The sequence below is a fragment of the Lemur catta genome, chromosome 8, assembly GCF_020740605.2.
Source record: "Lemur catta isolate mLemCat1 chromosome 8, mLemCat1.pri, whole genome shotgun sequence".
Lineage (NCBI taxonomy): Eukaryota > Metazoa > Chordata > Mammalia > Primates > Lemuridae > Lemur > Lemur catta.
The window spans coordinates 75,849,625-75,993,803 of record NC_059135.1 but is presented as its reverse complement, the minus strand read 5'-3'; positions in this window follow the sequence as shown (position 1 = coordinate 75,993,803).

Genomic DNA, 144,179 nt, shown 5'->3' with positions numbered 1-144,179 from the left:
TTTAAAATTCCCTGAGTTCAGTTATCAATAAGAGATGAACTTAGGCATTGTACTTTCCAGCTGACGGGGATGTTAGAATCATGTGTCTTGTATCTTTTCTTGAAGTCTGCATCCCTGTACCACACGTTCTCTGGGTACCTCTGCCCAGGGTGGCTGACAAGGGGCTGCTCACGACTAGTGACCCCTGTGGTCAGCAGAACCTGCACTGGATGGTGTGCTGTCAAGACCTCAGAGAGCCAAAGCCTCTTACCATACTCTGAGCCACTCAGCCAGCCCCTACACCAGAATGCAAGTGTGCATACACACAGAGACACACACGTATGCAACACACAGAGGCACCCACGAACAACATAGGCTATCAGCATTGGATGCCAGGTGACACCTTCTAGAAGTTTAGAGAATCAATCCAGACTCCACTGACTCCATCCAGGGTCCTATAGACTCTGAAGAAGTCTAACTGCCTTCCCCTCACTCACATCCTCTAGGGGCTTCTTTTTGGGCAACTGAGCTTCCAGTTTAAACGCATTATCCTCCATTGAGCTATCCATTCTGATACTTATACTCTGCTCTCCAGACACTCAATATTATCCTCCTAAAACTTTCTTTTATGTCCTCCAGGTCCCCCAGTTAAGAATAAATAAACAAAAATCCACCTGAACCCTTCCAAGCAATAGTCTCCTATGTTCTCTCTCTTATCTGAAATCTGGTTCTCCTCTAAGGACACTCTCTGCTTCTCTCGAGTAGAACTTTCTCATTCTTGTGCATCCCTTGTGCTTTTATGCGGTGTCCTTTCTCCCAACGCCACCTTTAGAGCATAAATAGGGAGCAGGTTGCACAAAAAAGAATAAAAGGTGTCCTAACCCAGAGGATCTGCGTGCAGTATCACGTTATACATTGCAACTTGTCATCCTTTTGCTCTGTTATGTCTCCCTTCTATCAGTCTCCTGCCTCCCCTCATCGAGGTGGGCTAAAGATGGCAGCACATTTATTTGACACTGCTTCCAACAAGAGAAGTCCACATCCTCTTCATTTGAATCATGGCAGGTTCTGTGACTGCTCGGCCAAAAGAATAAGGCAAAAATGATACTATGCCAATATCTGGGCCCAGACTTCAAGAGACCCTTGACTTTCACTTCCTCTCTCATGGGATAGGGGTTCTTGGAACCCAGGCAGCAACCTGTGGGAAAGCCCAGCCGGTAGTAGCCCCTGGAGGAGACTCACGCAGAGGAAAAGGGGGCCACTAGTCATCAGCCCTGGCAAAGGTCCCTGCCAACAGCCAGCACTGACTTCTCAGCACTGACTCATCAGTGAGCAAGTGAATTCTTGCAGCGGATTCTCTTGCGTAAAGTTCCCTAGATGATGAACTATCATGAACTCTTCCAAATTGCAGATTTGTGAAAAAAATAAATGATGGCTGTTGTTTTAAGCCAGTAACTCTTGGGGGGTGGTTTATTACATAGCAATATATAAAATCAGAACACTTGCTTACTACCCAGCTGAGAGTGGCATATTTCATTACTTCAATTCTTACCAATATTTTTATCTTCAAGTCTTATTGATCTTGTCCTGATTCCCCTGGACAAAATATATACCAGGGATCAACTCCTCTGTCTACCTGCATCCTATCTACCCTCATGTCACCAATCATAACTATAATCCCGTGGTTTCCAACTTCAGATGGTCTTGCATCCTGCTTAGAAATCCAGTCTTTCCTTATCTAATCTCTCTTATTTTCCACAAATGTTTGAAGCCTGCTCTCCTTTTTCTCAGTCCTTTGACTGAGAAACCTAATCCCTTTCTCAGCCGATTAACTCAACTCCCAGTTCATGGCAAAAATAGAAGCCACCAGATGGAAACTCCTCCCACACCCTGCCAGTTATTCTAGCAGTTCCCCTCCCCTCTTTCCTTCATCCCCAGCTTCTTCTCCTTCTCTGTATTCTTCCAAGTAGCACTTAACTATAGTTAAACATTTCCCATATTAAAAACACAAAGACACTTTTATTCCATATTATCCTGCTGCCTTGATTCTGAGCTCTCCTTCCTACCAAACTTCCTGAAAGCACACTTGCGCGCACTGCCTCCACCCGCTTCCCTTCCCATTCAGGCCAAAACCACTCTAGCTTCTACCCTTTCTATACTGAAACTGATTACAGTGGGACACCTACATATTTCCCTGTTAATGTACCCCCTGAGTAGCCTTAACTCTTATTTAACTTGATTTCTCAGCAACCCTTGATTTTGTTGCCCACCATTCTTTTCTGAAATGTTCTATTCCTTTGTCTACCGTTACCTATTTGCCAAATTTTCTTCCTTTCTGGGCTCTCCTTCAAAACCTCATTGCTACTGCTTGTACCTCTCCTTGTTCCTCAAACTTGGTAACATTCCCAGCTCTATAAAGAAAAAAGCTATACGTTCATCATTTTTTTTTTTTACCTCTTGTATTAACCTGGATGAAACTGGAGACCATTCTCCTAAGTGAGGTATCACAAGAATGGAAAAACAAACACCACATGTACTCACCATTAAATTGGAACTGATCAATCAACACTTATGTGCACAAATGGAAATAACATTTATCAGAAAACAAGTAGGTGGGAGGGGGGAGGACAGGATGGCTAAATTCATATCTAACGGGCACACTATCTGGGGGATGAGCACACTTTGACTCAAATGGCACAAAAGCAATTTATGTGATCAAAATGTTTGTATTCCCATCATATTCTGAAATAAATAATAATAAAAAAAGAAATAAGGACCTATGTTACGCTACATATTCTCCTTGGGTGATCTCATGTAACTCCATGATTTCAAAATTTATACTTCCAGGCTGAGTATTTCTCATGAGATCTAGGCTTCTATCCATATGCCCACTGACTACCCACAGATGCACCCCAAACAAGTTGTCCAGAAGAAAATGCATCATCTTGTATGCTAACTATATTCATTCTTCTGTTCTCCTGAGTAAATGGTAAGTCCATCCTCTTAATCACTAAAACCAGAAACTCATGTACCATTTTGACTTTTCTCTTTTCTTTCACTCTACGTATCTGATCATTGACTAGTCTTGTGAGTCTTATGTTTGTATTATCTCTTAAATCTCTAAATTTCTTTTAATCCCCAGTTAAGAGAGGAATTATGTTTTTTTTTATATCAGAGCTACAAGTTTTTCCTCTACAATGCTTAGTTATATTTCTAAAATTGACATATGATCATATAATTCTCTCAATTGGGAAACTTTTCATCAGTGACTCTTCCTTTCAATGTCCTGCTTACCTCTTTAACTTCATACTCTATATCCCTAGTACCCTCTCTCCAGCCCTCAAGCTGTGTTTGTCCCAGCCATGCTTAATGAACCTTTGCACAGTTCTTTTCCTATGCATAACACTAACAATCTTGTTCCCCCTACCCGTTTTTACCCACCCACCATAGCAATTCTGGTCACCTTTGTGGCCTTCACTTCTTCCAGGAAGCTTTCCTTAAACTGTAAAATTCAGGTTGCACATCCATCATATACCATCTTCTAACACACTGATTATCACTCCAGATAATACTTAAGGATACCATGTTGCAATTTCCTGCCTTCTCATCAGTGGACACCACTAGTCTGTAAGCTCTGTGAGAATAGGCAATGTGTTACTTTTGTTTACAGTTGTACCCTCAGTACATAGCCTAATACCTAGAACATAGTCAACAAATAATTTTGAATAAATAAATGAATGACCCTCTCTTTTTTTTTCCAATGGGAAAATTAAGGCCCTGAGAGAAAATTAAAGGACATTACATCATATAGATTTTGAGTGTTCTTCTCTTGCTAGTAGTTTGAAGCCTCATTTGACTAGAATTATTTTTGAATGTCCAGTTTTTTGCACTTAAGCACCTTGGAGTACAGGCATTACTGAGCTTTGATGAAAGTCTGGGATCAGGGCCCCATTTCTTAACCTGTGTCTCAGATCCCTAACACATTGAACACATGGTCAGGGTTAGAGGTCAAGGGATGTTCTTTCTTACTTTTTAAAAATTGTTGTTTATTGAATACGTTGCTTTCTTTGTTATTTAAACAATTAAATGTGGATTATAAATTCTATCCTTTTTGCAAATGCGACACCATCTGAATGATCTGTTCATCAGTTCTTTGAAACAAGTATCTCTGAGGCTATAGCTACAGTAGCTACTTCTTGACAACTGAAATAAATGGGAAAAAGGAACATTTGTTCAGTTCTGTTGATTTTCTTAATCATTGAACCTCAACACAATTTGTCCACTAGAATTTGAACCTCTGGTAGAACAGGACTGTGTTTTATTTATCTTTGTAATTCTAACACATGTTGTAGTATTTAGTAAAAAGAAGGTAGTTAATACATGTTAGATGTGTGCATAGTTTCAAGGCTGCTCAATTTATTATAAAGGAGAAATCATATTGATCATTTTACAATCTGCTTAAATAATCCAGACATACTTTCTGGATATACTCTGAGTATGGAGGCTGATCAACTTTTCTAAAAAATAGAAAGGTAGCACAAGGAAATAAAGATAGACATTTTCTAGGTTTGCAAATATATTCCATACATAAAACTTACTATTTTTTTCTATAAAAGAAACATCATCAGAACCATAAACTAAGAGGTTTTCCAGTCTGCATTTTATTACCGTGGGGAAGATGTTTATTCACACAACTGCCAATTGCTTTGTTTTTTGATAAAGCATCTGTAATTACTTTTAATTCGAATATAAATTCCCTTTGTTGCAAGAAAACACTTAACCTTAGTTATGCTAGAAAGGCAAACAACATAAAAACTGGCTATATACATATTTAAAATCAAAAGCATAAAAATACTAATTAAGATAAAACATTATACCACAGTCCCTATAATAAACACAAATGATTAATCCAATCAGGAATGTGAGCATCTTCAGAATATTATGACATGAATCATATAATCGCACAACAAAATAAGTAAAATGATGAAGAGTTTGGTTAATGATCTAGTTAATTTTTGACACCTTTGAGGATTTTTTTTCAGACTATACAAAACAAAATCTTCATCTGTTAATAAAGTATATTTTTTAAAAAATAAGTTCTGTACTTTGTAGTTCCCAAAACAATCAATATATGAAGGAATTTATTTAAAAGCTGTCAACCAGAAGAAACTAGAGAATACAAACAAAATTACACTGACTATTCTTTCAGTAAGATTCTGAGATAAAGACAAAAACATCAGGCATTTCTGACAACCTCTTGGAGATTTAAAAACAGAAAATTTAGTTACCATTCCACTGGCTACCATTGTAATGGATGCTGTGTCGTGCTACTCACAGGACTAAGGCATTGATTTCTCCAGCTGCAAAGTGTTAGTGGTTGACAGCTCTCAGCTGAGTCCTTCTCCTGGCATAGCTTTTGTTGTGACTGCATAAAATTCCCCTCTTCCCTGTGCCCAATTCCATGTCCTTCAAGCCCACCCTCGGGGCTGATGCAGAGAGCATCCCCAGTGACATAGCTGCACACAAATCTCAGAATCAGAACCTGCTTCCTAGAGAACCCCAACCTAAGTCAGATATTCAAACTGAAAAGCAAACCAAACAAAAAAACTCAGGCTGTGTGTTTATAAGGGTAATACAATTGTTTTAAAGTAGGAAATCTGTCTTAATCTTTTTTGTCCGAAACACCTTGGAAGGTACCAGACATCTGGAGATGGATTTGTTTTACCGATTTGGCTCTACGTTTTTTGATGCAGATACCACATTAAAGACACACAAGCACAGACACACAATCTGCCTCCTGCTTTCCATCGTCTCATCACACCAACATTGTCATTTCCTTGCTTCTTCCTATTTTCTTATATTTGACATTTAATTATTTTGCTATAACCAAATATACTCAAAATTTACATAAATTAAACCCAAAAATGACTAAATTGTATGTCAACTGATAATTTTTTTAGACTACAAATGTGGATCAGCCCTTTCATGACTGCCTAAAGCACCAATTTCCCAAACTTAGCTGGTCATAAGAAACTAGGACACTTTTAAAATATAGAAATTATGATTCAGTAATTCTGAGACAGGGCTTGATAGTTTAACATTCCAAAGTGAATCTAATATTCAGGTAAACCTGAATAAACAAGATTCTGGAGAGTAACCAACAGCTTAAAATTCTACTTTCTAGCGCTTCTCAAACATTAATGTGTACACAAAGCAATGGTCATATTTTAAAAATGAAAATTTTAACTCACTACTTCTGGACTAGGGCCTGGGATCGTGCATACGAAGCAAGCTCTCAGGTGATACTGCTTGTCCATGGAAGCCTTTGAGTAGCAAAAGTAGCCCATTCAGAGCAGCTAGAAGAGAAGTTATTAATATTTCACATGTGCATCTTAGGTCCTCTGGAAAAACTGGTCCTGTGAAGATGTGGTACTTTACATTAGAGCAAACTGACTTCTCCGTTCTTTGTGTTAGTGTCTTGCACTCGGTATCTGCAGAAGAGACAGGGAGTATTGTCCCTTTTAGTCCACATGAACGTAGAACTACCCTTTGGTTTGATGACCATCACTATGTCCAGATGTTGGAAATGCCTGTGACTCTCACTCCATAACCAAAGCTTTGCGACTCTAACTCTCTGTCTCAGACTCTCTCAAGTAGTCTCAAATTGATCATCTGCTTTTCATGTCCTTCAATTCAGCCTGATGAATGGATTTTTAAGGGACTGAGGACTTGCCCTCCAGGAAAAGGTTTCTGTGACATGTTGTTGAATGACAGTGTAATACTAGTCAGCTGATTGGTTAGTTGTATGTTTCAGTTTAAAGTAAAGTGACTTTTATGACCAGTATATGAATTAGTAGCTCAAAGTTGATGATGAACATTAAATAAATATTATGAAAGTTCAATTATTGAACTTATGTTCTTGTCTATTAATGGTTCTGCTTTATTATCCAGTCTTTTTACTTTGAATGGCCAAAAGTATATAATAGCTGTGTTTTAGACAGCTACGCCCTATATATTGGAATTGGGTTTTGTAGTCATCTCTCTATATTTATACTCATCCCTAAATATATTAATACATATGTGTGTGTACGTGTATTCCTTTTGTCTTTTCCTGATTAAAATACTATGCTGTCACTACTTAATGTCTTTATTCTTGGATCTTCCTGGAGAGCACACTTAATATAATTAAATGAAATCAAATAACAACTAGGGTGATGAATAACTTTAGTCAAGGTTTCCCTAGAATAGGGAAAGTATCCTCTTGGAACTTCCTTGCACTCAGTTTTGATGCTGATTTGAATTGAGTGAAATTTTCTTTCAAACCCTCTTGAATAGTGCTGACCTTTCTTTTTCTCTAATTTCAAGCCATTGATTCACATTTTTGCATGGTTTTCCCCTTATGGTTAATTCCCTTTTTGACACAAATTTGAAAAACAAATTTCTTGTAAAGATGGTTCTATATTATTAAATAATTTTCAAACAAAGTCTTACATTACAGGATTCCTTTTTTGTGTTAATTTTTAAAAAGTATAAAATATTTTCAAAGTCCAGATGAGTTGGTTTGGTCATTTTCACACTAGTATGATGCAGTTTTCCTTTGTGTATGAGAACTAGGTTATCACCCTTTATTAGATGCTATTGTTAATTACTACAAGTCTCCCATATACCTTCTATGACTGAACTGTGGATGGGTAATTCAGAGTCTAAGCCAGAACTGGACACTGAGCTACTGAAAACAAAGGTATGGATGAATACTAAAGATGATTTGTAAAAATTATTTCCATGAAACCTGCTCCTATGCTCTTGTAGGAAAGCAAAGCAAACACATTTTGTCTTCCATGATTCCCAACTCCTTTTAAGTAAATTCTACTCCTTGTCTATGCCTACTGCTTATTTGTTTTCAAACTTTAATGTGCTTTAGATTTCCCTGGAGGGATTATTAAAAAAAAAATCCTGGAACTAACCCCTTGAGTTTCTAGCTCAATAGGTCTGCAATGGGACCAAAGAATTTACATTTCTAATAAGTTTCCTGTGATGCTGATGCTACTGGTCCAGAGAACCTGTTTTGAGAACCAGTGTGCATTTCTGTTTTTAAGTTTCTCTTTCACAGTCTTCTCTTCCCACATTAAATGATGACTATTCAATAATTAAAAAAAATAATGATAAATGACCTATCCAGGCAATCATCTTAACAGACTTCAGAAGTGTTATGCTGAGCTAAAGCCAGACACAAAAATACACATGCTGTACAATTGAATTTATATATTAATACAAAGCTTAAGAACAGGCAAAATTAACCAGAGGTGATCAAAATCAAAATAGTGGTTGTCCCTGAAGGTGTGGGAAAAGCAACTGGAAAGGAACATAGGGGAAAGTTCTGAGATGATGCAAATGTTCTATGCTTTGGTTCAGGTAGTAGCAACATGGGTGCACATTTGTTAAAATTTAGTCAATTAGACACCAAAGATCTGTAATATTTTATACATGTAAATTATATCCCAATGCATAAAAAATATGGTTGCAAAAAATAAAAGTAAATATGGCTGTTGGTTGAAAAAAATCTGTTAAGCCAATTCAGACTAAAGTTAAGAGGATAGACTTAATATGGTTCTTCTTCTCAAGGGCATTTGAATTTTAGTGGATTAACAACACAGGGGAAAAAATCTGTTTAATAGTATATTTTCAGGCATTTGATCGACTCTTGGGATAGACTATCCTGGGAGCAAGGAAGATTCACTGAGACCATTCTCAGCACCATCTCTCTATTTGCTGATTAGGGTAATTAAGATATCTTCCATTTTGATTTATTTTTCATTTTCTCAGAAAGGTTAGACATCCTTACAGAGGACTTCTTCACTCTCCTCAATAATGAAGGTCTCTCCCCAACCCAAGAAGTCTTTATTATATTATCATATTTTATAGCATCTTTCTACTCTGAAATTGTCTTGTTTATTCATGCTTCCTTGGCTATTTTTTATTCCATTTAACCATAGTGTTCACGGTAGATCTTCAGCACCTATACTAGTACCTTGAACATATTACGAACTCAATCAATATTTATGAAATGAATAAAACAATGGATGAGGCTGATTCCTAACACTTCATAAACTAAACATTCTGGTCAATTCCATATCTGTCTCAATTTTATGGGGTCACTAAGACCAAAGATGAATAATGTCTGGCCACTGCCAAGACTCTAGACTCAATGAGGGGGATGTAGGACATATCCTAATATAATCCCACATGTTCTGAATTGCTTACAAACAGGCCTTTGATCCAAGGGTATGAATGTCTACCCAAGGACCATAGAAATGTAGTCAGGCACTTTCTTATGGATTATATTTTGGACAATAAGGTTACATTCTAACACAGTTTCTCATCCAGCTGCTTCATCCCAGAGTTGACAGTGCTGAACTGTGGGTGGCAAAGGGGAAGAACAAGTAGGGGGCTGGGCAATGGAAACATGGAAGATATTTCATGATATTGTCTTTTGTTATTTGTTGGCTCTCCCATACATACCAAAATTTAAATATTCTGCATTTTTTTCAGTTTCTAAATTTATGTAAAGCAAAAGACATATGTGTTAAAAGAAGTACTACCCTCCCCCGGAAATTTCCAATGACTACATACACATATGTTCACCTTGGAAACTTGGAAAAATACACTCATGATTCACAAGAAATGTAGTGGGCAGAAAATGGCAAAAAGACACCTCTTGGGCAGCTCTAGATAATGGCAGAAAGTGAATGGGAAAGCTCAAGATGATAGCTTTTTAAATTTCCTTTGCAAGGGCTGCTATCTGAAAGATATATTGGCATACAAAATTATGTATAGAGAATGTGGATCTCAAAGTTAAAAAAAAAAGCCCTGGTTCTAGGCTTTGCCACTAATATCTTGCATATCCTTGGACACAAGTGATCTTTGAAATGAGAACAATTATTGTGGACCTATTAACCATACAAAGCTACTTTGTTCAATAATAGGTGCAAAACACTTTAAAAACCAAAATATGTTACTTGAATGTGAAGTATTATTTCTATTATTTTTAAACATTAAAAAATTTATTCTTACATGATTAGTGGTATTAATAGTAATAATGTTATGAAGATACAAGTAATATAAGGAGTATTACAAGCATAATTTATAAGTGAAATACTTGCTTTTAAACTCTGCAAGTATATTTTTTTAATGGGTACTATGAAATTATTTTCAAATGATGCAATAATATAATTTAGTGAAGAGACTTTAAGAATTATTTTGTAATCTCTTCATTGTACAATCAGGGAAAATTAGGCGTGGAAAAATTAAGCAACTTACTCTAGGTGTCAAAACTGTTTATTTACGTGATTGAGACTAGAATTGAGAGATCTCTTTACTCTCAATTCAAGGAGCAAAAATGACCTAGATAGTGAATGTTCTTCTATTTATTTGGTATTATATAAAGACTAATCTTTTAAATATTAAATTCAATACCATGACTTTCTCAGCATATTACTACTCTTTTAGAGTAACTTTCCATGAACCAGGGATTTTTAAAAAATTGGTGAAAAATACGAACATAACTGGTAGAAAGTAGGTGATGCAGCCATTCTTACACAAGTAAAAATGATTTGTTTTTAGCTTAGTCCTTGGTGTCCTTGGTTTCTTAGCATTTTCTTTGAAAAAAGGCAACAAGTATTTGCACTATCAGTTAAACTTAAAGAAATATATATTGTTCAGAAGAGAAAATGTATTTGGGGAATCCATTTAGTAAAGTTGAGTCTTTTGAAAGATGTTGCTGTCATCACTATGGGCCATTTGGTTCACCTGCTAATTCCCAAGAACGTGTACACAGCAAAAGGTCTCTGCCTGAGGCAGTCCCTGCTAATGCCAGAGCCAAATCAGTGGAATGAATTGGATACACATGAATGTTTTGTCACCTTCTCAGTACCAGAGAGATCAAACTGCTGAGCATTTCATTCCCTTTCGTGGCTGAGAAATGTGTGTTCCTTATTATGAAGGGTTTAGGGATTGCATACTGTGTAATAGCTCAGATGAGTGAAAACAAATTTAAATATAAGCAATACACTGGTTTATACTTTGCATGTTGTAAATACTCTTAGAAACAGTATGGGGCCTTATTAAGTTTGAACCTCAGGTCTTTCAACTTCCTTGAGAAAAGAGAACAAATGGTAAATGCATGAGAAAATAAGTAACTAACGTTTGTGATTTTCCACTTCAGCTCAAGCCCAGATATTTTTGTCAGTTGTTAATTACAGTCATATTTCTCTAAAGCATTTTCTTTTTTAAGGAGGAAAAAAGAGGAAGAGAAGCATTTCAAGGAGAAAGGCTGAACGATGCAATACAGGTTCACATTTTTCTGAGTGGAGAGGAACATATTGGGATGAAGGCAATCGACAGGACTGTGAGCTGGAGAGGGAGCTGATGTTTAGCTGAAGTGGGTGGAAGTGGAAATCAGACTGGCAGAAGTGAAGAGGTAGGGCTAGATCCAGATTCAAAGGAGAAAATGGCAAGAATTCTGGCTAGAAAATGGGGGACATCTCAGGGAAAAGATAAGATGAAAATACGGTGGGATACAAATATATTCATTAGGCTGAGAAAATCCAGTCAATATTACATTCAGTCCTCTCTTCTCTCTTTTTCCAGATACATACTTATATGTGATGGTATGCTGATTCCCAATACCTCTAATGTGAATATTTTTCCCATATCTCATGCAACTAGCAGACTTCTGGCTTGAGGGCAAGAAAGAAGAGTAGCATTTTTACATAAGGAAGAATTAAGGCAAAGAGAAGTAAGTTAATTGGTTGAAGGTCACATAATTAAATCACTAATGGGATTTGCATGAAGGCCACCTAACCTCTCATCCTGCGGTATTTCTAGAATTTTTGCATTGGATGTGACCAGAGAGGTCATTTAGTGTAATCTTCCATCATCTAGTCCACCTTCCCTTGGAGGGTAAAATGCTGAGCCGGTGTCGCACCCACCCACCTCGGCTTTCTCCTGATAATTCCTCTCAGGATGAGTAGTAGTTCCTACAAAGGACACTGAACAGGTGGTTTTGTTGAACACGTAGCCCTGCACTGCCCTAAAATACCCTGAATTGTCGGTTACTGTTTTGATTGCTTTCTTATTTTTCTACACAGACACTTGTTGACAGGAAACTCTGTGGCCACCATTCATTGCATTTAAGTAATCAAACAACCACAAACTGTCACTGTCACTTTCATTTCCTGTCATCATTCATTTTCTTTATCTGCTGCTAGTTTATCACTGTGACTGGATGTTCCATGCTTCTGTGCCTCGGCAAGGGAAGTCTGTAGGTGTGTGCAGGTGCTGGGAAAAGATGTGAGAGGGAGGCGGGAAATGCTTGCAACCTCGCTCTTGGCTTTCCGTTTGTGTCATTCACCTGTGGCTTTAGAAACGTTCTTCTGTTTCTAGGATCAAATGGAAATCCTAGCCTTATTGCTGCAGGATTTTCTTAATCCTCCCGCAGTAGTTAAAGACTCTCCCTAGCTTCATTTTGTTTGTTGTAGTTTGTGCAGGAGTGATGCAAGGCGGGCTTAACTGCTTCCATCAGCAGCTCCAGCAGAAAGCTTTGTGATGGTAAGAATCGGATTGGGTTGTCCTTCATAAGGACCTTTCCCCAGCTGTTTCTATATAAATGTATGTCTCTATAGCTCCGAAGACTATCAGGAAACAGGTGTTTTTCTATTAATAGCCAGGATGTATCAAAGGAAGGAGAAGGTACAGCAGTAAGTGAAAATCAGGTGGTCCATGGTTGAATACTTTGTACACAATAACTAATCACTCAAAGCTTATATCTATTTATAATAAAGTCTATAATTACAAGCCAGGTGGCTGTGGTTAGGAGATTGTAGGACTTTTAAACAGGTTACTTGACTCACCATTACAGTTTTAGAGAAGACACGTCCACCTGGGAGGTGCATGGTATGGCATGTGTCTGCCTATGAACTGCACACGTGTGATCTACCCCAGCCTTTTTGTGCACAGTCTTCTATGTTTGTGTGCATAAAAGTTGTATCCTACAAATCTCCCTCTCCATGTGCAAATATAATGGCCAGAAAATTTCACATGAGATTCTGTGGGCTTTGAGTCCAGAAGTTTTGCTATATTTTTGCTGCTGAATCTTAGGTAGCATTGATATGAACTGGAATTTGCCGATGCAGTACTTTGAAATCCAAGATGTCATCTGACTAGTTGACTCTGTGGCTATAGATTCTCTGTTTTTTTCCTTACCATTTATTTTAGAATCCATAGGGATGGTTTGAATAGTGGTATAATTACCATGGTGAATTGTGAAAGTGAGGCTATGAGTAATTTGTCAAATATGTATTGAGTATCTCTTGTAACTAGTGACTCTTTTAAAGTCTGTGGGTATATGAAGAAGTGTAGGAGATGGTCCCTGTACTGAAGGAGCTTCCTTCTAAACTGGGGAGATATGATATGATAAAAAGATGAAAAACTGTCTATGTTACATGTTCTATCCCTGGCACAGACAGTATTTGCTGAAGCTGGTAAGATGGGGGATTACTATGCAAAGGAGATCATTTATATTTAAAGTTTCTTGAAGATCAGGCTAGAAAGAAGGAATCAATAAATGAAAAAAGAGAGTACAGGGTATTTGGGTGTGGCAATTGTTTTAGTTTTCTATTGCTTCATAACAAACTGCTGCAAACTTTGCTGCTTAAAACAACACCTATTTATGACCTCACAGTTCTGTAGGTCAGGTGTCCAGCCTGGCTTTCCTGGGACCTCTGCTCCATGCCTCCCAAGGCTGCAAACCAAGTGTCACTCATACGCCATTACTTTTGTAGCTCAGCATCCTCTTCCAAATTGACATGGCTGTTGGCAGAATTCAGTCCCTTGCAACTATATAATTAAGGTCCCCATTTTCTTGCCAGCTGTTTTCTGGGGCCCATCTCAGCTCCTAGAGGCCATTCTCGGGCCCTTGCCATGTGGCACCCTCCATAAGCCTCTTACAACATGGCAACTTCCTTCTTCTGGGCAACAGGGGGATGTCTGCTGCTTTAAAACTTTCTCTTCAGCAGGGCCTAGTCCAGTTTTGAAAGGCTTACCCGATTAAGTCTGGCCCTCCCAGGGTAATCTCCCTTCTGATTAATGCAACTTCAACAGATTAGTCAATGTAACCATTGATAGTATGGAGTGAAATCCTATGATGTTAAAAAATCTTGCCCACATTCAATGGGAGAAGATTGCACAGTGTCTGTACACAACGAGGCAGAAATCTCAGGGACCATCTCAGAATCTTCCTACCCCAGCAACAGAAACAATGTGACATGAGGTGGTTTCACATGCTGTGTTGGGAACAGGGCTAGCAGATCATCCTAACTGCAGAACTCAACTGTGAAATAATTCCAGAAATGCCAGTTTGGGAAAAAAATCAGAGATAATAAATATCTCAAGTCTTTAAGCCAGTTTGATGGGTTATGTGCTGTTAGTGTAGCATTTAAAATAAGGGTGTGAGAGAACCCACCATCCAGTAGGCTTAATAATCAGAGACTTGTCAACCCTGACTGTCTGTAATAGAATCACTGATAATGGCTTGGAGTATGGTCAGCAAATTAGGGCCTGAGGTCTCTTTTTATATAGCTCTGTAGCTAAGAATGGTTCATTACATTGTTAAAAGTTTGTAAAATATTTTAAAAAAGGAAAGAGAAGAAGGAGAAGAAAGAAGATGGGGGTGGTGTGGAGAGAAGAGGAGGAGGAAGAAAAGGAAGAGAAAGTGACTCTATGTGGCCCTCAACACCTAAAATATTTATTATTTGGCTCTTTACAGAAAAAGATTGCTGTTCCCTAACCCTAACTCCTAGACATAAAACCCAAAGGCAATCTTTAAGATGGAAATAATTTTAGAGCACAGGTGCTAAAAAACAATCACCTCAAAGTTTATATTCAAACTCAAAGAAATCCTCAGGTCTCACTCAAACTATGACACCCAGAAGGGCTCCTGAAAGTGTGTTTGTGTGTGTGGGGGGTGTGGGTGGAAGGATTCAGGAATTCTCACTTCCTTGGGTAGATGTTTAACCACCTAAGCACAATTCTGAGGCTTAGTGTATCACTCCGTCACTGTTTCAGCTCCTCTGTGGTCCAAAACAATAGCTTATGTTATTTTTTCTGAACTGAAATGTTACAATAATTGCTTTGTTGAGTTATGTTTTCATTTATTTATTTGGAATGTACTGGGCTGTTTTGATCTGAATATGTATATTTTACCAGTTCTGGGAAATTCTTTTCTGTTAGTTTTTTGATATTTCAATTCTTATATTTTATTTATTCCCTTTTTTAAAAAACTTCACTTACTGGTGTACTTGTATTTATCTTTGATATAGTGTATACTCTCATTTATATTTCTTTTTTGTCTTTCTATTGTTTTTATGCTTTGGGGGATATTTCTTAAAACTTGTCTTCCAATATTCCATGGAATCTTTTATATTAACAAACATACATTTAATTTGCTTATACTCTGAGTATTACTGATTTATGACTCCCTGTTTTTGTTTTATGATCCTCTAAGATTTCTCTGAGTGTATTAACTAACCTTCTACTAAGTTTCCTAGATTTCTTTTTCCTCAGAAGTCATTTTTTTGTATGTTTATATTTGGTTTTCACCTTAATGTTGTAGATTTTTATTAATGATGAGCAAAACTGTTTTTAGTTAAAAATCAGGGAACTTAAAATCTTACCACAGGCTGTGTGCATGTGCAAGAGGGAGGGCTTACAGATTAACAGATCATTTCTAGGGTAAGTGGACCAAGAGTTACCCCCATAATTTGATACTCTACAAAGCCAAAATATGGAGGGTTAACAAATCTCATCTAACTGCTTTAATTCTATACTGGCATTTTTTCCTATTCTTTTAAATGAGAAATATACTCTTTTGTTGTTGTTTAGGGAATGAACATCTAGCTACAGGTATTAAATGAGCAGTGAACATATTTGGATAATTAGCCCCTAAATTTAATACCAATTAACAATTAATTCTGTCTTACTACACGTCATTTCTGTGACTCAAATGTCTCCAGATTCTGGTAAGGATCACCACTCACCTTGGCTACATGCTTCTTCATGCAATCTAAACTATAGTTTCCTCCATCCTAATTCATAACTTATCATTTCTCCACTAACTTTCCATTTTTTAATACTTTGCACAAAATCTTTGCTCCTCTTATGAACCTCCTCTTAGACTTTCTGTTGTAGTGGATTTGTGCTGTTATTATTCCTTTGTACTGTTTTAATTAATTCTGACAAGGGAGAAGTGGTAAACATGTGTAGCCAATCTGACTTATTTAACTGAAAGTCAAAATTATACTTTTGTGAATATTTATGAATATTTTGATTCTGTGGAATCTTCTTTTAGCACTTTAATATATGTTATTCCATTGTCTTCTAGCTTTCATGACTTCTGAAGAGCAGTCTGTTAGGTTCTTATCTTAGTTATTTGGTATGTAATGTATTTTTTTCCTCTGACTACCATCAAGAGTTTTTACTTTGTGTTTCATTTTCAGAAGGTTGAATTTGATGCAGCTATATTTTTTTTAAAAAATTAAATATTTTTCTTGGTATCTCTGAGCTTCTTGCCTATTAGTCAGACAAGTTGATATGATATCATAAGTCTTGAAGGCTCTGTTCTGTGTGGGTTTTTTCCCATTATATTTCTCTTTGTTTTTCAGTCTATAATTTCTATACAACTATCTTTAATTTCGCCGATTACTTCCTTAACCATTCCACATCTATTGATGAGCTCGTCAAAGACATTCATCTCTGTTACTGTGTTTATCATATCTGGCATTTTCATTTGAATCTTTTTTATAGTTTCCATTTTTATGCTGAGGTTACTCATTTCATATTGCCTGTCGTCAGACTTTCCCATTAGAATGTTAACATATTAATTAGAGTGATTTTAAATCCTCTCTCAGATAATGTCAACATCTGTGTCATATCTAAGTTTAGCTTTGATGATTGCTTTGTCTCTTGGAAGCTTGTTCCCTTGGTTAAAATATGTTTTATGTTTTTTTGAAGCTAGATATTCTATATGGAACAGTAGAAACTGGGGCAGTAGGTTGTATGCCTGAAAATAAGGCAAATCTTCATTCTCCTAGGCTTTGGGTGAAGGAGTTGAGTTAATATACTTAAAAGCAGAGCTGAGTATGAAGTTCGTCATTGCTATGGTCCCCTCATGCACCAAAGGCTTCAAAACCCTCTAGCAATAAGTTGGGTTTATGGTGGAGGCTGGTGCGTCAGAGTGGGTTTTTCTTCAAATGTCTACTAACATCAGCATTTTTATCCTTTTGCTCTGAATATTAGTGAGGGTCTGTGTCTTGCAAGTTACTTGTTACCTGACACATATGAGCTTGGTAGTGGAATAAATGGGGGAGTAGTCTTTGTGTTCTGATTAAGCCTCAGTGTTAGACATCTTAGATAATCATTGTCTTTGTATCTCAGGGATGTTGCCTTTTCAATGTTCCTTCTCTCCCTCAAATCTGTAGTTCTGAGCCTAGTATATATTCTTTCTTCTTTTCTCAGAGATATAGGTGTTAGGTAGATGGCTAAGGACCTCTGGCCTCTCCTGGGGACAAGGCGGGCAACTGCCACACCTGGGGGAAGAGGGAATACCCTACAAATCTGCCAATCAGAACTTAGCATGCCAACTGCAAAAGAATGCAGAGGACTCTAGCAGCATAGGTCTAACAGAGTCTGGAAAGTGACCTAGAACAACCAGCTTTTAGAGAGGCTCATGGGAGATCTGTATGTGTAGTAAGACTCAGGTTACATTAACTCCCACCTTTCCGTCAAGGAAGTACATGGTGACATCTGAACCATGGGGAGGACTCAATCCAGACACTATTAAACGAGACCCAGACCATAACCAAAGCCTTTTTTTTTGTTATGACGATAGGCCCATTCACTGTTCTGTGGTGAACTTATTTTGTTCTTATTCTGTAAACCTATATCTTGCCCTGGCTCTATAATCCTATCTTTCTCTCCTCAATAAAACTTGCTTACCTTGTTTTCTGTGTGTCTGGTCATTCTTTGGCCAAGAGCACACCAAGAAACGAGAACAGACAAGATTACTGACCCTGAACCCTGATATAGGGATTTTCTCTTATTTCTTTCCCAAGTTCCAATGCGTTTTCATAGGTGCCCAAAAGATGGGAATGTTATTTCCCTTCCCCCACAGAGTAAAGCATGTGTTTTTTAGGGGTATTAAAATAAGGTTAGCCTAAAGCTACCTCTTTACATATATTAAGTTCAGCCTCAAGGTTTCTCTGCCCATAGTGCACTATAACCTAACTGGTGTAACCTAACCACAACCTACTCTTCTACCAATCACCCGGTTTCAGCCAATCAAAGGTGGCTAACTGGTCGAACTGTGTTCAAATAAAGCAAACACCAAACTGTAACAAATCCAGCTGTACCTCATTTCTGTTTCTGTACACTTTTCTTTTTTGTTCCTAAATCCTCTCCAAACATGTGGAAGTACAGAGTGTCTCTGAACCTATTTCGATTCAGGGCAGTTAGTGACCTCAGATGTCTGACTAGGTCAGACAGAAACTGGCAGTAAATGGCAGTGCTTCAGGGGGTACAAACTTCAGCTTTCAGAAATTTGCTGGGATTATTGTGTTCTATCCTCTTTGTTTCTTTTTCTTGTGTGCTTTGGTAGAGAGAAATCACTGGCTAAGTTGTTCAAGAGGATCTGAGAGCCAAAGCCAAGATCTAATTTCTGAATAAATCAGTACTTTACTTTCTAGCTGTGTCTACTTATACATATATAACTATTAGGTCCCAGAAACAGCAAAAACTTACAGAAATGGCAAAACCTTACTAAAGGTAATTTAAAATTACAGAAGTGTTCTAAATGAACAACACTGTACTTTAAGAAGTACATTTAAACATGAAGGGTCCTGAATTAATATCATCCAGAGATGCCTATTGATATGCAGAAGCTTCTAAACAGATTTCAATACTTTTATTGCCTCTTTTAAGACTTTATAAAAGACAAAAAGCTTAAGAAGCTAATTGAGAAGAAAAATTAAATCTGCTGAATGTTTGGCTTAGTTACTATGTAATCCTAAAGCCTACAAGAAAGCTATTGTGGATAAAGTATTTATAAAAGGTAGATCCTCAGGTAGATTAGGCTTGCTTCTTAGGCTGTTACCATGCATAGGGAATGCTTCTTTGCTCTATTCCTTAATGGTCTCTACCCTGAAGTCAGTAATTTTAGTTAATAAACAGTAGCTAACTTAAAAAAAAACACCTATTGAACTAAACTGGTCTCCTCGATATACTTTTCTGGCATTTAGCTGGCTATCTTGAAATCCTTTTGTAAAAGAAATTTACATCTATAAAGGAAATCTCCATTTGTAAGAGTGTCTGCCTCTGTACACTGGGAAGAGAAGGAGGACTAAGTCAATAAAAACTCTTATCATTGTTTTAAATGTATACAATAAGTCTTAAACCTTTGTTTAAGGTGCTTTTCCTGGTCATCTTTTCTAAACTGGGCCTTTACTTACAACATTTTTTCTTGGTCTGAGCAAATGATGATACAATATTTAAACCTAAAGTCATAGCTCTGTGCTTTTCAGATGTAAATTTTATACCTTGTTTCACCTGTGTCATCTCTTGAGACGTACAAATTTAGGGTTGTGTGGTCAAAAATTGCTTAGGGCAATTAAACAGATAATTGAAAGGTTGATAGTCTAAACGGGAAAAAGAAAAACTATTTGAAAGCTGGCAAAAGAAAATTCTTTATGAAACCTTTAAGATCTGCTTTTGTCTGTGTGTTTGTATTTCAGTATGTCTACCTATGTTGTGTGTATGTGCCATTTGGTAAATAAAATTAGTTTTAAAATTGTTGGTAAAATAAAGTAGGAATGGCTTCAGAATTGTCAGTTAAATATAAATCAGACATTTTTGCCTGGGTGTACTAGTCAGACAGGTTTATGCTGTTTCAAATCCATGTTTTATGGTCATAAAACTGCTGCTTCTGTCATGTTTTTGACACTTGCTTAATTAGTCTGCAAGCTTGTTTTTGGTTTTGAGCTGCTGGATTTTGGGGTCTGGATGGGTTGCTATGGTGATGCCTGAGGACATATCCTCAGTGCCTAGACTACCAGATGCAAGGCAGAGTTAGCTCAATATGGCCCCATCTTCCCTGGCTCAGCTTTGGTTCCTGGTCATCCTGGGAAAGGTTGGATCCTCTAGGCAACCCTTTCACAGCTAGTCTTCTGTCTTGAGCTGTACACCTGGTATGTAAGTTCAGGACCCAGATGGGCTGTGCCCTTCATAGCGGCCCTTGTTTACCAAGTGACTACTTGAGTCCCAACACACTTGGGAAACACATTAGGGAGAGTACCTGCATCATAGTTTCAACATTATTTTCAATAATTTAAAATCTTAAAGTCATGTTATGTTAGATTAAGTAATAGACAATTATAAAATATCTGAATCATTTCTAAGTAAAATATTAAAATATTAAGCATAAATGTTAACTTATATACTTTGGCATCTTATTTTTATATGATATAGAAGAGCTAAATATATTTAGAACTGCTAATAAACAATTAAAATGAAGAAAAACCTTTCTAAAAATTTATAACATTATTTCCTCTACAAATAGTGATATAAAACATTTCAAAATTACTTACTGGAGTTTTGACCAGATGTTCAGGTTAGTAATAGTTAAAATTGTAGTTAATATATATTACTAAAACTACTAGCTATAACAGAAATTATACTGTATAGAGTATATAAAGAAAAGTGAGATATGGCTTTGGTGAGAAAAATGATAAAGGCATAAAAGCGTGTGTTTGTTGAGAAAAAATAATATTGTCTAGTTTAGAAGTTAAGTTTGTTTTAAATTAAAAATAATAAAAAGATATAGATAAAACTAAATAAGTATAAAGTGTTGGAGACAGAAAAAATAGAAAAAAAATTTGTAAGAGATTATAAAAGGTTTATGGAAAGCTTATATAGTCAAAAGCTGACTAAGATTGGATGGGTGTGTTTATAGGCTTTTATTTACATTAGCCTTAGAATTGATAATACACTAATACAAAAGTAAAATTTGGTTTTCTCTTTTGAACCAGAATTTTGTGTGGTATTAAAAGTGATAACAAAATAATTTCGTTCACCTTTTGAGTAAACTGCAAAGAAAAGGAAGAAGGGAAGAGAGACAGATTTTGTCTGATTCCATGATTAGGGTTTTAATTGTTTGGAAAACTGTCTCCTCTCTATCAAAGAATAAACATTTTTGCTTTTTAAAACCTTTCAATTATCACTTTGGCTAAATGAATAAGTATTATTTTACAGTGACCTATGGTCCTATTTTGATTATTTTACACCTCTGACATAGTTGATAGGCTTCCAAAAATCAAATTTCAAATTTCAAATTGAATCTTTTTTTGACCTTAATCTAACTTTAGGACCTTAGAGGGCCCTGCAGCATCCAAAAAGCCAGTAATAATAATAATAAACAGGCTTATTTGGTATGTTAAATTACATGGAAAGCATTATCAAATAAGAAATAATGTTTAACCTTCTTTAACTTATATTTTATGAATATGTCATTAATATATGTTCTAAAATTGTATGAAATTCCTAAAATTCTGATATGTCTTGGTATATTATCATATCATATAATATCATATGGTTATTATGTTAAATTATTGTAGGACACAGAAATAACCAAATTTCCTTGTCAATTATATCCCTAACTATGATCATTTTAAGTCATTTGCACAGTTAATTGCTTAATTGTGATGTATTTTCTGAAAGCTCTTTACAAGCTAGTAAAACCCTAGAGTGTTGTGCATTCAAGGAGGTTCATAGAAAGGATGGTAAGAACCCTTACAAGCACCATTGAATAGAAGTTCCTACTAACTTTAGGATTATATCATTTGGACTGGATAAGAATTCCCAAAACTCTAATGAATGGAGACTCACTGGTTTATAAATCTGCTAACACAAGTGGCACAAGAATAAATTGAATACCAAGATAATACTTTGCCAGATTTTTATGATAAATCATCCAGTACTGGAATGAAATTTGAATGAACTTCATGTTCCAAGTCAAATTACCTATGATAACCCATCTAATAAAGAGTACTATGGACCTAAATTGGAGAAACAAAATTGATAATTAGGAGGATATAAATTCAGTGTTAAGCATGGACTCATAGAGAGCCTGGATGGCTGCCTAGTTCTTCCTGAATCCTTAAAGCTTCCATTGTTAAAAACTCTACATGGGGCCAGGTATTCCCAACAATTTGGGAGACCAAGGTGAGACTATCACTTGATGCCAGGAGTTTGAGACCAGCCTGAGAAATATAATGAGATCCCATCTCTATCAAAAAATTAAAAAAAAAAATTAGCCAGGGATGGTGGCATGCACCTTTTGTCCTAGCTACTTGGGAAGCTGAGGCAGGAGGACCACTTGAGCCCAGGAGTTCAAGACTGCAGTGAGGTATGATCACAGCACTGCACTCCAGCCTGGGCAACAGAGTGAGACTCTGTCTAAAAAAAATAAAAAGAAAAGAAAAATGAAAAGCTCTACATGAAGAGATAAAATGATCCAATTTATACAAAAAACAATATTGGTATGGTGACTGTTCTAAGTTGCTAAAATGGTTTAGGACTGATGTTTAGTTTGTAACAGCTGTAATCCTGGGAAGACAATCAAAACTTTAGGTATATTTCTGCTACCTGATGGGCCATTTGAAAATTTATGTAGGAATTTCATTCAATTGTAATTTTTAATGAATCCTTTTTGGTTACATTGAAGCTTTCCCATGCAAGAAGGCTGAGCTCTAATAGTAGCTGCAAAGTTATTAGGGAATGCTTTTCCCCCATGGGGCATTTCTAGAGAAATCTCCAGTGGTATAGGTACTTGTTTCACTGGGTAAATTGCAAACAGTTAAATAAGACATAACAGATACAATAGTAGTAGGCAAAGCTAACTGAGTCAACTGAATTGCCTTGGTCAAAGGTATTTATTGCAGATTGACAACAGTTAGATCCACTTCCAGTGGAATACATAAGTTGACCCTTCATGAAATAGTCACTAGAAGGCCTATGCTCCCAATAATAAAACCTCACGTATCTTCTGCTCCCAAACTCTGATGTAACTAAATACTACAAGGCTTTAATGCATTATGCTACAGTGTATTTCACAAGGTAAAGGAAGCTTTTTATGACCCACTGACTGAGGATAATCAAACCCTTCACAATAGAACCTGGATATTTGGTCTTCTGGAGACAACATCAGAGAAAAACTTCCCTTGTCACCAACATTACAGCAAAACTTCGAGACTTCAAAACTTGAGTTCATATTCTCACAACTCAGAAGAGCCTCTCCATATTCTTGGAACTGTATACTCATTGCAAACCTTAAAGTAAAGCTAACAAGAAAAGTTCTTCTCCATAAGCAAATAACATCTTAGATGTGGACAGCTTTCCCAAGAGCAAGGGTCAGGAATTCTCTGATGTCATGACTCTTACTTCTCTTAATTTTTTTCCTTCTGCTTATGCCTTTATAAACAATGAAACTGGAAAACAGGTCTTATTTGAACCCATGGGGTATACTTTTATTCATGGAGAATTTTGCAGCCAATTTTATACACGGGCAAGATGATGCCTTGTTGGATGGAGGGCTAACATGGGTGAGAAATTTTAATGCTACCTTTGTTGCTTCATAATCAATCAGAAACAAAACATTGGTCTGTTCTTCTTAACCTGTATCTTCTTAGCCATAGGTTAGCAAAAACATTGCCAGGAGGACTTCACTTGTCTGGATGAGCATGATTTGTTAGGTCTCTTTTTCCATGGTTTAGAGTAAATGAGGCAATGATTAAAAATTGATCCCTCATAATAGGCAGATTCTACTGCAAAGACTGTGGTTATGCAACTGCCTTTAAATACTCTTGTTAAAGTTGTGCTAGATAATAAAATTGTTGTAGGTTACTTACTGAGTAAGCAGGGAAGAATTTGTGTAGTTGCTGACACTGCTTGTTTCACACGGTGAAAAAGCTCAGGAAATTTCACCACAAAATATGACTCGTTGGTATAAAAAATATTTTGAAGTGCAGGCCCCTCAAGATCCACAAAGCACTGAAAGGGATATTCCCTCTATCTACATAAGCCGGACTGACCTGATCAAAAGATCAAAGGTCTCAGTTGACTTCCCTTTCTTTCCCTGTTATCTCAATATATTGCCGGAAAGAAGATCAAGAATGCGAGCAGGCCTGTCCCAAATTATTTTAAACACCATACCTGTCTCTCAGGTTAATTTAATTTGCAAAGAGAATCATTTACAGGTCTCTCTCTCTCCCCAACTATTTGTCCTCCTTAGCACTATTTGCCACCCCTAAACAGAATTACCTATACTCCTCATTTCCCTCCCTTCCAAAAAGAGAGGTATAAAAATATCTGAATTTCATTGAGATATTGGGTAATCAGTATGTGATGTCTTCCCATGCACATGGTATTCATAAATAAACTTTTATTAATCTGTTTTAATTGTGAGTTGATCTTTCAGCAAACTTTTGGGGGAAAGGGCAAGATTTCCCTCACCCCTACAATGTATAAATAAATTAGGTGTTGTAGAGATTCATTTGTAGTGCTTTGTTGAAACAAGTAGACTTTATCTGGCTGATCTGCTTGACTTTAGTTGGTTTGTTTCACAGGGACCCATGCTAAGGAGCATACTCCAAACTCTTGGTATTATCCTCCTGATAGTCATCAATCATTCTTTGCTCAGGTAAACTCTGTTAAATTTAATCTTTTGAAGTTTTTCTTTTAACAGAGGAGATGGGGAGAAGAATCCCAAAGGAGTCTGATCCCCCTTCTATAGTGACTGTGACTTCCTTCCCCAAGTATTCACCATGAAAGGGACTTTCTCAGTTCTCCGCCAATATTTTCTGTGAGCGTTCAGTGGGGTTCATGGAAGAAAAGCTTGAATGAATGTGTAAATTTGAGGATCTCATAGATTTTATCCTCTTTCATTAGTCTACTCATTCTCCACCAGTTCTGCAGTAACCCTAGTTGAACTCTACTTAACTGGTTTCTGGCTTTATCTAGCCCTACTAAACCAGAGCTCACACCTATCTTTCCCTGTATGCACTTGACTCTCAGACTGTGTGCCAGTTGTTTACTTCTAAACCTTGGAACTCCAAAAGGTTTAAGAAAAAAAGCATACATTTGCTATTGGCCTTGATATTTTGTTATTGGGTTGTATGGGATGTTCTTTCCAGCACTCTACATTTACAGGCAGAAACAATGTTTAGATTCTTCAAATTGTAGTTGCACTTACATAGATGGTGTCTCTGTGTTTGATACACTATCTATATGTAACTACTTATGTTACATTATATTTTTTCAAGGTACATTTATCTTATTTGCTCCTTTGAATAATTTATTCAGATATGTAGGAAATATCATTTCCATTTCAGAAATTAGAAAAAGTGGCAGAGAAATGTATCTAGTGTAACAGAGCAAGTTAAGAGTAATGCCAGAACTTAAACTAATATCTATTCTCTTCTTATCTAATATGCTTTTACTACTTCAATAATTTAATTTCTCTTTTTTACAAGGTGGGAGGCTTAATGGTTCTCCAGACACCTACAGAATGGCCAACACTGATTGCCACTCAATTCAGACCTTTGGTACTTGTAGCATTTTAAACAAATTTCAGTACAAAATAGTAAATTTAAATATAATAAATTTACAAAACTGTTTAAAATTTAACCACAATAATACTTATTCTCTTGGTAAGCTTAAAATTATTAGTATATTTAACTGGACTGACAGTCAAGGGGATTTAATATAAAATGGACATGGCAAATGGCAGGTTCAATTCACCTCCCATTTTTGAGACAGCAATTAAGTTCTAACAAGGATACAAAAAAACCTAAAATATTAAGTAATGAAATATTACTTAAATCTGCAAGTTGTGCTATGCCTTTTCCTTTAAAACTTAAACCTATCCAACTTTATTTCCTTAGTTTGGTAGCCTTACTGATGTCATAAATATAATTCATAATAATAAAATGTATATTATAGAAATGGTGATTTTTCATAAATATTTAGTGGATTACGTAAACTGAACATTCATTGACTTTTGTAAAGGAAAATTCAATTTTTCTGAACTGTTGATTTTTCCCTCAAGTATGTATGAGGAAAAAATATATCTTTGGCTGGTTTGCTCTTTGCATTGTAAAGTTGCTTTTGTGCCTCTTTGTGCTTAAATTTCTTAAGTTACAGGTCTCTCATGAGAGCTGACACAACATGGCAAAAGATCTAGATGGACTGGTATTAAATTTGTGAGTATTTTTCTTTTTAATAAACTCTTTGTAAGGTTTGTAAATGCCTTAGGCAACTTTTTCTTCTTCCTCAACCTTCTCATAAGGCCAGGTTATGAACAAAAAAGAACAAGTATTCTTACAAGATTAGTTTATGTGTGAACAAAGCAGAGTATTTCAAGGAGCCTTTCAGTGGAAAAAAATTCAAAAGATGATTTTTGTTTCTAGGTATCTTATATTACAGAAAATATTAAGGCCCTTAATACACTCTCTTGAGGTTTATAAACTTCAGTATGTTATGAAACATGGGGAAATTCAGGCATGGAATCTGAAGCAAGGTTCATTAATGTTGTCCCAGGATTTGATCATTTTCTAATATTTTATGATGGTCTGAGCAAGTAGTATACCAATTCAAAAACAAAAGTGTGTGGTAATATTGGCATTATGACTTCTCCTCCAAAAGCTTTACAGAGCCAAGGATGTCTCAATATTTCGTATCTTTGAAAGAATTCATGTAATTTTTTTATGGCCACAGCCATTTTAGCAGATTACTTGGTCCCCTTACTCTAGATACTAACTGATAGCAATGGTTGTTTTCCAGATAAATATAAAGACATAGTTATTGTATGTTCTCTTGATCATTTTGATGTCTGGAATATAGAACTTTGATTTAGGGTATTTGTCTAAGAAGGCTTCTCTAAATTCTAACTCAGTAAAGTCTTGGACTACTTATTCACATTATAAGCTAAATAAATAAATTAAAAATGAAAATTATGAGACATTCACTTGTTTCTACTGACTGCAATAGACCACAAAACTATGTAATTTGGTTTAGGGATCATAAGGGTCTTTTGCTCAAATGAAAGCATCAAATGCTATCTGGAATTCTACCATTCAATTTAATTGAATTTTTTCCCATGTTGCTTTGTTCTTTTTAAAAAGTACAGACATCCCAGGAGAAGAGGGTAAAAGCACTGCCTAGTATTATTGTTCTAGCCTTTCCTATGAAAGAAGGAATGTGCTATGAGGAAGAGAATATTACCTTGCATCCTGAAGCAAGTGACATCAACAAGTAGAAGATTTTTTTTTTTTAAATCATCATCTCCCACAGTGCACTGATTTTGACAACCACACTAGAACACCTCTGTAGGAGTCCAGGAGTTCAGCAAGAGGTCCAACAGACTTTCAAGCAAAAATTTCAAAATAAATACTTGGAAGAGGGTAAAAAGAGCAGCTTTACTTTGCCTATTTTACCACTCTTGAAAGGTCTTACAGCTGAGTGCTAAGAGAGATTCCCCTTGGCCCATGATTCCTCTCACAGAGAAAATGAGTGCCCAGCTCTGCTAGCTATATGAAATGCTGCCTAAGAGACCCACTTCTTTCTCAATTCACCTAGAATACTGAGGGATTCAGCACAGTCAAGTAGTCAAGTGGCTGAGTGAGGCTGGGAGCAGGGAATAAAGGCAGATATTCACAGCAACTAAAGCTCAGAACTCAACAGAAGGCTACATATACTAATAACCACTTCTTGGACTCCATGGAGAGGTTGACCAATGAGTTGCATGGGACTCCTCATCTGTGGGCCCCCTCAACTGTTCCAAAGGTGCCTGTAGCACTACAACAGCCATATCCCTACTTCCTGACCCCTGGGCTGGCTCTCCACACATTGCACCCTGGATGGAGGGTATGAGCCTTTGTAGATGGCTCACAACCATGTGCAGATAGCCAGCTAGATTCTATGGGATTGGGAGAAGGCATATAAACTTGAGCACTTCAGGCCACCACCCTGCGAAAAACAAATGAGAGATTCACAGCAACCATGCTAGCTTTGCAAAATCAAGAGAAGGCAAATGATCCCAAGAATCCCACTGAAGAGGGAACCCAAGAGGAACAAGGAAGGCAGAGTGGGCATATCTATGAAAACATCTGAAAGAGCCTCAGAATCTCTAGCCAGGCTAACTAGTAAATGTGTTTTTCTCTTCTGGGCCAATTAATAAAGACTGGAAGAGGAGACTACTTCTTATGTGAGGATAGCAATGCAAAACTTCAAGGAACATGAGAACCCAAGGAAACATGGTACCATAAACAAAACACAAATTTTCAGAAACCCAAAGAAATGGAGATCTAGGAATTGAATGACAAAGAATGCAAAATAATTGTTTTAAGGAAGATCTGTGAGCTACACGATAGCAGAAATAGATAGCTCAATGAAATCAATGAAACAATATATGTACAAAATTAGTTCAACAAAGAGATATAAATTAAACCAAAACAACCCCAGAAATTCTAGAGTTGAAAAATACAATGAATAAAATTAAAAATGCAATAAAGAGCTTCAATAGCATACTTGACAAGCATAAAAAAAGAATCTGCAAACTTGAAGATAGGTCATTTGAAATTATTCAGTTAAGGGGTAGAAAAAAAGAAGGAAAAGAAATGAAGAAATCTTGTGGGATTTATGGGACACTATCCAAGTCAAGGACATGATATACACATTATGGGACTTCCATAAGGAGAAGAAAGAGAAAGGGAAAGAAAGTATTTTTTTTTTTTTTAAAGAAATAGTGGCTGAAAAGTTTCCAAATCTTGGGAAAGATAAAGACATCCTCATGTATGAAGCTTAAAGGTTTCTAATCAAGTGCAACCCAAAGGAGACTTCACTGGTGTATATTATAATCTAATTTCAAAACTTAGAAAATTTTCAAATCAGCAAGAGAAGAGACTTGTCACATATAAAGTAACCCCTCCAGCACCAATTGAACACTCAGTGGATTTCTCAGCAGAAACCTTGCAGGCCAGGAGAAAGTGGGATGATATACTCAAAGCACTGGTAGAAAAAAACAAAAAAAAAGTGTTGACAAAAAATACTTTACCTGGAGAAGTTGTTCTTCAGAAATGAGAAGAGATAAAGACTTTTCCAGAAAATCAAAAGCTAAGAAAATCATTACTACTAGACCTGCCTTATAAGACATGCTAAAGGGAGTTCTTCAAGCTGAAATCAAACAATGGTAATTGATTACATAACAACATATAAAAGTATAAAATTCATTGGTAAAGTTTAAGTATGTTGTCAAAATCAGAGTACTCTAATAATGTAACAGTGGTATAGACCTTAATTTTAACTAACATAAAAGTTAAAAGACAAATAAATTAAAAATAACTATAGCTACAATAATTTCTTAATTGAAAGGTAAAAAGGTAAAAAGAAGTAAAATGTGACAACATAACCATAAAATGTTGGGAGAGGAAGTAAAAGTTTAGAGATTTTTTTATGTGATCAGAATAAAGTTGTTATCACCCTAAAATAGACAACTATAACAATAAGATATTTTATGTAAACCCCATGGTAACTACAAAGCAACAACCCACAGTAGCAACACAAAAGACAACGAGAAAGGAAACTAAGCAAACCATCATAGAAGATCATCAAATCACAAAGAAAGACAGCAAGAGAGAAAGAAAGGGGGAAAGAAAGAAAGAAAAAATAACCAGAGGCAGGGCACGGTGGCTCACACCTGTAATCCTAGCACTCTGGGAGGCCGAGGCAAGCGGATCGTTTGAGCTCAGGAGTTCGAGACCAGCCTGAGCAAGAGTGAGACCCCATCTCTACTAAACATAGCAAGAAATTATATGGACAGCTAAAAATATATAGAGAAAAATTAGCCGGGTATGGTGGTGCATGCCTGTAGTCCCCGCTATTTGGGAGGCTGAGGCAGGAGGATTGCCTGAGCCCAGGAGTCTGAGGTTGCTGTGAGCTAGGCTGATGCCATGGCACTCTAGCCCAGGCAACAGAGTAAGACTCTGTCTCAAAAAAAAAAAATAGCCAGAAAACAACTAACAAAAGGCAATGTTAAATTCTTACCTATCAATAATTACTTTAAATGCAAATGAACTAAATTTTCCAATACAAATTAGAATGGCTGAAGACGTTTAAAAAAAAATAAAACCCAGCAATAGGCTCCCTACGAGAGATTAACTTTAGCTTTAAGGACCCATAAAGCTGAAAGTGAAGTGAAGAAAACATATAATCCATGCAAATAGAAATCAAAATTGAACAGAGTTAGCTACGCTTATATTAGATAAAATGGACTTTAAGTAAAAAACTGTCCCATGAGACAAAGAAGGTCATTATATAGTGATAAAGGTATCAATTCATCAAGACAGTGTAATAATTTTTAATATATATGCACATAACATCAAAGCACCTAAACATATAATGCAAATATTAACAGATTTGATGGGAGAAATAGACAGCAATACAATAATAGTTGGGGACTTCAACACGCACTTGCAACAATGGATCATCTAGAGAAATCAATAAGGAAATATTCGACTTAAACTATACATTAGACCAAATGGACCTAAGTGACATATGCAGAATATTACATCCCTAGCGACAGAATAGAATTCTTCTTAAGCACACACAAAACACTCTCCAGAATAGATCACATATTAGGCCACATAACACATCTTAAAAAATTTGAGAAAATTGAAGTCACAACAAATATCTTTTTAAGCCATAATAGCATGAAACTAGACATAAACAATAGGAAGAAAACTAGAAAATTGAAAATATGTGGAAATTAAACAACATACTCCTGAACAACCAATAAGTCACAAAACAAAAGGGAAATTTAAAAATTTTGAGAAAAATGGAAATGGAAACAATATAAAAAAACTTATGATATGTAGCAAAAAACATTCTAAGTGGGAAGTCCATAGCGATAAATGCCTACATTGAGAAAAAAGAAAATCTAAAATTAAAAACCTAACTTTAAGCCTTAAGAAGCTAGAAAAAAAAGAAAAACAAAGAAAAAAAAATTAGCTGAAATTTAGCAGAAGGAAGGAAATAACAAAGATTGGAGTAGAAATAAATGATATAAAGACTAGGAAAACAACACAAAATATTTTTAAAGATGTGACTTGGTTTTTTTAAAAGAAAAGCAAAATTGACAAATGTTTAACTAGACTAATAAAGAAAAAAACAAGAGAAGTCACAAATAACTATGATCATAATGAGAAAGAAGATATTACAACTAATACCACAAAAATGAAGGAATATAAGAGACTACTAATAGCAATTTTGCACAAATAAATTGGATAACCTAGAAGAAATGGATAAATTCTTAGAAACATCTGTGTTTCTACCAAGTCAGAATCATGAAGAAAAAAAAAAATCTGAAGAGAGCAATAATGAGGAGAGATTGAATTAGTAATCAAAAAACTCCCAGTAAAGGAAAACCCAGGACCTGATGGCTTCACTGGTAAGTTCTACTAAACATTTCAAAAGTTCATACCAATCCTTCTCAAACCCTTCCAAAAAATTAAATAGGAGGAAATGCTTTCAAACTCATTTTACAGGGTTGGTATTACCCTGATAACAAAACCAGACAAAGATACTACAAGAAAAAAAATACTGCATGATATCTCTGATGAACACAGATGTAAAAATCCTCAACAACATACTAGAAAATTGAACTCAGTAGCTCACTAAATGTATCATTTACTATGATCAAGTGGAAGGTATAGCCGGGATGTAAGAATGGCTCAACATATACAAATAAATAAGTGCTATACTACATTAACAGAATAAAAGATAAAAATATATAATCATCTGAATACATGCATTAAAAACATTTGACAAGGCTCAGCATATTTTCATAATAAAAATTAACAAATTAGGTATAGAGGGATGTATCTCAACATAGTAAAGACTATATAAGACAAGCACACAGCTAGCATCATACTCAGAAACAAGACAAGGGTGCCCACTATAACCATTTCCATTCAGCCAGAGTAGTTAGGCAAGTGAAAGAAATAAAAGGCATCCAAATTGGAAAGCAGCAAGTAAAAGTGAGTGTTTCCAGAAGACATGATCTTATTTATAGAAAACCCTAGATTCTGCCAAATAACTAATATACTAATTCAGTAAATTTGCAGGTTACAAAATCAACATAACAAGAATCAGTTGCATTTCCATATACTATCAATAAACTATCTGAGAAAGAAATGAATAAAACAATCCCATTTCTAATAGCACCAGAAAGAATAAAATACATAGAAGTAAATCATCCAAGAAGGTAAAAAATTCTGCACATTAAAAACTAAAAAATATTGATGAAAAAGTTGAAGAAGTCACAAATAAGTGGAAAGATATTCTGTGCTTATGGATTAGAAGAATTAATATTAACATGTCCATCCTGCCCAAAATGATCTAAAAATTCAATGTAATCCCTATCAAAATTTCAATGGCATTTTTTTACTTAAATAGGAAAAAAAATCCAAATATTTGTATGGAATCACAAAAGGCCCCAAATATTTAATAGTAAAGCAATTATGAGCCAAAAGAACAAAGCTGGAGGCAACATACGCCTGATTTTAAATTATCCCACTATATGATAGTAATCAAAACAGTATGGTACTGGTGTGAAAACAAACACATAGACAAATAGAACAGAATAGAGAGCCTAGAAATAAACCCACACATATATGGTCAACTAAACTTTGACAAAGGCATTAAGAATACACAATGGGAAAAGGATAATCCCCTCAGTAAATGGTGTTGGGAAAACATGCAAAAATCAACTCAAAATGGCTTAAAAATATAAATGTAAGACCTGAAACTGTAAAGCTCCTACAAGAAAACTTAGGATGAAAGCTCCTTGACATTGCTCTTAGCAATGATTTTGTAAACATGATATCAAAAGCACAGACAAAAGCAAAATAAACAAGTGGGACACCATCAACTTTAAAGGCTTCTGCACAGCAAAAGAAACAATTGACAGAATGAAAAGGCAACCTATGGAATGGCAGAAAATATTCACAAATCATATATCCTATAAGTTGTTAATACCCAAAATATGCAAGGGACTCATACAACCCAATAGCAAAACAAACAGACAAACAAAATAAAAAAAAAATTAAAAATAGACAAAGACACTTTTCAAAAAAAGTCATAACAAATGGCCAACAGGTAAATGAAAGGTACTCAGTAACATTAGTCATCACCAATCATCAGGAGGATGCAAATCAAAACTGCAATGTCATGTCACTTCACACTTCTTAGGAAAGCTATTATCAAAAATCAAAATATAATAAATGTTGACAAGGAGGTGGAAAAAAAATAGCTTAAATGTTATTGGTGGGAATTTAAATTGGTGCAGCCATTATGAAAAACAGTATGGAAGTTCTTCAAAAAGTTAAAAATAGAATACCATTATGATCCAGTAATCCCACTTTGAGGTATATATCCAAAGGAAATAAAATCAATTTTATAGAAGAGATATCTGCACTCCCATGTTCATTGCAGCATTCTGTACTGCATAGCCAAGATATGGAGATATATATATATATATGTATTTTTTCCATTCTATATGTATATACATATACATTCCATTGTGTATATATATATGTATACACAATGGAGTATCATTCAGACTTAAACCAAGAAGGAAATCCTGCCATTTGCAACAACATAGATGAAGGATATTGTGTTACGCGAAATTTGCCAGGCACAGAAAGACAAATACCGCATAGTATCACTTACTTGAGGATTCTAAAAAAGTTGAACACATGGAAACAAAGAGTAGAATGATAGATACCAGTGCCTGGGGTGTGGGGGGTAATGGGGAGATGTTGGTCAAAAGTTAGAAATTTTAAGTTTATAAGATAATGTTTGGAAGGTTTAATGTACAGCATGGTTACTATAGTTAATAATACTGTATTGTATGCTTGAAATTTGCTAAGAGAATAGATCTCAAAGTGTTCTTATTTAAAAAAAGGTAACTATGTGAGTTGATGGATATGTTAATTAGCTTGAATACGGTAATCATTTCACAGTGTGTACATGTATCAAATCAGCATGTTGTACACTTTAAATATATACATTTATACATTTTTAATTTGTCGATAATACCTCAGTAAAGCTGGAAGAAATAAGCATAAAAATCATGTATTTCTCATAATTTTCTGTGTGTTCAGATTTTACTCATTATGAATCGTAAAAAGGTCAGCATGAGGGATATTTGGGGTGATAGAACAGTTTTCGATCTTGACTTCACTGGGGTCGTGGATACACAAACCTACTCGTGATAAAATTGCATAGAACAAAATACACACACCCACATACATGTGAGTACATGGAAACTGGGAGAAATGAGAATAAGAATGACAGACTGTGTCAACATCAATGTCCTGGTTGTGATGTTATAATAAGGTTTTGCAAGATGTTACTGTTGGGGAAAACTGGCTAAAGGGTACATGGGATTTCTATGCCTTATTTCTTACATCTGCATGTGCATCAACAAATATTTTTTAAAAACTGAATTAAAAGGAGTGGGCAAAATTAGTCTGCAAAGGATTACACAGTAATCCTACAACTTGCCCACTCTACCCACCCATGTCGCCTGCCTGGTCCTTGTAGAATTTTGAGTGCGAAACTCCTGACTTATGCTGCTGCTTCTGCAGCCGACAAGCAATCCCTTCAAAGAAAGTGCTGTGGGTTTGGAGCCGAACATAGAACAGACTCAAAGGAAGCACAAAACAGTGGTCAAAATCAAGCACATACAAGAGGACCATGAAATTTCTCCAGAGAGAAATATCTTTGATGTTTTCTAATAGCAAAACCGTTAGCAAAGCCAGAACACACAATATTGCTAATTGCTGTTATCTTTGCAGGTGTATTTCCTCCCGAAGAGTACAGTGGGCCCACCCACTCTCTGCTCACGTCCTTGTTTCCCCTGTGAGCTGGGTAAAATCTGCTTTGGTTTGGCCTCACAAAACTGCATCGTAATAGAACATACTCCTTAAGTATCCCACCTCTACTCAAATTTAATCGCTCTGGAATTAGCCCATATAATAAGCAAGGAGGATGCCCAAATAATGGATAGTTACAGAGGAGCCTAAATATTTTTAAACGGTCCGTTTTGATCTACGGTCTCGATTTGTTGTGGTATTATAAATATGCCATACAATTAAATAAAATGCTAATTTGAAGGGGAAAAAAAAACCTCTTTATCTTCTAAAACTTGAATAAATGCAAAATGAAGGCCAGATCCTGCTATGTACGGGTATATCCTTTGCTTACTGAATCCAGGAAGAAGAGAAGTCAGGAACGTGACAGGCTTTCCACGCCTCAGGTCTGCCTCCATGTGTCAGCGAGGTGTAGGCTTCCAAAGGCTCAGCGTTTAAGAGGCTTGACTTCAGAGCTCTGGGGGAGGGGACAAATCTCTATTTGTTTATAGTCTTTAGCTCTAATTACATAATTACATTGGAAGGGGGACTGACTTCTGAGGAAAAGCAACAAAGCAAACAAGGTAAAAACTGTAATAGGTCAGTCCGGCTATTATCTTCCTAGCCCTCCAGTGCTGTGTGTGTGCATTTGTGTGGCACACGTGTGCACCAGTGCATGGTATTAACAGATAAAGGCCGCCAGAGGTGTATGCAAGGGTATCATTTTACCTTTAGTGCACTGTGGCACCCTGATTATCTCCTTGAAATTGGAAGGTAAACGGGATGTTGTAGAAACAGAGGGCCTTCATGGCAGGTAATAGAGCAGACCTAATTAGCCTCAAGTACCTGTAATCCTAGGAGATGCACTTGCAGATAAAAGCTCGGGAGAGTCCCTCAGGTATGACTAATAGGTCCCCAGCCAGGTTGGCTGTGGATCAGGTGTAGTGTGTCAGCTGTGCTGAATGCACACTATTGATCCAGGAGAAGCTGCACTTTCTGCCACAAATTGAATTCAAATTGCTTGCAAGGGGAAGGCATTGGGCTCTACCTGCTTCATATTTCAAAATTATTTTCTTCCATACTAGTTTGGTAGTAGATTGTTTAGTCTTTTTTTTTTTTAACTGTCTTTTAAAACCTATCCTCTTAGATCTTATATATGGTTTCTTTCTAAACCATTTTTTAAATGCTATGGACAAGTGCATCACAGACGCATTTCCTATATTAGAGAAATGAAGAAGAGTTTACTTAAAGATTATGACACCTGCCTGCTAGGTGATATTTTATTAAAGGACATTTCGTTATCCACTTTAAAAGGAAGAAATGTCTGTTTCTCCATTTATTGACTAATTGTAAGAACTTAGATAATTAGAAACACAGAAGACAAAACACGGGATTTTAAGCTGGGGTTAATATAAAATAGTATTTTCCAAGTACCTGTCATTCTATGAGATGTACTTGGATTAAATAAAAGTAGAACTCTTTTATTCAAATAAAATGTTATGTTGTAGCCTCAGGCCCTGCCACTTCCTTCTGTCCCCAACACACACCCTCAGACGCTGAGAAAGGCAGTATCCTCTGCATGAATCCAAGGGTAGAGACCTCAGTCAGCTCTGTTCAGTTGACCCCTTGTCTTCACCTCTTTTTGAGGTCTTTGAGAAACCTCTAAGGAACCCTAAAACATCACTGAACTAGACAATGTTTGTATTTTAAGTGGGACGATATCTAAACCATTTCAGAAGAATCTAAGTTATTTTTAAAACCTTTTGCTGAGCGAGATACCATAATCTCTTCTGAATCAATTAAGTATCCAATACTGCCAGAAAATGGTTCCTAAGCATTATAGATTTGTATTCTGATCAGACATTGGAGATCATCTCATTCATTCATTCATTCAACAAATACTCATTGATTGTCTACTATATAGCAGGCACTGTTCTAGATACCAAGGAGACGTAAGTGAACAAAACAGATAAAAACACTATGCTTAAAGAGTTTGTGCTTTCCAGTGGAGGAGAGATAGATGGTTTACAATTAAAAAAATGGATAAATAAAATTTTTAGTAATATGAGAAGGTATCAGTGCTAGGGAAAACAATGAAAGCAACGTAAGAGGGGTTAAAAGTATGAAAAGGATCCATGGCAATTTTAAATGAGGTACTTAGGGTCAGCTTAATTTAGAAAGTTATATTTAAATAGAGACATCAGTGAGGGGAAAAAGATAGCCATGTGGATTTCTGGGGACAAATACATATAAAACAGTACTTTGGGTATAGTAACCACTCAACTAATATAGGTTGATTATATGTTTATTCTTAAGTCAGTCAAATACTGCTTGATCATAATTCAGTGGGAAAAACCAAGTTCGTGATCCTCAAATATAAAGAGGGGCAAATAAAACAAATGTAAAAATATTGGGAAGTTTAAAATAAAAGAAAATGTTGCTGCCGTTGTTTAGCTAAGGAGTATGGGTTAAAAGAGAGCAAGCCAGCATTTCATAGCAGTTTTAATTAAAGGTTTTTCATGTATTTCACGGTGCTGTTTTCCCATTGCTCGGTATAAAGCAGGGGTTGGCAAGTTGAGTTGGCAAGATAACTAGTGTGTGCTAGAGCCAGTGCATAGCAGCACATGAGATCTGACTGTGTGCATTTCTTCCTGAGTCCCCTTTAGTGACATTACTTTGGGAGATTAAAATCTGACATGAGAGGGTATACTCATACCATAGAAATTGAAAAACCCACAAATCTGGGCTCCCTTCATCCCAAGTGCTGGCTGTTAAACATTAACCCACTCACTACAGAAAATAATCTACTGAGTCCATTTTAAATAGCTTCAACTTACTGTTTTGGTCTTAAAAATGTATGCCAATTTTGTCAAGACTTCTTCATTAATAGTCCTATTAGATCAGTTGCCACGGTTATTGTAATACAAAGTTTTATTTATTTTTTTCCACTCTAAGAAATTTGACCCGCTTAGGGGCCTGTTTTATTCCTAGTCAGCATGACCAGAAGAAACTGCCTCTGATTGTCTGAAGTTAGGGCAAAACACTTCTCGTAATGTTCATTTTAGATGGAGACTTGATGTTTGGAATTCTTCTGTTGTATGTGGAGACATTAGAATACTGCATGGAGGTAAACATGACACATTGAAGCATAAAAATAGACTGATTACAAAGATTACTAAGCACAGAATGGGACAAATTTTAAGATAAACAGTGTAGTTTGTAGATAGGACAAAACATTTTTTGGATAATGCATGAAAATTGCAAACAACCAAAATAATTGAAGAAATACTAATTTGAGAGCAATAAATTGTCTACTTCATCTGTATTTACCTTTGACTCAGCAACTCACAGTTAACAACTAATTCATAGGAGAACGTTTCTGTCATTAAAAAGTACATCTGTTTTCCAGTGCATTTTCAGGGTTTAGAAGACATTTTTGCACTGGATGGGGCATATAGGAATGATTGATAAGAAATCAGAGACTTTCTCACATTCTCAAGATCTGATGTTTTGATGTTTTATCTTCCTGCGTGAATGTTTGTCATTAAATCAACAGTGTTTCTAAGCTGAGAAGTTGAAAAACTATTAGGCTTCTTACTGTAATATACCTACAGAGGCTAAAAATCAGACGTTTGTTTGAAAAGGATACAAGACACAAACTAGACAGCTGCTTTTTTTCTCACTCATTTCACTCTATTACTGGTTAACTTAGTGGAAAAATGTAAATTTTCCAGGGATTTTAGGTTGAAGGTATCTCAGCCAACATAGATGTGTGCTTGACTTGAGGTCTAATTTAACTCCCATGTAGTATTGATCGGCATAGACCATCGAGGACACTTACAGTCTTCCTTTGCCAAAGGTAGACAATAGTGTAAGAGTAAAGTGGAATAAATGCTCCTGTCCAGTTCTATGTCGATATCCAGCTGCCTTTTGTATGTGTGTGTGGCATTTTGAGTGCATCAGTATTTCACGTTTATTGTAGTGTGATGAAACACCTTTCAAAATGGCCAGAGGGACACTCAGCAGTAAGCATTCGGGCAGTACAAATTGGAGTGAACAGGAGGACAGTTAGCAGGGAATATTTCTGAGGTCAAAGTAGTCTGGGTAGGAGCTGAATCAGCTAAATGCAGAGTTAAGAGCTACAATACCTGCCGCAGAGTAAATATAGATTATCTTCTTGATGACAAATTGATCCACTGGACGAGGATCTTTCAGACAAAGAGACAAGTGCAAAAAAATTAAGTAATTCACACTGACCAATGTTTTAACCCTTTACTCTGCAACCATCCCATCTCCCTGTAACTTTCTACTTCACATTATTTCAGTGGAAAACAATCTATTGAACAAGCAAATACCTTTGTAAAATGTAAAATTCTAACCTTACTTTGTAACCTTACTTCATTTAATTTCTGATTCTTTACAGTCACTAAATCAATTATAATTTTTAAATCTGAAGAGCATAGCAAGTGCTATTATGCAATTGTTCTGATAATAACACCTGGAAAACTTATACATGGGTAGAAAATCATCCCGATGGAGAAGTTCCATTTTGATTTAATTTAGGAAGCATTTTTGAGCCTCCACTATGTGCCTGCTGGCTTTAATATGTTTATTTAAATAATTAGTATCTTCAGAAGATCTCTTTTGATCTGATTTATTAAGACTGATGGAATTTCATTGGGGAAGGGATGAGGGTACAGGGTGGGCAATGCCTTCATTCATTTAGCTAGGAAATATTTATTGAATAAATACTACAAGCAAGGCTCAATGGCTCATGATGAGGTATCACTCCCAAACTCTTAGTTTCTTCTCGCAGATAGCTCGACGTTTATTTGGGGGAGATAAGCAATTAAACAATCAAAATAGAGTATAGTAGATGATACATGAAGGATCTGAGAAAGAAGGTGGGTGGTCAAGTTACCCAAGATGGTGAGTGGGAAAAGATCACAGAAGGTTTTCTGGAAATAATTATAAAATGGGAGAAAGTAGGATTTAGCAGAGTTAAGAAGGAAAAAGAGGATATGGAGGATAAGGAAGAAGAACGTTCGTAGCAAGCAGTAGCACATACTATGCAAGGACAGGGCACATTCAGGAACATAGAAAAAGTTTGGTATGACTACAAACAATCAAAAACAAACTATAGTTACTGAGGGTGGTGGGGATGGGGAGCTCATGAAAGAATAGTATAAACAAACCGAAATCCCTGTTGCAAGTTGATAGCAAAGAAATTATATAAAATTAATAAGAACAAGTTAATGAGATCATTCTTTGTGTTAAGGATAATTAAGATCTAGCTCCAATTTGTGGTAATTGAGATAATTGAAAAAGGAAATCAACTTGAATATATTGGATATATTGCAGGTAGGTTGACTGAAACTGTTAGAAATATAAAAAAGTTCCAGTGCATCTCAAAAAAGTCCTACCAGTAAAGTCTAAAGCAGATTCGTACTAGGGAATGTAATTTTTCAGACAGGTTTTCTAAAGTAAAATTGTAATTTTTACTTATAAAACAAATAATAAACAAAAAATCATTTTTTAATTTTAGGTGAATTCACTCTAAGTAATATTTTTCAGGTACCAATTGTTATTGAATGTTGAGGGCTCCATTTGTATAAGCAGATCTGCCAAAGGAATTGAAAGGGCAAAGAATCCTCTATGTTTTGCATACTCAGATTATTAGCAGATCCAAAGAAGATGTATCCAAGAACATGTGTGGAATTTCCTCTTAAGACAGTACAGATTCTGATAAAGATGGGTTATTTGCTCACCATGATGACACACTTCTAGTATTTCACAGGCTACACTTAGAAGAGACGACAGACATACGTTGAAGATACTGCAGGTTCAGTTTCAGATCACCTTAATAAAGGAAATATACCAATAAAGCAATTCACACAATTTGTTTGGTTTCCCAGTATATTTTATATTTTATTCCCATATAAAAGCTATATTTTCACTGTACACTACAGTCTGTTAAGTGTATAATAACACTGTGTCTAAAAAAATATGTATCTTAATTAAAAAATAATTTATTGGTAAAAAATGCAAAAGATCATCTAAGCCTTCAGAAAGTCATAATCTTTTTTGCTGGTGGAGGGTCGTGCCTCAGTGTTAATTGCTGCTGACTGATCATGTTGGTGATTGCTGAAGGTTGAGGTGGCTATGGCAATTTCTAAAATAAGACAATGAGGAAGTCTGCCATTTTGATTGACTATTTTTTCCATGAAAGTTTTCTCAGTAGTATATGATGCTGTTTGATAGCATTTTCCCCACAGTATAAGTTCTTTAAAAATTGAGGTCAATCCTCTCAAAATCTGCCACTGTTTTGTCAACTAAGTTTATGTAATATTCTTAATCCTTTGTTGTCATTTCAACAATATTCACAGCATCTTCACTATGAGTAGATTCCATCTCAAGAAACCACTTTCTTTGCTCATTTGTAAGAAATAATTCTTCATCTGTTCAAGTTTTATCATGAGATTGACACCATTCAGTTACAACTTCAGACTTGGCTTCTAATTCTAGTTCTCTTGCTATTTTGACCACATCTGCAGTTATTTCCTCCACTGAAGTCTTAAACCTCTCAAAATCATCCATAGGGTTGGAATCAACTTCTTCCAAACTCCTACTAATGTTGATATTTTGATCTTTTCTCATGAATCACAAATGTTATTCATGGCATGTATAATGGTGAATTCTTTCCAGAAGGTTTACAATTTATTCTGCTCAGATCCATCAGAGGTATTGCTATCAATGACAGCTGTAGCCTTACAAAATGTATTTTTTAAAGAATAACACTTGAATGTTGAACCTGTTCCTTGATCCGTGGACTGCAGAATGGATGTTGCATTAGCAGACATGTAAACAACATTAATATTTTTGCACATCACCATCAAAACTCTTGGATAATCAGGTGCATTGTCAATAAGCAATAATCTTTTGACAGAAATCTTTTTCTGAGCAGTAGGTCTCAACAGCCGGCTAAAAATATTCAGTAAACCATGCTATAAATAGATGTGCTGTTATCCAGACTTTGTTGTTTCATTTATAAAACATAAGAAAAGTATATTTAGCATATTTTTTAAGGGACCTTAGGATTTTCAGAATGATAAATAAGCATTGACTTCAATGTAAAGTCACCAGCTGCATTAGCCTCTAATAAGAGGGTCAGTGTGTCCTTTAAAGCTTTGAAGCCAAGCATTGACTTCTTTCTACATGTGAAAGTCGTAGGTGACATTCTTTTCCAATAGAAAGTTGTTTTGTATACATTGAAATCATGGTTTAGTGTACCCACCTCCATCAGTGATCTTAGATCTTCTGGTTAACTTGTTACAGCTTCTACGTCAGCATTTGCTATTTCTCATTTTACTTTTATGTTATGAAGATGGCTTTTATCCTCAAACCTCTTGAACCACTCTCTGCTAGATTCAGACATTTCTTTTGCAGCTTCTTCACCTTTCCTGGCTTTCAAAGAGTTGAAGAAAGTCAGGGTCTTGCTCTGGATTAGGTTTTGGCTTAAGGAAATGGTGTGGCTGGTTGGATCTTCCATCCAGACCATTAAAACTTTTTCCATATAAACAATAAGGCTGTTTTACTTTCTTATAATTTGTGTGTTCATTGGAGTAGTACTTTTAATTTCCTTCAAGAATTTTTCTTTTGCCTTCACAAATTCACTCTTTGGTACAAGAGGACTAGCTTTTGGCCTGTCTTGGCTTTTGGCATGCCTTCTTCACTAAGCTTAATTATTTCAAGCTTTTGATTTAAAGTGAGAAATAAACAATTCTTCCTTTCTCTTGAACACTTAGAGGCTACTGTTGTGTTATCAATTGGCCTAATTTTAATATTATTGTGTCTCAGGAAATAAGGAAGCCTGAGGAGAAGGAGGGAGATGGGGAAATAGACAGTCAGTAGGGCAGTCAGAACACACACATTTATGGATTAAATGCGCCATCTTATATGGGGGCAGTTTGTGATGCTCCAAAACAATTACAATAGTAACATCAAAGATTATTGATCACAGATTTCCATAACAAATATAATAATAATGAAAAAGGTTTAAATATTAAGAGAATTACCAAGATGTGACATGGAGACACATGCTGTTAGAAAATGGTGCTGATAGACTGGTTTGATGCAGGGTTGCCACAAACCTTCAATCTTTGAAAAATGAAATATCTGCAAAGAACAACAAAATGAAGCACAATAACACAAGGTATGGTTGTAACCACATCAGTTAAATAAACTAAAATAGCAAGAATTTACTCACTTGCCTAACACTGATTTCTCTTCCAGTTTTAAGGCTAATTGCACTTGTTCAGGGGACAAGTCTGATTTATCACTCATGGGGGTGAATTCCATCCTCAAACTGATCACCCCCTCCTAACTCACCATGTGAGAAATATCCGAATTTATTCTGACAGGGCTCTGTCCTAGTTAATTTTTGGCAATATTCAAATAGGGAAAAAAAATGGAGAGAACCACCGAAGTCAGAACAGTCTTAAATTTTCTTTGTGAATTGAAAAATAGAAATTATATTTTGTAATTAACCAAAGCATAGAGATAATTTAGAATTGTTTCCTTGGGGTATAAGGCATGGCCAATAACTTAGCCAACCAAGCAATTAAATGATTCTTAAATCATTTTGTATATCATGAGGTAATACTTTTAAATTAATATTTTAATTATTACACAGAGTGTGTAAATAAATAAATAAATAAAAGATATAAATAATCAGTTAAAAAGTGTGTGGATATAAGGGGCTCAAATATCAACAGAGATCAGTTATTTTTCAGTATAATGCTTAAATCTGTAAACTTGTAAGTACGAACTTAGTATCTCAAATACCACTTCAAAGTCTCTGTAAGAGTAATATTATACTAACTTGTGGGGAAATGTGAGGATAATAAAATTTACTTCTGTGTGTTAATAAGGAGAGAGAGAAAGAGAGAGAAATGTTGCTAAGGAAGAGATAGTTACTCATCCATTTTATGTCAGTCAAAGGAATATCAAAACTACCTGGCTATAATTCCCATTACTAAGTAAAATACCAGAAGAATTTACTATATGCTTTTTTAAAAATCATGTTTTCATGTATGTAATCACATCTGTGGACGCATTAGGGGTATGGAGTTACTAGCATATGTTTCCAAGTGTGTGTCATTATATTCCTGCTGCAATTTTCTGAACACTAATTTACAGCTGTATTTCAAGCTTACTCTGGCTACACTGAAGTAAATACTGTATATATTTCAGGAATTCTGTACAAAATTATATATTTGATAACAGAGTGGCTGCTAACTCAGTAAGCATCGCATGGCTGCATTGTATTCATGGTGGTGCCCCATGATTTTTGCACAGCAGGCACCTGGAGGAGGGCAATTTGTATACATTAATATTTTGAAGTCAAATCCTTGAATTTCCTGTCAATCATGTCACGTACTAATCCGAGAAGCTCCAGAATCCCAGACTATCATGTGTAGGGGGAGAAAGGCCCATTGTAGAGATCAGCTAACTGAGGTAATGATAACTGAAAATGATTGATGGAGATAACATCAAATCAAGAGCAGGAAGAGAAAGAGAAAAATCAAAGCCTATTGATTAAAGTAGCTTCGACCCAGTCCTCCCAGCAGGTGTCAAAGGTGCCGAGTCTCCGGGAGAAAACGGCTGCTAACTGGAAGGCATCGTCTGAGACAGTCTGAGAGGCGATGCAGCCGTCTCACCTCTGAGCATCATATCCTTCACCTTTGATGCCAGGATGCTCATTGCTTCCCACTCTATTTTCTCTGCTCCAGGCAAAGGCTAAAGAAAAAAGAGCCAATGCATTTAAGGCATCACAGTTCACAGGTCTCTAACGTATCCAGGGCATCTGTATACACTGATGGAAAGTGTTTTCAGTTCAATCACTTTGGAAGCCGGGATAATAGAGGAGCAGGAGGACTTGTAGCATGGACAACAAAGTTTTTTTTTGTTTTTTTATTTTTCTTTTATCAACATGAGGCTCAGTTAGCAATTGCACCAAACATTGATTTCACTGGCCTGTTTGTAGGCACTACAGGGGTCTTTTTAGCTGTACAGCACAGACATATGCTGAACAGCCTTTGATTTGTTTTCTTCTTACAAGTTTGTTTTAAAGGATAGGCCATTGCCAGCATGTGTTGCTTTAGTCATTATATAAGATCTATATCATCACTTTAATTTAAAAAATCACCTGTTCCCATCTTCACTTTTCTTATCTGCCAATCCGTGGGCCTTCCCTGATTCTTCCCCAGCCTGGTCTGAGAAGTTCTGGGTTTCCTGTGCAGAGCTTGTATAAAAACATAATACAGTAAACAATTTTCTCCTAGGATCCCTCACTGCTTCATGGGCACGCTGTGGAACTCTCATTATTGTGAGGGGACTCACGCACGTGCTCTGAGCAGAGAACAGACCCCTTAGTATAAACTGTTCGACAGAAGTCTCTGAAACAACTTTTCAAAACCCATGTCTCGTTTTGCTTCCTCTTTTTTTTCCCCCCGGTTTGATGTCAGTCATCAATTGAGCAGGAGACAACTCATTTCATTTCTGTGACACACTATGATGGACTTGTGTTGCAACCCTGACTTATTTTGAGAACTTCAATTTCTCAAGCTGAAAGCCTGAATGTCCCATGGTTGGAGGAACTATTGATCCAATGTAGATGGACGGCTCAAGAGGAACTGATACATTCCTTACAGCACTTTCTTTTTCATTGCCCTCCTGGCCACTACATAATGTAGTCTTTCTCGGAGTTTGTTGTCATCTACAAACTTTCATTCTGGCAGCGCTTATGTATTCTATTTTTACACCATTTTTTTCACTGTAAGCTTTGTCTTCATGTAGTATTGCTCCATTTTATTTTGGATGAATTGTCTGTTAATTTACAAGTTAGTTATTCTTGGTCTCTTTTACAATTCGCTATAGAAAATCTAGACACTGAGATGAAAAGATAGTTCCAATGTGCCTTCTTAGTGATTTTAGAAGAAAGAAGGCATAGTATCTCTCTCAAGTACAAGATGCTAACATGGCAATAAATTTAAGAATGTAAGCCATTATTTAAGGCGGTAATTTAAAATCTGCAAATAACCCAATATGGGTATTAAGTAATATAATTTTTTTAAACCTGATATACAAAAGTCCTGGTAGAAAGAATCAGTTCTCTATGCCTTCTGTGATGGAGGAAGATGGCTCCCCCCTTACTGGAATTCTAGAGACTTGAATTATTCTAGCCTAAAATTCCATTCTCCAATTAAGAAATGCACTGGTTTAGAGGTGGAGAATAGAAGGATCATTTGATCTCAACCCACTCAGGACACCAAAAAAGAATGTAAGTATTTTACTTTGCAGACTTCATGAAAATATACCCTTTTTAATTTTACATTTATTACAATGATAAATAAGTTCTAAGCTCTGTGCAAGGCACATTAGATGCATTTGCTCATCTTTTCTTCACAAGGCCTCTATAAAGTACATATATTTTATAGGTGAGGATACTAGAATTCATAACTTGCTCAAGCTCCACGAGTAATGAGGGTATAGTAACTCTTGGAGCCAAGTTGGCTGACTTTGAAATATGCAGGGTTTCATAAGGAAACAAAATTCATCTCAGAAAAAGATTTTAATAAAGGAACAGCCCATGCATGTGGCCAAGTTTAAAGGAACCACAAAGATAGGGAGGTGCCCAGAGATAACCAAGAGTGCAAGCCATTAGTATCACTAGGGCAGATTGAACACAGGGAGCAAAGAGCATGGTTACTGGAGCATAGTGAGAGCTGGAGCTAGGAGAAGAAGGATCCAGAAAGATCTACACCAGAGACAGAGGCATTGCACCAATACCTCTCTCTTTTTTCACCTTTCAGTCTCCTGCATATGTTCCCTGTTGGCTACAGCCTCCTGGAAGCCAGACCACAGGGGAGCCTGGGTGATATCGTCTCCAGGGGTCAGCATTTCATGTCTAAAACAGGACAAAGAAAGGTAGAAAATAAATGGGGGGGAGGAGGCAGAGGCCACACACAAGCACACACACTAACCAACAGGCTCTCTGCATAGCAAATATAGCATCTTTCAAATGGAAGCTTAGCTTTTGCATGACATAGTTCATTTCTAGGAGGTAATTCACCTTGGAAAGAAAAGGTAATGTCCACATAGAACAGCTGACAAACCACATTAGACATAAAAGAAAATGTTTTCATAAGCATTCATTCCAGTTTTGCAGAGTACTTTTTATTTCTTCCTGGAAACAAACCTAGTATATATTATATGAAATACTATTTTAGTGTTTAACTTCAAATATTCCTCAAAACTTTAGTTTTATTACTTATAAAAATATCTTTAAAAAGTACAAATGATTTTGAAATATAACCCTAGAATTAATTATTAAACTTAATCCACCCATTAAAATATGTATACAGAAACTCTTTTTTATGATTTCTTTATCTTTTTCAAATATTAATAATTTACAGCTTTGATTCCATTGATCATCTCTTTAAATGTTGCCATGTTCTTAATTTAGTTACTGGCATCTCTAAAGCTATTGAGAAACGATAATCAAATTAGGCAAGGATGAAGAACAATCACAGAATTACCTAACCTGCCATTCCCAACCCTTCAGATTCACACTCCAGCCTTCCGTTCCACCCTCATCCTTTGGGATTCTTCACCCACCCTAGAGGTCAGCCCATCCTGCAGAGCACATGAGATGTGCATTCTGTGCATTTGCGCCCCTTGATCACTCTGAATTGAATGCCAATTCTGCATAATCAAAGCTGTTTTCCAACTGATATCCCCCTAAAAAGTCTCCCTATATTTAGTACCATCTCCCCCACTGCTGCCAGGTTATCTTAATAAAAAAAGCAAATATGATTATACTGTTTGTCCTCCTAATAGCTTGCTCTGACTCTCAAATGCCCACAGGATTAAAAAAAAATCTAAGCTTCTTAACTTAGCAAACAATTATTGATAATTTGCACTCTGGTTCCAGCTTGCTTCTGCAGCCTCATCTTCTCCAGCATCGTGTCCATCCAAAGCAAGGCCACAGACTACCTTTTCCCTCTGTCTTTGTTCATGATGTGCCTGGATGTCTCTTTTTTCCTTTATCCTTTGGCAAATGTCATCTATCCACCCATCCATCCATCCCCATCCTTCCATCCATCCCCATCCTTCCATCTCCCCATCCATCTGTTCATCTATCCACATATTCACCCATTCAATCTCTTATTAATTTATTTATTCATCCAATTCAATTATCAATAACCTTTATTTTTGGTCAGATAATCTTCTAGGACCTGGATATTCAATGGTGAGCAGAGCCAGACAGCCCTTGCCAGCATGAGTTTTAATCTAGTCCATGGTGATGTACTTTGCCACTTTGGCTGTAGGCAGGAAACTGGAGTAGGCTCAGAGTGGAAGCAGGACAACCAGTGAGAGGCTGTTTCCCTAGTCCAGTGACAGAGGACAGTGGCCTGAACTCTGATGGGGATGGTAGAAAAAAAGAAAAGAGAGCAGAATTCTGAGATAACTGGGGGGAAACAAGCAAGATAAGAGGAAGAAGATTGAGTCAAGGAATACTTCAGGGTTTATTACTTGTGCAGCTAGTAGATCCATTCACTGAAGCAAGTACTTATTACTCGGCTCCAGCTTAAATATCATTTCCTACATGATTTTTTTCTTGACTTTCATAGAACAAATTTAAACATCCCTTCCCTATGCTGCCACAAAGATTTATCCATTACCTATTACCTATGAACTTTACAAACTTTATAAGACTTGTGTTTTATTTTCCTTTATTTTACTTATACCTAGCATATTGTAGGTGCTCAGTAATAACTGAATGAATGAATAAACTCCTTTTATAGCTCCTATAAAGAAGCTGCTCTTCTAAAGTGAAGATATAGACATTAAAAATACTGGATATGGATGAAATCTAAGATATTCTTTAGGCCAAATCTCTTCTTTCAAAATAATGGATACTCTGGGATCATAAGTGATTTGCTCAGTTTTAAATATCTAGAAAATGTAGAGCTAGACTAGAGCCCTTTCCCTCCCCTCTTTTATGAATGACTAGTTTTCTCTACACTTTGTCTACTCTGGTGTTTCTTTCTGGTGGTAAAAACAGCTCTGTCTTCCATCTGATTTTGATAGTGACTTTCCTCTAGGGTTGGTAACTTCTCTACATTCATTTGTTTTGAAGGCATTGTCTCAAGCATTACTGAACCATGGTGGTTACACCTTATATATAATTGTTTAGAGATCAGGTCAACAAATAGTTACAGAAAAATAAGGGAGAATGAAATAGGTATGTTTTAAGAAACATAACGAGGAATAATTGAATTAATGAATTGTACCGGGTATTTTATTAATTATAATTTATTATAATACAACAATCACAATTAGATTGTGATGCATGTTTGAAGTGGTTTTACAAATTACATTTTGAAGATATATTATGAGTGTGATCTGGCAACTTTATTGAAATCTAAATTGAATTTTCTCTGCTCTCTTCTTCCTTCTATTCATCCCCCTCCCATTTAGCAGGTCTGGAATAAGATATCTGAAGCACAGTGGCACATAAAAGGAAAAGATTAGAAAGGTTACATACTTTCTCGTATTTGAAGTAACCTAAATATTAGTCTATTTTGTGTCCATATGTACGTTTGTAGATATAAAAATAGGCATTTCTCAATAGTGTACCAAAGTATTTCTAAATGAGATATATATATACACACATGCGCCCATGTATATATGTCTTAGCTAATCAAAGGCACAGGAAGCGTTATCCTATTTCTAATTTTCTTATAGCATCAAAAAAGTAAAAAAAAACTTTTCTTCCTAAAATCTAATATATTCCGAGGAAATATTGAGTGCAGAAGGCAAGCCGTGCTCTAGGAGTTCAGCTGTTTGATAAAAGGGTGAGAACATGGGAACTGTGTCTTGTAGCCTTTTCACAGGGTATTACAATGATGATAATAATGATTATGAAAATGATGGTTCACATTTATAAAATGTTTGTTCCATGTCTGGCATATGCATCCTTTTATTAAATTCACACTTAGGTATACATATGATTTTTATCTTGCTTAATATATGAGGTAACTAAGGCCTTAGAGAGAGAGAGATCAAGCTACTTACTCAAGTTGCATAATCAGTAAGAGGTTGAGCATAGATTCGAAAACATCTCTCTCTACTCCCAGAATCTGACACCTCTGCTAGCCATTTCTCTATTAGTTATTACTCTAATTCCAACTCAGTGATACCAAATACTTTCTGGTTCGTTTTGTTTTTTTTTTACTTGGTTACTTGAAGAAATGTAAGGGTTAACAATAATAGTGTCATGACCATCTTTGGCTTGTCCGCCTGGCACCCTATTCTTTATGTCTTTATGAATTGCCCTTTGAGGCCACAGTGAATGTGGTATCAAGTTTCTATGTTTCTACAGTTTCTACAGAGCACCTGAAAGACTGGTCAATACATCTTTTGCCAAGGAATTTGGGAGGGAGGATGAACAGCGTATTTCTAATGCTTGAATACATATCATGCAAAATGGGTCCATGTCCTTCCTCTGCCACACAAAAAAAGCAGGGAGTAGAACACAGACTGTGAGGGAAGGCTATGTTCCAGTTGTTACTGAATTCTAGGAGAATTCTAGTCAATTTTTATTTTAGTTTTTGGAGACATCTCGAAGTCCTTATGGTACATCACCTTTCCACTTAAGCTACTTCAGATTGCATATCTGTAATTTTTAATCCAAAGGAAAAACTCAACATAGCTACTGTAGTTTGACTCCAGTCTTTAAATTTTTGATTCTTGATCTTATTGAACAAAGTCTTCATTTGATCATTATTAATTCAACATCAACTATGGTCATGTGTCTACTCTTTTTCTAGCAGTTTTCTAAATATTGAGAATATAAATGTAAGGAAAAACAGTCCCTGCCCGAAAGAAATTATAACACCATGGGAGACAGTCAATTAATTCTCTCTCTCTCTCTCCCTCTCTTTCTCAATTTAAATAAAGAGAAAGGAAATGTTTTGTGAAGGTTAATGTTTTATGAAGTGGAAGGATTTGCTCACATCTCACACCATGATTGGGTTGGGGTAGGGTTAGAAGTCTCTTTTCTGACTCAGACCAGTCTTATCTGGGGAGTGGGGAGTCATTTTAATTGCTGGCATAGTAGACCTCCCTTCTTTTGTGAAACATATTCACAGTTAGTGCTGGCCTTAGATGGAGCCACAAAGCAGGCAAAGTTTCTGGGTCTTTCCACACCCACCATTACAATAACTTTTTCTCTCCTGATCCCAAGCTTATGACTTGCAAGGGCCTCCTGGTTTCTTTTGACTGCCAGGGCCCACTCACTTGGTGTCTCCAGGAGGCTCCCATGCTCCTGACAGTCAGTACCTCTCCCAGTAACAAGAGATTCCAGGCCTGGATCTCATTCACTTGGCGTTTGATCTTTACTTGATAAACGCTAGTTAATAGGACAATTCGACACATGGGCATGTGTCTGTGAGAAATAGTTAACCCATATAGTTTTGATGAGCTATAAATCAGAAAAGCAAATAATGCCAGGGATTTGGATTCACAGATAGGCTATTTGTTAAGACATTTTTGAGCAGATGAGAGCATCGAGCTTCCTCAATCATAGTTGAAGGTATACATTCAGATATTGAAACTTCTTTCAGAAAATAGTTATTTATATTTATATGATCATATAAAATCCATATAATCTATGTTGTTAACAATTAGATGTCTTTAGAGACTAGCATTTCTGACAATACCCAAGACAAACATTTAGTTCAAATACGGAATAACTGATAGAGCTAAAATGTTTGAAAGAACGTTTTTTTTAATCTAGAAGCTTTAAAATGTTTCTGGTACTATTACTAATAGCTATGCAATAGGTCAATAACACAAATAAAATAGCACCTCCAAATTCCACTTAATGAAAAGCAGAGCGCTTCAGACAAATGTTCCAAATGACAAGAGTTTCCTTTTAAAAGTATAGTTTGATTGAGAATATAGGAAGTTTGAGGTGCTAGGAGAGCAACAGTGATGTGTAGGACATAAAAGACCAGAGATAAAAACTTACAGTTGAAATTACCTGTGGGTCACTTGGCTAAAAGACTAAACTTGACAACTAATATTTACATTAGTATATATCCAGATTTTACTGTTTAGAGTTTTGTAAAAAAAAAAAGAAAGTTTGCGAAGTTCTTAAGAAAGCATAGATAAATTTGATAAAGGTCTAGTATTTGCTCTTTCTACTCTTTAGCCACTTTTCTCCAAAGTCCATCCATGGTGTATTGGTGTATTAGCTTCAATCTCTGCATCCTAGGAATAGGAACTATTTTGACCTTCTTTCTAACCCTACAAGTAATCCATTTTGACATCAAATTTGCATGTTTAGAACTGACCTCTCTAAACATGACTACTTCAAGTACTACTTTTCATTTGCCTTTAGATACTACTTTTCAATTGCCTTATGATAATTCATGTATGAAATGACATTCAATTGTTAAATATAATTCTTAGTCAACCATAATTGTTGACTAATTTGCATGTAGCTCACCCAATGTGCAAGATGATGATACTTGCTATGATGCCATGTTTTTTCTGAGAATCAGTTAAAAAGAATATGTTACAGTTTTCAACTGGGCATTTAGGCTCTATCACCTTAATCATTAGTTTGAGGACAAAATGAGCCAAAAGTAACCACCTATTGGTATCTTACCTTACTCATAACAGGTTCACTGTCTTATTTCATTTTTCTTATGAGTAGTATTTTAATTTACAAATGGGCTTGCATTTATCATTTCACTTGCATTTTAATTTGTATTCATTTTTTTAAGTGGGAAGCAAATCAACAACTTCAAGTTCCATTGATATGATTGACAATATAGCAATATCCTGTTTTTATTTAGTGCCCATCTGTTTTCAGATTGTTAAGAATCAAATTAATTGAATCTTTATATGATTTCTTAACTGTACAGAAGGGGCAAGTTGTCTTTTGGTTTTATTTAGAGAACAGATTGGTTTCACTTTTTTGGTTAAGGTTAGAGAGAAATGGAGTAAGACAGGGATAAAGAGAGTCTGAGATGGAATTCAGTCCCTCCATCGCCAGCGTTGAATGCTGTGCATGAGGCAGAACTTCACCACTGTGATAGAAAGTTAGAGGGAACACATGCAACTTAAGAGAGAACGTAACTATTTTTTGTGAGAAATGTTAACTCAATTTGAGACAAGTGGAGATTATGCATTTTGATTTACTTACTAGCATAATGCCCTATTTCTGTATTTCTATAACTGTCTATAAAAGCAAGACCACTGTATACTTAGCATATCTGATAACCAGGTAGATTTACTTCCCTCTTCTCTCTAACAACATTGGTTCCATTAATAGTCATGGAACAACAGGCAATCATTGCTATTTCCTTATTGATCTTTAGTTTTGAAGCAATTTGTATTTAAAAGGAGAAGATACATATTGACTGCACCAAAATCTTTGTCCTGGTTATGATAGTTCACAGTTTTACAAGATACTATCATTGGGGCAACTTGGTAAAGCATATGTGAAAGCTCTCTATATTTAATTATTCCTGATGGTGTGTGACTCTACAATCTTTTCAAAATAAAATGTTTAATTTTAAAAAATAAATTAACTGTCAACATATTATGTGTCACAAACATGGATTTCATTTTTTCTACTTATCTCTAGTTAGTACACATAACCATATACAGTATATGTTTACACATTTGCCATCACTGTGTAAAATATTGTACCATTTACTTTGTTTATCATAAATAAATAACCTCTTTTCTCTGTTATATAGTCCTAATAATTATTAATATTGACAAGTGCACAGTCAAGTGGATAGGTCAATTACTCTTTTTTTGGAAATCAAAATGTCCCCCTTTAATGTAGAGTAGAACTCTACGTTTTAATGGTAGCAAAGGAAATAAATTAGATAAGAAAAGTGAATTAGGCCAGGCACAGCACGGCAGCTCACACCTGTAATTCTAGCACTCTGGAAGGCCAAGACGGGAGGTTCACTGGAGGTCAGGAGAGACCAGCCTGAGCAAGAGCAAGACCCCATCTCTATTAAAAATAGAAAAAAAAAATTAGCCTAGCATGGTGGTGTGCACCTGTAGTCCCAGCTACTCGGGAGGCTGAGACAGGAGGGTCACTTGAGCCCAGGAGTTTGAGGTTGCCGTGAGCTAAGCTGATGCCACGACACTCTAGCCCGGGCAACAGAGAGATACTGTGTCTCAGGAAAAAAAAAAAGTGAATTAAAGACCTAAACCTCCTCAAGACAGAAGGAAAAAAAAGTTGGGAAAATTTTACCATCTAAAAGCTGGGAAATCTTATAATTTGATTTTGCAACAGACTTCTATCAGGTAAGCTACAGGAGTGAGTTAATAGATTTACTACTAAATTTAAGAAAATTAAAAAGACTTTGCCTGTGATGAATACATGAAAGTTCATTATACTGTTATCTACTTTTGTATGTGCTTCAAGCTCCCAACATTAAAAAGAGTTTTAAAAAAAAATTTGCTATAAAAGATTTTCCCAACACCCTTGGGAATACTGTGAAGTGCCTCTTGGTCAACAGGCCACCATTAGCCCACGTGACACATTTGTTACAAGTTTTTTCAAGTACTTCTTCTTAACTGTCACAAACAAGGAGACATGAAGACTAAATCTAATGTGTTTGGGTGTGACCCTGGAACAAAAGGGACATTTGATATAAACTAAGGCAATCTGAATAAACTGTATTTGTTCATAATAATGTATCAATATTAGTTAATCAATTGTGACAAATGTACCCTACTAATATAGGATATCAGTAATAAGAGAAACTGTATGTAGGGTATTTAGGAACTCTGTACTAACTTTGTAATTTTTCTATAAATCTAAAACTGTTCTAAAATAAAAAGTTTACTCAAAAAGGAAGAAGAAATGTCATATTAATTATATTATTAAAATTCAGTAATATAGTTCATTAATGAATTGCAATTTGCACCTACCAAGGAAAAACATTACACCCCATGGTTCACACTATTTCACTGTCTTAAAATAGTAAACAAATAAAAATTCCAAGTGGTAACACACAATGACAGAATTAAAGTAACCAAGTTCTATTTCATTGTCTTTTATACCCACTGTTTAAATGGAGGACAATAAAATAGCACTGGAGTTAGAGACAGAAACTGAATCCTAAGGAAACTTCAATAATTGCAAACCTCAACAGGCTTACTATCTGAATTAAATACATCTAGTTGGTCCTTTTTTTTTTTCTGAGTCCTGAACCAATTGTAACCAGGAGTTCTCAGTATTACCTTCCTTGTAGAATATTATGTTTATTAGAGAAAAAATAATCAAAATAAGAAATAGATTTATAGCTATACACAATACTTAATGGTAGCCACAACAGTCATTTAGAACTTACCCCAAAATTGTTTCTAGAGATTGATGTATTTTATAACTCATATTGTATAGTATTGCTGGTACATGATGATAATGAAAAGCGAACCAACTGGCAGTTTGGTTTATTTTTGGTTTTAAGTTCTCTTAGGATTTCCCTTCTTTTCCTACTCCTAAAGCTTACTGCTCTTACCACTCTACCCTTGATATGCCCTTGAGCCAGAAACAATTTTAGATACTTGATACAGTAATTTTCCTCTTCCATGGTGCTTACATTTAAGTGAGAGACTTAGAAGATAAACAAGCAAATAATCAAATAAAGGACATAATTTCATATATTGATAATGCTGGGTAGAATGTGCTGCCAAAAAAATAATGCTGGGTAGAATGTGCTGCCAAAAAAATCCAAAAAGGCCCATCAGGCACTGTGCCTGCTTCTTGGTAGTTGAGGACACAAGATGCCGCAATTTTTCTTTTACTCTGGAGGAGATATCCCAGCACATCATTTGACCATAAGGATCTTAAAAACTTTTCTGAACCAACTGGTTCCTGGATCTTCCTAGGATTTATCTCCTACTTTCTAGAGTGATTGCATCCTACCAAGTCATCCAAGCTGTCCCCTAGTCACCTCTAGCTTGCCTTGTCCAATCAGTGTAATGGATCAACGTGATATTCAAAGGATGACCAGTATAGACAGATTTCTTTAGACTGTATAAGGACAGAGGGAAGAGAACTAATGCATCCATGAGATAAAACAGTAAATGACTATTTTTGTCCATCCCATATGAATGTCAGTTGTGTCTGATCCTCCCTTTTGATTGGGATTGGAAAGAATGTGTTTACTGGATCAAAGGGCTCATGCCAGGTACCTGAGGCTTTATTAATCTGCTGTAGCAATGATATCACATCCAGCTCAGTAGATGAAAAGGGCTCCTACTTGGTTAATCCTGAGGCCATCTGTCCTTATTCTCTAGTTTCTATAGGGGCCAGAACAGTGAACTATGTAGAAATATGATAGGGCCACCATCTCTGCATCTTTTAGGTCTTTAATGGTGGTTCTAATTTCTGCCATTCCCCCACCCCTCTGCATTAGGGATGTGATATTGGTTTTGAATTACTGTGTTGGCCAGGAGTGGGAGGGAGTTTCAGAGGTTTCCACTTAGCTTTTCTTATAGGAAGGCTCCACTATGGGATTTTCTTCTAATTGCCAGCATATCAATTCCTATTTTCCTGGGGAAAAAGACCATGAGGGCCCCTGTAAGCTGAACTTTAGCCAGGGCTCCATTTATTCCTTGGCCTCCACCAACCTCCACTCTAACAGGGGAATTCATGATGACATCCTGTTTGTCAATTTAGCATGTCTAATAGTCCTCCTAATGCCTGGGTATTCCCTTTCCTTTCCCCAGTGTACAGTCAGATGAATAAAAATGGATCACAGTGATACTCAGGGTGATATTTAGGTCCCTTTGAGAAAAAAAATAAAAGGAATCATTATTAATACACACATACTGTTAGGTGTCCTAGGGCTACCACTTCAGTCAGTGGCATTTTCAGTGAATCTGAAAATTGGCTGAGATCTGGAAACTGAACAACAAATCATGACTTTTTATTGGGGTGACCACACTCTTCCAGTTGTTTGGTTGTAGATATTAAGCAGCAACTTCTTGGCTAGTCCCTTGGCAATTTTAGCCGTAAAGACACTATGTTCTATTAATCAGCTCCAAAACTCCCTGTAGGCCTTGGACAAACTCCTATCTTATCAACTGTTATGGCATTTATAGCCCCTGACTCCTGAAAGTTAAGCATAGCCCCCTCCATCTCTCTCACTATGGCACCCCACCATATCTACAGATAACTAATGAGCTCAGCCCTGGGACTGCCTCTCCAATCTCCAGCCCTGGTCTGCAGTCCAGAGCCACCAGTGGGATTTCTGCTGCCATCCTTGGTATCAGTCTGTCCTCCTGCAGAACATAATCTTCTGAGGCGTTTTCTGGCCTCACATAATATTTTCATTTCAGCACGCCCACTTTATTCAGCCTCTTTACTCCTTCCTCTACCGTCTGCCAGGGCAGCTTAGGCATCTCTACTGCACTCATCACTGGCCATCACTTTTCCAAGCCTCTAAATGTCACCCTAACATAGAGCTTCCCCCATCCCTTGGTCCTTTCCAGAGTATGAAATTCCATATCATGAGACAGTGCCTCTAAATCACCAAAGCTTCAGTTTTCAAGTCTTATATTCTAGGTTACTTAATTAAGCACCCTTAAAAACTAGTTCTGGTGTTATTCCCCTGGCTCTTGCAAGATCATGCTAGCTAATTTTTGCATTTCTACATCTCTGCTTTCTCTTCGGAGGCCCAGAACATCCCAAGGATAGAATTTAACCTAGTTTCTGTCTATCAGTCAGAAGAGGAGGTAGGGACATCTCAGTGGAAAACTGTTGCCTTTCAGGGGAAGGGCTTCTGAGATTTTTCTGGCATGTAATAATTGCTAACTCTGACTACAGGTAATATGGACAATTTCTGCAAATTCTGAAGTTTCTGAGAGGTCTTAGAAGCCAACGTCACCGTAAGCATCCATGTCACTGTCCCTGTCTCATTTTTCATGCTCCTAGGTCTTCCCATCCATAGACCCAGCTTTATCATGGCAGATCTGCTTTGACTGAGTACTTAGACATTTTGGGGGCTCTGCATCTTTAAGTATTACATCTTCTGAGTCTATTCTTCTACTTAGTCTTTAACCACCTGGTAATAGCCCTCAGTTTCTCATTATCCTTTGGGGCATCAATAAAACAATAGAAAGAAGCAGACTATGCTAACTTTCTAGGCATTGTTCTCTTACAACTTTCAAATTCCTGAGTCATAACACCTGCAAGAGCTTTCAACTCCCCTGGGATGTTTTTCACCCAGGTCATCTCAGCTAAAATCTTTAGCAATTGGAACATTACTGTGTACTATATACACTTAGAACAAACAACTTCTTCTTTGCCAACTAGTTGGTGGGTGAGCCCATTCCAGAGTCCCATAGTAATACTTCCAGCACTATTTGTATTAATTTGAGTTTTCCAAGATAACAGATAACAAGATGGTATTACAAATTCAAGATATTTACTGGGGAGAGTTTGGGGGAGGTTGTGTCCCTTAGAAGAATGCCAAATGTAACTTAAAGGCAGATGTTCCAGGATCCTTTGGCATGGATGGATAGTCAGTGGAGCTGGTAAGGAAAGTTGTAGTAATAAAATAAGGGCTTTTTCCTGAAGAAGGAACCTATTCCCTGCTATGACAAGTAGAAACAATCACAGGGAGAATAAGCAGAATTTGTAGGTGGCTGCACTAAAATGTAGGCAGCTGTGGCATTCGGGAGAGCTTTTTACCTGAACTAACATAGTCTTTCTTGAGTGCAACAAGAGCCCTACCTACGTAGGATTTCTTACGAGGTTGATTAAATATGTGCTTTGGTTTGTGGAAAAGCAGGGACACATAAAAACAGAGAAAACATTTGTTCAAACAGTTAGTTAAAAAAAAATAATAGTCTTTATGTGGAGAAAAACAACTATTTGGTTTTCTTAATCTTAGTATGGGGGTTCAGTCTATTTTAATTATTTATGGGAAGAAAAGATAGTATAAGGATGGCCATTGTTGTTACGGTTTAATAACATGATTCTGGAATTCTAGTCAAAGGAATAAGATAAGAAAAATATAAATACTGAAAGTAAAATATCCCATTTAATCTAAGTATCCACCAAAACAACTCAAAATGACCAATGAGAAATTAGTTAAACCTAAGTTCAATTTAAAAATGTTCAGTGCCCACATATAAAGATTCCTTAACATATTATTAAAAATCATCACATTATTTTGAAAAATTACATGGATATGTGTATGTTCCTGAATGGAGAATTTCAATATTACAGCCATAAACATTTTTCCCAAATAAAGTTGTACATTCTATGTAATTCAAATTTATGTTTCAATGTGGTATTTTTATTACTTGTCAAAATTATTTTGAGATTCATCTGAAAAATAAATGAACAAAAACAGCATGTTGAAAATAAAAATTGGAGTGGCACTTCTATTTCTACATATTATGGCATATTATTAAGTCATAGTTACTTAAAAAGTATGGTCTTATTGTTAATATAGACCTACAGATTAATGAGTGAGAAAAGATAGCCAAAAATAGGTATTTAGATTTATCCTTCATTTTGTTTCTGTTAGTAAAGATGGCTTTCCAAGTCAATGAGGAATACACAACATCAACAAATTGCATGGAAAACACAACTTTATGAACTTAAGAGCAATTATTATTCAAAGACTAACGTGCAAAATACCGTTATTCTAGGAGTACCTAGTTTACTGACAGCCGCAGGTGTTTCTGGGATGTGGGACTTTCAGATTTAGAACTAGGACAATTTTGGTCATTCTAGATGATGCCAAAGTAGGAATTTGAAGGGCATTGTGTAAATATTGATGGGATAGTTTATAGGACAATCAGTAGATAAGCACAGAATTTCTTGTAAAAGTTCTGGGGTCAGAGGGTGAGTAGGCAGTTAAATTTTTCAGGGCCTTGTAGGATAAGGACAGAACATTAGAGTTTACTTCAAGTGTGACTGGCCTGCAATGAGGGTTTTTCAAGGGGGACTGACTCATGTGTTTCCATATGGTACAAAGAATTTTTCCAGCTGTCATGGAGAGAATAGAGATGCCTATTTCTTCCTAGACAACAGATTGGGAGGAACTGCACCAAAACATGTCTATGGCTATTTTTGAGTGTTGAGAGGTGTTTTTTTTTTTTTTTTTTTTAATATTACTTTCTTGAGTGCATTTTTTTTTTACTGGCATGCATTAATGTTTTGAATAAAATAATTATTTTTATTTAAAAATAAGCTTTGTAATATGATTCAAAGATAGAGAGAAAAAGATAGAAGAGCACATGTTCCCATTTAATTAAATGTAAGTCTAATAAAATGTGACTCTTTATCAAAGTTTATAATTCACTTAAGCCAACTGAAGAAAGTTAAAAGCCACCTTCCCTTATCCACACTTTTTTCCTGAGAGGCCAAATTCCCGACTTTGATCTGGAATTTAGAGTTTATTCATCTGAATATAATGAAAAGGGACAATTTGGATGTAAGAGCAACAACAACAAAAAACAATTTGCCTATATCATCAATTAAATGGTAACTATATAGTTTTACTTTGAAAGTTTTAAAATATTTTAGTAATGCAGAGCTTAAAATTACATAGACCTAGACACATAACAGATTTGATTCTTTTCTACTGCGGACATTCACACATTCTAAACACTAATTTAGATAATAAAAGTAAAGATAAAACAAAATTATTTCCCCAAGCACAATGTTATAGCCCTTTTTTTTTATTCCATTGCGAATGTCTTATGGAGGCTCATGAAGACATAATAGATACAACATTTTGAGGTAATATCATTAAATATTTAATCTCATGACATCTTTGATATTTCTAAGGAGACACGATCTATGGTTTAGCATTGGAACATCAATAGTAATGATTACACACCCACACACACACACACACACAGTTAGTATGTGAAAGGTATATTGAAAAGATAGTCTTAGTAAAAATGAGCCACAAGTGTTTTCAATGTTAATGACCACTGAGTTTTTTCCTTATCCTTACTCATGGATAATAATAGTGTCAGTTATATCACTCGTAACTATGAAAGATAATGGCTAGGTAATTACCTGTTTTTCAGCACGCCCATGTCATTACAAATTAGTGAAGTTCACCTCAAATTGTCAGCATCCAGTTTCATTGATCTCTTCGTATCTAAAAGCAGGAAGTTACAGCGATGTGCAGCTAATGCTGGCGGCTGCAAATAGACTGCCTACAGGTCTGTTTTTGTAAAGAAAATTTTCAATTAATGAAAGCCATGGGCATCAGCTTTCAAAAAGAGGAAAAAGAACTTCCCTACAAATCTTTGATCTTTCCTGCTACATCATGTTTTTCATGAAAGAGAGTTACAGTGTTCCGGCTTAAAAAGCTTCTACAAAATAATTTCGTTTTCCAGCCAGCAAGATTAAAGACTTAGAAATTTTTATTCAAATAATGGTGCAGAAACAAAATGTTAAATTTAGATCATGTTTCTAAGAGATTCACTAGATTAAAATTCACTAAGGAGTAATAAAATAAGTCAAAGAACTTATTTCATTCACTTTTTAAAATTGATAATATCAATATTTCATAGATTGGCTTTGTGTGATTATTCCTTCCTGAACTTTCTGTGTCTTGCCATCAGTTTATGAAACTATTGGTGCTTTTAGAGATTTCTTGGATTCATGAAATTTCCTTTCAAAAATGTTGTTTTCAATCTCTGCTCTCTTCCTGATGGTAGATAACTTGCTGACCGCAGAGAAGGGAGACTCTGGATCTCTTCCCTGTTCCCATCAGTCATGTCTTCCCATATATTATATTTTATTTCTCACTCCCCCATTAAACAAAATAAAGTTGCTTCATACTAGGTATAAATTGTACAGGATCTAGGAACTTACAGGATCTTAACACTTAGATGTTAGATTGCCATGAGAGAAGAGTAATCTCAGGTGAATTATGGCCCTGTCAAAGTATCGATAGAAGGTGAATATAGCCTGCTAATGGGGAAGAAGGAGATTTCTTAAGGCACTTTGAGTTGTAAGTTTCTAACATAGAGCTTTGCACAGAAGAGACACTCTCTATAGGTGGTTGCATTAGATTGTATAAGAAGGTTTTACCATCTCTCTATTAAAAATAAATATCACCTTATTAAAAGTAAAAAGCAGTCAGTATCTCTATCCATCACAAAGTTTTAATAGTAAATTCCATTCTCCCTGGTGTGCAAACAAAAGTTTTTTCCTCAGTCTTAAATTCTTCATATGGAGGACAGTGGGGTGGGTAGCCCTGCGGCATTCACTATGTATGGAGGATCCTAGGAAAATAAGAAATGAATGCTTAGTAATTTCTGATTACAGAGACAATAGTTTTTGCTTTCTTTCCACAAGTATGAGAAAATTTACAAACGCAAACAGTTACATTTTCATAATGGTTAGGAAATTCTATTAGTAACATTTTTATAGATGATGGATAATAAAGAGAAAAGAGAACTTAAGAATTTGTGGGATTATGTAATGTAACAGTAATTTTAATTACAGTGATTTAGTTTAACTGCTTATAATTTATGCTGAACTCTGAAGAATAGCAATTATGTTCTACTTAAATTTCAAATTAGCTTTGTTGTAAGTTTTATTTTATTCAAACAGTAAATCACCTGTACAGGCTCAGTGTTCCTGCTCTTTCTGTAATGTGATCCATTCATATATTATAAACAATTATAAAAAATATCGGTACAGAAAATGTCCATGGAAAGGCAATGAGAAAAAAAAGCCTATATGGTTTTTAGTAATAAAACTATGATTTAACGTTTTTCCATTTCTCTTCTCTATTCTCTATTTTCACCTGCTCAAAGAAAAAAAAAAAGTCCTGAGTAACTGTTGCTTTTTGGCATGAAAAAGAGATGGAAAAGAAAATTCTCTTGAAATTAAAATTAGGGACAAATTATACCCTCAAAGGGGGAGCTTTAGGCCTAGCCAATATTTTCCAATGTGTATTCTTCAGAAGACAGTTTGCTATAAGAAACTCTATCAAAAGTCTTCCATGGTTAAATATGTGAAGGGAATATCACTCTTAACAGAGTTGAGTACGTTTATGTTAATATGTTAAGTGGAATGTCTAAAACAGGGATATATCTTGCAGCATTTCCCAACTTACTTAAAGGTAGTAGCTGTTTCTATTGTATGGCATGTTGGGGTGTTCTGTGAAACAAAACTTGGAAAACATTTTTTTTCAAGTACTAATAGGTAATGTAGAAGTTAAAATGCAATATTAGAATTATTTTTGTTTTGTTTTCTAACATCTTATCCATCTTATATCTGAATTGATTTTTTTTGTCTAATTTTTTGTTTACCTTACAAACTTTTCAAGACTTTTTTTTCAAGTTAATGCTTCAAGAGAAAAAAAAAATTATTTAAATACATTAATTGTGTGGGCCCTTAAACGAGTTGTCTTCATTGTCCTCTCTGGATCCTGCCTTGCCACATCTAGTATTTCATGAGGTTTAATAATAATCAATTTAATTTAAAATAATTCCATATTTATATCCTTAGTTTTGTTTAGGTCAACTATTTTATAAGGACCTATTCTTGAAAGTATAAATTTATGTTTCAGAAGTTGAGCATTTAACATATAGAAAACTTACACCTAGGGGCATTAAAAAAATCAGTGACATGATACCTTTCCTCTACATAAGGAAACTAATTAAATGCTAAACCTTTCCAGTTCCATTACTTTATGAATTGATCAAATGTTACAATCTGTATCCTATGTTTTCTAATGATATTAGCTACTTATATGCATCTCAAGTATAGAAATATTTAATGGTTATTCATTTAATTTGATGATCTAGCCTCTAGACCTTATATTACTCTGTTCATCTTTAAAATAAAATGTTTACTCTGTTCACCTTTAAAATCTATGGCTCTAAGTGAAGACATACAAAAATATATGTTGTTGATAAAACATGTTTCTGTAACAAACTACACAATTTCTCATGAAACACTTGCATTTTGAGAAGATTTTTGACAGAGTTCCACATCAGCAGTTAATGGCAGAGTGCTTGGTGTGGGAGTCTTTGGAGAAGTTCAAAATTGGCTCTGCAAATTAGAGCCCGAGAGCAAGAAACCAAAACATACAGTCATAGACGGGTGACACTACATTGGCAGCAAAGGTGAATATGTGGAGACTGACAGCCAGAAATAGATAGATTTAGATCATTTTAAGTTGAATAGATAAAAAAAGAAAATAGTCAAGGCAGATACATTAGAGTTGTATCACAGTAGCTGTCTGTTGGCATTCCTATTACGGAACATTCCTTCATTTTCTGGGTATACCAATGACTGACAAAATGAACTAACTACAAGCCAATACTTGGTGGGCTAGGCCTCAAGCCAGTAGCAATGTTTATTTTTTAAACTATGAAATGCATTTGGCCTTCTTCAGTTACCAAGAAAAGAAGACAGAGGAAAACTCGGTTGGCACAAAGTGGTTTCATGTAGAAAATACAGATTATTGTTCTGCCAAAACCTTGCCCTATTTGTGCTGGGGCCTTGGTGAGGGACAAGTTCTTAAAGAACCATCTTTTATGGTACCAATATTAGTTTGTGTGCCCCATGCAAAATTATATTCCCAAAGGTATAGTGCACAATACATTTCAAGTGAAATCAGCTGATAGGATGGGATTTTTTCCCAGATTGGATAAGGTCCATTGTAATTGACTTTTTATATTAATATAATGTATGTAGGTTGAGTTCTAAACTATTGGGGCCATGATATACCTTGACCAAGAAACTTCCCAAATACAGATTGACCCAATATATCAGGACTATGGCAAAGCCTAACTGCATTTAGAATACATTTTCTCAAAAACAATTGAACCAGGTATATTGGAATTCATCTTCTTTGAAGATATTCTCAATTCTTTGTTAAATATTCATTACTGTAGTGGCTCTAAGTACATATAAAAAGTTGGGAAGTCCAGAAAAAATGGCAAACATGATACTTGCTCTCTAGTAATTTTAAAAAGCTAATGATGATATTCCTTACAAAATCTTTTACTTCATTTATTTTTAGTCCATCCCAAATCTATGAGTTTTAATAAGACAAAAAGATTTTAGGCTCTGAAAAAGTAAATTGAATCCTAAAACATTTTCATTAAAATTGGAAATGATTTTTAGTGTTTAGTGTTTAGTGTTTAGTGTAATATTACACTCATTCTCATTCATGTTTGATATATCGTATCTATGCCACTAAATAATTTCTCTATAATGTCAAATACCTAGATCTCAGGATTGTTGCCCCAGTGGTCTCCAACCCCTCTTGAGGTCAGTGCTTGCTCCTGCCATGGGGGAGCCTAAACACGGGCTTACCTCACCCAGCTCCACCTGTCTTCCCCCAACACCTTGGTGGCAGAACACAGAACAGGTACCCTTGCGAGTTCCATGGCATTGCCCATTGCCTGGAACATCCCAGTACTTCTTATGTTTCTCCTGGATAATGAAGGTCAAGCATAAATACCTCTGCTACCTTTATAGCTGGCTCTCTCCTGCAAGTGCCACCTACTGGCCAGGAGGTCAATCTGCACAGTCCATAACAGCTGACACAATTGCATAGCACTTGAGAGAGAGACAAGGTTTGTGCAAATCTCAGCTGCCCATTGCCCACACCACCCAGGCAACTCAGGGGGCCTTGAGCCTGTTCACTCACCCAGTACATTACTTCTACAACCAGCGTTTGAGAAAGCCACCACTCTAAGGCTATTAATAACCCAGGAAATCTTACAGAGTCTATTACATTCTTCCACCACATTTATCAGGGCTTGTGCTTATGCTTGCCATTGGGGGATCCAAAAGTGGGCCTATCTGGTCCAGCTCTTCCCAGCTTGTCTCCCTACCCCCAGGCTGAGAGAAGAGCCCAAGTCACTGAGAGTCCCACAGACTAGTCCATGACCTAAAGAACACTCTAAGAGAGCTTTTGTTGTTAAACAAAGATCAAGCATACACCTTACTATGACCACTGCAGCCAGCTTTTACCTGCAAGTGCCACTCACTATCCTGGAGGTTGACCTGCACAAACCAATTCAAAATCTGCTGACCCAAGTGCACAGTGCTTGGGAGCAATATAAGCTTCTCAAGGCCTCCACCACTCCAGCTTCACAAGAGATCAAGAGCCTACTCATATGCCCAGTACACCACTGCTAAAACCAGTATTTGAGTAAACAACCACAATAAAGCTATCTATAATCAGATAATTCATACAGAGATTTGGCCACTGAAAGCACCCAAAAGCAAAGCCAAACCACTCTACTGAGCATGCATTATAGTCACCTCTTTAAGGAGGGAAAATAAGTCTTAACAAAACAAAAATAAATTCACAAATAAGAAGTGACAGTTTCTTCAAATAGAAAGGAATCAGTGAACAATTCTTGCAGTATAGAAAAATAAGGCATACGATACCCCAAAAAGGATCAAATTCACTCTCTTGCAATGGATTCTAACCACAACGAAAATTCTGAAATTCCAGATAAAAGATTCAAAATATTGATTTTATACAAACTACATGAGATCTGAGAGAAATCTGAAAGCCAATACAAATAAATCAGAAAATCAGTTAAGGATATGAACAAATAATTTACCAAAGATATCTATCTATCTAACAAAATCAAATAGAACTTCTGATAATTTACCAAAAATATCTATCTATCTAACAAAACCAAACAGAACTTCTGGAAATCAAAAATTCGTTGAGTGAGTTACAAAATACAATTGAAAGTGGCAACAATAGACTAGACCAAGCATAAGAACCTCATAACTTGAAGACAGATCATTTGAATTCATCCAGTGAGACAAAAATAAAGAAAAATGAATTTTTAAAAAAATTAACAAAGACTTTGACAGCATCTAGACTTATGAGTCATATGTATTTTTGAGGGAGAAGAAAAAACAAAAATTTTGAAAATCCCGTTTGAGGATCTAATTGAAGAAACTTCTCTAGTCTTGCTACAAATGTAGAAATTTAGATGCAAGAAACTCAGAGAACTCCAAGAAAATATACTGCAAGAAGGACTTCACAAAGACATATAGTCATCAGGCTATCTCAAATCAACATAAAGGGAAAAAATCCTAAAATCAGTAAGAGAAAAGCATCTAGTCACCTACAAAGGAAATTCTCTAACACTAATAGCTGTCCTCTAACCAGAAACCTTATAAGCCAGAAGAGATTGGGGTCTTATTTTCAGACTTCATAAAGAAAAAACTGTCAACACCCAATTTTGTATCTTGCTTGAATAAGCTTCATAAATGAAGGAGGAAAAAGTCTTTCCTAGACAAGCAAACACTGAAGTAATTAATTACCACCAGACCAGCCCTACAAAAAATGCTCAAGGGAGCTCTAAACATGAAAACAAAATGTCGATACTCACCATCATAAAAACATATTAAAGTATAAAATTGACAAGTGTTATAAAATATTTACACAAATGAGATTACAAAGTAACTACATAACAATTAACATCAGAATGGAAATAAAATCTCACATATCAATATTAATCTTGAATGTAAATGGATTAAACACTCCACTTAAAAATATAAATTGGTAGAATGGATCATAAAAATGATCCAACCGTATGCTGCTTACATGAAACTCACCTAATTGGTAAAAACACGTAGACTGAAAGTAAAGGGTTGAGAACTGATATTACACACAAACGGAAACCAAAAGTGACCAGAAATAGCTATAATTATATCAGGAAAATATAGACTTTAAATCAACAACAGTTAAAAAAACAAAGAATAACATTATATATTCATAAAGGGATTAATTAAACAAGATGATATAATAATACTAAATATATATGTACCCAATACCAGAACACCCAGATTCATTAAAAAATATATATTACTAGACTCAAGAAAAGAGATAGATAACAATATCATAATAGTGGGGGACTTATCTTATTGACAGTACTAGACAGATCTTCAAGACAAAAGATTAACAAAGAAACAGTAGACATAAATTGTGTATTATCTGAAATGGACCTAACAGACATTTACAGAACATTCTACCCAACCAATACAGAATATGCAGTTTTCTCATCAGGGTATGGAACATTCTCCAAGATATATCCTATATTAGGTCATAAAACAACTCTCAAAAGAAATTAAAAAATCAAAATCATATCAAGTATCTTCTAAAACCACAATGGAATAAACCTAGAAATGAATGTAAAGAGGAAATCTCAAAACTATACAAATACATGGAGATTAAGCAGCCAACTCCTGAACAATATTTTGGTCAATGATGAAATTAAGATTGAAATAAAAAAATTTTTTTTAAATGAATGAAAATAAACACACAGCATACCAAAACCTCTGGGATACTGTGAAAGCAGTGCTAACAGGAAAGTTTATTATGTTAAATGTCTTTATCAAAAAAGTAGAAAGATCACAAATTAACAACTTACCATTGCACCTCAAGAAACTAGAAAAATAAGAACAAACAAAATCCAAAGCTAGCAGAAGAAAACAAAGATTAGAGAAGAAGTACATGAAATTGAGACCAAAAAAATAATACAAAGGATCAATAAAATGAAAAGTTCGTTCTTTAAAAAGATAAGAAAAATGGATAGACCACTAGATAGAGTAACCAAGAAAAAGGAGAGAAGATACAAATACACAGAATCAGAAATGAGAAAGGATACATTACAATTGCTGTCACATTCCTGTCATAGTTACTTGAGGAGACATCACAAGATCATCAGAGACTACTATGAAGAACTATATGCTCACAATCTAGAAAACCTAGTGGAAATGGATAAATTCCTGGAAACATATAACCTCCCAGTATTGAACAAAGAGGAAATAGAAATCCTGAACAGACTGGTAATGACTAATGAGGTTGAATCAGTAATGAAAAAATCTACTAACAGTGACAATAAAAAAGACCATGACCAGATGGATAGGCAGCCAAATTGTACCAGATGTACAAGGAAGAACTGGAATCAATCCTCCTGATATTGTTCCAAAATATTGAAGAGGAGGAAATTCTCCCTAACTCATTCTATTAAGCCACTATCATGCTGTTTCCAAGGTCAAGCAAGGACACAGCAAATAAAGGAAACTACATACCAATATTCATGATAAACATAGATGCAAAAATCTTCAACAAAATACTAATAAACTAAATTCAATAGCACATCAAAAAATAATATACTACCATCGTATAAGTTTTATTCCAGAAGTGTAAGGATTATTCAACATAAGCAAATCAACAAATGAGACCCACCACATAAACAGAATTTAAAAATAAAATCATATCATCATCTCAATAGATACATAAAAAGTATTTGATAAAATTCAACATCCTTTCATGATAAAAACCTTCAAAAAGTTAGGCATAGAAGGAACATACATCAAAATATTAAAAGCCATATATGCCAAACCCATAGCCAACATTATACTGAATGAGGAAATATTGAAATCATTCCCCTTAAGAACTGGAACAAGACAAGGATGTCTACCCTCACCATCTGTATTCAACATAGTACTAAAAGTCCTAGCCAGAGCTGTCAGGCAAGAGAAAGAAATAAAAGGCATCCAAATTGAAAAAGAAGAGGTCAAATTATCTCTGTTTGCTGATGATATGATCTTATACCTAGAAAATCCTAAAGTCTCTGCTAAAAGACGCCTAGATTTGATAAATGAATTCAGTAAAGTTTCAGGAAACAAATCAGTGTACAAAAATCAATAGCATTTCTATACAGCAATAAAGGCCAAGCTGAGAATCAAATCAAAAACTCAATCCCATTTACAATAGCTACAAAATTAATAAAATACCTAGGAATACATTTAACCAAGGAAGTAAAAAATTTCTATAAGGAAAACTATAAACACTGATGAAAGAAATTATAGGTGACATAAAAAAATGAGAAAAAAAACATTCTATGCTCATGGTTTACAAGAATCAATATTAAAATGACCATATTGCTCAAAGAAATCTATAGTTTCAATGAAATTCTTACCAAAATACCAATGTCACTTTTTAACAGAATTAGAAAAAACAACCTGAAAATTCATATAGAACCAAAAAAAGAGCCCGAGTACCCAAAGCAAGAGCAAGCAAATAGAACAAAGCTGGATGAATCATAATATCTGACTTCAAAGTATACTACAAGACTATAGTAAGCAAAACAGGATAATAATGATATTAAAATAGACACATAGATCAATGGAACAGAATAGAGAACCCAGAAATAAAGCCGTATATCTACAGACAGCTGCTCTTCAACAAAATCAACAAAAATATAACCTTATGCTGATTGGAAAATTGGACTGACATGTACAAAAGTAAAACTGGATCTTTACCTTTAATCGTATACAAAAATTAACTCAAGATGGATTAAAGGCTTAAACATAAGAACCAGCACTATAATTCTGAGCGAAAACCTAGGGAAAACTCCTCTGCACATTGGCGTAGGCAAAATAATTCATGACTAAGACCACCAAAAAAAATGTAATAAAACCAAAAATAGAAAAATGAGACTTATTAAACTAAAAAGCTTCTGCATAGCAAAAGAAATAAACAACATTGTGAACAGACAACCTACAGCATGGGAGAAAATATTTGCATACTATGTATCTGAAAAAAGACTAATATCCAAAATCTACAAGGAACTCAAACAACTCAATAGCCACCATCACCACAATAAACAAATAACTCCGTTATAAAGTGAGCAAAGAACATGAACATTTTTCAAAAGAAGACATAAAAATAGCCAGCAAGTATATGGAAAAAAATGCCCTATATCACTAATTATCAGAGAATAGAAGCTAAAACTACAAGGAGATACCATCTTACCCTGGTCAGAATGGCCATTATCAAGAAGTCAAAAAACAACAGATGTTGGTGAGGATGTGGAGAATAGGGAATGCTTACATACTGTTAGGGTGGTTATGTAAATTAATACAACCTCTATGGAAAACAATATGGAAATTTTTCAAAGATGTAAAAATACAACTACCATTCAATCCAGCAATCCCTCACTGGGTATCTACCCAAAGGAAAAAAAAAATCATTATATCAAAAAGATGCCTGCATGCATACATTTACCACAGCACTCCTTGCAATGCCAAAGATATGGAAATCAACCTAAGTGTCCATCAATGAACAATTAGATAATGTGGTATATATGCACTGTGTAATACTACAAACCCATAAAAAGGAGTGAAATATCTTTTGCAGCAACATGGGTAGAAGTGGAGGCCATTATCTTAAGTGAAATAACTCAGAAACAGAAAGTTAAATATCACATGTTTTCACTTATAAAGGGGAGCTAAATGATGTGTGTATATGGACATAGAGAATGGAATAATAGACACTGAAGACTTGGAAGGGTAGGAGTGTGGGAGGGTATGAGGGATGAGAAATTACTTAATGGGTACAATGTATACTGTTCATATTTGGCTGATGGCTACACTAAAAGCACAGACTTCACCACTATGCAATATATCCTATATCAAAACGCCACTTGTACCCCATAAATTTATACAAATAAAATAAAAAGCAAAATAAGAGTAAGTTAAATAAAAAAAAATAAATATGTTACTTATGGCACCATTTTGCAAAAGTGGTGGTTACATGAGTGGTAAGAGACTTTCTACTATGTTTCATTGGTTTGTCCTTCTCTTCCTTTCCCAACCCTTACCTAATCTAGACAATAGTTAGTATATTTAATACTTAATCTAATTGCTAAAATTTATTTTGTTATTATGTTTTATTAATTTGGACTTTATAAAGTTAATTAAGAATAAATGAACTAGCACTATAAAATAATGAATGCTTATATAGAATATTTATATATGTATTATATGCATAAATATGAAGAAAACTCTAGAAGTTCCAGAAAGTTGGCTTTTGATATTAATATTTCATCCTTCCAACCAAGGATATAGCAAAAAACAAAACAAAATAAACAAAAAAAACAAAAAATTCAAAGAATTATCTCTGCTTAGACTCTGAATTTTGCTAATCTTACATTCTGCAAGAATCCTGATCTCTCCAGTACTATGATGCCCTAATAATTTTCTTAAATCAGGATAGCCTGTGTGAATTGAAAAGAATTATGTATTTCTTGAATTGTAATTGTCCACAATTCTTTATTTTTTTTCAGTACAAATGGTCCTCGACTTACGATGTGGTCATGTCCCAATAAACACGTAGAAATAAATATAGTAAATCAAAAGAGCAGTTTCAACTTATCATATTGTGAACTTACAATAGGTTTGTCCTGATGTAACCCCATTGTAAGTCAAGGAATGTACTGAATGCATATTGCTTTTACACCATTGTAAAATCAAAAAATTTTAAGTCGAACTGGAAGTTGTGGACTTTTGTATGCAGTTCTTCCTCCCATCAACTGTACAAAAATACCTATTAATAGTTATTATTAATAATTCAATGTGACTGGCTTTTCTCTATTTGAATGCCTGGATGTTCTCTGAATCTTTCTGTCTGTCCTCTGGTTCATCTTGTTTTGCCCTATGGCAATAATGGAAGGATATTTGTAAGCTAATTTAGGGTGTGCTGAGTAGCAATCACCCCTTATCTTATTTATACCTTATCCAAAAAGATCACCTATGTTTACAGAAGTAATTGATGCCCCCAACCTTTCCTTTGGGAACATTTACGCCTTCTGGCAACTCCTGTATATAGTTTTATTCACTAAAGGTAATCTATGTTTAAATGGTGTCTTATACTACCATAATTGTTTAGACTTCTATGGCATCCCAGAGAATCTCTGAGATTCATTCAGAATGTTTACCAAGGCCCTAATGTCAATTCATGGGAGGTACTAGACTGTTCAGCCTTAGGTCATGGATCAGATATAAACCCTTTAGGGCCTCTTTAATAGTTCATTTTATTTCAAAGTAGTCAGGAATTTGCATCCTGCATTCATACGAATAATTTTCCTTCTTTTCATTTTTTTAAATTTTTTTCATTTTAGTGGAAACTTCTTGATAAGGCATGAAAGAAGAAGTAAAATCAAGGATAAATAAGAGTTACAGGTGAAGCCAGCTTCTAGTCTTTCCTGCAGAGATGACAGACTGGAGGGTATCGTTACTCAAGGTTATAACAGAATGACTTAAGATGAGCTTCTTGGCCTTGTTTCTAATTCGTCCTGCAACCTGCCAGCTCTACCAGGGCATGTTTGATTTAAAGATATGGATGAGAGCCAACTGGCCCATAATCAATCTACACAAGGAAAAGTTGATATTGCAATTTAAAAGGAGAGGCAGATGTGATTTAGGAACACTTGAAGGGAATTGTTTGCCCTTAAACCACAGAGGTTCTTAATCTTAACATGTTACTAAATCATTAGTACCTGGAGTAAGATTTAGGAAAATTTTAGCTCTGAGCTATAAGTCAATACTGAATTGGAAATGGGACCATCCGTGTGAGCTATATTAAGCCATGATGACATGAACATATCAGCAAATGTATTCATCTTTTGGGAAGTAAACAAACCCCAAATGAAGAATTTTAATCAAGTCATTTCATAATATAGAATTAAAAAAAAACACTTGTTATGAAGGCTAGGGAAGATTTCCCCTCAACAAGAAGAAAACAATATGTATTAGGCATCTGCTATAAACCAGATTTTAATGTTGAGCAAACAGATATTGACTCTACTCTTACAGAGCTCACAGTCAGGACCTATATTGCCCAACAGAACTTTCTGCAGGGATGAAATGCTTTTTATCTGCACTGTTTGATGTAGTGGCAAGTAGTCATATGTGGCTATGGAGCACTTGAAATGTGGCTAGTGATTACATTTATATAGCCATATATGACTGCTGGCTACCTTAGTGGCCAGCATAAATCCAGAAAGACATTAATCTGGCAGTCAAGAAAGCATATAATTGCTAATTATGACACTGTTCTAAAGGAAAAGTAATGTGAATAATAAAGTTAAGCTGGGGGACCTTACTAGCCTGGTACTTGATGGTCAGAAAAGGGTTTCCTGAGGAAGTGACATCTCAGCTAAGATCTGAAAAGTGAGTAGGATTACTGGAGGAGGGAGACGGGGGTCAAGTGGAAGCAAAGTGAGTAACATATATCAAATGACGAGGAAAGGGGAGTGCCCTGTACCTGGAATAAAAGGTATTGTTTTGAATCATCTCAACATCTGAACTTGAAGGAAAGGAATATGCTAGAGACGTAGGTAGAGTTCAGTTCATGCAGAACTTTCTAGATTATGATAAATATTTTTGTCTTGATGAGTAAAAAATATGAAAGGCTACTGAAGGTTTTTGAATAGGAAAATGGTACTATTATTGTTTTTACAAGATCACACTGCTCGCTGCAGTGGAGAGAGGATTAGAGGAATAAGAGTAAATGCAGGGACAAAAAGTTAGATGCCATGGAGGCAGCCCAGGCTAGAATGATAGTAGCTGGCCTGGGGAAATGGCAGTAGTGGGTGGGGGAAGAAGCGGATGTCGGAGGTGTTAGGGAGTGAAACTGATAGGATCTTATAATTATTGGATCTGGGGTGAGGAAATGCAAAGCACCACAAATAACTCCTGGACTTCTGAGCCACAGGACAGGATAGATGGCTGGGTCACTCCCCAATGAAGGGAAGGGACTGGAAGGTAATCCATGCTGACTGGGAAGATGATCATTTCAATTATTGACTGTGAGTTTGTGGTGTCATTTAAAAGTGAAATATTCAAATGGATATACTGACACAGAGATCAGAAGAGATTTCTGGATGAGAAATATAAATCTGAGGGTTATTGGCATGCCAATTAAAAAAAACTTATGGGGCAGAAAGTGGCTTCAGGGAGTGAGAAGACAGAGTAAGAAGAAAAGAAGGCCTAGAATTGTGCTATCCATAACTACAATCTTTCATTTATTTTTAGTATTGATTTAATATTACTTGCTCCCAAGTTAGAATATATAGGAAGTGTTTAACCTAGGGTATCCTTCTTCATGTGTGTGCAATGTTTCTATATATTTGTCTCTCTCTTCCCTAAACTTCTAATGAAAATTTCTATTCCCTCAAATTGCAGAGTTTAGCTATTGTAATCAAATAAATGTATATATAGAGATGTAACCAACAGATTTTTTCCCAAGAAATACTCGTTAACCAAAATACATCTGAATTTAGTTGAATATATGCAAGCACATTCTTCCCATTACATTTCTAGAGGGGAGAAATAGCAACCTGAGCATTCCTAAGGACCCTCCTCTTCCTACCAACCCTACATTTTTCCCCACTGTGCTCTTTCCTAATGTTTTTATAGCCATTTAATGCTGTTTTGTACCAGCTGGGGCTCCGCAGGACAATGAGGATCCGCACCTAGGTGCCTCCTTTTAGCAGTCATTCCCCAGGTGCCCACATATCCAACAGCAGGTCCACATGGCCAAAATAAGGAATACTTCAGTCATTGGTCTATTCTATTTGGGGGCTGGAAGTATTTGGGGGAACCTCTTCCTGATAAGATGCTAAAAGAAAGTGAATGAAGGACTCTGGGCTCATGTTAAAATTCACACTTTTTCAGAACCTATCAGATCCTTGTGAAAAAGAGTCTGAATGTGCCTGGAAATCTTGTGATCAAATAGCAAATGAAAAATTTGTTAAGTTGTTTATAATTACAAAAGAATTTTATAATTTGTCATTTTGGTAAGTAATTTGTGAGTAATGATTTCAACAAATCACTAAAGTACTCTCTGTGTGTACACACTAAGCTGTGTATATATATATATATATATATATATGTATATATGTACATACCTATATAAATATATGTATATATAATATACTGCATATATAAAACTTAAATCCACCTATATGCATATTTACAAAATATAATTGTTTCTATATTTATATGCTTTTTTGCTGATGACAAACTACTCAAAAATTTAGTGGCTTAAACAATACTCCATTTATTTAGTTTATGATTGTATTTATGATTGGTGCTGGGTTCTGCTGGATATTTTTCTGGTCTCTTCTGGGCTCCATCATACCTCTGCAGTCAGGCACTGGGTCAGCTGGGGGTTAGATGATTGTCAGCTGGGGCTACATGACTCTCCTCCAGGTAGCCTTTCAACATCCAAAAGGCTACCCCTGGCTATGTACGTGGTTGAAATATCAGGGGTCCCCAGAGCAAGAGGAAACAGGCAAGACCTCTTAAAGCTTAAATTTAAAACTTGGACAACTTGCTTCCCCCACCTCTATGTCATAGAAAGTCATTAGGACAGTTTAGATTCAAGGAGTTGAGAAATACAAGGCAAAGGGAACAATGTGTGTCCATTTCTTGAAATACACCTTATACATTTTTAAAATAAAATCTTTCTTGCTGGTCGATCCCTAAAAGTTTTCCCATATTCGATACACGGTTTACTGTTTGTGGTTTCCGAGCTCTCCCTCCAACCCTTATGTAAATTGGATCTTGGTCATCATTTCCATGGGGAAAAGGCCATGTCTTTGTGGCTTTCCTTGTTTCATGCTTAACAGAATGCATATGCATCAGCCAGCCAGTGCCTTCTTCGGGAAGCTCCCATAATACACTATGTGAATTTTTAACACCATTATCATACACCTATTACACTGTTACTGGCTCTCTTGCTCTTCTGTAACCTCTTAAGGGAAGTCACTTTACCTTGCTCATATTTGTAGCCCTTGCAATTGGAACTGTGCCTGGACATAGTAACATATTAATTTTCCTTAGTTGATGATTACATGAAGGATTCAATAAATGAATAGAATATTCTAGAGTTTAACAAATGCTCTTTAATAATTAATATGCAAAATAAAGGAAAAAAATGAAACTCAACCATTGTCCAGAAGTTTTGAGATTTTATTGTCATGTGTAATGCAAAGGCAAAAATTTTAAAGAGAAAATCATAAACTTAACATGCCCTTTTCTCATCTCTGTCTTTCCCCTAGGGCCTAGTGAACCTATGTTGACCCACCTAGATATTCCCCTGACTGGCACTTTTTTTTTTTTTTTTCTTTTTCAGTAATTAAACCAGCTTTCACTTGAAACCATAGAGCTTTCTTTGGTAGAATCATGAGATGACTAAGTGACCACATTTGCAATTTCCCTGAGACACACCCAGTTTAGTGCTTGTTTTCTTGGTGCATTAATAATGCCCTCTTCTACTTCCAAAATTGTTGTGGCCTGGGACATAAATTATACAATTACCCTAAATATAGTCCACATTTTGAATGTGATGTTAACAGAAGCCTGAAGATTGAAAAATAATCCCTATTGTATGGTGATAATATGTAACTATTTGAACTGGACCAAGTCATCTAACCTCACTATACCATTTTCTCCCTGCTCTCCAAGAATTTTGCATTACAGACCTCAGAAAGGACTAGAAAGTACACTTCAACTAAAGGTCAACGGCAAATGGCTTGTGTAGAAACTAATTCTTTTGTGCTGTTGATGCCATAACCAATACATAATTTATTAAGTAAATGGGAGACTTCCCCAGAGATTATGACAAAATCATTGGGTTAAAATGCATGATAAAAATGGCATTAAACCTTTTACCTAGGGAGAGGAGACTTCCTTGGCCTTTCTGCTCTTGTAACTTCTTCCCTTTCACAGTTGACCTAGAGTGACAAAGAGTCTATGTGTTCCTAATGGATTTGGGCTCGGGGAATATGCTACTTAATCCTGGCATGTGATAGTAATGGGGAATCCCAGTGGCCCATACTAAAGGCAAAAGAATAAGTGCAATCACACAGTGTGTGTTGATTTTTATATTTAAATATACATTCCCATAGGTAGTTTCTAGCCTAAATAACATACATATTGCCCACCCAAATTAGCATTTTGGTTGTAGGATAATTAGTAAAATTTTCTTAAAATAAAAGAAAAAAAATCCAGATTATACAATATTTAGCATTTGTCAGCCTTGCAGGTAGTATCATGAGATCTTCTATTCTAAAAAATAAAAATCTGCACCTGCAGGACTCTGAAAGAGCTACCAGGCAAATGCTCTATATCATTTCTAAAAACTTATGTAGTAGATTCCACTATAGAATATGCCTCTATAGAAAAATATACATTATGCTACTTCTTCAATAAACTGCCTAGCAAATTTTTCCCAAAAGCTTGTCTGACTAGTTTCCTTCACAAATGCATGGCTTTTGTGGTTGATAATTTCTAAACTCTTCCTTCTTCCCTCCCTTCCTCCTTCCTTCCTTCTTCTCTCTCTTTTCCCCTCTCCTTCTCTCCCCTTCTCCCGTCTCCAGATTTTGAGTGAATCTATTCAGAAACCAAACTGACAGTGCCAGAGTGAGGTGTAGCTACAGATTCTGCGTGAGGAAGTATATTCTACCACAATGAAGTGAGACACTGCAACAAATTACATGGTTTCACAAAAACCTTCACCAGAATTAAATGCATGGCTTCGGCATTCAGAAATATATGCAGATATTCATAGCCTACAGATAAGGAAGCCTATCAATATTTTAACTTGTCTAATGTTTTTGAATATAGACTTCATCTTTGCTGTTTTCCTTCCAAGCTTTCTCTCTTTATTGCTGCTGTTCCCAGGAGAGGCACCATGAAGCGGCCTCATGGTCTCATGCCTCTGTGCTAGACATCATTTGTACTTACAGCTAAAGAAAGGAAGAATAGCTCAACAACAAGAAAAAGAACAAATTGATTTTTTCTTCAGCAACAGTAATTATTCCCTAGTTTTTTAACATTAAATAATTTTGTTTATGCTGGCCCTGACCATAGCTGACATTCATAGCTAATACTTGGAAACTTTAAATAAAAGAAACAGTTGAGGACTGCAACGAAGAGAGCTGCCTCTGTTCCTGGTCCTTATTTTTCCATTTCTATGGATGCCTGGCCAGTGATATTTCTCTTTCTTACTTACTGTCTGAATCACTACGAGAAATGATAAAATCTACTCACACAGGAAATATAGAAATATGCATTTTTGTATTTGCCATTCTGTAAACTTGAACTTTATGTCTCCTTTTTATTAACTGTCACTCTTCTCTGGACTCGGCTTTGTCAAAGAAAATCTAAGCCTCTATGACTGAGAAGGTAAAAGTTAGCATAGCTTTGAAAATCGTTCAAAAAACATCCATCTTAAGGAAATATCCATCAGCTGTCATTTTACTCTGAAACACCTTCTACATTCCCTCATTTCTCTTGTGCTTGTTTGCCAGTAGCAGAACAGCAGGTATTTTTACTTATCAATAAGTGTGAAACTGTATGCACATGGTGTCTGTGTATTTTTTCTTCTTTCATTTTTAACATCAGTTAACTAACTCTATGTAGAGTGTTCAGTTGGAGGCAGATTGAATAACATGGTAATCAGGTAACATAACATTAAATGCTAGGCAATTTAGTTCATCACAATTTTAAACCAACTTCTTTAGTCACCCTCTCAATTTGAATAAAGCCCCAAGAAGTGGAGGAAGAAGAACAGAGACCCTTTTTTCCTTCCCACAGGTAAGCAATTATTCCTTAATAACCACCAGGAAGGAGAAAAGCTGGGTGAGATGACTCAAATTCCACTCTCTTCATTCATTCATTTACTTATTCTTTTATTTCCCTATTGATTGAGTCACATGTTCATTTGATAAATCTGTTCTAGGCACTGTAGACACAGTAGTGAACAGGATAGACATGGCACATACAGTTTGGGGCAATGGAGACGACAGTAAACCTTTAATCAGATATACTTATGGTAGGTACTGTGAAAACAATAAAGCAAGGTAAACAGCCACAGGATTCTGTGAAAAAGGAAGGAGGGGTGGGCAGCACTGACATTACTTTAGACAAAGTGACTAGGAAAGTGCTCTCTGTGGAGGTGCCTTCGAGTTCATTCTTGATGAAGAGCAGGCGACAGCTACATAAAAGTTTGGGGAAAATATCTTCTGAGCAGCAGGGAGAGCTGAGGGATTGAGCTTCGGTCCCTACAAAGCTTGGCCTATTCAAGGAAGATCAAGGGCACTAGGCAGCTGGAAAGGTGTCACCCGGGCCATGGATGGAGCAATGGAGACAGGTGTTGGGCAGGGCCTTGCTCACGTAGCATCTTGAAGTTATGACACTCCACTGGACACCTTTAGAGGGTTTTAAGCAGTGTAATGACATGAAAACTCATGTATGTTTTTAGAAGACTACTGTTGTTGATTGGAAAGGGACCGTAGAGAGGCAAAGGTATCTTGAAGGAAGGATCTGGAAGGAAAGTTCTGTTGATGGATTATTTAGTTCACACAAGGCATGACTATAATATGACAGATTTTTTAAAACTACATGGGAAATGTGTATATCCAAAGAGGTATGGTGTTCTGAGTCACAACCATGAGACACTATACCCTTATTACTCCAACAATGTCACTATTTAAAATAACAGATTTAAAAATTTTTTTGAAAGAGATTCAGAGTCTGTACCAAAAATGACAGCATCTTTTATTACTTTGATTTGTGAATCATACTTTTAAGAACAGAATAAAGACATTTGGAGTTCCATCTAGGGAACAACATGGGCAAACAAGAAGGATACTATGAGTTTGGGTCAGAACATGACTAATATGATTTTGTTTTTAATGTAAAAACATTTCTGATGTTTGGGTTGCAAAAATATTTTAAGCCATTGGGAAATCTTTGGAATAGGTGATCTCTTCTGCCCCGAGGGTGGGATGATTTCTCTCACCTCTAAACTTCCAGTAGAATTTAACCTCTATCTCCCATAAGACATGAATCATTTTGGTGTGGTGTTTTATGAGTATCCTCATCATGTCTTTTTGGCAAGACTGGAAACTGTTGAGAGTGGATTCTTGCTTGCTATTTGTGTTGCTTGGTCCAGCTCAATTGGTGCTTGGATGAGTAGCTGTTTGCCTTCACCTTTCTACATCCCACCTCCACCAACCTGAATGATGGTGCCTTTTCAAACTTAACCTGGCCCAGCCCCAGGATCCAGGAAAGCCCTGTCTGATGAGATTAGAATTCCCTGCTCGTGGGACTTGAAGAAAATCCTCTTCACTGGAATGTGCAAGTTGATGGGACTAGGAAGAGTATAAATAATTTATTTGTGTTTCTTCTATATCAATTACTTTTTTGCATATTTCTAATTTATTTATTTTGTTTTTATTCTCTTAGTTGATTTCATTCTTCAAAATCTTTTAACCATACTTTCAATCAAATCTAATTTGCCATGGGCACCTTGTAATTTAATTTTGTTTCTGAGATAATTGTGTCTTTTTTCTTAGAATTTTCATGATTTTAGTCAACTTTTGTTTTATATCTTTAGTTTTAAGATTATTTCTACTCTGATTTAATATGTACTTTTTTATCTGCCAAATAATATGTGTTTATTTTATAGCATTGAGTTACAGTTTTATTCTATTTCCTACCTCAGGTTTTTGTTAATATTTTGATCAATTGAATAATTTTGATTACCACTTTCTGTTTTTTTTTTTTTTCCTCATGTCAATTTGCATGAGTGGTTCCTGCCATTTTATTGTTATTCATTTTTAAATGTGGTAGAGTTTCCATGGCCAGCAATAACAGTTAAGATATGGAAGGGAATAAAGAGTTTGAGTAGTACTAGCTTTCTTAGTTTATTTGAACCCTCTTTTATTGCTACAGAGTTCAATTTCTTTAATAATAAATTCCTTGTATTGGGAATGGGTTGGTGCATTTTCTGATTCTACGATATTTTTGTTTGTTTATTTTTTGGTGGTGGTTGTGTCTATCAACTATTCAATGATGATTGCTTGCTTGCTTCTTTTCTTTCTTTGCCGTATCTCTTAATGTATGCCATTCCCTTCCAAATGGCTTCAATCTGCTCTAGAAGTTTACCTGCCCAGAATTGCTACTCTGATCCCATGCACTTTCGAGCCAATTCCTGTAATGCAGTCAGAATTCTAATTTATAACATATCAGACCTGTTCCTGTTTTAGTATGTCCCCCCTTTAGGATGGGACTGACTAATTCTGGAGGTTAAGTTTAACAGGTTAAGTTGTGTGACTTGTTAGTAGTCTTCTTTTTCTCTGTGTAACATAGGACTGACTCTGCTCTCTGCCAGGGTGAGAGATTATTGCTTATTCAGGTGTTTATTCTCATACTTAGGTATGAGTAGAAGTTTTTTGGATTCTTTTCTCTGCTTATGTTGTACGTGTGGGTTATGGGTGGTATTATTTGACCTCTTTTTAAAATGTATTCATTGTGGAGGATTTGTGGATACATGTGGAGATACCTATATCTGCTCAGTCATAGGGAGCCACAGTACAGTAACTTTTAGTGTCATGTAACAAATTATTCTATTATTTATTATTTCATATTCACTTTAGAATACTCAATGTGCCTATTCACATGCTTGGAAATCCAAGAGACTTCCTTTATTTGCCCCCTTCATTTGTCAAATACCTGATTCTATACTTATACATAGGTATTAATTTAACAAGCCACCACTAATTATTTCAGCTAATTCTTTCATGGCTCAATACATGTGTTAGAACATGGCACATAATGTGCTCTAACAGAATTTGTACTTAAAAGTCATGCTTTTGCACCAATTATCCATGTTTGAAAACTCTTCTAAGTAGGTTTAAGCCAATGATAGCTACCTATAAATTACTCTGTAGTTTGATGTGTCATCACCATTACTATGCAACTATAAGAATCAAATATAATGATATTGTAACACAGGAATTAAAGATCTAAGAAGGCAATGTGTGCTGGTGGACAGCACATGGGCTTTGGCATCACACTGATTTATTTTAGTGTAGTTTTGCCACTTATTAGGCCCTCTCTAAAGGAGTTATACTGTCTCAAATTTTGCTTTTAATTGTAAAACTGATATAATACCTGCTACATGGAATATTTGTCATATTTAAATGAGATAATATATTGAAAGAACCTCATAAAATATTAGGTAGAAAATATATAATCAAAAAAGTTTTTTGTACCTTCTCTTAGGGGAAATTGAAATTGCATATAAAACCCATCACTTCTCTACTCTTATCTTTTAATTCATAGAAATTATTTCTCTCTTATGACAGTATGTGATCATCATGTTTTAAATAGTATATTTATTAAAAATTCACAAACACAAATTGACTATTTGTGGCAATTGACTATTTGATATTAAGTATTGTCATCTCTAACTTGAAAGTGAGGAGACATTGTAGAAAGGACTTCTCACTCCAGTTGCCAGGGGAATTCCAATTCCTTTGTTCTCTACCAATTAAATCTTTATGCATCAAAAAGGTATTCTCTAAAAGCTCATCATCACATGTGCAAAGGTATAATACTTTAAATGAATTAATTGTGAATTAAACAAATGTAATACAACTGCTAGTGGGATTTATAATACCCAGGAACCATCTCAGAAAGTATTTCACAGATTGCTTCTTTATATTGCAGACTGAATAGGATTTTATATCTGAAGAAACAAATCTGTACATTAAGCAATCAATGTTTCTCATGATACACACTTACTATTATTTCTGGCAATACTAGAGCTGGCATAACCTAGTTCAAATAGTATAATTTATTTATAACTACATGCATAGTTCTTTTGGAGTAAAAACTGGTGCTCAGTACATGTAAAGAGAAACAATGACCTTCCTGCTTTGGTCACTATTGAAAGTATTTTTTTAATTGTCTTAAATTTCTTTTTGCTCTACTCCCCCTCAAAGCCCTGATGCATAATCCTTCCTCTGGCTACTTGAATGCTTCTCGGATTTGAAAAACAAAAAGTTGGGGAAAGGGAGAAGGGAGTAGAGGGGTATAAAAGCACATTCAGTCACAGAATCTCTACTGAAAAAGCTTCAACAAGCAGAATGGATTGAAAATTTCAAGCATGACTAAAAAGTACATTCCCCACTAGTCAGTAGATTTTGCTTCCTATTTGTCACTGCCACCCTGGAGAGCAGGGAGCATTAATAATGCATGGGTGCTAGGAATGTATTAGCAACTAACCTTGCGAAGAAAATCAGCTGGGGACCCAGAAGAGCTGAGAGAGAGAGAGAGAGAGAACAAGAGAGAAAGGCAGAGTGAGTGTGCACACATGCTCTGATGTATCCTTCTTATTTATTGAAAAGATTTGGAGAGCAGTGTCAGGTGTGTAGGCAACTATGCATCATTGTAAACGAAAGCTAAAAATCCTTGGAATGGGGCCATAATTGAGTTCATTGATCACACTCATGAATTTCCCCACACCCACCAGGACGCTGTATTGCCTATTTTTATGTAATATAAAGAAATATCCCTGGGAGATTACCTGTATGTATACATTTAGGTAAATCAGAAGTTTTAGTAAATTATATCTTGGACACCTTTCTTAGAGAAACATGAGAAAGGATATTTCTTAAATGTGTTATGTGTGATTTGAGGTCTAGTTCAGGATGTAGCATAAACTGCAGATAGATTTATTGTGATATGTGAATGTCAACTCTGATTCCAGAACTCCCCTAAAAGAAACAAGCAAATGAACAAACATCCAAAGACCTGTTATTAGCTCAGAATAGTGAGCTTGCTCCTGCTTCAAAAGGAATTGTTCAGTTTTTTAAAAAAAAATTGCATTTTAAAAAATTATTTTTTTTTTTTTCAGGTAGTTTAAATTGAAACCAACTCAGTTCCTTTCTGACGATATGACTTGTCCATGAAGATACCACCATACAAATGCTTAGCTGTGCTGATTCAAGGCACTAGCCTAAAGTGGGGCTTCTCTCCCCAGGGAATGCTCCATGTCCTGTCCTTGGCACTTCCCTTAAACTCCATCATCCCACTTGATATCTCCCCATACCATATCTAGCACACAATGACTTGTCAGTTATTGAATTGATCATGGAAGATGTTAGATAATAATGAACCAAGGGAATGTATTTGTAAAATATTTATATTTTAAACCTACAACCTTCAGTTCAAAATACTGAATTAAATTATTGCTCAGGTATTTTATTTTCATATCTAAAGAATTTGTCCTTGAAAAATGGGAAAGATTTTATTGAATGTGAAATATTTAATATGAAATATGAAAATATGTGAACACAGAATTTTTCATGTATTTTAGTATATTTCATATATTCATTACAAAGATTATACAATTATCATGTTACTTTACTTGCTTAATCATAAGTCTAATCATCCTTTCCCCATTCATCCATCTTATTATTTTTTTACATGTCAAAATAAGTTGCAGATATTACTATATTGCCTCTTAAGTACTTTGGCACTCACATCTTTAGCTAGAATTCAATATTTGTTTATGCTTTTGTGATACAAAATTTATATACCATGATATATCCAAACCATAAATACATAAATCAATGGGTTACATTAAATGCATATAATGTGTAACACAAATCTCTTGCAAGATATCAAGTATTATTGTCAACTTGCTATTTTCTTAGCTTCCTGACATTAATTTTTAAGAAAAAGCAACTCCAAAGACTAAGCTAATAGATTTGCCCACAAACAGTGCTTATTCAAGATTTAAGAAGACTGGATTTTGTCATCCTAAGAGGATCACATGATAAAAATATGAAGATTATAAGAGAATTGCTTCCCTACCACTTTCTCTTATTCATTACAATTGTTCTCTTGAGAAATGAGTAATTTTATCCTATTATTTTCTAAATAGTTTTTATTGAACTTAAGTAAAGTTTTACCCATCATTCTTTAATTATTATCATTATTATCATTATTATTCCTTCTCTTAATTTCTCATTTGGGAAAGTATCCCAGAATAATTTCATTTTATTGTGGCAAGCTTCTCTAACTCTCTTTTCTTCTCCCTCCCTTTACCCATTATATACATGTACATTCAAAGAAAACCTCACTAGGTTCATTCATGTTACTTAAAACATACACAATATGTATTCAAATACTTTCACATAAAGAATTTCTGAGATGAATGGATAGAATAAATAGTATAGACATTATTTAAATTGCATTTACTTGCATGTTAGCTGATAATTATTCTAAAAAGCAAATTGTGAAATACTATATGGAGTTGTGTTTTCAGAAATGCATTTTAAGATTTACTGTCAACTCTTATATGTGAGAGATTGTGTATATTTCCCTAAGTAAAAAAGAGATTTTTTTTTAAATAAAAAAATATTGAAAGAATTGTTGGACACACACACACACACAGAGACACGCACAAGCAGTATTGGGACTTCTTATTTCTCATAACAAAACTTTTTAAAGACTGAAATACCGTCTAACATGCACCCATAGACACAATTGATCTTGATTAAAAGCCATCAACATGCACCATTCAAACTGGGTTCTCCACAAAATAGCTAATGTAATTCTAGAAAAGAAATTAACTGCTGGAAATAACTGATAGCCTTGCACATTTTGTTAACATCTTCCAATATTTTAACAGAAATTCAATTTCTTTGACTTTAAGTGAGGGATTGTAATTAACTTATTCTTCCCATAGGGGGATAGAAATGTATAGAACCTGGCCTCACTTTCCCAGCTAGGTGATTTTAGCTGACATACTAAGATTTCCTTATTGCTGGCTTGAAAAATATGAATACTTTGGATTTTCCATATAATCCCCTTAGGATATTATCCAATTCCTCTTTATACCTTTTTTAAACTGCTGAACTGATCCAATTCCAATATTTCTTTTTGGGATACATTGCAGTAATCTTTGAAACAAGAAAACTAGAATCCCAAGGAAATATTAACCAGAAAATTTCAATTTAAAAAGCCATTATGGCAAAATCATGAACCAACAGGAATCCAAGGGATGTGCAATGAATATGAGCAAGAACTACAGTTCTCATAGTAGCTAAATTTCAAGGTGATCTGCTTTTTCTCCTGTTAGTGTGTGCTCCTGTGTAAAGATCCTCACATGGTTTTTTGCTCTACTAAATGATAGCTTAATAAACTGATGATTTTTCACTAAAATTGTTCTAGTAGTCAAATTGGTAGCTAAGACATTTCATTAGTATAGTAACATGTATATTAATTCAAATATGTAAAAAAAAGACCCCATTAAGTTAGCAAAAGATAAAACATAAAATTTGAACAAAAAAGGAATCTGAAATACTGGGAATGGATGTGGGTGGCAATTTTAAGTAGGATGGTTAGAGTATCATTTTGATGAAAAAGATAATGTCTGATCAACAACTTGAAGGAAGTGAAGGACTGTACCATATTAATGTTGGGAAAAGTTCTTCTGAATAAAATCTCTAAGAAGCCCTGGGCCCCAAGTTAATAGGACTGCCAGGGGGCCCAGGAGTGATATATAGAGGTTAATTAAACATGGTAAACTCTACTTGGCAATATCTCTACAATAACACTCTCTCATCAATATACACACACACACACACACAAACACAGACAGAGAGAGAGAGGGAGAGAGAGAGAGAGTATCAGAGCCACAGGCTATAATGTATACTCAGGAAAACAACTAAATATATCTATCTTTTTTAAACAAATAAGACAAAAAGTGTGGGGATAGCCAAAAAATTCTCTCCTGCAATTTGATGCTTTAAAATAAAGCCCCTTGTATTTTGGCATGTGTTAGGTTGTAGCTCTCAAGTCTGCACAAGTGACTGCTGCTCAACGTAAAGCAAATGGGGGATAGTGAATTCATTCATGATCCTCTTTCAGAATCCCTGCCAAGAGAAGAGACCCAGCAAGAATCTAATGCATTAACAGAGAATTGGGGCTGTATTATACCTAGAAAGCACAAATATGATATTAGAAAAAATGTTATCAAAAAAATGTTCTTAGAGATTTCTTTAAAGGGCTGTTATCTCAATAAAACTAGGAAATAGAAAAACATTCAAAAGCAAAAGAATTGGAAAATATGAAACAAAAGCATACAGAACTAGATGATCGAATATCTAATTTGTTCCACAGATAAAAAAATGGGAAAAGAGGTGTGAGAAGACATGTGTATTAATAACATTAAAGGTCTCCCTGGTTATTCCACTCAATGAGAATAAAAGGATTCATGAATATACATATTACTGTAAAATTTCAGAACATTAAAGATTAACAAAATGTCTTAAAAACTTGCAGAGAAGAAAAAAGTTATTTATAAAAAGCAAAATCATTCTGGTATCATAGATTTTTATCAACATTAATGGATGCTGGATGGAAAAGGTGCAATGCTTTCAAAATTTTATACCCAGAAAAACTGTCATTAAAGTAAAATAAAATCATAAAGATTTTCAACAAGAAAGGGCACAGAACATTTACCTTCCATGCATTTTTCATAGAGAAATATTTGAAGATAAATTATAACCATAGGATGGAATAAATCACCAAAGAGGAAGGCAAGTAATCCAGGAAAAAATGACTGCAATTCTGCAGATCTATGAAGGGTACTCAGTGTGAAACCTGTACAATAGGTTAGAAGACAATTGTTCCAAATTGGAGGAGGAGGATTACGGTTTTCAGAGTAAAGGTTGCTAAAGAAAAGGGGGTCTCAAAGAAGGAGAAATTCTCATTGAAAAATTGGAAAAACTTCAGAATCTGATAAAGTAAGATGACAGATAAAAAGAAAATTAGAAATGCCCCCCCAAAACAAACATGCCAAGAAAATATTTAAGAATGTTATGGTCCAAATATAAAGCAAATTAAAAAGAAGCATGCTTTAAAGAAAGTAGGGGAGTTCAAGTAAGGAGAATGCATTTTAATCTTAAATATGAGTTAATTTATAATCAATTGGTTGGCATTGTACATGTAGCAAATGAAAAATAACTTTACTAGACTACTCGGTCTATGTAAGGTTTTTTGGATTGTTCAGCACCAGAGAAAGAAAGCCGAGCAGAGTTGAAAGGGATAAGTAAAGAGGCTTTATTGGAGCACTCCCTGGTGAGGGTAACAGGTCTCAAGAGAGGGGCCCGGGAGAGATTCTCGAGTCCCAGGAGAGAGAGAGAGAGAGACCTGAGAAGTCGCATCGCCCAGAAGTTTTGAGTGGGCTTATGCATGTTTTTAGGTCTGGGGGTGAGGGTTTCTTTGGCGGGAAGATTTATGGTGGGGAGAGCAAGGAATTTTCCATTGCATTTTTAGGGTGGGTATTGAAAAATAGGAGGGGCTAGTGGTATTTGTGGACTCCAGGAACCATGAGTCTTATCAGGGTAACCATCCAGGTGTGGTCATCCTTTAACTTAGCTGGGCCTTGCAGGCATTGTTCTTGGCAGGTCTTGTGGGCTTCTTCTTTTTCCATTAGAGAGGGGAGGGGTGCCTGCCACCAGCCTTACAGTCTACTGTTGAACAATATTTACTATTGATACTTTCTATTATTGGAAGCATTATTTCTTGGTTTTAGAGTCAATCTACTGTCAAGACATGGGAGACTTTTTTGCAATTACAGGATAAAAATCATCTGTCAAAACTTGTACCCCCATAGCTAGAACAGTGTTCATAATAATTGTGGGTCCTCAATTAATATTCAAAGAATAAATAAATGCATAAACTTTGGCAACTGAAAACTGCAAGTGTAACTGAGAGAAGATAAGATGTAAGAAAAGGGAAGAAAGGAAGAGGAAAATGTAGTCTGAATATCCTCAATTTGTAAAATATGGAGTTAGTAGATATTATTGAAAGAAGAACAAAAATATGAGTTCAACTATATCACTTAAATTACAATAGCAACCAATGGAAAAATGGAGAAAAATAAAACAACTCAAACAGTGAATGGGGAGGAGGGATTGTAAATACAGGATGAATATTCTTATTTCATTCCACAGAGTCAACAGATAATTGTCTGGGAAATATACAAATATATTACCAAAAAATTATAAGAATTCCTTCCTGAAGAATAAAAATTATAACTATTACATTATGCTAAGGGAAAGAAGCCAGACACAAGATGTCAAATATTATATGATTCTGTTTATGTGAAATACACAGAATAGGTAAATCTATAAAGGTGGAACATAGATTGGTGGTTGCCAGAGTGGGGCAAAGCACAGTGTGGAGTAGCTGCTTAATGGCTATGGGGCTTCCTTTTGGGGTGATGAAATTGTTCTGGAACTAGATAAAGGTCGCGGTTGCACAACATTGTGAAAATACTAAATGCCACTAACTTGTCCACTTTAAAATGGTTACTTTTGTGTTAATGTGAATTTTACCTCAAAAAAAATCATAACTATTAAAAAAATAAGGGTAGGACTAGGGTAGTAAGGAAAGAAGCCAAAGACTGTTGATTTCATCATATATTCATTTGTACTATGGGATGTGTTATCTTATGAGTGTATTATTTTGGTAAATTTTTGAAAGCTTTAAATAACACAAATTCAGCCAGATCAGGGGGCAAAAGTTCTAACTCTCCAGAGAATAAAGGAAATGGAACAGTAAAATGCTGTTCAGTTTATTAGATTGTAAATGGATGTGGATATGCTTGCAACATAATCTTTTTTATTTTCAGATTATATAAATGGATTTCAGCTATTTGTTTCAATTATATGCTTATGGAATTAAATGAATGCATATATTTTTCAGATAAGTATGATAAGAAATCTATAAAATGAGCATCAAATGTACTTCTTTACTTCATCATAATCTGACTGTAATCTGCACTCAAAGCTTTGTGTGTTAATTATGAAAGGATATGAATCTCTGTATTTCCTCTTTCCTTGCCTTTTAGTAGTGACTTGGTAATATCTACTAATGTGCTTTGTTGTTTGATGAACAGAATTACTGTGTTCTCTGCACAGGACTCTGCTAAATCATCTAAGATATTTGAGAAATTAACCTCCATTTAAACATTAGAGTTGGGAACAGGAGCATGAAAAATTACCTCTGTTGGCAAAGAAAAACCAAGATTTTGTAGTTTTTCAGGATGACAAAGCAATCCTATGTTTTTCAATCATAATTTTATTTGTATTTAAAGCAAAAATAAAAAACAATTTCATGATTAAAGAAAGAAAAGGAATATTTTCTGGCCCTCATTTTTGGATCCAATTATTTCCTTTAAAATTAAAATTTTGCCTTCAAAAATATCATTATTCCAACCTTTGCAAGTTAGTTGTTACTCATAAACACCTTGTGAAATATTGTTTTTTAAAAAGACGTAAATTTTGTCCTAATTTACAGGAGTGAAATGTTCTAAATATGAACATTTCAAAATTCCCAAGATTTGTAAGTGGGACTTAATGAAATGGAAACCTGGTTGGTAATTATACCCTGCTCAGCCTGGGAGTTCATGGTACTGTCAGCCTGTGTGGTCGTGGGTAGCTAAGCAACACAGCCAACTAGCACCTTTGTGGAGGATATTTTTAGCTTCATTGCATATTTTTCATTTATCTATTGGAAATTGATTTGTTTTGCAATTTATTTTGAAATTCCACTACTTAAAATGAAAGGTATACCATTACCTCAAAACATACAAATGAGAATAAAAAAACATGATGATCTCCATGATTTGAAATACAAACAATATAAATATTGGTGGAGAATTAAACATTATATTTTATTTATGCTTTTTTTAAAAGTGAAAATACTTTCAAGACTTTGAACATAATTTCTTATGAATAAAGAAAAGAGTTGAGTTCTCTGTTCATGGGTGAAGGCACTGACATCAAGAGTTAAATAGCTTAATTTGTTTCTAAACTCAAATTAGTATCCTAGTGACAAGTTTATGATTGCTTAATAAATAGAGTATGAGTGAGACCCTAGGATTATGTTCTTTTGGTAAACAGCATTTCCAGGGGAGACAAGAAAGGTAATAACTTGTCACAAATCTTAAATGTCAAGAGTAGCAATGGACAGAAAGCTTTTTGGAGTTGTTAATTGCATTCCCAGGCCCCTGTGCTCCTGTGCAGCACCTGGAAGAGCGCTGATGGCCACAAAGCCCATTTGCTGTATCAAGTCACACTTGTCCATTTCCACCCACTAGGCCTGATTGAGAGAGTTCCTCTCCTTAAAGTAACCTGTTATACACATTCCACCGGTAGGAAACAGCATGGTTTAGAGAGAAAACAAACACCCAACCAGCCAAACAAACACATATGCTATCTAGAATTGACAACAATAGAGTGTCCAAATACCAGATCCATCAATGAATATCTCTCTGTCCCCAGATTAGATGCTTACCGTCTCTCTAGTTTGAATCCTCACCTGTGTAATGTAATGAGACTTTTTACCGTTCAGAATGTTGTGAAAAATAAATGAAGTGCATAAAATATCTGGTACACATTAAGCCATTTAACATGGTCCAACTCTGTCCCAACACTTTGTAACTGTACATAGTGATCGAGTACTAATGATTTAGATATTTGTCATATCTTACCTTCTGTCATTAATACAGTCTAGGAAGATAACAACTCCTGAGCACTATCTATATTTTCTCAAGAGGAATAATCAATTTTTCACTAGGAAAGCAGATAATATTTCTGTAAAAAATTAGACATTGACCTGGGCTACCCAAATGTAAAGAAGGCTTTTATAAACTTACAGCTGTCATTATTAAAACCCTATTGATCATTGTAAATTTTAAAATACTCCTAAGCTATATTCCCTGCTTTGCTTAAATAGAATTATAGTTTGTTTGATAGAGTAAAAATTCTCTTTTAAAGGATTCCATGTATAAGGATTTCCTCTGTAATTGATTTAAAAGTCCAGAATCATGATTCATTTTTCCCAGGTTGTGTTCTTGGTAGTGTTCAGTGAGTTCCCTGAATAATGTCTTAAGGGGCAGGGTGTCAGTCTATATAAACTGAACAACTCCATGGTTCCCTGTGTAACTTGATAGTGGAGACAGAGCGACAGGTTTGAGGAAGTTTCCCATGCTAAGGCATTGTTCATTTTTAGATAGGAGCTAATGCAATTCAATTTCAAGCCAGTATTTGTGGTTGGTAAAGGTGACAGTGTCAGAAACTTAGGAGGGTGATGCTGGGACTCCGGCTCAAATCAACATACAAGTGAGGGGAGGTGGGAGAAGCCTGGTTAGACTGGAAGCAGTGAAGTGCGTAGGCAATGACTATTTTTAGCTTGATTTACTCATGTTTGTGTTCCTTTCCAGTGCATGCTGTATAAAGTAGAACCTGACCCCTGCTATTGGAGGACAACAAAGGAAGGAAGTCAAATAATACACTCCCTTTAGTTCTGGAGTGGAGATAAGATTAAACAATAGTAATGCTTCTCACTACTGACATAAAAATAAATTAAAAACATTGCCAGGAATGCCACCAATTCAGAGCTTCGCAGTCACACTCCCAGTAGAGACGCCCATTTCCTGGTACTCTGGAGACTTTCGAATAAAAGGGTCAAAATGTAGTGATGTAACTATTACCCTCACAGAATGAGTCCAGGTGGAGTAAAAATTAGCAGCAGAACATCAATTTATATACAAAAGATGTTGATGACATTGGGCAATCAGAAACTATAAAACAGGCTTTTTTCCACTTAAATGTTTTATAGCAGTTAATGGAGACAGGGTTCTCCATGTTGGCCTGAATAATTTGAGTATTATTAGATGCTAAATACATTACTAAGCTCAGCACAGTAGGAGAAAGATCATAAAACTTTGAGAGACTGTACACAAAATATACTGGCACATTAATATATAGAAAATATAAATATTAGTATCAAATATATATAGGGATTGGGGACACAGTACTATTCTGTGTAAACTTCTTATTGTTAACATTGAGTTGCCAGTACATTCTTTAAGATAGTGTCTTTATCTTTGGTGCATTTTCAGTGTCTGTTTTATCTGTTTGTTATTTATTCTTTTCTCTTGACACATTATTGGGCTTAACAATCATCATTTAATTTCAAATCCTTTTTTTCATCTTCCATTAGTCTAAATATCTGTTCTTCATATATTTTCTTTTAAAATCACTTTATTCTTTTAAAAGCTTAAATTTTGACCCAAAAAGGAAAGCACAAATAATCCTCTAATCATTTTAAAAGCAGCTGTTGTTTACCTTGAAATGATATTGATGCTTTTAAAATTTTAGGTCTTTTTTTTTTTTTCCTTCATTTCAGACTGGTGTGAAAGTTTAAATATCTAATCTTATACAAATAAGATAAAAGAGGCTGCCCTAACAGGAACCTCTTTTTATTTCATTTCCTCTTGTTTCCTTTTCTTTTTTCTTTTTATACTTAGGAGGATATACCATATTAAAACAATTAATGCAGTTTTTCCCTGATCCCTGATAGCTCTGTTTAGCAAATTATTTTCTTCCCTCTCTAGTTTTGGCAGATTTCAATCACTCACTTCAATATTAGCTATATTATCTGTCAGTAATGCTAAACTCTGATGGATATAATTTATGAAAAAAGTCTGAGACTTGATTTTAAATTTATCTTTATTGTTTTTGCTTTATAATTGACTATCAAAGTGTTTTTACCCCTAAATTCTGTTTCCCAGAATTAATTACAAACAAATAAATAATCCCATGCTGTAGTGTAGTTAGGCACTTATTAATAAATTATATTGTATGAGAATATTTTTCATGTTATATTATTTGTTGATTATAGGCAATGTAATGTAGAGTGAGATTATGGAAACTGGTATCAGAATATAAAGGCTGACAAGACACTAAATACTATTAGACTATAGGACTTTATCTCTAAATGGCCATAATTATACAAACTCTTGAGAGTGGTAAGACATAAATGAAGTTTGCATGTGAAATGGCTAATACACGGTTCGGTATACCATTGGTGCTCAACAAATAATAGCTACTATCATTATATATCTGCTTAACTTGACTCTAATTTTCTTATAATTTGCCAAGGGAAGTCTTTTTAGGAACTAAAGCAAAGATATTTAGATTGTGTCACCAACAGCTTGTTCTTTATTTTTTTCTAGGATATTTTGCAACTTAATAAAATTATAAAGCCTAGAGTCTAAAACAGATATGAAGTTTTTTTTTTCTTAAAATGGATTAATTAAATTTTCTTATTTCCAATTCTGTGGTTATCTTTATAAAATCTTGATTTTGGAAAAATATGCATGTGGTTTTTAAATATTTGACTATTTCCTTCACTAAATGCGGGTGGCCTCAGCTTAAAGATTTATACAAGGAAGCAGGAGACATGATCCAGAATATATTTCCAGGAATTTAAATAGGGATATCCAATTAATTAACATCTGTATTCATTTATGCCTAGCTTTACATTGGATAGATCCTATAGTCTATATCCTGCCATGGTTCAGAGCACGAAACGCTTACTAACTAGAGAGATGTATGTAAAATAATCAGTGCAAGAAAGTTCATTTTACTTCTGAGAAAAACTTTTGGCTGTTAAATGTTAAACTATAGACATTTACTTAATTGGCACTTGTAAATTCTATGAATAGCGTATGGAGAGGAGAGTGAATCTATAAACATTACAAATATTCTAGGTTAGGAAAGTACTTTTGATACCTCAGCATTGTTATATGGTATGTGTGATCTCACAAATGTGGGGCAATGGGAAACAATTGAAATTAATAACATCACTGCCTTTTTCTCTATTTGAGTGATGCTGTGATGTGGTCACTAAATAAAATCACATTGGGAGAAATTTGGGCTTGGGGCTGTGTTTTTTAAAATATGGAAATGTCATAATTTAATAGTACTCTAATACTAATTACCTCTCATGGTATTTTTTCCTGAAACTCTCTTTACACAGATTTAAACTGAACTAGATTACTTCTCCTTCTCTCTTTTCTTATACAGAAACCTCATTTAAACCTGAACCAGGTATGAGATGAAAGTGCCTAGTTTTCACACTGATACTCTATAATGAATATGCTATCCCAGGAACTTTCTTGGCTTACCTTTTACTGTTGAATAACACCACATTTTATTAAAGATCTGTGAAATATTCCCCGAGATGTTACATAGCCTGCTCTCTTTAGGCAGTAAGTTTTGCAGAATCTTCTTGGCTTTCTATAGGTGATAACAAGAAACAAGAATAATGAGATAAAACCTCTTGGTTCAGGTTTTTTAATTGAGGAACAAATTATTTCATAGTTTCTCATTAGTTATTTCCATGGATTCTAATGACAAGGTGCCAACTTTCACACTTTAAACAGGTTAATTAATCAGGTAGTAATGAAGTTGGGTGATACCTGAGTGTTGGTGTGCCAAATAATCACAGTTCCTAATAATGTGCTTAAATGTCTGTAAACCTGAGAGGATAAGTTGAAATTCAGATCTTCTGAGTTCTGCATAAATAAATATATGCTAGCTAATGGGAAAACTAATTTTAATTTATTATGCTAGCTATAAGCTTTAATTGTGAGATATGTATAGAGGAAGATGCAAATTGGATACACATATTTATACTCATAATCATATATATTTTTCTGTTCATTTGGGAGCATAAGCATGATCATATTTCAACCTTCACATTTATAAAATTATTATTTAGTTTAGCCAGTCCATAAAATTTTATACTTTAAATCTTGTGGTTCAATTAATTTTAGCTACAAAACCAGGTAAGAGTGAAATTTTAAGTGAAATCTCACAATATAGCAATAGTAGTGAGTGTGTCACAGAAGATATCATTACCAGGAAGACATCACTAAGGCATGAATCATTTTGAGGACCCTGAATGTCTTCTCTAAAGTATAAACTGGAGAGGTCTCAGGTCCTTGTCACTTGGATTTTCTTCTTCAAAAACCACAGGAAAGATCAGCAAATAAACAAAAAATTATGACTCTGATATATTGAATATTATCATGTTTATACTCATAGAAGGAAATTATAACAAATATTTTAAGAACAGACAAATCATTTCTATTTTCTATGATGGTATTATAGGCGAGTCTATTGCTAAGGAAACAGGAGACTCAGGGTACAAGAGGTGCCTTTTTTCACCAGCAGGTAGGTGTTTCATCCTTGTGAAAGCAACAATAAAGAATTGAAAACTGATTCATAAATGTAGGATGTGGAGTATCTACATTTCCCTGGTGACAATGAAAATATTGCTGGGATGATAATGTAGAGAATTAACTCTCAATAGATTAGAATTTAAAAATTGAGGGTGAGTCAGGGAAGAAAGGATGTATTCAAATCAATATTAAAACAATTCTACTATCAACTTTCAATCACCTAAAATGAATCATCTGTGGTTAGAAAGCAGTAAAGAACTTGAAATATCTCTCGCTGCTAGGATGATGTTCCACAACAGGTAGTTAATGATGAGGTCACGATTGCACCTCCCTCAGAGTGGGGGCCATGCAGCCAAGACAAGAGCTGGATCCCTATGGTAGGGGGCAGGCTGTCAGGAAGGGGCTGTCAGTCTGGGTGTGAGACACAGGGCTCCCACTGGCAATCATGAGAAGGCTTGGGACCTCGGACCACAACTGTGCCCCATGGAGATCTGGAAGTCAAAACCTCAACAGGTACGCTCCTAAAACTCACTTTCTCCTGGGAGGGGGACACTTGGCTTATTCCTGCTGGATTTTAAATCCAATCTATACGCCAGTTAAACCACTGCCTATGGATAATTCAAAATTCTGTCAGACTATCTACCTACCTGTCTGCACATATGTGTGGATATATCTATTCTGACATGGATGTATTTACACACAGGCTAAAAATGTATATATGTAAGCCCACATATCTGAATATTTACCTATTCTATACATAGCTACATTACTTGAAGTGTTTTTGTTTTCATTTTTATTTGTGAGTTTGTCATACGGAGGGAGTGGTTTTTATTTGTTCTGCTTGTGCCCCATCTTTCTCCGTCAACCACTCCCTGTCCAATCTAGCAATCCAATCTCAGGGCAAAGGTATAGTTACTCACATTCCAAGAGTACAACATAAACAAATTAATCAACCTCTAATTTAAATGATACAGCAGGTAACAGCAAATTAGAACAATTCACTGATTGCATTGAGTAGTATTAATATTAAATAATACATAATCCTGGACCCTGGGATTTCAAAACTCCCCTATTTTAAACACGAAAGAGAATGATAGATTTTCTTATTATATGGAAGTTTAAACCAAAGTTTTCTAGACCGTATGTGGTCTAACAATTAGATTTTACTCTGCTGGGGTATAATGAATGGTGTTTCAGCTACTGAAGTGCCTACATATTTTTCTTCTGATGTATACATAATGATTACAAGCCATGATCTTTATTCACAGTTTATTATAGGTAAGTATCAATAATATTCATTGATGGAAGGATAAAATAAAGAAAACAAAACAAAATCTTTCATGATATTCAAAAGGCATATAATATTATGCACTTTACCGCCTTCTACTAAAAGCAGAATATGGACAAACCAAAGCCTCAGAATGCCCTTAAAGCTTTTGTTTCAAAATGACATGGTTTTGCTATGTTGTTGTCAAAAAGGGGAAAAAAATACAGAAACGTGTATATTATTAACACAACTGCATTCCATTATTTCCTTTTGCAAAATAAATTACATAAATGGGGTTTGTATTGTTTGCTATACTTCACCCAGAGATTGGGATAATTAAGTCTCAAGAACTGAGATGCTTTAAAACACACTTAATTTAGTAAAATTGGTAAGGAAGCTACTGCAATTTAAAAAAACAAACAAAAAAGGACAAAAGTTTCCTATGTCTTACTGGGTAATTTGGAGTGAATTTAGACTATGGCGTTAGAAGTACAAAAGGTAACTAAAAATGCCATTAAATGAAATGTTCCAAGTCCAAGCAATTTCCTTCTTAACAGAAAGTAAAATGCAAACAGAGATTACTAAAACCCTGCTGTGTTTAATTTAAGTGTATGTAAGCCTTTTACTCACAGTCATTTTGTCTGGAGATAATCACGGCCATCCACAGTGGTCAGGGCTGTGAAACATGGGTTGTCAAAAGTTGCTCACTCTTTGATTCCACCTTGCTTGTGTCAGCCATGGTTCACATGAGGCAAGTTCAGCTCATTCATCTTCTGACAGGGTGGGATTCTCCTATTTCTGTCTCCATCAATTTGTTTTTGTCACTTACAGACCACTTGCAGCAATATGGATTTGTGTGTGTAACTGCATATCTACCAGTGCAAGGTGACATGATTGGCCATATACAGGCACAAAGACCTCTGTAGCCACATGAATGTAAATCAGTTATATATATATTTATTATTATACATTATATATGTGTGTGTGGGTATTTTCACCTGTGGATTATTTACGTATCTATGCATGGTTTATTTACTATAAAATTCAAATGATAGAGTTTGCAAATACCAAATCAACATTTTTACAATATTCAAACTGCTAGAAGCATTTTGTTACATATAGAATTCCTTTTGACAAGTAAACAAAATCTTGGTAGTATTTCTCAGAGATAAAGAAGAAGGGTGACTAAACCCCTCTTTTAAATGTACAGAGAAGGAAAGGGATTAAGAATCAGGTCTGGCTATAAGACTATTCTTTATTAGAATAATCATTTTGTAATATTTTAAATACATAGTTTATAATTTGTAATAAGAATATTTTGAAGACCAGAATATCCTTTTATGGGATAAATGCCAATATTATATTTCCATTTCATAGTCAACTTCTAGTTGCTAGTAATTCCTTGAAAGAAGAGAAAACTTACCATTATTTTAATTTCAAAATTAACCATTTGGCATCTATTGAGCCCCTAAGTGTGTTGAACCCCTGATGCAAGGTTACGTATGCAAATAAAAGGGCAGTGAATAAAATAACATATTTTTTTGTCTCCAAGATAGAACATAAGGAATCATAAAATTTCCAGAATGTATAAAAAAGAGTTATAAAATTTTCACAATACATACACACAGTCACACACAGATCTATAGGTATTTTCTACAGTTTTTCAATGGAAAGTTGGTAAGGCTCAAGTTAGGCACACTATCTGGTGTCCGTCACCCAGAGAGTGCTCATTGTACCGGTCAGGTAGCTTTTCACCCATCCCCTCCTCCACCTCCTTCCTGCTTGATTTCCTTTGAGATTTACTTACCTGTATGCACATGTGTGCTCATCAGTTAGTTCCAAGTTAGTAGTGAATACATGTGATTTTTTTTTAATTCTTTATTATAGATACTTCACTTAGGATAATGGTCTCTAGTTCCATCCAAATTGTTGCAAAAGGCACTAAATCATCCTTCTTCATGACTGAGTAGTATTCCATGGTATACGCATGCCACATTTTGTTAACCTACTCATGAATTGATGGGCATCTGGGTTGATTCCACATCTTTGCAATTATGAATTGGGCTGCAATAAACATCCATGTGCAGGTGTATTTTTGATAAGATGACTTCTTTTCCTTTGGGTAAATACTCAGTAGTGGGATTGCTGGATCAAATGGTAGGTCTACTTTTAGTTTTTCAAGAAATCTCTGTACTGTTTTCTACAGAGGTTGTACTGATTTGTAGTCTCACCAACAATGTATAAGCATCCCTTTCTCTCACATCCATCCCAGCATGTATTGTTTTTGGACTTTTTAATAAAAGCCATTCTGACTGGGGTAAAGGGATATCTCACTGTGCTTTTGATTTGCATTTCCCTGATGATTAGTGACATTGGGCATTTTTTCATATGTTTATTGGCCATTTGTCTATCTTCTTTTGAGAAGTGTCTGTTCATATGTTTTGAGAGTTGTTTTAATGGGGTTGTTAGATTTTTTTCTTGATGATTTGCTTGAGTTCTTTGTAGATTCTGGTTATTAGTCCTTTATTGAATGTATAGCTTACTAATATTTTCTACCATTCTGTAGGTTGTCTATTTGCTCTGTTAATTATTTCCTTGGCTATGCAGAAGTTTTTTAATTTAATCAAGTTGTATTTATTTATTTTTGTTGTTGTTGTGATTGCCATTGGGGTCTTCTTCATAAATTTTTTGCCTAGTCCAAGATCTAGAAGAGTTTTTCCACCATTTTCTTCTAGAGTTGCTATGATTTTATGCCTTAAATTTAAGTCCTTTATCCATCTTGAATTAATTTTTGTGAGTGGTAAGAGATATGGATGCTGTTTTATTCTTCTGCTTGCAACTATCCACTTTTTCCAGCACCATTTATTGAATACGGATTCTTTTCCCATGTTTATATAGTTGTCTGCTTTGTCAAAGCTCAGTTGGCTGTATGTGGATAATTTTATATCTGGGTTCTCTATTTTGTTCCATTGGTTTATGTCTCTATTTTTGTGCTGATATCATACTGTTTTGGTACTGTAGCCTTGTAGTGTAGTTTGAAGTCTGGTAATGTGATGCCTCCACATTTGTTCCTTTTGCTTAAGATTGATTTGGCTATTTGGGCTCTTTTTTAGTTCTACAGAAAGGAATGAAACAGGATCCACATCTCTCACCACTCACAAAAATTATTTTTCTAGATCTGTGAAATAGGACATTGGTATTTTGATGGGGATTGCATTGAATCTGTAGATCATTTTGTTTAGTATGGACATTTTAACAACGTTTATTCTACCTTTCCATGAGCATGATATATTTTTCTACTTGTTCATATCATCTGTGATTTCTCCCCTTGGTGTTTTGTAGTTCTCTTTGCAGAGATCTTTAACCTCCTTGGTTAGGTATATTCCTAGGTATTTTATTTTCTTTGCAGCAATTGTGAATGACATTGAGTGTTGGATTTGACTCTCAGCTTGACTGTTATTGGTGTATAGAAATGCTACTGATTTATGTACATTGATTTTGTAACCTGAGACTTTGCTGAATATATTTTTCAATTCTAGAAGTCTGTTAGTAGAACCTCTAGAAAAGTTTTTGACACTTTTAAATATTCAAATCATGCTTTTATTCCATTGCAATTCCTACTTTTCATATTCTCATATAAAAATTCATTCCATACTTCAAGCCTATGTAAATATTCACCTTTATTCTAAAATTTCTATTATTTTAACATTTTTATTGTATCTAACTTTTTAATCCCATCAAATTAAGTAGGTGTATAGTGTGACCTACCTTTAATTTTCTCCAAACTTACTAAATAGACCATCAATGTCCCCTGCAGTATACATTAAAGTATTCATTCTGTTTTTAATGAATTAAAAGCGTACATCTATTACATCCTAAACTATTTGCATTGTTTATATTCCATTAACTGTTTGTATATTTCTGTGCTAGTTTACCTGTTCTTGCTTACTATAAGAATCTTTATAATAAAATAATTTATGTTTTAAAACATAATATTTGTTATGGTGGAGCTATTTTGCATTATATACTTTTTCATTTGCTAAAATGTTTTTTTAATCTATTATTACCTCTTTTTTTGAGATGAACAACAGTGCCATTTAATGATCCAAGATTACTTTCTACTTTATGTTGAATTATAATTTCATCAAAGTAAAATTCTTATTTGTCTTATTTCATATATTTATGAATGTTTATGATAATATTGTGAACCTCATTTTATTTTTGCTTAAATTTTCCTGAAAGGTTTTGCTTAATATTTTACTTTTAATGATTTTGTCATTTTATTTAATATGTTTTCTTGAATCTTTTATAAATTCAAGAATCCTATTAAATATGATTTTATAGTCAATTCACTATCCTTGTTCTGAACATTATAATTTATATTCCTATTTCTTGTTATAATGAATAAAGATACCCCTATGTCTACCATATGTTTTATGATTTCAATATTTTTCTACTTGTTTCTTGTATTTTAATTTCTACTACATGTAATTAGTTTTTAAATTTTTAAAAAATTTTATTTTCTCTTGTATATCTTAAAATATACATTTGCAATTTTCTAAATTCTGCTGCTAGTTTTTCTGAAACTTTTCAAAGCATTTTAATCCAATACTTCTTATATATGTATGCTCTTCTCATATAAATGCATATATGCTCATATTTTAATATCATTTCAGGAGATTCAAAGGCCTTTTTTACAATCCAATCTTTCAAATTTAAGTATTTTTCCTTTTGAGACTATATACTTATAGGTACAAAGTAATGGGTGGCAGCAATCGTCTCTCCTGATGCACAAACTAGAAAAACAGTAAGAACACAAAGGAGAAGGGAAGAAAGTGGAATTTAGTTGAGGCAAAATTTTTGTATACTATGGAAATTCGTTAATATTACTCCACATCAAATTGTCTAAAGATGTACATTTTAAGTCTCAGAAAAACAACTAGGAAAATAAACAATAAGGGAATTAAAATGGTATATTAAAAATAACCATTTAAAAAAAGACAATAGAGGGATAGACAATGGAGGGATAGAAACACAAATAGTATATAAGACACACTAAAAATGGCAAAATGGTAAATGCAAACCATATCTCATCAGTACTATATTAAATATGGATGGATTAAACACCCCCCCCCAAAAGGCAAATATTTACAGAATGGACAAAGAAAATATTATCTGACTGTATGCTGTCTACAAGAGACACATTTCATAATCAAAGACAAAAATATGTCTGAAGCAAAAGGATGGAATTAGATATATTATGCAGAAAAGAGAACTGGAGTGACCATACTAATGTTAGACAAAATAGATGCTAAGAGAAAATAATTTACTAGACACAAAGAAGGACATTTTAAAATGGTAAAAGGATGAATATATCAAGAAGATATCTCAAACAGATAAAGCAAAAAATGAGAGAAATAAAGGGAGGAATAGACAATTCAGCAATAAAAGTTAGAGACTTCAATACCTCTGAACTTACAGAAATAAAAATGATTACAAAGAATATTATTAGTAGTTGTTCACCAACTAATTAGATAAGCTAAATGAAGTAGACCAATGTCTAGAGAAACACACACTACATCAAATAACTCAAGAAGAAATAGAAAATAAGAATACATCTGTAACAAGTAAAGAGATAGAATTAGTAATTAAAGTAATTTTAAAACTTTCCACAAAGAAAAGCTCAGGATGAGACTGCTTCATTGGTAAAATCTACCAAAACTTAAAAAAAAATTAATATCAATTCTTCAAAATTTTTTAAAATAATAGAACAGCAATTCCTAACTCATTCTATCTATGAGATCATATCACCCTAACATCAAAACCAGACTAAGACATCATAAGAAAAGGAACCTGTAGGCAAATACCTCTTATGAATATAAATACAAAAATCATCAGCAAAATACTAGAAAGCTAGGTCCAGTAACATATAATAAAGGAATTATACAGCATGACCAGTTGGGATTTATTGCAGCAGTACAAGTTTCATTCTACATTGAAAATCTATCAATATCGTACACTACATTATTACAATAAAATACAAAACTACACTCCATGGATACAGTGAAAAAACATTTAAAATGATCCAACACTTTCCTGATTTTTTTTAAAAAAACAACAAACTAGAAATACAAGGGATATTCTTAAACCTGATAGAAGTCATCTACAAAAATCCCACAGCTAATGCTGAAAGCCTTAATACTTGCCACTTCCATTCAACATTGTATTGGAGATTCTAGCCAAAGCAATTAGGCAAGAAAATGGAATAATAGGCATACAGATTAGAAGAAAAAAGTAAATTTATTTCTACTTATTATACACAGATTGTATAATCTTGTATATGGAAAATTCTAAGGGTTCTAAAATTCTCAAAAGAAATATAAGAACTAGTAAATGGATTCAACATGTATAAAATATACAAGAACAAAATGCAAAATCAATTTTATTTTTATATAGTAACAATGAATGAAATAAAGAAAATAATTCAATTTGTAATAACAAAAAATAAAAGGCTTAGAAATAAATTTAATTAAAGAAATAAAAAACTTATAGTTTGAAAATTATATTTTGAGATAAATTAAAGAAGACCTAAATAAATGGAGGGAGACACCCTGCTCATGGATAAGTAGACTTAGTATTGTTAAGATGGCAATAATAGCTGAATTTATTTATAGATTCAATGTAATTATTTTCCAAAGCCCAGATTGTTGTTTTGGAGAAACTGATAAATTGATCCCAAAATTCATATGAAAGTGCACAAAACTCAGAATAGCCAGAACAATCTTGAAAAGAAAAAAATATTGGAAGACCCACACTTTCAGTTTTCAAGACTTAGTAAGATCTACACTTCCAGATTTCAAGACTTATTACAATGTTACAATAACCAAGACAGTGTAATACTGGCATAAAGATACACATATATATCAATTGAATAGAATTGTGAGTTCAGAAATAAACTCATACTCGTATTCAATTTACTCTTGATAAGGATGTCAAGACAATTTAATGGTGAAAGAATACCTCTTTCAATGAATGGGGGTGCTAGAACTGGATATCCATATGCAAAAAACAAAGTAGTGCACTAACTCACACCATACATTCAAAAGTAACTCCAAGTGCATCATAGACTTAATCATAATGACTAAAACTTTAAAGATCTTACAAGAAAACACAGTTGAATGTTTACAACTTTGGGTTTTGTAATCGTTTCTTAGAGATAATACCAAAAGCATAAATGACAAGAGAAAAACCAGGTTAATTAATTTAATCAGAATTTGAAACTTTTGTTCTTCAAAGGAAAGCATCAAGAGAATAAGAAGACAATCTATAATAAGGAAGAAAATATTTGCAAATCATATATCAGATAAAGAAATTTTATACAAAATACATAAAGAACTTTTACAATTCAACAATAAAAGTCAAGTAACCAATTTGAAAATGGGCAGTTGTTCTTAACAGATATTTATCTAAAGAAGATACATATTGGCCAATAAACATGAAAATATGCCTAACATCATGAGTCACTGGGAAATGTAAAAGCAAAACTGTAGTGAGTTGCTATTTTATGCTCATTAGGGTGGCTAAAATAAAAAAGATAGACAACAATAAATGGTGAAGATGTAAAGACTTTGAAATCCTCATTCATTGCTGTTGGGATTATGGTTCAGCCACTTTGGAAAACAGTGTTGCAATACCTCAAAGTGTTCAACATAAACCACACGACACAGCAATTATATTTCTAGGTATATACTCAAGAGAAATGAAACCAGATATTTCTGCAAAAAAAAAAAATACACAAATGTTCATTGTGCATCATAGCCAAAAAGTGGAAAAAACACAAATGTTCATCAACCGATAAATTGATAAAAAGTGATGTATATTCATACAACAAATATTTTTTGACAATAAAAAGGAATGAAGTACTAATACATCCTACAAAATGGGTGAAATGTAAAAGTACTATACTAAATGAAAAAATCCAATCACAGAAGACCACATATTGTATGGATGCATTGATATGAAACTTCCAAATAGGCAATTCCATAGGGAGATAAAGCAGATTAGTGGTTGCCAGAGACTGGAGGGAGGAGGCAATGGGGGTGATTGCCAATGGGTATGGGATTTCTTTGTGGGTGCTGAAAATATTCTAAGATTAGATAATGGTGAGGGCTGCACAACTCTGTGAATGTGCTAAAACCCACTGAGTTATATATTTTAAAACGGTAGATTTTATGATACATAAATTATATCTCAATAAAACGATTATAAAGATGTTATAAAAAGTAAAAACAGTGACATGACAAAAACTGGTGGGACAACCTTTTATTTACCCTCATCTTATTTGCCCCAAATTATTTGATTTTAAAGCTATAACATGGTGTTATGATTTCAAAATATTATTGATAGCCTTTTAATATTGTTTATGTTTATCTTTCAATTATAATATTTATAAATTGAATGTATTTTATAACCAGATGTCTCTAGATCAGGTTTTCTGGAAAGTAGAAACTAAGGCAAAGATTATGATAGGGACACATTACTTTGGTAGCGTAAGCTTCAGTAAGTAATGGAAAGGAAAAAAGGAAATGGGTCAAAGAAAAATGTAAATCAAAACAATAGTATATTCTGGCGCAGTTAGGGTTTGGAATTATCTTTCAGATGATCACAAATGGAGTTTGACCTCAGCATTGTGAAGGCATATTTAGTTAGTTGTGTTGGAGTGTTTTGGATCAAAATTAAATGGAAAACAGAGATAAAATTCACAGCTGCCAGAAACTCAAACATGCATATTATAGGAGGATGGAAACATAGTAAGAATCTATATTTATAATAAAATATATTGTAAACAATTTTTTAAAAATATTCATTTTATTATCTATATATTGTCTGGTGGTGTGCAGAGCTTGCTTATACTTCTTTAAGGTTACCTTTGTTACATTTTCAGGAATTTTGTAAGACATCTAATAAACTATAGGTTGTTTGAAGTTAGACATAGCAGAAGTATCTACAAAGTAAAAATTGGCAAGCTACACATGAAAGCTATTCTTTTCCTCATAAAAATCTGTTGCTAAATATTTACTAGCACACTACAGATAGTAGCTTTCCAAAGGAAACATAGAAAAATAATATTTAAGATTAATTTTCTTAAGAGTGGCTGACAAAGTAAGAATTTATTGGTCAATTTACAGGTTAAGATTGATGATGAGATTGATATCAGAGGACTGCAAAATATTAAGAGAAAATAAAAAGTGTGTGATTTAAGAGGCATTTTCATTATATACACAAATGGTAATATTTTTTCATTATGTCTATTTATGGAAATATAACAGGTAAACAGGAAAAAAATTGATTTTATCTGTGTATCTTATTTACAATGTTCTCCTTACCCTGAATGTCCATTATTAGAAAAGTAGTAGCAGAAATTTTGTTAGACAAATTATGTTATTACTTGACTTGATATGCAGAATGACTTATTCATTTTGTCCCCCAAAATACTAATTATTATAAAGCTTGACTGCTGACCCTGTTAGAAATCATCTCATTAGATGGTGCAAAATGTTCCAGTCCTTTTCTAACTCAAATGAAGTCACACCAGAGTTATCACAGAAATCTTATCCATCCATTGATTTCTCGTCAGCTGAAGGATTGACTTCAAGGCATCTTCAAGTTCTTCAGGGTTTTATTTGGATTATGAGATTGAAGGCTTTGTTTCTTTGTATTTGATGAAAGTAATTACCACCGATTCTTCATTCTTGGGACATAGCATTACTAGAGTTGCCAAAGTTCACCTGGTGATCATGTAGAATAAAAATGCTTTTGCTTTATGGTTCTGACTTCAGGAATCCATTGATCAATCTATGTATATTTTTAGTATTGTATCTAAAATCTGTTTTAAAAGCATTTTAATCTTGTTTTGCAATATATTGATTTTTTATTTTAAGTGTTTGGTATATTTAATTTTCAAAAATCATGATAAATGTCAAGTGTATTTGAAATTGTCTACATAGATGTGCTTTGTAAAACAAATGTTGTTATTCTCTTAACATCTTTTAGCCACCAATTAGGAACAGATGATTTTAAAAGATTATTTCAGCTATCTATGGGTGGGGGAAGAAATAAACCTTTTCATTTAAATGCAATTTCATGAAGTGGAAACTTGAAAACATTTCATGTTTTAAACAAAATAAAGTTTAAAAGAATAGCTGTTTGAATCTGCTATATCGAAATCTTTTGGACTTTTTTTTTTTAAGACAAAGGGCTCTAAATATTAAAATCCAATTGATATTTATTACCACACTTAAAACCCAGTTGAAAGTGAGTACTTGTAATATTATCAAATTACTACAACTTTGCATATATCATTCTTTCTCAAGTTAAACTTGGGGCCTTAGGATTTTTAAAAATATTGTTTTGTTTGTTTCTGGAGAAATATTTGAGTAATAGAGAATAAAGTATTCCCATTCTTTTTAAATATTTTTTAAATTTAAAAATATTATTTGGGCACAAATGTTTTTGGTTACATGTGTCGATTTTGTTATGCTTGAGTCAGCATTGTAAATGTGCCCGTCACCCAGATAGTCATGAACAGAAGCTTTTCAAGAGAAGACAGGCAAATGGCTGATAAACACATGAACATATTAGTGCTCAACATCACTAATTATCAGGGAAATGCAAATTAAAACCACAATGAGATATCACCTTAGCTGATCTTTTAATAAAAACTTTAGAATGCCTTTTATTAAAAAATTCAAAAACAATAGATGCTGGCATGTATGCAGAGAGATACAAAGGGTTATACACTGTTGCTGGGACTGCAAATTAGTACAACCTCTATGGGATACAGTACGGGGTGGAGATTGAGAAGAACTAAAAGTAGACCTACCATTTGATCCAGCAATCCCACTGCTGGGTATTCTCATTCTTCATGTTTTCTGCCACTTTGTCTTGTGTGTTTGTATATGAACTATCCAATCATGTAGGAGATCTTGAAACTGCCCAGATCCCTTCTAAACTTAATGTGATTTTATGTATAGAGACTCTCGTTGCTGAGATATCTTGAATCCTGGAGAAAAAAACTGAAGGTGATGAACTACTACATTTAAATTCAAATTTAAATGTGGAATCTCTCATGGAGAAGAGTACTATATCTGCCTGAGCCTCACTATTATACAAATGGATAAAATACTCTCTCAGAGCTGGAGACCAATCACTGGTACCAGTTTTAGAAAGACAGAAACCTTTCTCAAGGCTAAAAGGCAGCAGGAGGAGTAGTAATATCAGTTGGAACCTTGATACACATCAAAGGAAATGAAGCCTGTGGCTTAAGAAATTACATGGATACCATAGACCAATAATTTTAAATATTAAAAGGCTCTTTTCAAGCTAAGGACAATTTGTAGTTATAAGCAGACAGCCCAAGGTTAGCAAGTACCAAGAAAAATCAGTCCTTTGAATCCAAGATTTTTTACCTTCAAGCCTCCTAGGGATTAAAGTGACTCATCTAATTCTCAGTGATTGATGTAATATTGTTTTTGCCATTGTCCTGTATGTGTGTGTGCACATTTTTGCATTAACTTATGTACATATTTTTAAAATAAACTTTCTTCAACCCATTTTCTACATTATATATTGAAGAGTGGTGTCAATTTTTAATATTAATAGAAGTGCATTGTCAATTGAGGGTGTCTCTAGCTTATTTCAAACCTTGTACTTAAGTTGATATTCAAATTTGAAGTCTCATTTTCTTTCTTAATAAAAGCTATTTCATTTAGCTACCAGTCTACACTTTTGTTGTGTCAACCTGATAATATAAGCAGATAGTTAGAGGTTCAGATTTACGATGGTTTCTTTAAAAGATAGCCGCATGTAACTCTTCAGTCTAGGCTATTTGCTTGCTTGGTTTCTAACAAAGGCTCATTAAAATGAGTGAAACTAATATAAAACTTACCTTGAAACAGTTCCCTGGCTGAACTCTATTCTCAAAGGATTTTCTAATTTGCAATTTTTATTCTAGACTTTGACCAAGATATTAAAAAGAAATAACATGTAGGGCACTGCAAATACTTGATAGTCTTTTAAAATTGGAATAGATTCATGGTACTTGGATTATTAAGGCATTTGTGTCGATATCATTTATTTTCAAAGGAAGAGAATTCAACATGACTTGTCACTAATTAAGTGGCATTTTGAAAATTATGATTCAATAAGTATTTGCTATTTTCAAATACAGGTGCAATCTTGTATACAGATTTGAATAAGAAAGTTTAGATTTTGAAACCAGTTGATGTTTGGAAATACACTTAAAACTTTGCAAGTTTCTCTTTTCCAATATGATTATTTGATGTGAACAAAATAAGCCTCTTGACTATGGTTTTGGCTTCAATTTTCTCTCAATTTACATAGAGTACAATTTAATTTAAACATATATTATTGTTTTCTTCAGTCTGAGGTTTAAGACATGAAGTAAAATATCAGTAAACAGAATTCTTAGCTTCTGTTTTGCATTCCATTTAACTGAATTTCTGATCAAATTAAGGTGAAGATAAGATTAAATTTTAATTTTAAAAATCTTTCTATGTCTATTTTTCTATCTTAGCATGCTGAACTGAATTCAATCATTTTTTTCTGCAATTCATTGTTTTTTACTGTACCTCAGGGTCATCATCCTGAACATGAATTATAATTTTTCAAAGCTAGATGAAAAAGATTAAGCTGTAAAGGCTGTGACTCCAGGACATACTTGAGAAACTGCTTTCTGAACAAACTCCTGAATCAGCTTGTTTTCCCTGATTATTGGCTTCCCCTTTATAAAAAGTGTAGAAATTTTTTTTAATCTTATTATCTGAAGATTCCTATTGGTTTGTGTTCATTTAATCAAGGATTTTAAAAAAATAGAAGAGTAACCAAAAAATAGATCTGTTATGGTTAAAAAGAGCGGCTGCCTAGATGTGGCTAGTTACATTGTTTCTTAGGAAAATAGAAAGATTGGGGACTAGAGGTTTTCCAATAACTTCTTATTGCCAACTCCATGATTTGATACTTCATGGGAGCCATCTAAATCACATTTTGATAATGAATCCAGGTACGATGAATTGTCTCCCATTTTTACTTCTTTTCGCTGGTTGATATGGGAACATGTGTGTAAACCGAACATGTAAATGACTGACGCAGCTGCCCAATTCCTTGTGCCTAGTGGCTGAAGCTGCCCTGAGTAGTTCGCCAATGCTTTAAACACAAAATGTAACATGACTAGGCCATCACTGCACTAATAGAAGTTTTTATCCCAGGGGTAACTCAGACCACACGTGTAGTATAGCAAAAGTGCCATCTGGAAGTAATTCACTGTTATTGCTTCTTATCAGGACTGCTGAGAACTTTTTTTTTTATCAAGTATAAATGAATCATAGAACAGACTGATGTATGCTCATCAAACTATAAAAACTTGTTAGGTGATCATCTTACCATGCAAAATAGAAGTCTAAAAGAGGTAAGCTAGATCATGTGAGTTCACGGTATGAATGTGACGTGTAAAGGGAGAAATCGACTGAAATCTGGCTGCATTATACCAGGAAATTACATATTCTTCTTAAAGTAAAATAAACACTTGACAAAGCTGTTAATCATCCCTAGTGGAAAGGATTTACAGATTCAATATTAAGATGATGAGCTTCCCACTGGTCTTAGAAGCACTGTAGTCAAATGAATCCATTTTCCTCTGAAATCATTTAGATAAAAATTATATTCACATTGAAGAATATGAATGGCTTGAATGCTAAAATGTCACTTTAAAAATGCATTGTCCCTTCTGTGGGCTCCTATTAGATTTCAGCTAATATTTGGTTAAGAAAGGAAGACATCCAAAACCAAGCCACTTTCTTGAATGGAAAAATGACTAACTCATATTTTCTGTGAAAAAAGAGAATGAGACGAGGAATGACAACGGAGGCAACTACATACATAGCTCAAATTCACCTCATATTTATGCATGTAATTCAGCCATAAAAGAATACACATTTTCATCTTAAGATCACTTCATAAAACCTCTCTCTTACATTTCAGGGTAAATTGAAATAATTTTTCACTGATAACGTATTTGGAAATTTACCTGCAGTGATATTGTAGCTGGTAACTCCTATAAAAACAAACAATCTTTACAAGTTATCCATTCACAAAGAGATTATAGAATTTAGTGATTAGGGATGTGTGCAGTGCAGTATAAATGCATTTGTTTCCTAGGAAACAAACTAGTACTGTGGCACCGAAGAAATTTGTAAGCATTAAAATATTCTGTAATCAGGCCCCAGGAGAACATATTAAATTTTTTAAAAGGAATAAATATTTGACGTCTTAGCCATTTTCTAAATATACTTATAGATGAGGCTCGCTGTCAAGGGGCTGTGTTTCTAGAGGAAGAAAAAAATGATATGATAGGTGAGCCAAGCACATCCTTCAACATGGCTACTCCAGGTGGCAGGAATAGTGCAGGTATTAGCTGGAAATATTAAAGTCATTCTAAACTGTAAGGTGGGAATGACAACTACAGTAAGACAAATGTAAACTAATTTTAAAATAAAATTCAGAGGCAGGAATGAAAGGACACAGATTCAAAACACAACTCTCTTTAAATCAAGAGGGAGCAATCAAAGAAAAAATTAACCTACTCCCAGGAGGCACTATTACAGGTGGCCAGACTAAGAAAGTAGTCATCTAAATGATGCTATCTGCTGGGTAATTAAAGCCAGAAATATGTCATTTGTATGCCTATCATGGTGCCTGAAATCTTCACCACCAAGCTATATTTTTGAGAGGTCTTCTGGATCTTTATGACTATGAATGAGGCTAAATATTTTCATGGGGAATTATATTATATTGGAATAGAGAAGATAGAAGGTCTGGATCTGGCCTCAATTTTCTTATCTGTAAAATAGAGATTACTATATCTGCCTCACAGGGTTGTTGAAAGACATGTTATTTAAAAATCCAATATATGGAATAAAATAAGTGTCTTGTGCATGGTAAGCATACAATCAATCGATGGTAGTAGTTATTATCTTCATTATGGAAAAACACAGTCACACATTATTAGGAATTACATAGGAGGGCTGTCGGGAAAATATCCAGCCATTGTAAATATAACAAGAATGGTTACATGGCTGGATACTTTCCAGATGGCCCTTGTGTGTTCAAGCAACTACTATACATTTTGTCTTCATTTTAGTGAGCTTTTGAAAAGATAGATGAAAAAATGTAAATAAATATATATAGTATGTAATACATCTGATGATTTTTTTTCTCTGAAGAAAAAGCTAAAAAAGGCGAAGGGAGAGAGAAGGGATTCCATTTTAGAAAAGAATGAACAGAGAAAGACTTTCTATGCAGATAGTATTTGAGAAGAGACCTAAAAGAAATGAAGGGGTGAATATTTCCAATACCTGGTGGAAGAGTATTACAGATAAGAAAAGCCAGTGCAAAGTCATTGGGAGCTAAGTGTTCTCACTTGAGCAAGAAGACAAGTGTGTGGTTAAAAAGAAGAATGGAGAAACAATTGGAAAGAAACAAAGTTAGGAGGTATTTAGAAGCCAGAAAATATTAGGGCTTAGGTCCTAACATTCACGGTCAGGACTTTGGATGTTAGTCTATGTGTAATGAGAGGTTATTAGAAGATTTTGTTCAGATAATATAAACTGATATATCTTTGACCCATGGAGCATAGAGCAGTTATATTTAACTGGAGGGTGGAGTTGTAAAGTCAAGGAAAGCGCGTTAGCACTGTTAAATGCAGATTGGGAAGAAAGTGGAATAAGTGGTTGGCATGGGAAGCTATGTGTCTTTTGCTGTTTGAAGATACTGGGAACCTCTGAGTAACAGGTATTAGTAATCCAGAATGTTACATCTCATAGACACTATCTGTGCCTTCAGGACACACCCTTCACATATGATCATACCACTCTGGATAAGAGTGGATCTACAGGTCTATTTCACATAGAATTGGCACCATTGCTGGAAATGCCATTTACCGTTTTCTCCAATAATCTTGTGTGGCCACAAACACTAGTAGTCACACATGCTCCTCATTAAAGAAAAAGAAATATTCAGAGGTCAACTTTTGTCGTTATTGTCTCTGCAACATACAGATGGAGAACAGCATGGTGTATTGGGGGGGAAGCAAAATATTTAAAATCTGAGGCTAGAGGAGGAATTGGGGTTTATTTTCATTTGGGAAAATGTGAGATATTCTGTTTTACACTATTGCACTGTTTGGAAGGTCACTCAGCCATGAGAGAAAATTATTGAAATTGATCTAAGCAAATACTTTCCATTGGCAAAGCTCTATGAATATGAGGACACAAATACTTGATAAGAAAGATATGAAAATATATGATCACAGCTGAACAGGAGACTGTATTCACATGAAAGCAAGTTGAGTAGGAAAGCATAACAATGAGATTTAAAGTAGATGGTAGATATAAAATACATACGAGTACATCAAAAATCAAAGAAAATAAAACATGACTGTTTCACCATAAAATGACATACAAAAACCTACCTTAGGCAAATTAGAACTATATCATGCAGAGAAATTGTGAATAACTTTTTAGTCACACAGGTTGTACTAGATCTCTCCTTACTTTTCTTGTCCTTCTTACTTGATTGAATTTTAAAATCATTAGTAGTATTTGATACAGTTAAGATTCCAGTTGATTTAAGTATTCCCTCCTTTGTTTTAGCTCATAATATGTTACCAAGAAGCTTATACTTCCATTATTACTTTGTCTTTCGTACAGAGTTAAAAAAGTAAAAGTGAATCCTTCTCATAATCTGAGTCAGATCGGCAATGGATGTTAATGATGCCTGATTTCTATGTTTCTATCAAGGAGGGCACTATCTCCGCTCCTTAGAGGAGACAAAGGTTCAAAAAACACAACTCTGCGGCTCTAAACTGAGCCCATTTTCATGATGGTATAAATTAACTTGTGTGCTTCCTTAAAGAGTCTTCTGTGAAGCATCATTTTCACAACATGTAATTACTCCTCACTTCCTGCCCTCATTCAACACATGTGATATGTAGATAGATGCCCTTAGTCTGGAAATACTAGGAAGTGAATTATGCCATCCAATAATTTTTCAGATTTCCAATATAGAAGAATTTTTGACTAGAATTTGAGATAAAATCAATTATAAAGGTAACATGAAAAACCAACCCACATCTAGGGAATATTCTGGTCAAGAGAATAATGAGCATCTCTCTACTACTTCTCTTTCACTTACAGAGACTGGGAAAATAATGAGCTCTGTGTTCTTAAAACATCTCTCTGTTCTTGAATGGCTATGAGTACATACCTGGGGTATATGCACCTTTCTGGAGCATATTAATAGTTTTCATGAATAAAAATAAGATCTCTAATCTAATGTGTGTAAAAAGCTGCACTATCTCAGATGATAAGCAAAGAAGTAGCTGGGGGTAGTGCAGAAGGAGGAGAGGACAGGACTCACCACCATCAAACACAACCAATACCTAAGAGGAATAGAGAGGCAATCGTTTTTCTTCCCTCCCTTCCTTCCTCCCTCCCTTATTTCCTTTTTTCCTTCCTTCCTTCCTAACAAACAAAATGTAAAATCAGGCCCTGAGACGTAGTGAATTCTCATCCCATTTATGATTTTTTTTTATCATGATCAAGCCCATTGCTACCAAATGTTTTGTTTAAATCTGTGCAGTCTTTGTATCTCTTCTCAAACATGTTTTGGATAACCGCTAAATGCTCTCCTATTAGTTTTCAAGAGCTTCACTTTGCTTATCAACACTAGATATAGTTCCATCTCTGAGTCTCATCTCTCCCACTTGCTGCTTATTGTTCCCCTTAACTTAAAATATTTTCTTCTATTTGTTATCCAAATCCTATGCTATCTTCAAGGCTTAACTATTCTGACACCACCTCAAATTTTTCTCTGACCACTCAGGAAATATATGCACACACACACACACACACACACACACACACACACACACACACACGGAGGTTTATTGGGAATGACATCCTACATCTGTTATGAGAACTCAATTTAGTTTGTTATAAGTAACACATGCAAAACTATGACAGTCATGAGTACAGATATTTTTACTATCTTTTTCACCTGTATGTCCTCAGCACCCAAAATAATTCTGGCATGTAGAAAAGGCTTAATCAATATTTGTCGAGGTAATGAATGAATAAAAGTCATAAGAGGATACAGAGATGATTCCCATATTCGCCTGCCTGTCTTGTGTGGCACATTGGACAGATGGTTGGTGGTGACCTTTAATTCACACGGCTATAAAGGAATGGTGACTATTTTCTGAATCCCTTTCTTATAGTCCCATTTTATTCTTTTTCTATTCAGTGATGTCATGCTATGATGTCAGCTGTTTGCTTTGGAGTCTCTCATCAGTAGGCTTACATTTTATTTAAGCAGTTACTTCAAATATACTTTATCACTGCCTTTCAGGAAAAGCTTTGCTTCCAGATAATATGAAATCTATATCGATTGTGTAATGCTATAGTTCCAATTTTTCAGAATAAGAGTTCTCTGCAGCAGTATTTGTATTATCATCAGATTCAGAATTCCTTTGCACTCTTTAGAAACAAGAACCACTTTAAAAATAAGAAACACTTCCTTCTTGGAGTGAGCCTTGAAAATGGATCTTCCATTAAATAGCACCATGGTGCCTCTGATTCAACTCCATGAAATTTGGGTCTGACTCAATAACTCTGTGTATTATATAAGCCCTACCACATGTACCCATCATGCTATTTTGTATTCATTACGTATGAACATACTACATCATATATGAACACAGAAAGTACAAAAGATGTGCTGATGGACTGATTGGTTTTAAATAGTAAAATGTAAATCTGATTCCTTGCTTCAAACATTCCATGACTTGTGCCTCGCCTGCCCCCCCCCCCCCAAAAAAAAACAAACCTATGACCACACCCTTCATGGCACTACATGGCCCCAGAGAGCCTGTTTCTTACTCACCTGTCTAAGCTCATCTCCTTACAGATGTTCCCCCTTGCTGATTCTGCAACAGTTGTATTGGCCCTCTCCACATGGAACTTTGAAAATGCCTGGTCATTTCCACCTTGGGATCTCAGCCTTTACTTTTTTTTTATTCATCCACCTAAAACATTCTTTGCAAAGCTGGCTTTTTCTCTTCATTTACACCAAATATTTCTCTTTCAAGAGGCCTCTCTCTGCATCAATCTACGTAGCATTTCTTCTGTGCTTACTTTTAATACTGTTTCTGTTTTTCTTCTTTATATCATTTATCTCTGATATTATCTTGGCTAATTTATTTGCTTTTTAATCATCTGTATTCCCTCACTAAAATAGAAGCACCATGCAGTTAGGCACCTTAACTTATGCAGTCATATTAATTTCAGCTCCAAGACCAAATTGGGTGATATTTCTGTGCTAATCATTGAGCTATTGTCTCTCAGCTCTACATCCCCCTTCTATATTCTGCTTTGTGATCCTGAAAGCTAGCAAATCAGATTTCTGCTCTGCTGGCCAGTTCTGTGTTAAATGCTGCCAAGAGGGAGAGTGAAAAGCTGGAGGTGACGATGGCATCTAACTTTCAGGTCAGGTCCTGGTTGGTCCCCCCTCTGCCTTCTGTTCCTGTGGCCAGGACCCCACTGCTTCACCCTGGCAGCAGTGGCCCCTTGCAATATCAGCAGCTAAATCTAGTTTGCTGTTCTTTTGGCATTCTCAAAGCCAGTCTTACTGCACCCCCTCAGAGACACACACAGCTGGACAGTGACTCCTCCTAAGTTCTATTTTCCTGGACCCCAGGGACCATCGTTGCAGTCAGAGACTCAAATTCCAGGCAGCTAACCAATCCTCCTCAGAGGTCTGAAGCCAGTTCTAAGACGTCCCTACGCCAAGCTCTTACATTTGAAAAAGTCCCAACTTTTTTTCTTTGCTCCTCATTCCTCTAGGCTTACAGGTATAGCTGCTTCCTGCAGTTGCTGCCACTGTCCTACCTTCATGTTCTCTTTTTGGATTTTTCAATTATCTGTTTAACAACTTTAGAGCTAGTTAACAATTGTTCATATAAAAATATCTCTATTAATGTATGTGATTTCTGTCTCTCAAATGGACCCTGACTGATTATATATCTCTATGTAGAGACAGAGAGATATACAAGTTTCCATGGATATTTACAGGTCTTCCCTAGTTGGATTGGTTAACATCTAGTCTATCTATTTTCTAGAACGTTTATTATTTTTCAAGCTCTTTCAGCTTAGATTAGTTGACAATATTTTATTGTAAGTTAGCTTCCTTATAGGTGGAGAGTGATACTAGTATTTAGTTTTCCGAATTCTGTGTTGCCCTTAGAATTCTCAAATGTGATTACTGATCTAAGATCTATAAAGAGAGAAATCCTTATGTTTGCTACAGTGTTTTGGCCTGGAAAAGTCACTATTCCAGTACTGACAGGCTGGGGGTAGTTGGGTAATTTACCCAGTGAGCTGAGAAGGCTTATATACTTTTGACATTCGAAAAGATACTGTTGGAGTATGTGATTCTGGGATTTTATATATTTTTTTCCTTGTGGTTGGGTAGCTTAATATCTAAATATTAAATTCCTGTCCCCAGAAAATATACCCAGACACAAAAAACACATACTTGCAAGGAGATAGTAAATAGACTGCTGTATTCTAAAGAGATTTTCTAGTACTTATATCTCAATTCCATTTTAACAGAAAACTCTTGAGAGAAAGAATTCATAGTAAATTTAAAGATAGAAAGGGGCTCTAGTCTCAGAGGGTATGGAATAAGAACAGCACTGGGAAATACTTGAAGTCAAAATGGAAAGTAATGAGTAGTGATAGAACAGAAAGCATCATTTTGAGCCAAATAAATCCGGAGAAAAAGGAGAAAGAGAGAGGAGAGAAAATGATAAGAATGAGCTGCTGGTTCTTTCCCAAACTTATTTAACACACAAAAAGGGAAAATTATGGTGAAAGTGCAACTCATACGTGTACCCTTTAGTATTTTTGTTGTTCAATTTGCTTTCTTTCTGCTAAATGAGAATAATTCTCTAAGTCTGTTAAGTATTTCCTTGCGCCTTTGGCTATTTTCCTAATTCAGAGTTATTTTAAGTGAGTGTACTGAGGTTTTAGAACAGTTATTTAAGGTAAAAGTTCAACCCAAGTCTCTCTAGGGAAAACGTTTTAGATAGATCACTTAGTAATTCAGGGGAAAAAATATCTCTTTTCTTGCTGATATTTTAGATTGATTCTCTATGCAGGTTTAGCAGTTTATTAGGATAAACAAATGAATCAACGTCATTCTCAAAAAACAAAAAAGGCACCTTTAACATGCTTAACAACCATGATAACAAAAAAAAATTAAAAAGACTTAAAGAAGGCTTTTGGAGGGGTAAAAAGGTTCATGAAAAAAAATTATATTTTCTGTGAGTTTTCGAATATTGTTTTGGTTTCTGATTATTATACTTTAAAAAAAATTCAAAGAAAAATGAGTGAAATTCAATGTTTTTCAAAATATAAAATAAGTATATCACCTACTTGGATGCCCAATGTATGGTCGAAAATCAAATTAATCATTCTCATGAGAATTAAAAACTAACTCATCTGTTACGGATATTTCATTTCTACATCTCTGATTTAAGACACTACTGACCTGTTCTTAAGTGATCTTAATGACATATTATTTAACTTTTCAGATATAAACTTAATCTATCTTTTTTTTTTAAGATGAAAACAACAAAGTTTCTTTTCTAGGGAAGTCCTCAGTTTTCAAATTCCAGAGTGTAATGTATCTGCCGCATAGTATAATTATTTCACCAGAGGTTTTAAGCCAGCAATCGAGGTCGTATTGTATGTAGAGAAGAAATAGCAATATAACTATTGGGGGAAAAGTAGAAGTTGAGAAATTGCCCTCTGGGCAAAATGTAAGTGGGGAAACTGCATGATTTATTGCCATGTATGTGGTATTAGCATGTATGTGGGTATAACAAATTAAACTTACATTTCTGCTAATAAGTAAACCAGCAAATGACAGTATCCAGAGAACAAATCTCTAAGAAAATCTACCTGATAGTTTCGTGGTTTCTAAATTAGCTTTTTAAATTTTAATGACGGTGTCATGAAAGGAGCATCATATTTCATAGCTTTGGAAATACAATGCAACTTCAGAAATACCACAAGCTTTCTAAGAAATCCTTTGCTTTCTGTAAATAAGTATTTCAAAAGTATTGCTAGGAAAGCATTTTTGAGATTTCTACTTCTTGGCAGAGTATATATTGCTGTGTTTCCCCAAAGGGGTCATCTATTCCAAAACACATTTAAATAAAAATTATTGGATTCAAATTAAAATTTGTTTGATGTTTTTGTTGTGAAATACTCCCAATCTACTTAAAATTTATTTTTCCTTTCTGTTTAAAATATCACATCTTTGGGGAAAAAAAATGTTTTCTACCTTTTAAATCAAAACCTTGGATTGCATTACAGGAAAAACAAATCTTGTAACAGAGGAAAAGTAAGGTTGAATAGCAAATAAATTAGATTCAGACTTTAGATAACAGAAATAGCTGTAATCAGAAGATATGTTTTATTATTACAGATGGAGATAATGGTGAGAAAAGTGTGGGAGAATGCCTAAGGCTTATTTTAAGACAAATGTAACAATATATTACCTACATGGTTTATTTTCACATATGTGTTTTTAAAAAATACCTTTTCTGGAATTTATTTTTTAATAATGAAAGCAAATTTTATCACTACAGAAGATTAAATGTGACAAGCATTTATCGAGTGTTTTCAATATATAATATCTACAAAGGCATATGTTATGTCCTGGTGGATAACCAAATCCAATACAGTATAATTCCTGTCTTCTAGGAGCTTACGATCTCTTTTGAAAGAATATGTTATAAGCTTAAGAAAAAACTGAGGTGTGTTTAGTATCAAATGTAACAGATTTTTAAATTCAAGAAGGAAAAATACCGAAAGAAATAATGAGCATAATTTGCTCATCAGACTCTGAGAAATACTCTGTGAAGTATTTCAGGGAGAAAGAACACTGTGTTTTCATAGAAAATGGTTTGAGATAACTTATAGAGTAAAGGAAAAAAGAAAAGAAAGGTCATTGGAAATTTTTGATTCTGAGTCAGGGTGTTTAAATTTGAAAAAAAAAAAAAAAAAAGATCTGAACTCATGGCCTGATTTAGAAAAGTTTCTTATCTTTTATGGCCTGCATTTTCCCCATACATACAAAAGTTAGATTAGACAATTTTCAATACATTTCCCAGTGCTGGAATTTCAATGGCTCAAAGAGGTATATAGGAAACTATTGTAAGTAATCAAATGGACAGCCAGTATAAGAATTTCCTAATTGTTGACAACCAAGTGCAATTGCTATATTCCTTAGAAGTAGGACATTTTAAAGAAGCTTATAACAAATGCATGGACTTTTCAAACTTTATTACAAGATTTATAATACAGGGTATCCCAAAAGGCGCCCAAACTTGGATAAATTTATAAAATTTTGTAATGAGTATTTTGAAAATAATGCTACATTTAGCTACAATTTCCCATTTTTCCTATGTGTAGAGACTTTTGGGACACCTTGTAGAATAAAGGTAAGAAACAAATATATATATATGTGTGTGTGTACATATATATGTGTGTGTGTGTGTGTGTGTGTGTGTGTGTGTGTGTGTGTGTGTGTATTCATTGGACTTTGGTTTACCAGATAAAACATAGGATTTTTATTTGCTAAATTTGGCAGTATAACTGGACTAGATTTTTCACCATTTACTTCACTGAAGTACATGAAGGGACTGCTTGAAACCCTACCAGGCCCTTTGAAATTATGTTCATAACTTTAAAATAAGTTTCTAAAGTGAGAGATGTTATATTTTCCCACTAAATAATTTGAATAAAGTTATTGACAGAAAGACCATAGTGAAGAATTTCTGCTGGAAAGTGTGTAGAGCAGATGGTAAGGTCCATGCATCTATCACGATGATGTTAGTGTTGTGGTTCTATCAGTTAGTACTGATGAGAAAGCCAACATCCAGAACTGTAGGACTTCATGTGATTTACCATTCATGCTTATGCATGCACGTGGGTCTCTACATAATGGTAGAGTTCTCAGTGTTATTACTACAGAACGTGCTTTCTCCACTTAGCAGGTATTTATCACCTGGACCTGAATATCATGGTGTAACCGGCAAGGAACACTTACTTATTTTGTTTTTTCAAGTAGTGTCTCATTTTGGTACCAGAACATTCCCTTTCCTTTGGGAATATATCATAGCCTCTTTAATTATTTAAAATATATCTGATTATCATACATAAAAATTGATTTTTTTATTGCTGTACAGTTCTATGAATTTTAATGGCTGTATAGATTTATGTGACTCCCAACACAATCAGGAGACAGAGGAGTTCAATCAGACCCCCAAACTCCCTCAGTCTTACTTTTATAGTCTCATTCTAACCCCAACCCCTAAACTAGTAACCACTGATCTGCTCTTTCTCTATGACTATACTTTTGTCTTTTCATGAATGGAATCATATAGTATGCAACCTTTCGAAACTAGCTTTTTTTCACTCAGCACACTACCTTTAAGAGTCATCCTAGTTATTGTATCAGTAGTATGTTCCTTTTTATTGCATGGCTGTACCACAGTTGTTTATCCATTCACCATTTGAAAGACAATTATTTCTTTCCCAATTTTTGGTGATTATGAATAGTATATATATATAATATGTAATATATAAATTTGTGCACAGGTGTTTTTGGGTATCTAAATTTTTATTTCTGTAGGTTAAGTACCCAGACGTGGAATTTATGGGTCATATGATAAGTGAATGTTTAATTGTCAAACTGTTACCCAGAATATTATAGCATTTTGCTTTCCCACTAGCAAAGCATGAATTCCAGCTGCTCTGTCTCACTGCTGGTCCTTCGATTATCAATAGTTTTTTTAGTCAGTCATTTTAATAGATATGTTGTTGTATCTCATTGTGATTTAATAATTTACTTTTTCCTAATGGCTCATGATAGTGAATATCTTTTCCTGTGTTTGTCATTTGCATGGACCCTTTACTGAAATGCCTGTTCAACTATATTTCTCAGCTTTTAACTGGGTTGTTTTCTTTCCTATTGTTGAGTTTTAATATTACAGATAAAAGTCCTTTGGAAGATAGGTGATTTGTAAATACTTTCCCCTATTCTGTTGATTATCTTTTCATCAATTAACAATGTCTTTCATACGGGAAAAGTTTTAATTTTGATGAAGATATTTATCTATATCTTCTTTAGTGAATCGTGCTTTCGGAGTTATGTCTAGGAACTCTTGGAGAGAGGAATTGTTCCACCCAAATTCTATGTTGAAGTCCCAACCCCCAGCACCACAGAATATGATATTATTTGGAAGTAGGGCCATTATAATGTAAGTAGTTCAGATTAGACCATACTGGAGTATGGCAGGCCCCTAATCCACATAACTAGTGTCCTTATAAAGAGGTAAAATTCAGACACAGACACACACACATAGAAGATGCCATGTTGAGATGAGGACAGAGACTGGGTGATGTGACAGAAGCCAGAAATGCCAAAGATTGTCATCAAGCCCCCAGAAACTAAGAAAGTGGGAGAAAAGTATCTCTCCCTCACAACCAAAACAAGGGAACAACTCTGCCAACACCCTGATGTCAGATTTCTAGCCTCTTAGAACTGTGAGACAATAAATTCATGTTGTATGAACCACTCGGTGTGTGGTTCTTTGTTACAGCCACCCTAGAAAACTAATACAGAAATGTTGATGTCTCTAACTGTAATTGTAGGTTTTTATATTCTTCTTTCAGTTCTAAAAGTTACTCCATGTGTTTTGAAAGTCTGTTGTAATGTATGTACTCACTTAGAATTGTTATATCTTCTTAGTGAATTAATCCTTGTATCATTATGTTTATAATGTCCATAAATCATAATATCCCTCTTTACTCCTGGTAATTTACTTTGAAGTCTATTTTTTTTTTGGATATTAATATAGCAAATCCGGATTTATTTATTTTTCTTTCTTCCTTCCTTCCCTTTCTTTCTTTCTTTTTCTTTATCCTTCCATCTGTCCTTCCTTTCTTCCTTCCTTTCTGTTTTCCTTCCCTCTTTCTTTCTTCATTTTAACTTTTCAGTGAATTGACCTTTTTTTGCAATATAATTAATATGTCATATAAATCACCTTTCTTAAGCATATTAAGTGTTTTTAACTGTTTTTACAGATTGTGTAACCCACCTTTCTTTATCTTATTTCAGAAGATATTACCACCCCAAAAAGAAATCCCACCCCAGCTTTTGACAAGCACTAATCTTACTGTCACTAAAGATTTGCTTTTTTTGAACATTTAATATAAATGGTATCATGGAATATGTGGTTTTGGTTTCTGGCTTCTTTTACATAGCATAAGTTTTTCAGGATTCATTCATGCTGTAGCACAATTCAGTATTTTAATCATTTTTATGGTTGAATAGTATTCCATTATATCTATATATTAATATCATATTCCTTCTAATTAAATTTCTTTTTCATTTCATTTTTGAAGTATAGTTTTGCTAAATATAGAATTTTTTGTTGATAGTCTTTTCTCTTTTAGTTCTTCAAATATATTATCTCACTGCCTTTGATATTCATGGTCTGATGAGAAATCAGTTAATAACCTTATTGATGATCACATGTAAGTACTGACTTACTTATATCTTGTTGCTTTCAAAATTCTCTCTTTGTCCTTGTCTTTCCACAGTTTTATTTTTATTTATTTATTTTTTTTTTTTGAGACAGAGTGTCACTTTGTTGCCCGGGCTAGAGTGAGTGCCGTGGCATCAGCCTAGCTCACAGCAACCTCAAACTCCTGGGCTTAAGCGATCCTACTGCCTCAGCCTCCCTAGTAGCTGAGACTACAGGCATGAGCCACCATGCCCGGCTAATTTTTTTGTATATATATTTTTTAGTTGGCCAGATAATTTCTTTCTATTTTTAGTAGAGACGGGGTCTCACTCTTGCTCAGGCTGGTCTCGAACTCCTGACCTCGAGCGATCCACCTGCCTCGGCCTCCCAGAGCTAGGATTACAGGCGTGAGCCACCGCGCCCGGCCCACAGTTTTATTTTAATGTGTCTTCACCTCTTCCTTGCACAGAGCTTCAAGGGTAACTCAAGTTGAGGGTGTAGCACCTTCTAAGGTTTTTACTGTGTATATGCACACAGATCTGGGCATGTGCTCCTCTGTTTGCACGTGGTCTTCTACATTCCCAGGAATATGTCGGATCTTCAAAAGCCCTCTAATCACCTCATTCTCCAATTTTGCCTCTAAAGCTTTTTGGTTACCCTATTGTTTGTCCCAGCTATTATCCACTTCTTCAGGCAGCTGTGCATTTCATCAGTTGTATCAATTACATATAACTGTTTTCAACAAATGCCCCTGGAAATAAGGCTCTTCAAACTAGGAGACCTCTGAGTTAGGTCAAACAAAAATAGTCTTGCAAGTGGGGACCTCAAGGGTACCACCAGAGAGGTCAAGCAATGACATTTTTGGGGAGTGAAGTTTTGAAAGAACTCCAGTTCTATTCTGTTCCCTTTAGTAGTTGCCAGGCTTCTGGTTTTCACTGTGACTGTAGTTGTTGGTTTTCAAGGTAACTATCTGTAGGTTTAGGTCTTTCACCAAATTTTGGAATATTTCAACCATTATGTCTTTAATTTTTTTTTTTTTGCATCACATCCTTTCTTTACCTCTCCTCTGGGACTCTGATGACATGAATATTTTACCTTTTGAGGCTTTTTTCAACTCTTTTCCAATTATTTTTCTATAAATTGTTCACTAGACAATTTCTATTTATCAAGTTCAGACTTTCATCTATAATCCATTCTACTATTTGTACCTTCTATTTATTTATATATATTTATTGCTGAGGTTTCCTATTTTTCCATTGACTTCAAGATATTTATAATAATTTGTTAAAGTATTCTTTATAGAAGCTTCTTTAAAACTTTTTCAGGATAATATAATTTGTTTCATCTCACCCTTAGCATCTGTTGGTGGTTTTTTTCCATGTGAGTTGAGATTGTTCTTGTTTTCCACATGCTATGTGATTTTGGATTGTACTCTGGATATTTAAAATATTGTGTTACAAGTCTCTGGGCCTTGTTTAAATCCTGTGCAGAATATTGATTTTTTTTAAAGGAAATTAACATGGTTACTTTAAGGCTAAAAGTTCCAACCTGCCTTCTGTGCACAGTGGGTCTAATGTCAATGTAGTTTTTTAGTTTTTTTTAAATCTATCTGGATCTGTCCCAAGTGTCAACTACCCATCCGTCTGGGACCTGGGCTCTTGTCTAACTGTTAGCTGACTTCTCACACATTTGTTATGCTGACTGGAATAAAATCCATTTGTGCACAGCTTGGAGATGATCCCAGGAATTTATAAACAACTTCGTAGCATTGCTTTTCTGAGCTCCTCTTTCATCCTGATACCCTCTATGTGTCTGAGACTCTTCTTTTGTCCTCTGACCAGTAATCGGGGGATTTGATTGTCCTTCTATGCTGTGTCCTTTTGTGGCTATGCCCACATCTGGGCCCAAGAGACAGAGGGGAGGGGGGGAGAGAGAGAGAGAGAGAGAGAGAGAGAGAGAGAGAGATTGAAAGCAACAGAGGTTTGCCCCACATTCTTGGAATCATGGCTTCCTTGAACAAAGAAGATAATTCCTCTCCTGAGTTGTGCCACTACTGAGCCTCTACTGCTATTAATACTGCTGCCATCACTGGACTCCAGAGGGCTGGCACATAATAGAATGATGAAATTGTTTAAAAAGGAAGAAAGAAAAAACGAAACAAAATGAAAATGGGAAATAACTTCACTGTTCTGAATGCTAAAACTTTCCTTTCTTCCTCCTTAAGCCAGAACCAGAAGTCTTCTTTTGAAGGTCTCTTTGTCTATAGCCTGGTGCCTACTTCTGGCTTTTGAGTTTCATTGACATCCAGTTGGAAGATGCCTGAGGAAAAATGAAATGATTAACTCACTGCCTTTTCATTGATATTTCACACACACACACACACACACACACACACACACACACACACTCTACCTTGTACTGTTTAATTTTTAGAGTAATCAAACAGCTGTCCTGGGCTTTGCGTAGGTTTTATAGTCGCATTCCATTTGATACACAGGGTGGAGTGTGCTTACACCATCTCTCCAGAAACAAGAACTCCAACAGATTTTTCTTTAATGCAATTGTATCACTGTATAATCCTGAAATATTTACTAAAAGGTGGCAGAGTGGTTTTTATGTACATTCGTTTCTGAGCCAGACTGCTTTAGTTCAAATGCTAACTCTGCTACTTAGTAGAGTATGTACAGATTATTTGAATGCCTTCAGCTTGTCTGCTCATCTTTTTAAAGACAGCAATGATAATAATAGTATCTTCTTTTCAGTAAATTATTTAGTTAATATATGTAAGAGCTTCTAACTGTAGTTGGCACCCAGGGAGTACCATATAAACTTTGCTGCTGTTATAATTTTAAATGTAAGTATAGTTTCTTACTCACCATCTTGATTGAACAATCTGAAAAAATAGCCATTATTATATAGTAGAAATATTAGAATATATCTGCAATCACTTTGTTCATTTAGGACTTTGTAAAAATGTAGATTATCTCTTTCTAGTTTAGGTTGCCGCTTTGCCTTTTATCCTCACTATTTCCTTCAGTACGTTATGAAAGAGTGTCCTGTGAAGACGCAGTGCTAATGACCCGGTCTCACCACTGTAGCAATTAAATCACATAATCAGAAAGCTAATTTCATAGCACTTTGAGAAGGTTATTAATTGTTGATGTACATATTTCAGAGAAAGTCAAACACTGGGCAAAGGGCATATGCTGATAGTCATGCATCAGCCAAGATTCAAAGGGAAACTTAAAACCAAGCTTCCTCAGGATGAAGATAACAATCAGAAGATTGATGCTATAATGTGGAAAAAAGAACAGACCATCTCTCACTCTTCCTTCTCTACTGAGGTTAGGTCACTAAGAGTATACGTTAGAGGTTGCAAAGAATTATTAACCAGGATACTTTTCCAATCATATACAAAAAAATTTAAGCAAAAAATCAAAATGGAGCACATTTTTATACTTGCTGCCCAGACAAAACAAGAACATAATATAATTCTGTTTGAAGACTATTCTTAATGATGTCTAGCCTAGAGGAAAGTTTATAGTGGTTTTAGAAAAGCTTATGGACTCTGATCAAAAGTCAGCACTAGATAGAGTTGAGGGGGGTGCTGGGGGGTGGGTGTGGGTGTATGTATATGTGTGGACATGCATATATACACACATATATATGAAAAACATTATTAGTTTAATGTGTCCTTGTTTGTCTTGAGCACTTGGTTATTTAGTGAAATAAAGAGGGTTAAAAATAACAATTTTATTTATTCACTATTTTACAACTAAAGAAACCTAGTGCATAAAAATATTAATGTGTCAGACAATAGCTGAGTAAGACATTTCTAATGAAAAGCATCATCATGTGTTCTATACCTGGAATGCCATGTTTCTAGTAACTGCTATGTATAAACACTATAAAATAAGTTTATGAGTGATTGACAAGCATTAAAATGTATGATGTATTGATAAGTTTTGACACCTGAATATTTTGTTTCAAAATAAGAAACAAAAAATGTCTTTGGATTGAGATGTTAGAAAACTGGACCTAAACTGGCTTAAGCTCAAAGAAAACTTCGGTTCTTATACAACGGAACATCTAGAGGCAGGGCTGGTTTTTTGCATGTCCAGAATCAGAGCTTTATGATGTCATCAAGATTAAGATTTATTTTATTCTGGGCCTTTCTCTGGAAGTCTCAGGCTTCACGTGGAAGCAGTGGGTACAAGGTGGAGGATGGGGGCACCATGGAGCAGTCTACACACAACAGAAAGACTCTTTTATCATTGTTTTGTTTAGGATTGCCAGTGAATTTTGACAGTAACAGATACTTTCTTAGTAGGTGTTACTATTATTTTAAAAGTTTCTACATACAATGTTTATGCTATTGTCTGGACCTAGAGTGTATGATCACCTCCCTCACCATTCCCACATTGCATGGAAGGAAGATAATGACAGCAATTCCACTGCTTATGTTCTTTCAATAAGACGGATACCTGCTTCCCTTTCAGACATTTCAGTAAACTTCTCATTGTGTCTTCATCCCTCTGACTGGGGACCCACGTGCTTCTGTACCCGTGCCTGTGGCTAGGGGAATGCTCTTTACCAATTGGCTTAAGCCAAATAAGTTACACGCTAGCTCTAGCCATAACATAGAAGCTAGGAATGGGCAAGGGGTGGGCAGCTTCCCAAGAGAAATTGTTGTCTTTTACCTAAAGAAGGGTGGATAGATGCTGGACAATTTAGTCAATTTACCTTAAACGTCTTTGTGTATTTTGGGTAAGTGACTTGCTATAGAGATGACGATGTTAATTATTACATGTGGCCTATAGGTAAGAAGTACTTAGAGCTAGTACTCTAGGTCCAGAGAGTTGCAAGGGTGGAATTGGTAAGCTCTTACCCTTTAACCTTCTTTCTTACATTGAATATACTAGAGGACCATGTTTGAATCACACTTCTGTAAACAGAAACTAAACCCAGTCCTCAGAGAACAGGTGCCACTTATTACAACTATCTATTCTCACTTTGTGACCAAGAACATGCATGGCATTTTCAGTGAGGGCCATGTTTGCATCTGTGTTTCATTAAATATATGAACTTATGTTTATTGTATATTTATCTTGACAGGTTCAATCAATCAGCAACCACAAAATAAAATTAAATGCATCCTTGAGAAGTAATAACAACTGATTTCAACCTTTTAATACATATCATGCCAAGGTATCTTATCTTTTTCTACATAAGTTTGGGGTTCTGCATAAAAATATAATGAAATTGTACAGTATTCATCATTTTACCACTTGGACAATTCTAGCAAGCCTGATTTGACAGTTATGTGCTATATCAGAAATTGACAAACTGTGGCCTACAGGCCAAATCTAACTCACTGCTTGTTTTTATAAATAAAACTCTGTGAATCATAGCCACACCCTTTCCTTTATGTGTTGTCTATGGATGCTTTTGCCCTGCAATGGCTCGAAAGTCTTAATATCTACAATCTTGCTTTTAATGGAATTTTTTTTCCATCACTTGGGCTAGTCTAATGAATTATATTTATTGAGCACTTATTATTTGCCAAGCACTGAGGTAAATATACTAAATGCATGATATAATTTTATTCTTGTAACAGACTTAAAAAGCATTGCTATAATTATTCTAGAAATAAAAAAAAAAACAAGTAGGTAAGTAGTCTAATGTCACATAATCAGCATAGAAATCCAATTGAAAACTAGATTTTTTAAAATGATCCAGTATCTTTTGTAACAACCTGGGTGGAACTGGAGACAATTCTTAGTGAAGCATCACAACAATGGAAAAACAAACACCACATGTACTCAATACTACACTGGAACTAATTGATCAACACTTATGTGCACACATGGAAGTAAAACTCAAGGGAAATCAGGTGGGAAGGGGGATGAAGGGCTGGGTAAATTCACACCTAACGGGTACAATGCACACTAACTGGGTGAAGGGCACACTTATAACTTTGACTCAAATTGTACAAAAGCAGATTATGTAACCAAAGCATGTGTACCCCTATACAATTCTGAAATAAAAAAATTAAAATCAATCACTTCCTCACATTTGGAAGTTTTCCAATTTCTACTAGGTACAACAATAAGATAATTAAAATAAGAGCAGTGTATGGAGCAATGTACAGAGCTTTTGAGTTGGGAGATAGAAACCAAGACTCTAGATCTTATTTTGTCATTAGTTAACTGTGAGAATAAAAAAAAAAATGACCTCCTGGCATCAGCCTAGGAAATGAGGCTGTAATCTGAGAGGACGACTGAGGCCCCTTTAACTTCTAAATACCTAAGATGTTAAACTACCTAAAAAAAGAAAAACTTCCTGTTTCTAAAGAATAAAGTAGACTTAATATAATTTTAATAAAATTTTCTCAAACAAACCTATATGACAGAAGAAGTCATATGGCAAGAAAGAATATTAACTAAAATAGAATTCGTTCTGAAATGGGTGTTGATTATTTGGCAACTTGACATTATATTAATAAAATCTGGCCTGAATAATTGATTTAGGGGCAACTATAGAGTCAATATTAAGATTATGTAGTTAAAATGATTTAATAAGGATAATTCATTCTTCCCACTCATACTCCTCTACTCTCACTGGATTCTATATACTATCATAGATATTTGTTTAAATTTTAAAATCATACAATGTGGAAAATGCAGTTCTTTCTTTCACAGAGTCAAATTGTAGTGATTCCTGTGGAAATTATTTAGAACAAAAACTCTCTCATTTATTAAATTTCTGGGAATTCTGTGCAACTGTGGAGTAGCACGTCTTCATATTATCTTTATCTTTTTTTTTTGAGGAGCATCAAGAAGTTTGCTCTCATAAAATTCACAACATTTCTTCTCAATGCTTCTCATATCCTATAGCTAATTTCAACAAAGACTAACTAGAATTCTCATTTTAGAGAGCAACCAACTAATGTTGAGGGCCACAGAAAAATTGGAGCAGTTTGACATGTGTATTTGTCTTTATTTGTCAAAGGCTATGTACACAGCTGACAGAAAACCACAGAGATATAGAAACATGAGTCTCTTTGTGGTATAAAGAAATCTATCAACTAACCAGACTGGAAGAACCATCCCCGTGTCGGTCATGTAACGCAGAGATATGTCAACTTTAAAGACAGTGGCAAAGTTAGATTAAGACACTAGCCCTCCTGCTGCTTCCACATCAAACGAGCACTTTGTGAAACCACACAGAGCTCCTTTAGTGGTGTTTTGGTGGAGGTACATGTATGCAAGGAAGCGACACATGGTCTCTGAGACATACACCTGTGCATGTGTATCCATTTTTCTAAAACATAAGACTCAAGAGAAACAAGTTTTATAAATCCAGGAAGGTAAAGCTGAAAAATATTTGCACAAGTTAGCTTTTCTCCAGAACTCTGCTTGATTTTGCCACAAACATAAAGCATCGTGGAAACCCCGAGTGAGAGAAGACCTTCAGGCCATATTCTTTGGCAAAATCTGGCTCCTAATCTATAATCAGCCTGTATAATTATAAAACTGGCATTTAATTTGTTCAAATGCTAACTTTGCTGTCATTGTGGTGGTCTTGTTGGTAGTGGTGTTTGTGTGACATGTGTAGTGTGTGTGTGTGTGTGTGTGTGTGTGTGTGTGTGTGTGTGTGTGTGTGTGTATTCCCAAGGGTCATTTGAAACCATAGTATGATAGCTGAGATCAAATCAACCTGCTTGATACAGACCTAATAACATCACTGGAAATAAGTGAAAATATTCAAAATAATTAATGTGTTATTCTCTGATTCAGTGTATCAACTTTCTTAACATATTATTTTATCAATCTAGTATTAATTCTACTTTAATAATAATATTACCTTCTCTGAGTACCTTTTTTTCAAAAGAAGTATTTCTGTCTGAGACGTCGAATGAACATTCTTAGAAAGGATTTTATTTTAAACTTATGAAACATTTATACAATAAATCATTGGGAGATGTGAAATTACATCATCTGGTTATATTTATGTGCATGACTGTAATGTGACTTTTTTCACTTCACATAGGTCTGTGCCGCTGTCAACCTCAACCTTTCCAAGCGACATTTTCATTTAGAGTCTTATCATTTTATAATTATTACTTTTCAGAACTCCCAGGGAGTGAACAAAAGCTTCCTCTTTATGTTTCCATTGTTACATTTCTTTGAGGAACAAATTAAATTTCAACCCCAGCCAAAATAAACTTTTAATGGCAAAATAAATCTAAAATTATGTGAAAAAAAAAACCATCTAGGGGAAGCTTGTCTCTGGATATCATAAGTTCAGGTGTATTTAAGATAATTTACTACCGTGTTTTCTTTTCTTTGTGTGAGGCCGTGGCGCCACATGCTCCCTTTGTAGTAGAAAAAGGAGGAAAGAACTAAGGTCTGAAAAACATTACTACAAAATGAGCCGTGGGAACCAGTTAGTATATCATTCTATCCTGTCCTGAGAACAAAAACACAAAGCTAAATTTTCTTTCCCAGTTTACCTTCCACTCAGCTCTTTTCCTACGCACTTCAATGACATGATGGTATACAGGAGTCTGAATCTGTATTGTTAACCACATTGGCTCAATGTACCCATAAAAAAATTAACAACCCCCTTGGTGTACAGGGCCATTTAACTAATTTTCTTCCAAGTATCTTGAGTCTATAGCAGCAAAACAGACAATTCCATTTACCATACACAGCTGATATGCCAAATGGACTTCAGTGCTTTAAATTCATTAAAGTTATGACTTGACTTTCACGAAAAATGACTCTATAAGCTGATGTGGATCTGTCCCTGCAAGTTGCCATATGACAGAACCTTTTTTCTCCTCTCAGTTCATCATGTTATTAAAACAAATTGCCTTCTCTCTTTCTTTGTTTTGACGTCCCCTGTGTTTTCTTTCGATTTTTTTTGTTCATTTCATCTATCCTCATTCTTGCTTCTGGAATCTTACCTTTCCTCCTGCTGAATGTAAACACACCTGAAGGCTGTTCTGCTGGTCAATTATAGAGAGAAATGAAACCAGGCTATTCAAGTAAAACAGCTATTGCATCTTTAAGAATAATGGAAATGCAGTCTTATGAACGTACACTTTCATACGTGCTCAAAATATTTTGAACAAAGTCAGTAAGTGCATTGTGAAGGAATTTTTGAAACAACACTTGGCAAATTCTTCCTTCAAGGGGCCTGCCTGTTCCCTAATTTGGTCAGATTTCTCTTATCCCAACCCTACCATAGTGTTCAAGTAGTATCATTTTGTCATTTTGTTTTCAATCGTTTTACTGAACACTAATATTTCATGGATTTTATAATATTTATTGCTTTTTCAAGGTTTTAGTTTATGTTTTGTTTTGCTCATTAATTACTTTACCAATTTAATCTTATTCTTCCTTTCCCTAGCTTCTTTTCAAAACTTTTCAGAATCTGAATTTTTAACTTGTTAAATAAATATACTTATATACACATATATACAAACTAATCTAATGGGTTTAGAGAAAGTGTTGGTGCTATCCCAGAACTGTTATGCTGATCAGATGTTCTGGGGACCCTTGTGTTAATATCAATAAATGAAAAGGGATTTTGTTGATGCTGGGTGCTACCATAAGGTCTCCTGATGCGAGAGTTATTTTAATGTTCAATATATCAGGACATTTTGTGGTCAATGAGAGAAAGAGCCCAGGATATGAATTCTTATCTTGAAAATAACAAAATAAAATGATGCTTTATTTTTCATATGTTGATATATTTTTATTTTTAGATCAAGATTTTTGGCAGCTTTTTTTCTCTATTTATAGATAGAGAATCTTGAGCTAAAAGAGGGAAACGGGTCTTTTAAAGGCATGTGCTTGGTAGCTTTTTAAACTGGACTTAAACTTTGGGTGTCTTGGCATCCAGCCCCTACCTTCTCCCACCCTACTTTTCTGTCTTTGGGGCTTGCATGGCACTGGATTGTTTAGTGACTAAGCACTGAGTCTCTGAGATCAGAAGATAGCTTGGCTTAATATTCCATTTCTCCTATTTTGTAGTTGTGTAACAGTGATTAGATAAGTTACTCAATACTCTAACATTTCAGTTTTCTCATCTGTAAAGTGGGAAAAAGAATAGTATATACTTCAATAAGTCATTGTTTTCAGGTGAAATAACAGAGAGATACCTGTCCTATAGTAAGAGCTCATTAAATGTTAGCTATTAATATAATTATCACCATTACTATTGATGGTTACATTAAGAGGCAGCACTACTAAGTCAACTACTCTCAGGATACAATCATGTCATTCCACACATTCCCTTTTTTATTGCTATATACATGGGTAGCATAAAGCGGCTATGATAAAAAGATCCAATGAGTTTCCATTTGTGGGGCCAATGTGAACTTTCTATAAGGAACAATTGCTGATATTCCAAGGAGGCTAGCAGGATGCACCTTGCCAAATTTACCTAAACCATGGCTATCAGACAGGGCTCTCCAGGTAAAAGAAGCAAGTATATATGTGTATGTGTGTATACGTGTGTGTGTGTGTATGTATATAGGTTCTTTATGTATAAGACTTTATATATATATTTATATATAACATATAATATGTCATATATTATACACAGTTGACTCTTGAAGAACATGAGTTTGAACTGCATTGGTCCATATATATGTGGATTTTCTTCCACCTCTCCTACCCCTGACACTTATTCTTCTTCGTCCTCCTCCTCCTCAGCCTATTCAATGTGAAGATGACAGGGATGAAAATGTTTATGATGGTCTACTTCCACTTAATGAATGGTAAATATATTTTGTCTTTCTTATGATTTTCTTAATAACATTTTCCTTTCTCTGGCTTACGTTATTGTAAGAATATAGTATATAATACATAAATGTATTAATAAACTGTATTATTGGTAAGACTTCTATTCAACAGAAATCTATTAGTAGTTAAGTTTTGGGGGTATCCAAAGTTATTTGCAAATTTTTGACTGCACAGAGGGTCAGTGCCTCAATCTCTGTGTTGTTCAAGGGTAAAGTGTATATATAAATTTATGTATATATTAAACTGAAGTTATATATATATTATATAAAATAAACCTTTTATTTACTTATTTTAGAGAAGATTTATTTTAAGAAATTGGCTTACATGATTGTGGGGCCGATAAATCCAAAATCCATAGGGCAAGAGGTCTGTGTTATAGCCCTGTAAGAATTCCTTCTTATTTGGGAAATTTCAGTTTTTGTTCTCAAGGCCTTCAACTGATTGGATTAAGCTCACCCAAGATATGGAGGGACATCTCCTTTACTTAAAGTCAATTGCTTATAAATGTTAATCTCATCTACAGTAATAAATATCTTGATCAGTGTTTAACCAGACAATGGGGCACTATGGCCTAGCCCAGTCGATATGTAAAATTAACCACCACATGTTTTGTTGTAGACAGCTAGCAAGTGTATGGGGGGATTGAAGCACTTTGGAGTGGCAGAAACTGGAGACAGTTCTCTCCTTGCAAGCCTAGGGTGTCTAGATCCACTGACATTAGTTAGGCTCTCAGTGTAATTTGTTATAAGCGTTAAGGCCTCTGCTTTTCAACTGTTGTGCTCTGCCGCTTATGTGGGCTTTGGCAAGTGTCTAATTCCTGTGTGGCTCAGGCTTCCTTTCAGAGTGGGTGCTAGTGATATTTTCCTCATGGTGGGAGGAGATTTTCTAGTAGTAAATAAAGTAATACTTTAAATCCCAGAGGACAATGTCCAGCATTTCTTAGTACTAGATACAAGTCAGCTATTTTTATTATTTCAGGTGGCCTTCAATCTCCATGTGATTGGGTTATGACTAGGGTAATGATATAATTTTGTCAAAACTGGGACATAATTGATAGGGAAAGAGAGATTTGTGAATATTTACTCTGATCAATCAGCATAGACCAGAGCATATAGGATAAATTCAGAGCAAACCAGGCCATATGATTAACCCGGCCATACTTAAATTTGTTGTGAGTTTCTTTTCAGAGTTGAAGGTGTTTAACAGATTAAATTTCTTAACTCTTCCGAGTTTTTTTTTTTCCTTCTTGTTCACAACTAGTTAGTCATCACATATAGTTTGAGTCTGGCAGCTAGGATGGACATGACTGCCTCAGGCAGACTCTATTCTTTTCTTGTTAGTAGGTGGTGTTAGATAAAATTTAATTTGTCCTGAGGGTCCCTGCAGATGGAATTTAGCTAGTTTTATGATATCAAATTCAATTTCTTGCTGCTGTTATTCAATGTGTAGGTACACCCACATGGAGGCTAAGTCTGACAGCCAGGTTCAAATCACTGAACAAATGATATTCATACTTATCTCTATTATTCTATGAGCAAGACAATTTCTGTCTTGGAAATTCTATGTTGCTGTGATGAAATAATGGCATGTTTAAATCATATGACATGTGGAGATAGCATGAAAGAAGTAGAACCTGTTTTATTTCATTGTTCATCTATTACATGCCATTTTTTTCTGGCTACACTCTTCTCTCCCTACTTCAATTTTAAGGAAGTAATACATTTTTTTCTCACCTTTTCCTTTTCTGCCATGATAGGCTACCACTGAAAGCATCAGTAGCCCCAAATCCCAAAAGTTTGCTAAGAGCAATCTACAAGGCATGAACGGTATACAAGTCAGGGTTCCATCAGAGGAGCAGATCCAATGGACAGGATACAGAATAAGGAAGTTAGTATGGTGATTATAATTAAGTAAGCAACTCTAGGTAAGCAGTCTATGTAAGCCTGTCATGCCTGGTCCTGGTGACAGGGCTAAAGTCAGCAAGGACATCAGCTGGGAAGGGCAGGTACATAAAGTAAGGGAGACCAAATAATAACAGGACCCCCAGTGAGGGAAACCAAGCAACATCTGTCTCTCACTGCCTCCAGTACCAATGATGCAGGTGATCTGCAGAATATGCTAGCACCTGCACATACACCTAGCCTAGGATTCTGTAGAGATGAAGGATGAGATCCAATAAGCCAGGCTGCTGTCCCCACTGACAAGATGTGTGAGAATATTGGCAATTACATAAGTAGCAAGGGGGCCTTTCCAAACATAACTTAGATCATAAAAATGCCTGCTCCTTCTCTTATGCCTTTCACATTTCATACAAATTTCTTTTGTGGCCAACTCTGACCTCATACCTGCAGGAAAAGGAATTCTGGGAAATGTAGTTCCAGCTAAGTTAAGTTGACATACTCTAAAGCCACCATAAATGGTTTTAATAAGTTGCACATGGCTAAATGTAAACTGAAAAGTGCTCAGCTATTCCTGCAACTGTTCTCATTGTCCAGGTTTTGGAGGCCCTTCTCCAGTGCAGTCTGGTGGCTAGCCTCTGTGACCTGCTTATTGTTTGAGACCTACATTCTGCCAAAATTTAGTAGTGTCAGGACAAGACCACCATATAATTTTAAGACACCATTTCCCTCTCCCCCAAATTAGCAGTAATATATAAACCAAATATGTTACCAAAATTATTTGGGTCACTATCATCATTTTCAGAAAGCAGAGTGTGGTCAATGGTTAAGAATGCTGACTCTTGAGTTAGCCCAGTTTTAAACCATGAGTCTGCTTCCTACAATGTATATGCTGTGGGAAAGTTACTCAACCTCTCTATTTTAGCTTTTTAATTTATAAAACAGGAATAATAATCATACCTGACTCATCAGGTATGGGCATCAAGAATTTCAAACATGCAAAGTGTTTCGATCACTATTATGCTTAATAAATCTTGTCTAATATAATTACACCAAAAATCCACTCCAAAGTATTTAGTTGTACAACATTCATCAACGTCCTCATGATTAGTAAAATTCATCTCACTTATCTTTTTAAGATAGTCTGTCTGATCTTTAAAAGAAAATGTTATGTTGGGTTTAGATCTCTGTTTCCATACCACACATTATCGTTTCTTTCTCCGTGGGAAAATTCTTTCTTGAACCCATTTTATTAAAGAACCTGGCTTTACCCATCTGCTTTAACCTGCATGTCCATGACCAAAATTAAAGTGTTGATGATCTTCTTCTCTTTTCTTATTTTTCATGGTTCTGGACAAATGGATTTGGTCCTAAGAAATTGAGAGTGGCCAATGTATATTTCACCAGCTGCTGAAAGCTTTTAAAAACCACATCTTTTTTTTTCTTAAGTTTTTTAAGTTCTGTTGAACACAAACATACCCACATGGAGAATCTTTCCACCGAGTCTAGGGACCACCGATAGCCCTTAAGTGTTGATTTCTTGATGTGTGAATAGACATTTCTGGAAACCCGTTCTAGGGAGCAGTACTCTGTACTCACACTTTAAAGTGTACCCACACTTTATTGATATGTGTTAATGAGATGTGGCTAGAAAACTAGGCAGCTGTCTTTCTGAGCTTTCAAAGGAGCAGATTGAAACTTGGAGCCAAGTTTGTCCATATTTGACCATTTTCACCTTGTGAAGTTGTGATGGAATTTACCACCATGCACTAGGTGGAAAATATGAGTAATTGCATTTTCTTCAGTGAGTAAAATATATATTTTATTATTATTTCTAAACTTGGAGAAATTTATGTTTTTTAGCTTTGTTGTACATAGATCAAAGAAGAGACCTTCATTTATGCCAGATTTCATGATATATTAAATGAGCTATTTTTGCCGAGATTATGAGGTAACCAAAACTCTTTTTAGTTTAATTTTACATTTAACTGGATTCAGATTGCTTTAACTGAAGAGTCAAAGGGCCTGACCTCTAATTCATTAGCATAATCAGAAGCACATGTAAGCTACTGGCTGCCAATCTGTTTGCAAGTCAGTGACTACAGGGTACACACATCAGTCTTAGATGTTTTACTCAGTGACATTCTGGGAGTTTCCATAGGTGCACAGGCAGGAAAAACAAATACATAAGAAGAAAGGAAGAAATACCATAATGTAAACCAAAGTTTGCATAGAAACTGAAATCCAACTTTTTGTAAGGTTTAAGTCAATTGTTTCTTTAGGTGGAGGGGTAACAGAAGTAATTCCCCTTCTTATCTTCACAAATATCCGTTCCTATGTTTTATTCTACAATTCCTAAAAATTCCAGTGGCAGGTGATTGTAATAGCTACTCATGAGATACGCTCCCTTGCAGCGTATTGCTTCCCCAAGAAAATTAGCATTTGGTAGAATTTAAACAGGAGAGGAAGAGCATATAGGGGCTTCGAATATGCCTCCTGACACACATATAGAGGTTAGAAGAGTAGAAAGAAAAGCCTTTGTTGAGATGAAACAAAAGCACATTAAAGTGGGTGACAGCTGAGCCCAGTCTGTTCCTTAGAGACTTTACCCTGGGAGGACTTTGCACGAATGTGCTCCTTCCCAGCTTACTTTTTTACTTTGTAAAACAAGTCTCATTCTTGTAGAGGGGATAAAATATCAACCAAAACCTCAGAGAAATAAATTAGATACAGTAAAATTCCGACTTTTATTTTCTTTTTCTGCCATCTGGCAAAAGGAACCAAAATATACAGGATCCTGTTACTGTTGCAAATACTGTACGGAAATGGGAAGAGGAGGAAGCTGGAACCACTGACCCTGCAAGATAGTAGCTTCAAGCACTATCCTCTGGTAGCATTCCTTATTCAGCAATGTTATTCAGTATTTACTGAAATGCTATAAAGAGTAGTTTGTTTGTTTGGTTTTGGTATCATAACTCCGCCCCCCATTACGTGGTGGCATCCTCATTGCTGATTTGCTCTCATTATAGTCGTGCCTTATTTCCTTGCTTATGTCTATAACTAAACAAAGAGAGATCTGTCCCTGGAGACAAATTTCATGTGGGATATTTGGGTCATTCTTATATTGACAATGCTTTCTCTATGTGCTTTAATTCTCCAAATCATATTTCTGCATTATACATAAAACTTACGCCTTTGTCTCATAAGTCAGAAGCAAGAGAAAGACTGATGTGTTTGTGATCCAGAAACAGCCTGTATCCTTAAAATCAATGCACTCCAATCCCCAAGCCATGGAACGGTGCCATTCTGTGGCCTGTTAGGAACTGGGCCGCCCAGCAGGAGGTGAGTGGCAGGTGAGCCAGCGAAGCTTCATCTGTATTTACAGCCGCTCCCCACCACTCGTATCACCGCCTGAGCTCCACCTCCTGTCAGAGCAGTCTCTGTCTCCCATCACCCCCAGATGGGGCTGTCTAGTCACAGGAAAACAAGCTCAGTGTTCCCACTGATTCTACATTATGGTGAGTTGTACAATTATTTTATAATATATTGCAATGTAATAATAATAGAAATAAAGTGCACAATAAATGTAATGTGTTTGAAACATCCCGAAACCATCCCCCCACCCTACCCAGGTCCATAGAAAAATTGGCTTCCATGAAACCGGTCCCTGGTGCCAAAAAGGTGGGGGACTGCTGCTTAAAATGTTCTGAGAGAATGATTCAATTACTTCACCATTAAGCATTTTTTTTTTGTAAAGCTATTTTAGTATCACCCAGAATCTCTTTGCCAACATTTTTTTCTCCCAGATATGTGTAGATGAACCATATGGAGTTTCATTAACTCACTCCCTGATACAGTAACTGGTATCTAGTAATTACTCAATATTTTGAATGGACTGGTCTGATATTTTATATTAAATGTAAGCAGCTGAGCTTGAATGGGAGCACACTTAATGGCCCAGATCTGAAAAGCCAGTGCCAAACCTTGCATAATTAATTCCCAGTAACCAGAGTGTGTTACCACTCTGCAGAACATTTGCCATCCCTCATAACTTAATGCATGTTCACCTTGCTTTACCATTACACGTCTCAAGTGGACTTTCTCTAACACTTCCCCAAATGCACGTTGATTTCTCAATTTTCCTAGGAGCCTTATCGTTACAAGCTGCTCCTTTAACTCCTACATTGTCCTTTCATCCATCGTATTTTTGAGTAAGAACTATGGTGGATGGAGGGAAGATTGTATAGCTGGAAGGAAATGGATTCGAATCTCTACCAGCTATTACCTGTATTACCATAAATAAACTGATAATTCCTGCCAGAACTCACTGTGTTCATCTATAAAACGAATATGATACCTGCCACAAGATTCTTATTGGTAGAAGAGTAGATTTTCAATAAATCTCTCTTGTTAATACTTTCCCTATTTGACTCCCTAGTTTCTGACTCTGTTGTTTGCTTGCTTGCTTCTTTTGTTTCTTTGCTCATGAAAATTATATCCTTCCATATAATCCCATCATACTGCCCAGATGTGGCAAGCACTCTTCTCCCAGGTGCTTGTACCCCGACAGCTCCCCAACTATCATTATCTTGTTGGCTATGACACTGAAAGATGCAAGATGATTTTTCAGATCCATGTTTTATTTGGATTCATGCTCCCTATCTCTTTTGGATGATCCAGCACTGAATTATGAAAATATACATCTTTAGTTCTGTACTCTAAATAGTAGAACTTTGTACTGACTCTTGTAACCTTATTCTTCATCAACGTTTTACCTAATGGTTGGGCAAATACTTGTCCCCATTCTCATATACCTGAGAAAACAAACAAACAAACAAACAAAAACAATTAGCCTTTGAAGTAAAAAAGAAAAAAAAAAAAAGATCTCCACTTTGTACTTAAGGATAGTATTGTTTAGTGCCTTATTATTCAAGATGTGGTCCTTCAATCATCAGCATTAGTGTTCACCTGGGAGCCTATTAGAAATGCCGAATCTTAGGCCTTACCTGGACCCGTTGAATATGCATGTTTGTAAGATCCTCGGGTTGTTTCTATGTGCGGTAGAGTTTGAGAATTGCTCTACAGCCCATTGATTAAAAGAAGTAAAAGCAGTTTTTGAAATGGAAAAAAATCAGAAAAACAGAGGCGATATTTAAATATCATCCATAAACCAGGGAATGGCAGGCAGGGGGAGAGCTGAAAAGAGATCTTACTTTTGAAACCTGCCATAAGGTAGATGGTAAACTAATCACCAATGTAAGTGACAACGGGCAAAATCTGCCATCACAAAGGAGAGAGTAGGGTGGATTTTTCTGCTTAGTGCTGAATCGAAGCCATGAAAAATGTTGTTAGTAACCACCCTGATGTTATAAAGAAAAAATTACCAAGTGACATATTTTTAGATTAAAAGGAAATATTAAAACTGGCTTTCAATATTTAAAGCTTACTTAACTAGTAACACTTCGCCTGACACTGACTCGTGTCATTTTATTTCATTCTCCTTTTGATCCATGCAAATAGTTACAAGATTTAAAATATATTATCATGTCACCTTTTTGAATAGATTAGATGAAAGAATTTTTTAATACTGGGTGATGAACCCTATGGCCAAGTCTTCATGAGACTGTTGCAATAAAGCAGTGAATCTAGGCAAGAAGAGAGCCATACTTTCCCTTTTAAAAATAATGAAAATGCATTATTTATACCGACTATTTCAATATTGTGCTCACTGATAATTAATGAAAAGTCTTGTGACCGCTTATTTGACACATTTCCCTGCATATAAGTGTTGTCCATCTCAATTTTATTTACAGGATCAGAAAGTGGCAAACCATTGGCATTGTTTTACCTTTGATTATAAAGATGCAAAGGGTATCACAAGAAGTATTAACATGAAATAAAATAGGTCCTGTTCTTCTTTCTTTTAAATTTACTCAGGTTATTATTTTTTCTTTTGCTTCACATTTAAAGAACTAGGTTCCTTTCCCATACTTGGTATGTAGTCCATCTTTTTTCTCTGAGTTAATTCTCCAAGTCTGGTCTGTCAGCCAGTATAAACAACACTTGATGAATGAGACTCAAGGTGTTTAGTCACCTGAAGCAGCTGTTTGAAGTAACTCTACACACAGCCTGAGGCCTGTGTTTTCACAGCTGTGAGAACTCTTCAAAAGCTTTCCCTCTTGGCCTAGCTCTTTGCTGTGGCTTTAAACTCTTAGCGCAAAATCTGGACTATTTCAAAAGAGCAGAATGAAACTAGAGACAGTAATTTTGCATGATTTCAAGCCAAAAATGGCCTAAAATAAATAAATGAAGTACATTTGAAAGTGCTTTACCTAGGTGGGCTATATATCTGAGAATTGTTCTCTTTCTCTACGTACCCATATACTCGCTTAAAAGGGAGATGTGTGGCTGAAACACTACGCTCTGTTTATACGGCAGTATTTTCATTTTCTGTTCTGATTCTATGACACCAAGGCTAAAATCTTATGAGGTTGGAACTATATGTACCTGAATTAAGCTCAGGGAATTGCTAGATGTTTGATAGAGTTCCAGGCTCATAAATCGACCT